Below are 123,526 nucleotides of genomic sequence, written 5' to 3' on the forward strand. Positions count from 1 at the left end.
CCCCAAGAGTGTTCATAGTGGAAGCCCCACCAGCACAGACAGATTGGAGATCCCCTACCCCCCTGCTGACCCTACAGGTTCTGCCCTATTCTCTTGGTGAGATACCAACCCAGTGAAGGGTTGTTTGACAAAGACCCTCTCCTCAATGGGCTGGATAGATCCAAGAGTTAATCCCCATCCTGACCTCAGGCAGTAAATCTCATTGCACAGATGGGGCCTCAGGAAAAATAATACTGAGAGGCTTCATTTCTGCTCTCCCATGCTCCAAGGATCTTTGGGAGCTGGCGGAGATCAGTGCATTAAAGCTTCTCCAAGTTTTCCCCAGTTTCTCTGCTCTGCCGGGAGAACAGGATACCATTATGAGGACATCAGAGTGCCCAGGGCTCCTGGATCAACACTTAGAGCCCTACTGTCTTGATGAGATGTCAACCCTACTCACTTTGCCTTCAAATCTCCTTGAATTCCCTTTGGAGGAACACCCCCAAGGACACTGTCTTCCCCAAGATGGGTCTGTTCCACTATTACATAATCCAGCACTCTGCACTACCACCTGTTTTGGGAAAGGATATCTTCTTCCACCTTTCCTGTCTGAGAGACTGGCTGTTCAAATTGCTCTTCTGTTTGGTCCACAACCACCATCCCTGGTAGTGTCCCTTGAGAAGGCTCCTTGGGCTCCATTATCAGTGAGCTTTATCCTAGTGCAGCTTACCTGTCTCGGAAACCCTACGAGCCCCCTTACTTTTATAGAAACTGTTTAAACATAAACTGTTGTAGCATGAAAGCACTTGGCCCAGCAGATGTGGTAAATCATCTTACTAAATCATCTTACTAGAAAAAGCCCAAATTCTACCCTAAAAATCTTCACCTAAAGCCCCCAGTTGGTTTTAAGTATCAAATAAGAGAATCTGTTTCTCAGGTGAGAAACAGGTAAAGAATCCAGTGTAATTGGGGCATATTTAGGCTTTAGAATTCTCTACTTAACCTGAGTACACATCATCCTGCTGAGAAATGTCCATAGAATCCACTTTGTTTTGATACATTATTCTCTGGGGAACCAAGAACTTTTTTTTTTCCCCAGTAAACATGACAGGCTTGCATTTGCCATAGTCCAATCTGCTTCTGTCTGTGGTTCTGAGGAGTGAGCACATGCTGTTCCTTTCCAGAAAAATCTCCTGCCTATACCCAAGGAGCAAGCAGATGGGTTGGAGTGGGGTGGGGATCCATGGAACTGCTGCCATAAAAAGCTCTCGACAGAAATAAAACCTTGTCTTTCCTACAGCACTTAATACTGACTTTCACATGGCAGATGCTGATTAAAATGTGTTGCATGGCATCAAACCCAGACCAAAGCCTTCCCTTGCTGTCTCTGGAATGGCTACTTGGAGACCAAGGTGAAGCATGGCATCCCCACCGGTGATGCTTTCTGGCATCCACAGGAAGCTCAAGGTTCCTCCAATCCTGAGCACTGGGGTAAAGAGAGAAGGAGGTGCAGTGAGGAACCTCAAACAGTGTGTTCTAGGCATGAAGACAAATGCTTAGCCGGCCAGCTTCCTCGGCACTGTTTTGCCATATTGCTACCTTGCCACTGGGAGCTGTGATCATGGACAGAGGGCAAAGGAGCTGTGGATGTTCCTTTGCCTGCTTTGATTCTAGCCATTTAGGGCTGCCTCATTCCTCCATCAGTGAGCCTAACCAATCAGGGGACTATGTTGGGTTTGGCAGCAAAGGTTTTTATACTGTTGAGTCTTGTCCTCTGTGCTTGTTCTTATTCTCCCAGGATACTGGACCGGACTGGGAGGAACCATGGGAGGGCTGATGAAGAGTGGCAAGGTAGGCATTAAGATAGACAATTCTCGAATTCAGAAGGTATCTTACCTTATAATGTAACATATGATATTCAGTGTTGCTGCCTGTGCTGAGATGAGCACCCTCAGACAGTATTAGTGGGATGCTCCATTGGATAACTTTTCTGAGGAACAATATGGTCACATGAAACCAACACTTTTAAATAGTTAATATCTTGGGGGCACCTGCGTGGCTCAGTCCATTGAGCAGCCAATTTCAGCTCAGGTCGTGATCTCACAGTCAGTGAGTTCAAGCCCCACATCAGGCTCGCTGCTGTCAGCACAGAGCCCGCTTTGGATCTTCAAACCCCCTTCTCTCTACCCCTCCCCCACTTATACTCCCTCTCAAAAAAAAAAAATAAATAAACATTAAAAAAAAGTTAATATCCTGGATTCAAGAACCAATTCTTAAGGGGGGAAAGATCACATTTGGAGCAAAGACTTCGGTACAAGAAAGTTTACCAGCCACATTATCTATAATACTAAAAACTAAAACGAACAGAAAAGCACAACTTGAATGACAAAAGGTAGAGATTAAATACATTCTGATACATTCAGTTGCTGGACTATTTTGCAGTCATTGTACATCAGGTTTTCACTACCTATTGATATAGACAAATGCTCCAGTAAAATCCCTATTTTGTAAAACAATTGAAATTTACCATCTTTCCTCATTTCTAAGATATTGACAACTGAAAGAGGCACTAGAGGCTTAAAAAAACTTTCATGAAAAAGTCATAATACTACATTAAACACATACAATTGTAAAGTACATCCCAATTTAAGGAACATTAGAAAGTAAGAAATATGTGCCTTAGAATAAAAAAATATATGGTGTATCTTTGGAATTACTGATGATTTGCATTTTATTCCTTATATATTTTTCTGTATTTTCCCAATAGTTAACAGTAAATATACTTGGGTTTGGGGAACACCTGTACCTGTGTCTGATGTTTCCTGCCACTGTGGTTTCTCCCTGCCCTTGACTCCCTCCACCCAGAAAGACTGAAGGAGTCACCAGATGGGTGGGTTTAAAAGAGACATCCAGACTTGCCCAGCCCCTGCCACTCTTCCTCCAGGGAACCCACCTTCTAGCCCAGGGCACATTTGCTAGATTGCCCCAGCTCCTGGGCAGAGGACGGGAGGGCTGTCACTTAGGGAGTTCAGTTTGGTTCCAGGATTCAGCATTAGGAAACCCCCTTGTCGGCAGATACAAGCCCCATCCTCCAATATCCACTTTTTCCATGAACTTGTCCTATTTGGTTTGCCAAGTGCCTGCTTTTTGCCTTTGCAGTTCAAAACCCAGGCATGAAAGAGGGGTGCTATATTAGATCCTCTCAAAACAAACCTCCAACAAATAGGTTGAATGTTATAGTCAGAAACATAGTCGCACAAAGAAGAAGTCTAGCCAAGCACAGCCAAGCCCCCTGGGGAATGATGCTCCCCTCTAGGTGAGCTCTGCGTGGGCTGTGGGGAGGGGAGAGGGACCAGGGCATTCAGGACAGGCCTTTCTGGAGACCATAGAACAAGCGGGAACCCTAGGTCAGAGGTGCCCTCTTATCTCCTCTTTGTGCAGCAGCATCTCAGTTACAAGATGTCACTGAGAGAAGAATCTGCTTTGCCTCCCCTTGCAGCATTTCTTGGTTGCTAAGCAGATCCCTTGGGTAACTATGTGGGCATAAAACCTTTGCAGAACTGCCAGGAATCTGCTTCACCCAATTGTCAAAGTGAAAAATGAAATCATTCCTCTCACCTGTCACTACTTTCCACAAAGCTTCCATTATTGAATGGTGATGGCCCAGAATGTGATTCTCACCTACTTGCGGGAATATAAATGAGTTTTGCATATTCTACCCCCAAGAGAGTGGGAGGAGAGGAAGGGAGTGTTGGGATCTCTCAAGCTGATACTCTTGTGAGTCAGTGATCAAGGAGAAGCAGGTGGAACTCACCAGCAGTATCTTCTGCCCTTGGAAAAATGGTGCTGTAAGCAGGAGAAGACTTACCTGATTTACAGTAGGTTCTCCTTAGGCTCAGAGATGTCCGTGAACCCCTCTGATGCTCGGCCTACTGAATCAGAATCAGAAACAGAAGCTCTGGGGTGAGGCCAAGAAATTTCTGCCTTTTAAACGAACTCCTTGGGTGGTTCTTATGTGCACCATGTGCTTTGAAGTTTGAAAACCATTGATTTCTCTAGCATAGATGTGGATACAAATAAGTGCAATAAGATGTTACAGGTGTGATGAGAAATGTACGTCCAGAAAGGAGTGAGACACTATTAGAAGTATAGTCGCTTGTAACCGGGAGTGCAAGGAAATTGTTGATTTGAGCCTTGAGGGACGGGTAGACAGAGAGTAGGTAGAGAAGGAAGTGGGAAAAGACATCCTAGGCAGTAAAGAACTGCTAGCAAAGACACAGCCATCTGGAGTGGTCTGCTGAGTAACACGGGATCACTAAAACTTGAGTGTAAAGTGTTAAGAGGGGAGCCATAAATGGGGGGGGTGGGGGGGAGGGCCCGAAGGACCTGGAGGTTAGGGAGTTTAGAATCTAACCTGTGGTCTTTGAGTTGCTACCAAGAGTTTTTAGCAAGAAGGCGGTGTGATCGGGTCTGCATTTTAGGAAAGTCACTCTGCGGGCTGGTGCAGAAAATGGTAAGGAAGCAGACAAGGTAGGAGACAGGAAGACACATGAAAGGCTGCTCTTACAGCCAAAGCTAAGAAACGTATGAGGTGGTGGGAATGAAGAGCCTTGTCTTCCTTGGCCCCAATCCACTGGACCACCAGGTATACAGCAACCCTGCTCAAATACCATAGCTATTTATTAAGAGAATCAAAATGTACACAACTATTGATTAAGTACTAAGTATGATGACGATAGTTTTCCAAATACTCAAAAACACAATTTAAAATGATCTCATGAAACAAGCAATGGCTCTTAGGCAAGTCAATCCGGTGCTTCTAAAAGGGCTCTGATGGTGCTCAGTGTCACTGACAAAAAGCCACGAGAGGAAAAGACTGACTCTTCTCAGAGCACACAATTTCTTTGATGTTGAAGGACATTATTTTTTATTACTTCAAATGCAAACATATTATGTTGTGGCAGACCAATTTGGACTCTGATGGTTCATTCTTCACAACTGTTGGCCTATCTGTAAAATGCAAGAGTTGGTTTCCATGACCTCCAAGGTCCTTTCATATTCCAATATGCGATGATTTTTTTTCCTAACTAGTTAACATCCTCATCTTTTCCCTCTAGATTTTAGAGAGAGGTCATTTTTTCTATTTCTGTAAGGTCACCTTCCTTAATTCATATTCGGGCTGCTGGCAGCCTCTCAGATTCTTTTAAGCACAAAGTGGGGCCCCTCCCCCTCCGCCCCTGCAGCTCCTGCTCAGCCAGCAGTTTCCTCTGCTCTCCCTCCACCATGTTCCCTCCAGTTTGTCACCTTCCTCATCCCAAATTGAAAAAAGGAAAAGTGGAGGAGGCAACAAAGACAGAGTAGCCCTTTCTTCTGAGAAAGGAGACTTCCATCCTCCATTTGACTTTTCCCTCAATTACTGCTGGTTTGACATTTTTTTTCCACCTCATTGTGAGAAGTCCCTCCTGAGCTCTCTTCTCATTTGGAGTTTGAATTATTTTGCATTCAATGACTTTTCAGCTTATGATTTAACATTTAACAACTTTGCCTGTCAGCCCCTCTTCCTTTTTCTCCAAAATGCTGTAAGAGAGCCGAAAGGAGTTTCCCCTACTTAAAGTCATATCATCACTTAGAGTGGAATTTGCTGAAATTTGAACAAAAATCTGACTGGTTTCAAGCAAGAGAAGCAGAGATGTAAGCCTGATGTTGCTGAGTTTATAATCTGCATTTCCCCAAACTTTTGACGTAATCACACACACACACACACACACACACAGCACTCTTAAAAACTGTATTTTTAGGGGTTGGGTTGGAAATGGAAATTTTTATTATGAATAGAACACTGGTTTAAGACAGAAAACAAAGACAAGACATAACCTCCAGTTTTCATAGGGCTTTTCAGCCTATTAAATGATAATCTGATTATCATTTAATCAGAATGATACCACAGAATGATCTCTCAAAGACAGGTAAAGGGGCAAGATCCTGAAAAAGGATCAGTGTAAAAAAGTACTCAGTTATACATATAGGGAGAAAGAATTTAAGTAATACTTATAAATTAATAATATCTGAGTTTTCCATTATATTCCAGGAAGTGTACAACATCATTACTCATAAGAAAATGCAAATTAAAACCACAATGAGATACCCCAGTACAGCCTCTAGAATAGCCGAGATGGAATGGAACATAGGAGTGATGTATATTTATTAAAGAAATTAACCTGGCTCAATTTTTGGGCACAAAACTAAAATGAATGGTTTTGTATATTTAGGAAGGATGTTGGAAACTAAAGTGTGTGTGCAATAATGGTAACAACAGTAGCAGCAATAGTGATAATGACAGGAGGGTGAAGGAAAGCTACTCTTATTGCACTTACTCATGTGCCGTGTGTGTGTGTGTGTGTGTGTGTGTGTGTGACAAAGAAAGCACGTTAGAAATGGAAGCAATGAGGTCGGGGGCGGGGGGGGGGTGGGGGCCCGACTTTAGCTCAGGTCATGATCTCATGCTTGTGGGTTCAAGCCCCGCATTGGCTTTGAGCTGACAGCTCAGTGCCTAGAGCCTGCTTTGAATTCTACACCTCCCTCTCTCTCTGCCCCTCCCTGTTGGTGCTCTCTCTCTGTCTCTCAAAAAAATAAAAACATAAATTAAAAAATTTAAAAACATTAAAAAAAGTTAAAAAAAAGAAATGGAAGCAATGGGATAAAATTTCACTACAATAATTGTTATTGAGTTTTTGGATAGAGACAAATCAGAAAAATCAAGACTTCTCAGTTTAGAGAGACAAAAGCTATATGGGGATTTGATTAAAGTTTGTACAACTCTAAAAGATTTCGGTTGTCTTCATATTAAAAAAATAATTAGAGAACTACCTTTAAAACATTATAAAGTAACTAAGTAAGATAGAAATACATATAAAGTAAAAGTAATTATGATAGTGTGATACTGGCATAAAGGCAGATGCAGATCAATTGAACAGAACAGAGAATTCACACATATATGATCCACTGATTAACAAAGATGCCAAGGCATCTCAATGAGGAAAGGTTAATTGTTTTAACAAATGGAGCCAAAACAACTGGTTAGTCTATGTAAAAAAAAAAAAAAAAAAAAAAAAAAATGAATCTTGATCCTTACCTTACACCATAAACATAAATTAACTCAGAATGAGTCATAGACTTAAATATAAGAACTAAAACTATACGATTTCTAGAAGAAAACATAAAAAAATCTTAGTAACTTTGGGTAATTAAATGAAACACAAATAGGAACTATTTAAAAAACCAACAAACTGGACTTCATCAAAATAAAATAAAATAAAATAAAATGTTTCCTTTTCAAAAGATATTATTATAAAAGTGAAAAGGGCAAGCCACAGATTGAGAAAACAATATTTGAAAAAACATATGTTGGTCAAAAGACTTGTATTTGGAATATATTTTTAAAACCTGTTACAACTCAATGATGAAAAGTCAAACAAATCAATTTAAAAATAAATACCTCATCAAAAAATTGCATACATATATTTTATATACATTGTATATGTTTTTATATATACACACAAATAGCAAATAGCACTTGAAAAAAATAATCAACATCATTAACCATCAAGGAAATGCAAATTAAAACCACAATAAGATACCTCTACATATCTATTAAAATGGCTAAAATGAAAAAGACTGGCAAAACTAAATATGGGCTAGAAAGCAGAAAAATTGGGACTTGCATACACCATTAAGATTCCTTAAGGAATCTTAAATAGTTCCAACACTTCAGAAATTTTGTCAATTCCTTGAAAACTTTACACGTACATCACATGATCAAGACATTTCACTACTAGGTATTTGCCCAAGGGAAATGAAAGCATCTGCATGTACATGAGTTTTCACGTGAATATTCATAGCAGCAGTGCTTGTAATAGCCCCAAACTAGAAACAACGTTAATTCCCATTAACAGATAAGTAAACTAATGGAGTATATCTATACAGTGAAATCCTACTCAATAAGAAACAGGAATGAACTGGGATACCTGGGTGGCTCAATCAGTTGAGGGTCCGACTTTGGCTCAGGTCATGATCTTGTGGTTCATGGGTTTGAGCTCCGCATCGGGCTCTGTGCTGACATCTCAGAGCCTGGAGCCTGCTTCAAGTTCTCTGTCTGCCTCTCTCTCTCTCTCACTCTCTCTCTCTCTCTCTCTCTCTCTGCCCCTCACCCACTCATACTCTCTGTCTCTCTCTCAAAAATGAATAAACATTAAAAAAAATAATAATAATAAAAAGAAACAGGAATGAACCATTGATACATACAACAACATGAAGAATCTCAAAAAACTTCAGCTAAGTGAAAGAAGCTAGACCCCTCCCCTGCCAAAGAAACAGTATATATTATATAATTCTATTTATACAACATTCTAGAAAATGTAAACCAACCTATAGTGATAGAAGGCAGATTAGTGATTGCTGAGGAATAGAGTCATGTAGGGAGTAGAGCACACTCTAAGACTTTGTAGTCTCTAGATTACAAAGGGGCACAAGGAAACTTTTAGGGTAATGGATATGTTCACTATATTAAGTGTGGTGATGGTTTTATGAATGTGAATATATGTCAAAACTCATCACACTGTACGTTTTGAGTATGTGCAGTTTATTTTATGTCAATTATACTGCAAAAAAAAAAGTAATGGGAAACTATAGAAGCTTCTACTAGATGGTCCTTTGGACAAAAGAAAGGATTACTGTATTTTACATAGTTGTTAGTAAACTAAGAGAATGCTTTACATCCAGGCAAAAACTATAAATTCTTGAGGGATGTAAATCCGTGCAGTCTTTATTACTGAGAGGAGTTTAGGATTGTCACTTCTTCCATCCCAACCCCTCATCCCTGCTAATGCCTAAAGGAAGATACCCTCTGTGACAGCGGCTGCTGCTAAAGGCAGACTATTGAGTGAGACAAAGATCTGCACACAACAGGCATTTATTGTGGTTTTCTGGATTTTTTAGTTCATCAGGACAGATGATATCTCTTGAATAAGGTCCATAGGCTAAAGACTTATTCTATGAATTATAACATAGGGATGTTACAAATCAAAAAATCTGCCACACTTGTCATATTGAATTGCTGCTGATCTCCCAGCAATCTGCTGTGTATTCTCAAAAGGCCATTTCCCTAAATCTTATTCTAGACATGAGGATCAATGGTGTGAATGTAATCACTCCTGTTTGTGGGGTCAGCATTTTCCAGGTCTACTCTAAGACTAAGTTAAGACAGAGACAATATAAGAGCAGAGCACTTGGAGGAGGTGAGAAAACCCAGTTTCCAGCCTCTTGACCTACTGAATCAGAAATTCTGGGCTTAAAGAAGCCCTCCAGGTAATTCTGATATATTCAAGCGTGAGAATCACTGACGTCCAGAATCTTTAGCCTGGAGAAGTGTCTCTTTCCTCAGCTCTTAGTGCTGTGTAAGTATTAAAATAAAATTAAGTACTTTCCGCAAGAGACCCCAGAAACCATCTGTCCACACAATCAGCCAATGACTCATTGTACAAGTTCTATCTACTCAGCCTTGCTCACATTTCTAAGCACCTGCTGGAAACCTTCTCCACGGATGTCTCCCTGGGATCCCAGACTCAGGATTTTTCCTCCCCCAGCTGTTACCAGCTTCTGAATAGGTAAGTGGCATTACCATTCACCAGTCCGGGAACGTTGGTACTCTCTTCAAATCCTCCCATGTCTTTACTCTTCACATAAAATCACCAGATCCTATTGATTCTAAATCTTCATTGTCTCTGCTTTCCCACATGTAAGGGCTTTCTAGGTGTATTGGGTTTTGCTAACCACTTTACATACGTTACTTTACTTAGTTCCCACAGCAAACCATGGAAGGCAATACTATTATCATCTCTGTCTTTGAAACGCTCAGAGTCTAAGAGACCCCCAAAAACGAACCACCAGAGTCCAGAGTCAAAGCTAAGCAGCAAGGGTCATTTATTGCAGGTTCGAACCTGGACCTCTGCGCCCTCATTGCCAGTGACGCCGAGAGGTCCTGAGAGAGGTTTTCACACCCCTTTTATAGACAGGTACAAACAAGTCATGGGGAAATCAGGAATACACGGATGTGCCAAGTAACAATGGTTGATCAGAAATACACGGATGTGCCAAGTAACAATGGTTGATCAAGAATATACGGTTGTGCCAGGCAACTATGATTGATCAGGAATACATGGGCGCGCCAAGCAATTGTACAGAAGTGGAACAAGCTGATTAAGCTTGGTTAGGTTTCAGTTTCCCATAACTTAAGCTTTTAAGTTTTAATTTTCTCAGGCCTCTCATCTTACATGGAACAAACCAAGGTTTAGAGAGGTAGAGGAACTTCCCTGGGATCATGTGGCTATGATATTTCAAAGGCAGATCTTGAACTTAAATCTGTCTGGAACTGAAGTCAAATTCATCATTATTCTCCTAGTGATGGTTTCTAACTAGTACCCAGCCTTCATTTCATCCTTTATAAATGTCTTCGGGGCTCTTGGCAGGAAGAGTGTGCATCCCAACACTCTGAAGTCTTCAATGAAACTTCACTGCCTAAAGAATGATTCTAAACACTTGGTGCCTAAGGCCCACCACACTCAAGCTCCTCTCTCTCCCCCCATCTTGCCTCCTACTCTATGCCCCCAACCTACAACACACACTACGCTTTGAATCTGTTATTTCTCAGCTCTTCACCCAAACTGAATGACCTTCACCAATCATCTGGAGGTTGGTACTTACCACTCAGGTTTTCCCACCGTTTTAAAAGATGGTAAATAAAAACCACATCAGTACCTGCCAGTTAAGGTAAATTTACAATGAAATTGAGGAATACCTCCCTTGGTGACCAAGTGTGGAATATTGTAGCATTTTTCACAAATATTCCATGCTGCTCCCGGGGGGTGGCGGGGGTGGGGGGGATTATCCTTTCCTTACCCCTTAGAGAAAACTTAGCCATATGATTGACTTTGGCCAATGGAACTGGGCAGAAGAGCCTTGGATCACTTCCCAGCAGAAGTTTTAAGGGCTAATGGCTGGTTCACTGAGTTCCTCCCTGCCAGGAGATAAATAGCAATGTTTCAGTTAGGGCCCCCTGCTCCATCAGCATGGGTCCCAGAGTAAAGGTAAGATGGGATAGAGCCACATCCAACCCATAATGGACATATAGCAAAAATAAGAAATAAACTTTGAAGCCTCAGAGCTTTTCAGGGTTTTGTTGTTGAAACACAATCCTGACTAAATAAATAGGGACTTTTTTTTTCAATCTACTTTGAATGGACTAATCAGCCTAAGTCTGCATCCCTGACATCAAAAGCAGTAGAACTGGGCCGATGGGGTGGGTGTGTTCCGTGTAATGAGAAGAGGCTTTATCTGACTGAGCCTTGGCCCCTCCCTGGGGCAAGTTACTAGATGGGACTTCAGTCCAGGCAGGCCACAACCTAGACAGGTAATCACTATCCCAACCACCAGTACCACAACTGGGAGATGAGCACCATCTATGAAAATGTCCTACCAGAGGCGGAGACACAAGAAGGGAGTGCTCTGTCTGTGTTTCTTACTTCCAACAGGATTCTGTTTGAGAAGACTTGATGTCAAGCACTCAATGCAATTGGCTCAGCTGACTCAGGCAGCTGGGAGGAAGTTAGTATGTGCTGCTTCTTCCACCTGAGCCAGCACACCCCAGAATGCTGAGCAAGACTAAAGCCAGGGGATTGAGAGGAACCTCCCCCGTCATCCCCCCCCCCCGTCCCCCTCCCCCCCCCCACCACACACACACACCTGTCTTGGTTGATGAGGCTCTAAGCACGGAAAAGACTGAAAGACTCCTGACTTCTGGGGCAGCTTAGTTGCTGGCTTCCTCAGGGTCGCTTGCATGTTCTTTTCACCTCTGATCCAGTGATCTCCTCTGCACTTTCTGTAATAACTTCCCCAGGATTGCCTGCAAAAACACTGAACTTTTTCCTGAAGGTCAGCTCTAATGACGCTTCCTCCACAAGGCCTTTCTTCATCCAACTGTCAGCTTTCTCTTCATTCTGCAAAGTAGAGGGCACTGTGCCAGATTGATTGAATTCCACATCCTATTGTCCACAGCAATACCCTTGAGTATCACAGCATTTATCATAATGGAGCAAGAACATCCCACACATTCTCTCTTAGTTTTTAAACCTAGCATTGATTGACCAAAGCCAATTTAACCTAGCATTTCAAATGAAGCATGACATTAGCTTTAAGCTGAGTTGCTAAGGGATGACCTCATTATAATCTCAAAATCCAAAACCTCATATTAACCAGCTTGACTCATTGTAAATTTTGTTCCCTTAAGAGAGAGAATCATCACTAAGACTCAGGCATGTACTCAGTATTTAGGGAGTGAACAATAAGAAGAATTACATGACAATCACTTTGTAAAAGTATAGTGTCTTCCAATCCTAAAAAAAAAAAAAAAAAGTTCAGGTCCCACGATGATGTGAATATACTTGGCAAGGATATGAAGCAGCTGAAACTCTTATGAGTGCTGGTTAGAGTGGAAATTGGAACTTTTTTACTTTGGAAGTAACTTTATACTTTGGACTTCAGCACTATCTACTGAAGCTGAACATACATATGTCATGTCCTAGCAGTTCTTTTCCTAGCTATCTTCACTACAAAGTGTGTACATATTCACTAGAAGATATGTACAAGGATACTCACAGCAGTATTATTTTTAACAGCCCCAAATTGGAAACAACTCAAATGTCCATCAGTAGCAAAATGAATAAGCAAATTATGGTATATTTATAAATTATACTACTATACAATGAAGAGAATGAATAAATAATGCCACATACAACAGCATGAATAAATCTCACAAATATAATGTTGAACGGAAGAAGCTGGAAACAAAGAAAAAAACTACTGTGTGACTCCATTCATACAAAGTTCAGAACCAGGAAAAACTAATCTGTGGTTAACTTCAGATTCAGGTTACTTAAGGAAGTGAGAGTAACTGGGAGTCACTTACCATAATGCTTTTTTTCTTGGTATACATATATTACATGTCCACACTTATATTGGCTTTGAAAAAAATTCATTATGCTATAAACTTGTGATGCACTTTTCTGAACGTGTGTCATACTTCAAAATACAGCTAAAATTTTAATGGTTTCCAAGGATAGGGGTTTATTTTACTCCAAAAAGATTAGAGGTAAGAAGTAGTGAACCAGAATGGTTTCTCACCAATGGCGTTGAGAAAGAATCCAAGCTTCTGTCATTATGCTCCTTCATGCTCAGCATGTGAATTTTATCCTCAAGGTTGCAAGTTGCCTGTGACACTTCTAGGCATTGTATCTGCATTAGGGGAAGGCAGAAGGCAGAAGGCCAGAAGCCAAAGAACATACCAACCAAGTCTAAGTCTGCAGAATTGTGGATACTTTTTTTTTTTTTAACTCATTTCTGCAGTTTTCAGAAGTTCCACAATCATATGGATTAATGTTATTTTTAAAAGAAAGCTTGGCTTATTGGATGAGAATAAAGTAAAATCATGTTCTGATTTTGACTTCAAGCCCTCTAAAGGTAATTCACAGGGTTTCCCATTGGGCAGAATGATTGTAGAATCCCTTCTATGTCCATAGGGGCAGAAAAGTAGCCTTGCACTTACTCTTGGGAGGGTGCAGAACAATGTATTGCTCCTTGATAGATATTATACGGTGCATACAAAGACCTTGTGTGGGGGCCCCTAAGTGCTATTCTTTGGGAGCAGAGGTGTTTCTGACCTGAAATGACTTGGGGAAAATGGCAGCGTCCCACACAGCCAGGGATTGGTGTGTAGGAGTCTGCCGCTGCTGTTCAACACTCGGATGCATATTTTATCCATTTTCTGGAGCTCTGCAGGGTAGAACTTAGCTCAGAATAATTAAGGAGAAATGCAAATCAAGAAATAAGCTTGGTTATAGTTTAATTCACTGAAAGAAGACAAAAGTAAAAAGGAGGATAAATTATTTTCAGCAGAGTTGATTTCCTGAAAGATACGATTGATCACCATTTTTTTTCCTAAGAAAACCACCTTTGAAATAGCTTGTGCTTTGGATGAGTCTAGCTTATTCATCCACTCTGAATGATAATCCCTGACCCGGAGGCTTCAATCCTTCACTCACCTTCAGTCATTACTTCCTGAGACAACGTGCTTTACCAACAAACTCCATGGGAGCTTCTGCTTGAAGGATGCAAACTTTTCTCCCTCTGCCTTAAGGTCCAAAAACCATTTGGAGATAGTCCTCCAATTTTCCAGTGAGGAGAAGTGGGAAGTTGATGCATGGTGGTTCTGAATCATGAGAAGGGAAATTGTGTTAAGGAACCAAAAACTTATATGATTTTCAGACTTTATTTTCAAAAATATTTATTTACTGCCCACTTTGTATGAATGTAGGCTAAAACCTGGGGTATTCAGAGAAAATCTGTCCCACTATAAAAGCCCTCCACAGCACACCTCTCCTTCCCTCCCACATAACTATATTGATCTTTGAACCCCTCTAAGGCATCAGGCTATTTCTCACCTCCTCATCTTTACTCTACATCAGGAATACTCTTCTCTTCCCTCCTCCTGCCCCAGAGCTCACACCCCTCAATTTGGCCAACTTTTACTCAATCACCAGGTCTTAGTTTCCACATTTCTTCTAAGAAAGCCCACCTAAGGCCTCCCAAGTTCCTCTGCCTAAAATTTCATTTAGAACTTCCTTCTACTGAGTAAACTTAAAAGGGAACAAGGAGACAAAAACAGTACATCATTTATGACTCTGTCTCAGGAGGCTTGCTTATTCAACACACTAGTGACATAAGGCTAACATTTCTTATTATTTGGTCACAGCAAACAGATAGATATGTCCTCACCCTAGTCTGTGATCCGATGATTCTTCTGGCCTATATGCTGATTACCAATATCTATGTTCCCGTCTTGGTCTCCTTGAAAGGAGGGATTACGTCTTACTCATCTTGGTTCCCAGCAGGAATCAGCATGGTGTCCTGACACGGAAGATGTTAAAAAATACATCTAAACTGAATACTGTTAAATGTAATTACACTGAATTGACTCTAAATTAAACTAGGTACCATGAAGGAGTTTCTATTCAATCTTCCCAGCTGGGTTTTTAAAAGGTGATAAGAGTCCATAGTAAATATGGAAATAATGCATACTTTCTCATGACAGGTCCATGGAAAACTCTAGGCCAAATAGTGAAGTTGTGCCTTTAAAACCAAAGCATTTTTATAGAAACAAAAACTTGGAAGTCGATGAATATCTATCAATAACAAACTAGCTTAAGATTCATTCTTCCAGGGGCACCTGGGTGGCATAGTCAGTTAAACGTCCAACTTCTGATTTGGGCTCAGGTCGTGATCTCATGGTCATGAAATGGAGCCCCAGGTCAGGCTCTGCGCTGAACTGTCTTTCTCTTTCACTCTCGTTCTGCCCCTTCCCTGCTCACTTGCTCTCTCTTTAAAAATAAAAAAATAAAAAGATTTCTCTTTCCAGTGGACTATAACTGGACATTAAAATACTGATGTGAATCTGTTGATGTCAGAAGATAGAGCTTTAAGTGACAAAAGCAGGTTATGTAACAGTAATTTTAGTCGCATTTAAAAAATGTGTGTTGGGGGCACTTGGGTGGCTCAGTCCGATAAGCATCCGACTTTGGCTCAGGTCATGACCTCTAGGTTCATGAGTTTGAGCCTCACGTCAGGGTCTGTGCTGACAGCTCAGAGCCTGGAGCCTGCTTCAGATTCTGTGTCTCCCTCTCTCTCTCTGCCCCTCCCTGCTTGCATTCTGTCTCTCTTCCTGTCTCAAAAATAAATAAAATGTTAAAAATTAAAAAAAAAAAATGTGTGTGTGTGTGTGTGTGTGTGTGTGTGTGTGTGTGTGCATCCAAAGAAAAAGAGAAAAGCCTACGAGGATGCATACCAAATGTTAAATTGCTTCTGAGTGGTGACATTAAGGATAATTTATCTTTTGTTCTAAATACTTTTCCTGAGTGTTTGCAACGAGTAAAAACAGGAAAATATTAAACTTGCATTGGAGACACAGTGGTCATGGATAGCATAACTACATGCCAAGTTGTGTGTGAGGCCCATGTGCTATTCTGAGGGCCACACTTAGTTCTTTCACTGTAAGAGTCCCTGCGGTACAGCTCAATTGGTAACAGCTGAAGTTTTTGCTATCATTATAGGTCAGGCATTCTAAGGACTTTACATACATTCTTTCATTTACATGTCACAACAACCCTTCCCTGCTTTATTTTTCTGTATAGCACTGATCACTTTCTGAAACTAAACAGTGTACTTACTTATCTCTTGTACTGTGTGTCATTCCTCTCATTTGAATGCAAATTTCCAGAGGGCAGCAATGTTTGATCACTGCTGGCTCCCTGGTACCTAGAGCAGTGCTTGGTACTTAATTAGTCCTCAAATGAGTGTATGAGCAACCTTATGACATAATAACTGGTGCTATTCCTGTCTTACTATGAGGACTCTGTAAGAGGTGTAACAGTTTGCCCAACTTGCTATGAAGGTACAGAGCTCCATCTCCATGATTCCCGGATGTGTGTTCTCAACCACTCTTTCTCATCAGTGACAACAAATCCTTGAATGAATGTCCTCCTCCCACATGCAGTCAACCCATGAGAGAGATAGTGAGATGCCACAGAAGAATTTGCAAGTGTGGTTTCCTTGTGTTAAATTAGTAAGATCTTTATGTAATAGATAATGTTCTATCATCTGCAACAGTCATCGTAACAGGCATGATATTCTTCAGATCAAAAGGAGGAGGAACAGGGCTTAAAAATCGAATCAATTATTTACCAAAGAAAAAATCTATAGCCTGGGAAATGGTCTTAAGGCAACATTTTTTCTTAATGGTAATGTAAGCAACTGGACTGAATAACCCTCGAAGGACAGGATTTAGGGAAGCCCAGTGCTAATGCAGAGAGAAAGTACTTAGAGCAGTAAACCCAAATGTTTGGGCCCATGGCTTGTCATGGCAGTTTAATAATGCTGGTCATTAAGATCATTCACATGATTTGCCTTGATCACCAAACAATCTTTTGAGTGTCATAGGGCTTCCCCGGGTGAAAATATGTTAATTCTCCTCAGGGGCCTAGAGAGAGAATCCTGTGACCAGCAGAGATGTGGTCATCAGGCCCTTTGATAATTTGATTTCTCACTATAAATTAAGCAAATGGTGTTCTAAATTACTTAATAAGTCTTTTGTGGGCTCGATTAATGTGGGTGAGTCCCTCTGAACCTAACAACCCTTGGGAGCTCTGACAAATCCAGTTCCTAGATCTTCAATGGGAAAGCAAGCTCTGAATTGTAATGACACTTCTGGCCACACACACACCCCTGCTAAGACACACACATGCACACACACACACACACACAATCACACATATGAAATATTTACAACATGCAGATGCACACACAAACACACTCACATACACATCTATGAGGGCCTGTTTGGCACGCAACCTCCCTAGATGACATCATTACTTCACCTTCTCTGTAACTGAAAAATCATGCCGTTGAAAAGATATGAAACATTTCCTTCAAATGTGCTTATATTTCTCCATCTTTGATGGTTGCCAACCTGTCATTAAGGGTGAGCAGACTCTGTTCAGCACAATGTCAGCCCGGCTATGATAGCAGTTCCGCCCCACCCTCCACAGTTCTGGGCTAGATGGTCCTAATGGCAACCAGTCAGCAGAGGCTGCTCCCCTGAAATAGAAAGTGAGTAGGGCCATAGGATTCCTGGGCAGAGCTGGGGAGGAGACAAAAAACAAAAACCACCTTTTCTTCTACCTACACCAAGCACTTTCTCTGCGGGAGCTGAGAGTTGGCAAAGGCCAGCTCAGGGGGCCTTCATGAAATCTTCCATTTAATGTTAAAAAACATAATACCCAAGCACATGAAAAGCCAATTCTTTGAGATTGCCATTGTGTCTACTCTCCATACCTGTTACTTCTTGTAAACTCACCTAGAATAAAACAAAAAGTCCTTATTTTGTTGTTAAGGTCACTATGGACTTGTCCCCAGCTCCTCTCTGACTGTATTCATAGCATTCTCTCTCCCTTGCTGTTCCACTCCGGCCTTCATGGCCTCAATGGTCTTCCAACACCCCCATACTCCTGCCTCAGGACTTCTACACTTGCTGTTCCTCTGTGTGGGAGACTCTTCTCCCGAGGACATCCATGTGGCTCACCCCATCATTTCCTTCAGGTCTTTACTAAAATATCATCCTATCAGAGATATTTCCATCATACCTAAAATACATAGCAGCCTCTACCTCTTATTACTTTTTATTCTCTTACTCTCATTTTTTCCTGGTTCTTATTCCCCATTGACAGGCTATATATCTATTTATTGTCTGTCTTCCTCCACTAGAATATAAGCTCCTTGAAAGCAGGGATTTTGTCTGATCTGATAACTATCATTTCCTTAGGGCCTAGAAGAGTGCCCAGCCCATTGTAAGTACTCAATAAACATGTGTTGAATGAATTAATGAATGAATTATGCTTCTCCTTCCCCATTTTCCTTTGTCCTAATCACCCACTGCCTCTGAAGTTATCAAATCCTCAAATAATATGTTGACTCTAGAAGGGTGTCATTCTTCCTGAAGTGCCTAACATGCAGTAAAGTCCTCCACAGTGCCAGGAAGTCCACCACAAAGTCTGGGAGCTCCAGTTAGGTTGAGAAAGAACTTTCAAACATTACCTAGTTCTACACAAATCTACTAAAGGGAAGACACTAAGGGAATTCTAAAACCATTCTGAGGGATAATGGCCAAATTCACTCTGGGGAAATGAGTGTTCTTTGGTTTAGAGAATTGATTTAGTGGCCTTTTTAGTTCTGCAAAGAGAGGCCTAGAATCTGGGCAGAATGGAAGAGGCTGAGGTAGGAGGGAAAAATTTTCTCTCATTCTATTATACAAAATGTCTATATTGGTAAGAGAGGCTTTTGTATTTTGACATTTTCAGCTTCCTTGCAAGCTGATAGTAAAAAAAAAAAAAAAAAAAAAAAAAAAAAGTTTGAGCAGAATCTAGAAACTTAAAGAATAAAGTAGCATGGAGAGGTTAGTCTGTTCAGTGCGGCTGGAAGACCGAGCTGGAGAAGAGATCAAAAGGGGCTCCTAGCACTGTTAGATGCCTCACATTCAGCTTTACTTTGTTTCATGATCTATGAAGAAATTTCCCTCACTAAACCCAACTCTTGAGCAAAAGCTGTGTTAATCACTACCAGTTTTAGCCTTGTGTTAGCACTGCCTTAAGGAATCAACGGAGCACTGTGTCAATGTTTCAGGATGACCAAATAGGACGAAGGAAGGATGAAGACATAGTGGTGAGGTAGCTAGAGGTCACGGAGAAGAACGCAGAAGCAGGAGGTCAGCAATGTCAACCAGGAGAATGTAATCATCTATAGAAGTTCTTGGAAATCTGGGATAGGAAACAATTTCTTTAAGTCCTTATGATATCAGTATTGGATAGTAAAGTAAAAGGTACTCTGAAAGAATGGAGGATTTAAGGACTTTTGGGTCATCCTGCATCACAGAATTCAGACTTGAAACTCAATGGTTATCTACTTTTCCAACTTTACTTACTCATGGAAATCTTTTCATCAAATGAATTATTATATGAAACCCAATGTGTAAAACAGATTAATACTGAGCTGCCGTGATGAAATAGGACAGGGGTCAGAATTTATGCCCACTCGGTTTTCCTGTTGAATCCCACAGTGGCCATCAGGCAAGTCTGTGGAATCCCAGCACTTCAGGAACACAGTTTCAAAACCACGAATCTAGAACCCGAATCTTTAATATTTCTGGCAATTGATCATTCATCCTAACTCTGAGTGCTCATTACTGCTAAGCAGCATGTCCCTGGGCCAATCATCACTGATGGGCGTTCTTCCATCTTTTGAACCAAATTCGTCAACTTGGGACTCCCCACCAGTCCTAGTATAAAAATCAAAGTAAGCTTTATTCCTCTTAGAGATAACTCTTCAAACCTTTAAAGATATCTTACCTCCTTCCCTAATCATCTTTGCTCCAAGTTAGACATTCTTAATCCCCCATCTATTCTGAAACTGTAGTTCATATACTGTTTTGGGATTTGAAATTATTGATATCACTTGCAAAAAACAAACTCAGCATAGAAAAGGAGTGCATTTACAACCAAAACAGAAGCACCAAGAGGGACACAATCACAAACACTTTGAGGATACTAAGGAAAAAGGAAAGGTGTTGATCTCCTCTTCAGAAAGCAGCCCAGAAAGCGTGTTCCCTCCTGCACTTTATAAAGGGGACTGGAACTCAGCACCCCTGGCATTCAACTCAGGGATGTGCCTGGGATCACTCTGGCAATCACCATATCAGGGACAGCACCCGTGTCATTCAACTCAGGGATGTGCCTGGGATCACTCTGGCAATCACCATATCAGGGACATGAGCGGATGGACTCAGTTCTTACTATTATTACTCTTCACACACTCCCCAGCAGTTGAGCTCAGGGACACAGGACAGTAAGTGCCCAGCATAGGCTTATTTTTGCTAGTCTTAATTGATCACATGCATATCCACAAAGCTACTGACCCTTGGACATGGTCATGAGATCTATTAACTAAAAATAAATGGAGTGCCTGGGTGGCTCAGTCGGTTAAGCATTCGGCTCAGGTCATGACCTCACAATTCGTGACTTTAATCCCACGTCAGGCTCTGTGCTGACAGCTTAGAGCCTGGAGCCTGCTTCAGATTCTATGTCTCCCTCTCCCTCTGCCCCTCCCCAGCTTGTGCTCTCTCTCTCAAAAATAAACAAACATTAAAAAAAAAATAAGTGAGGGGCGCCTGCGTGGCTCGGTCGGTTAAGCATCCGACTTCGGCTCAGGTCATGATCTCACGGTCCGTGAGTTCAAGCCCCGTGTCAGGCTCTGTGCTGACAGCTCAGAGCCTGGAGCCTGTTTCAGATTCTGTGTCTCCCTCTCTCTCTGCCCCTCCCCTGTTCATGCTCTGTCTCTCCCTGTCTCAAAAATAAATAAACGTTAAGATTTAAAAAAAAAAAAAAAAAAAAAAAATAAGTGAGATTCTGGAACCATGATTCAACAACCACCAGTTGTTTTGCTGCAGAATGATAGTATCATTTAGTAACAATCAACAGATTGATGATTTGCATTGGTTTTGGTGGAGGCTGAAGGAGACAGGGGAGTAAGGCTCAACAGTTAGGGCTAGTTGTATATCTGGAAAGTGCCTATGTGACCAGTTCACTGGCCCAACACCACCAGAAACAAAACTTGGGCTTCCTGGTATCACAATGCCTCACATGCACACTGGTGGTGGTTTGAGGCCTGGAGACTTTGGACAGAATGCGTAACCCAACGGTGGGAGCACAAACAAGGCTGCACTTGAGATACCAGAACCCCTTGATGGCCTAACATTCCTCTGTGCAGCTGTACTATATCTTTGCCTGTGATGAAGCTCTTCGTTGAATATGAACTGAGTCCTGTGAGTCCTTTCAGCAGTTGAACACTTGAGATCATTGGTGGGTAATTAACACAGTAAAGATAAGAAGTGACTTCCAACACAGGCCACTCTGGAGCCTGAAGGATGCTTCTGACAGGAGAGTGTTAGTGTTTGGTGCTTAAGGCACACAATTTTGTAAGTGGGTATGATGAAGTAAGATACTTCAGTTCTGTTGCACGTTATGGAAGCATCTCCAGAAAAAAACAGCAGGAATGCATTTTGATTTACTTCAGTAGAAAAATCCTTCCATCTTTGACCAAGAACGTACCTGTCCAGGGTTGTGCAGGTGTGTATGCAAACAAAGAAGAACCACAGTGTTAACCCTCATTTCTTCTTCTTTTTCCCAAAACTCCTTTATTTTTGCCCTATACCTCTGAGAGGAAGCATTGTGGTTTCATGTATTAAAGTCTTTTCTTCACAAATAAGATGTTACCGACTCTTTGGAATCCTAATTAAGGTCATCGGTACTGAAGAAGGAATCAAAGGTAAATCCAAGACAGCATCAACAACAAAACTGACATTTGGGAAGGAAGTCAGTTCAGGAGGGAAGAAAATATTTATGTATGAATGTCTGCCTGCATATGTACAGGTGTATGGGGAGAGTGTGTATGTATATATACACACATGTAATTTTCACAAATCACATATATATGTAAAACATGATCTCTGATACAAAATGAAACATCTTTTTATCCTCCTGGCTCAGGATTTGAGCTGTATCTAAATCCACACTCTGCCACCTGCCGGCTGTGAGTGTGAACTAGTTATTTAACTGCTCTGAGACTGGTTTCCTCATCTATGAAATGGCAGTGATTTTTACTGTGCAAGGTCCTGATGAAGATTAAAAGAGATGAGGTATGAGCTCTACATGTTATTAAACTAATAAGTACCATTGACAGATTTGCAGAGGAGCGATTTTAACAAAATTTGCTGACTTCCTTTCTTTGCTCTGAGGGTTTGTGTTATGTGAGTGGGAAGGACAAGAAGAAGGAAAAATGAACTCAAAACAAGGGCCAGGAGGAAGGAATTGCTTGAGGAGGTAAGGAAAAAGCATTAACTTCACTTCGCTTGTCTCCACTGGAATAATTCCCTAGAAACCCACCCACTGGAAATCCATCAGTCAACAGATGGAGGCAGCTGAAACATGGACCTTCTGAGCCGAGTCCTATCTTCCACCACACACATGGAGTCAGATATGGGAGGACCACTCACGGGACGTGATGGAGGATTGGCTTTAAAGAGGATCTCCGAAGTCCCTTGTCTGGATGTTTTATAAACTACAAAATGCTGTGACATTTCACATGCTTATTTAATCTGATGTTTACAATTATCCCAAGAGAAAGGCATAACTAAAGAATTTGAGTTAAAACCTGGAAAGAGCTGAATCAAGCTTCAACCTTAGTTCTTCCCATTATTCTGACTCTCCCCTTCATACCAGAGCTGCCAACTTGATGGCAGATGCTGCTGGTGCCCTGTCCCATTTACCTCCAACTCACCCCCAGCGCACTTGAGTGTACCAACAGCTGCATTAGGGAGTTGTCTGGTGACAATTCTGCACGAGATGACTTTCTTTCTCATTTCCTTTGTCTGAGGGCTTTCTGGAGACTGCAGGAGTTTGCAAGGAACACACCTGGAAAAGCGGGGGTGGGGGGGGCAGTGGATGGGAACCTAATGCCCCCTGGATCAACCCTCAACCAACAGGGATTGGACAGAGTGGTTAAATGCCAGCTTCTGGAATGTTCTGGGTGGTTTCCAGGGTACCACCAGCACAAGTGAGCCCCAGTTGCTCAGAGTGGCAATACCCCACTCATAAAACATGTCCTTTATTGGCTCTTCCCCCTTCCTGTCTTACTTTCCCCACTTCCTCCCGTGTGCTTCCCAGAATTCCTTCCTGTGTAAACAACCAGCAGTGCATCTTTATCTCCAGGTCTTTTGGAAGAACCCAAGCTGAGACAAATTCTAAAATTCATGTGGTTGCTACTACTGTTCCTGTTTTTAATTACATGACATTCTCACCAAAAAAGTAATAATGCCCATGGGTTGCTGATGAGTCAGAACCTGATGGTAACACTTTTAAGTCTTGACAAAAGTGAAGAGAACATTCCCAACAAAGCACTACATTGTTCCTTCTATTTCACTAAGTATCCACTTTGCCCGTAGCTGCTCTCATTTTAAAGCAGAGTTGTGATGGCTTTGGAGGGGCTCTACCAATGCAGTTACAGATCCAGTTTGGATTTTCTAGCTGTGAATCAAGAGAATTTAGAACAGATCTCAAAAGTAGGATACGATTTCCTAATTACAAGAAAAGAAAGAAATGAATTCATAATTTAAAAAAATCTATAAATAAGATCAAAGTATTTACATTATTGAAAACAAGAGCAATCATCTCAAAATGCCTTCTAGATTTATCAACTTGGCACACATATTTTAGGAAGATTTCAAGAGATTTCAATATAGTATCTAAAAATGACCAACTATTTCATTTTGGCAAAAAGAGATTCCCAGCTTCCTGTAGTTGACTGTAACTATGGGATAAAAGTGTTCAGATTTTAAAAGACGCATGTAAAATTCTTATGTCAAAGTTAGTCGTGACACAACCCACTGAAGCGTGATGGTCATTTACTCGGCCGTCTGTCCCAGTCCAGAGATGCAGGGCTCATAAGTTATATATAATAAGTTCATATAACAGGTTTTGTTTTATAGACTCTAGCCATTTATTTAGCAAATGGAAATTTCTAATACCTAGCTCTTGTCTACATTTAAAATTTCAGGGAAAAGAGACTCATGTCCTACAGTACATATTATTACAAAAGAGTTCGTTATCAGCTGTGAACAATTAAAACTCCTTCTCTAATGATTAGAATCCAACATCCGTTAATGGAGTGAGGTGACATCTTTCTTATGGAAAAAGCCCATGTTTCTTGTCAGAGAAGGATATCCTGTCTGTCCATCATGGATAAAACAGGTGGAAGACCACTTCTCTATTCTGGTGCCCAAATCAGGTATAAATTCTTTTAATTTAGGGGAGAACGCAAACATACATAAAGCAAAGGGTAGAAGTTGTTTTTCCATCGTCTTTACTCAAACGCTACCTAGAAAGTCAACGTTTCCTTGGTGGTTTTGCTTGCGTGCTGATCACTGTGCATGTAGCTATCATTAGTGCGAATGTGTGGGAGACGTTTTGAATATATAGCACCCAAGGGAAAGAACAATAGACCCCCAAAATTTGAATTATTCTTCTTGCAAACTCTGAAAGCCAACAATCACTTGTGCCTTGCAGAATCTGGGGGCTCAATCCCCAGGTGCAAAGTACATTTTCCAGGTTTCTCCAGGGCAAAGGCAGGGTGAACACCCTCATTAAACCTGTGCCTGATGATGAAGAGCAACTGTCCACTTTCAGCATTAATGAAGAGAAGCCTCTGGTTATTGTAGTCCAACAGAATGCCCACCCTGGCGGGATGCTCAGTCACATGCACATCGCTCACAATGCCACTGTAGAAGAATGTATATCTGAAATGAAACAGAATGGGGAATTAAAAACTGGAAATCTTGAGAGACCATGGTGAAGAAGATCACTTGGTGATAACTAATTTTTCAGTTATTAATTTCACTACACAATAATGAGTTGCAATAATGTTATCCCAATTCCTTTAACCAGATCCCTCCTAGATGCTAAAATGCATAGCTCATCTCAATAGACAAACACTTTTAATAATTTTGCTCCTTCTACATTAGGAGGCGGTCCCAGAATAACCAGCATATGCCTCCCTTGTGATTTTTCTCAACATTCTAATTCTTTCCCAGCTGCCCACATGTTTTAACTACCGCATTCATGGTGTGTCATTCTTTTGAATAAAACTCCTTTGAGGCTGCCATGTATTTTTAAAAGTACTGCAGGCTTGCCTTCCATAAAATGTATTACTTTTACAGTTTAAAAAATTTTTAAGTAACTTACATAAGGGCCTTTATGAAGTTTAAGAAAAATTTCATTATTTTTGCCCAACTTCATCCTTTGTATATGCCCCCCCCTGCCCCAGACCAACTTTCCTTTTTGTCTTCTGAATGTTTCTTGCAGGCTTGCAGCTCAGGTGTGTTGCCTCTAATTTCTCTCTTCAATTCAAGTAAATTCAACTCAACAAGTATTCACTGGGCATGTCTGTGAGTCCAGCACTTTACTAGGCCCTCTGGGGGCTACGAAGGACCACAGAGTACTGTTCTTGCCCTTGGGGAACCCAGACCCTCCTGACCAGGGAGGAAAACTCTGTTGATCACTTAAAAGTGGGCTATGGGTGAGGCTCCGTCTCAGGGCAGAGATTGGTAAAGTGTTTATAAACACATTTAATGGACCTGTTTGGTTGTGAAAGGACAGGTCCAAGAGCAGGCTAGGAAGGGGAAATCGCTCAACAGAAGAGGCTAAATTGCTCTGGGCAAAAAGTAACCCAAGTTTGGTGTTTTCTCCTGGGAGTCTTAGAAGCAGAGGCTGGGGCCCTGAAAGTGGGAGAAGGGAAAAAATGAGACAGAAGTGATGAGGGAAAGATCAGTGGGGATGGTCTGAGGAGTGGAAACACAGTGGCACTGGTGTGGCAGAGAAAGCAAGGACCCTTAAGGCCTATGACGTCAGTGTTAAGGGCCCAGAAGCTTGAGTACAGGTGTGTTTTGGGAATGGGAAGCTAGCAACTTCCCTGCGGAATAAACACCATGTGAGACGGCAGAGGTTCACGGGGATGTGAAAGTAAGCAAGGCGTACACAGTGATAAAGGACCTTTTCAATGTCTTGCCAATGAGAGATCTCACAGAACAATAAGAAGCTCAGGAAGCCCTGGAAGCCACAGAGAAAACCAAGGTTGCAAGTGGCAGTGACTGGGAACAGCAGTGTAGGCTGGGACTCTTACAGAAGGCTTTGGGAGCAGATGAGCTCATATTTAGCAAAAAGGAACAGTTGGAACTGGACATAGGTGGGAAAGAGGAAGGGGATCCAACCAGCAGGGACAGCAGAAGCAATGACGAGGTGGCAGAATAAGCCCATTCGTCATAGAGAACAGCACCATCTGTCCGACAGGTTCGGAGAGGACATGTGAGTGACTGTGAGGATATAACATGAATAAGTAAAGTCAGGGGCCAGGAACTAGACCTGCCCTGTCCATCACAATTGCCACTAGCCACATGTGGCCACTTAAATTAAAATTAAAATGATATAAAATTCAATGTCCAATTCTGCAGTCCTCGTAGCCATATTTCAAGTGTTCAAAAGCCATCTGTGACACCATTTTTCTATCTTCATAGAATTTTTGATTGCACACCACTGGTCTAGAGAGTTCTGAATGCCCTACTGAGCTATTTTCCCCAAGGCCCCTGGTGCTCACAGGCCCAGCCCCATCAGTCCCTGAGCTAGTCCCCACCATAGAGGCCAAGGAGGGAGAGACATTCCTCAAAGCCTTGGCTCCACCAGTTCTGCAGGGCCTGGAATCTGCCCTGCCCTGCCCTGCTTCCACCTCCATTTCCTATCCAGCATATCGGTTCCTTCTCTAGCCTCCACTCTGGCCTGAAACCAAGCCTGTCTAACTGGAGCTCTCTTCCCTGCCCAGCTTTTGCCTGCCCCTTCTTGGGACTGCTGGTGTCTTTCGAACAAAGATCGAAACTTGATTCTAGATACCCGTGTAACTCTGGAACTGCTCTACTGGGGCCCCCACGTCCCGGTGGGCCTACCTCTGTGAATCTCACTACTGGCCAAGACTGAGTCCAGCCCCTTTTGGTCGTGATGGTTTACTCCCCTTGGGTCTCCTCATCCTTCCCCCTTCCTGGTCATATTATTCCTGGATTCCTGTCTTGACTGTTGTCCCATCTACAAACTGTAGATGTTTGTAGATTTTTGAGCAAAAACACAAGGGACATGATGGAAATGATATTCTAGAAATATTTGCCAGTTGCAACACACAGGATAGTGTGGCATGGGTGCAGACCTCGCCCTGGAAGGTACAGGCATGGTAGCTGTGGTGGAGGAGGTGAAAAGGCTGTGAACTAGGGGAGAAAGTTTAGGAGTGGGCAGGAAGAAGTCCAGTTGATTCTGTGTCCTCAGACCCTCTCCATTTCTCCTTTCCACCTATAATATCTTAAACCTTAGATTCTACCCAAGTAGTATCAAGAATAATACAGTTGGGTTTAAAATCATGAAGCCAGAAAAGTGAAACAGAGAGGGGTCTGCCACAGTGGTTATCACAGTGCCTTAAGGTGGGGTGCTCTATTTGAAACATGAAATGAAGGCACTCAAGGCTTGACTTCTCTGTGCTGTGACCACACAGACAGGCACACTCTTCCTCCCGGAACCCACAGAGCCTACCCTGGGCCTGAAAGAGCCGAAGACCAAACTTGTTGAACCTGTTGACAAGATACAATTATGTTTTCTAGAGTCTAGAAATTTGTTACTGGAGGCTAATCTATGGTTTTGGGGTTTCAAAGATTCAAGTGTTGGGGCGCCTGGGTGGCTCAGTTAGTGAAGCATCTGACTCTTGATTTCAGCTCAGGTCATGATTTCACAATTAGTTAAGTTCAAGCCCTGCATCAGGGTCCCATGCTGACCCTGCAGAGCCTGCTTGAGATCTCTCTCTCTCTGTGCCCCTCCCTAGCTCATGTTCTCTCTCTCTCTCTTTCAAAATAAATAAACTTTTTTTAAAAATGTTAAAAAATAAATAAATAAAAAGATTCAAGTGCCTAAGGAAATTTTCATGAAATCAATATCTGGTTCATGAAATCAATATCTGGTTCCAGCTCTAAATCTACTCATTATAATTTCTGGGTTTGAGAGATTTTAAACTCCAGGCAGGGGCTAGGCCCTTAAGCATTGCACAGCAATGAACATCAATTATCATAATTGCTCTGACTTGATGAAATGTGACTTTAAATAGCTCTTGGAGATAATGTCCTTATGAACCATGTCAGAAAATCAAACTCTGTCAAATAGGATACAGGGAGGAATGTGCAGCCAGAGATATGCAAAATCCCAATCTGTGGGCCTTTTTCTGGGAACTTGTGAGCACTGAAGGCTTCCTTTTTAAAGCATTACATTTGAATAATGCCTCACATTTTCCTGATACTTTACAATTTCAAGACTCTCCCCTGTACCTGACTTCATGTGATCCTCACAACCCAAAAATGTAGCAGACCAGGCATCCCTGTCCCCTGACAAGATAGATGAGGTCTATTAGGTATGCTCAAAGGGTTCACTGACTCCTGGTGAGTAGCCAACAGGAGGCTAATCAAGGATGGGGCCAGGACTAAAGTCAGGTTTCTAATAAAGACCACCCTGTGAGCATATTCAGATCATTCCATGCTTGCCTCATCTCTCTGAGACTAACACAGGTTATGGTGTTTACATAGTAACCAACCAAACAAAACTACAACTAATACAGTTAGCAAACTTTTTCTGTAAAGGGCCACATAGTAAATATTTTAGGCTTTGGGGGTCACTGGTTGCTGTTATGACTAGTCAGCTCTGCCATTGACATGCAAAAGTAGCCACAGACAATATGTAAACGAATGAGCATGACTGTATTCCAATAATACTATCAGTAAAATTTTACAAAAACAGGCAGTGGTCCTATTTGACCTATAGGCTATAGTTTGCCAATTCCTGATATGGACCAATGAGAGGGGTATCGGGGACTCACTTCTTTTCTCACTCCTGTTGATTCCTCTGGGGAGGAAGCTTTTTAGTACTACCCTTGTCACCTCCTCCACCCTCAGGTGAGTTTAGAAGGAGAAATTGGCCATGCGTGGCATAGAGGTCTCTCCTCACTATCTTTGGAGAATGAGCTTACTGATGAAACATACTTCCTTTTTTGTTTCTCCAGGGGCGAACTCTGCCATGCAGGGTGGGGAAGGTGGCATGGCTGGGTGAAATCTATTAATAGGGTTCAATGTAAGAAATCTCCTTTCCCTCAGGTATGAATCACATTCACTAAAGTTGGCTTCCTCAGTAATCAGACTAACAGTTTAGTCTTCATATGTTTGACTCTTTTGTTTTCTTTCTTTGTCGGCTCAGACTTGGACAGGGAAGTAGGATACTATTTGTTAGGTGCCTCAGAGAACTCTGCCTACACATTAACTCATGACACTTTGACCAAGAAGGGAAGCAAGGCTCCAGCTTACCTCTGTGGCTCAGAGCAGTGCATGTACCACGAAGTCTCCCCTTGTCCCAGGGTACCAGCCTGCACAGCTGAACGGGAGCAGATGCCAAGTCGGTAAGCTGGGCAGTCTGTGACTGTGGTTTCCCAGTAATGCTGGCCACAGGCAGGCAGCTCCTCACCCAGCACTGAGGGGATTCTGCAGACAAAATGGATCACTTAAGCCTAGCACAGGTATCACCAGCTTTGATCTCCTAAACATCCACATTCACACAGTTGCACACAGTTTAGGCAGGATTCTATCCTTGGAAACTGCTGGAATTTGACTAGAGACATTTGTTGTCCATTGTGCCCCCAACTTTGAGCTCATTGCCACAGAACTGCACAAATTTTCAACATGCATTCAACACATTTCTGCTGCCACATACACCATGCATGTATAGTATACTGCATCTCTTGAAGGAGCTAAGAGCCAGGAAATAATTAGAATAATGGCAGGGAAAAAAAAAAAGACATGGCACCATCTCTGTTTTCAGGGAGAGTGAGGAAATACAAGGGAGGAAGGTGGGGAGGTCCAAGAGAACATAACTTGCAAAGTTTTTTTCCAAAACATCAAGAGAAGACGAAGAAAAGGAGGAGAACGTAGGGGAGGAGTCTCCAAAATCTTCTTTAACAATGAGTTCCAGTGTTTGCTGACCTTACTGGGCACAGAGACCAAATGAGGTGCAGCTCTTAAATGGCAAGACAGCCGGTGAGGGCCAGAGCAGAGTGTAGAACTGATCAGGAGTGATGAGTGTGATTTGTAGAAGCTGTGGTCAACAGTCTTTGGGACTCTGGCCTCTTTGGATTGTAGTAGGGGCACCTGAGAGGTTGTTGAAAGGTCTCCTTTTGTCTCACCTTAGCTATTTTTGTAACAGGCACCGTAAAATGAACCCAAGCACTTTCAACTGCTGATGGGTGACCTTGTTTGCATGAAGTACTCAATCCTCCTTTGAAATGGCTGAGACAGCAAGGAAGCATTTTTAATTTAAGCAGTGTTAATATTCAGTCAGCACCCTCTCCTTTTTAACAGATGAGAAAATGATTAATGCAAAGGAATGTATTTCACTTTCTCGTGTCTTTACCCAACAACCTCCTTTCAAAGAGGTGGATACTGACAGGCCCTTGCTCTCTGAGCAAAACCTGGCTGCCTGATATTTATGAGCTAATTTTCAGGTTAATAATAAATAAAGGTCTATGAAATACATTACAGTTACCATCAATTACCATCTATGAACTCTAACCAACTTCCAGTCTATTTCTTTTCTTTTTGATTTTTTGAAAAATCAGAAAAAGAAAAGCCCAATCTATTTCTTAAATCTTTTTTTTCCTCTGAATTCACTTATTTGTGTATTTTTTAGCACCTACAACATTCCAGGCCCCATGCTAGATTCTGGGAATTCAAAGATGCAGAATACAGGGCTGCTCCTTGAGGATTATTCAAGACAGAGTGGCTAACAAACAATCCACCTGCGCTCAGACCTTTTCACAGGTAAGATCAAAGGGCACTGGGGCCCAGAGAAGACTTCCAGGAGCAGCTAGCACTTGAGCTGGGCCATGCGCCGTAGTGAATACGGTGAACAGCAACCAGAAGGGAACACCACACAGGACATTGCTGGCAGCCACCGTGAGGGACTGAGGGCTTGCCGGCAGCCATGTGGGAGGCACATCCACGCCAACAGCTGCCTGGGTCTCACATGTTTTACACTTTTCAAAAGCCTTCACATACTTTCTCCCATTTGACCATTTGCCCCTCACAATGACCGTGAGAGATCGCAAGCAAATTGCAGATCAGTCTCCCCATGGGGCCCTTGGCTTTTGGCTCTTTAGTACTCCTTTTTCTGGGAGCTCCTGGGTGGGGAGGGACAAGAAAGTCTGAAACTCTGAAAGTCCTCCCTGTGGCCAGAAGCAGAAACTCAACAAAATGTCATTCTCCTCTCTTCAAAACCTGGTCTGCTATTGAAAATAACAGAAGAATTTAGCCTAGACTCTTTTTTTCATTAAATCAGTGATGGTACCTGAAAACAGCCTATGTTTTAAGCAAAACCATCTGTGCTTGTGTTTGCAATACAAATACTGACACTTACTCCAACTTAGGAACTACTGGCACTTTCTCCCTAGTGATGAGCCGTACCTGAACCGTATGGCTGTGCTCGTGATGATATTCGATACTATACTCCCAGGTATGTCCATTAAACCAAGAACATGCGCAGGCAAGGCCACACCAGGGCGACACCCCTCTCAGAACACTCAACTTACTCTGTCAGCCGTCTCCTCTCAGCGAAGCTGATCACTGTCCCATTTGAGGAAATCTGCAGGGCAGGATGAGCCGTTTCTCGCAACAGAAGAAATCGGGTTCCTATTGCAGTTATGAACATAAGATTATAAGATGACCACAATAGTAAGTGCTGTCCCTGGGCCAAGCCCCACATTTCAGACTGCAGTCTCCCTCTCCCCTGACATCAAAATGCCCTGCTCAGTGTCTTGAGATCCACAAGCTGGAAATCTCATCCATGACAAACAAGGCCTGGGTGAGTGCTAATGACCACGTGCCTGCACCTGGTGCTGCGGTGCGCCTCGCATAGTCGAGCTCCCTCTGCTATGCAAATGTGCTCCTCTGGCCAGCAACATCACCTGGAAACTGGCTAGAAATGCAGAAGCTCAGGCCCGTCCTGACCTCCTGAACCAAAATCTGCATTTTCTCAGGCTCCTCGGGAGATTCACGCGCACATGAAAGTCTGAAGATGCACTCGTGTCAGCCGAGGGAGTGGTTCTAACAGTGGAAGATCCAGGCACCATATTAGGACTGGAAGGGAAATATTTCTGGGAAGGCAGCCCTCATGTCCTCTCCTGTAAACATCAGGCTGGCCCTGACCACATCACAAACAAGGCATGTGCACAAGTTTTTGCTGGTTAAGCAAATCACTTGATATACCGCCCTCAATCTTCTGCCATCTTTGGGTCTAGGGTAAGATAAGAAAATGATCACCTTTGCATCTCTCACTTTTCACAATAATTGAGAACAACCAAGTATTTTTTTATTGGCATCATTTGGCTATTTTCTCCAAAATATCATTGAACAGCTTTATCACTTCCTTGAGTTATTCACTCATTTATTCAACAAACATTAATTGGCACAAACTATGTGCTAGGCACCAGAAATAAACAGAAGAATGAGACTGGAAGCTTGCTCATAGAGTTTACAGTGTAATAAAATAAGAATATCCCCATCCCACTGTCCCTAACACACACTTAAAACATGCCCACTAATTATAGCACATTGAGAGCCAAACAAGAATCATCTGGGGGGATTAAAAACACATGTCAGAGCCCATATGCATCTCCAGATCAATCAGATCAGAGTCTCCATGAGTGGGGCCCAACATCGGTCTTTTTTAAGTACCCTGACTGATGGCTGATGGGTAGCCAAGTTGAGAACTTCTTAAACCAGAAATCTAAAAGAAATATCTTGGTCTTTAACCAATGTTGGGTCCTCATGCCAAGAACCTAGTCCAAGAGGTTGGAGCTTTAAGAGGTAGTCTTCTACAGTGTCTTCTCTAGGTGTTAGAAGGAAAGAAATGGAAATGCTTGGAAATAGTTCTCTGTGTGTGTATGAAAAAGAAGTACCTCTGGTGGAAATGAGGGCAGCTTCACTCTGCTCGCTTGCCCCAAATGCATTGATGGCTCTCACGTAGAAAAAGTAATTGTCATTGGGTTGGAGGTTAACTTTCAGCTGGAGTCCTTTAATTCCAGAGAAGGATCTAAACACAAAAGAAAAACTAATTTAAATACCGGGTCACACGCTAAACAACTCATCATATGTCAATCCTGGAGTGACTGAACATTTTTTATTCACAACAAATAACTTATTTTTCCCTTTTGGTGACCACCGAGTTAGCAAGCCCAATTCTACAAAATGTTTATGGTCCACTAAGATTACTTAATCAAATCACTTTTACCTTTGTCAACTTTGTCCAATATATGCCTTCCAGAATGCTCCTGAACTGAACCAAACTTTTTTTTAAAATTCAGAAAACAGACTAATTTTGTGGTTAATGAGTCTGCAAGAATATATTATTTTACCAATTTCTGCCTAAGAGGGCATTTCTGGATTAAGATGATGTTAAGCCAATCTATAATACCACAGATCCTAATATCTAATTAGCAGATCCAGCATAGTGGAAACTTAAGGTGAGTGATGATTTTGTACATGGCCATCATACAAAAGCCAGTCAAGTTATAGAAACAGAAGAGCCCTAAAGAATGCAATACCTTTTAAAAAATATTTTTTTAAGTTTATTTATTTTGAGAGAGAGAGAGAGAGAGTAAGCAGGGAAGGGGCAGAGAGAGAGAGAGAGAGAGAGAGAGAGAGAGAGAGAGAATCCAAAGCAGGCTCCTCACTGTCAGGTTAGAGCCGGATGCGGGGCTTGTCCCACAACCCTGGGATCATGACTTGAGCTGGTATCAAGAGTCAGACACTTAACCGACTGAGTAGCCTAGGCACCCCTAGAAGACAATATCTTGTAAAGCAAGTTTAGTCCAAGCAAGAAAAGCAAGTTCTAATTGCCAAATAAAATCCCCAAAGTTTCTGTTTCTAAATCTCCCATGTAGATTAAGATAAAAGGCTGGTAGTGGTATCTAAGTGGCAGCGGGCTTACAACAGCCCAACCATTTAAACACATACAGACTTGCTGGATTTGAACAGAGAGCTCTCAGAACTTGCCGGGGAACTGAAGTAGTTTGTGCCTCTTTTCTATTCTCTTGATCTGCTTGATAGCATGACCCAGAGCATGTATGCAAGTAAATTACACAAGTGCTCTTTTTTTCAGCCTCTATTTGGAGAGGCTTTGGAGAGAGTTACAAGATAGGCTCCTTACTAAGGAATTCCTAATCTGAGTGCTAATGCCAGGCTCTGTTCCCTGGAGATCTTGCCTTTGGATAATGGTCAGCGAAAACAATAGTACAATACCCTTCCTGCTCATTCTCAGAAGAAGGTTTTTTTTTGTTGTTTTTTTTTTTAATCCGTTTGCTTGTTTTTGTTTTTCTTTGTGTTTGTTATTAACAAATGTACTACAAAAGTGTTTGAATCAAAGATTTTTTTCAGGTCACTCCTACTTCTGTAGATTTATTTCACCTGCCTTAGAGAACACCATGGAGAATCAGAAGAAGGAAAAAGCATCATTGATTCAAAAAACAAACTAATCAAAAAGTTTTTAAAAGCAGGAAATATGTACAAAGTAACAATGCCCTCCCCCGCCACGTCTAAACGTGAACACCCCCCCCCCCCCCCCGGTCTTCCTCAGAAAGAAGGGGACAGAGGAGGGGAGCAGACTGGGTCTATTTGTGTATATGCTATTTAGTGCCCTGTCTGGAAGAGACCGCTGGAGACTGCTCAGATGTTATTGGTCGTATTTCAGAACCTACCACCTGACCCAGCCCTCCACAAGCACTATCTTTAGATGCACAGAGGATCAATGAGCCACATGTTCACAGACAACTAATTATGCTTCAGTTAGTTAATGAAAACCCACGTCCTATGATTAAGAATGTAATTCCTGACTAATATCTAGCATATTATTCTGGGGTGGATGTATTGCTTATCTTATTTGATTTGATGACTAAAGAGATGTTTTAAATGTATGCTAATTATAATAAGCTGTAAAATTATTGTCTCAGTAAGCATACTTGGGCCTGTACTGAATTAACTTCATTCACTCATGAAATAAATGTCTGTCAATCACTTGTGTGCCCAGACCCTGTTACCCTGAAGCCTGAGGGGCATCTAGCAAGACTAGGTGAGGAAATTTTAGTTTCAGAGAAGGGATAAAACATGCTGGCTTCATTTCATAACAATGAGATTGTTAAATACCAAAAATACTGATTTGGGGGAAGTGTTTGCCTTGAAGTTTTAGGAAGTTTGTCAAGGAAAGAATTCCATGTATATAATCAACTGCATCCTATGTCTCACCACTCATTTAAAGAATAAAGGTCTACACGGTATTGAAGTCAGAATATGGGATCAGATCCTGCTTTCAGTATGTGAACAGGTCATGCAGAGTTGATAGATATGCACGATGCCCTCATTGCATCTGTGAAATAAAAGCACTAGGCATGAGCACGAAAATGATGTGAAATGTCATAGCGTTTTATTGGTGACAAGTTGTCATCTTATGCTCCAGCACCAAGAACAAAGCAAAAAATCTCACATACAAATGGTTTATCTCCATGTCTTTTTTACTTGTCTGACCTCATCACTTGAATGCCATAAAATTCCTCATATTAGCTTTCCTTGCTTTGTAGCCAAATAAAAACTTTTTTTTAATGTTTATTTTTTTTTTAGAGAGAGAGAGAGAGAGAGAGAGAAAGAGAAACACAGAGTGTGAGCAGGGGAGCAGCAGAGAGAGGGAGACACAGAATCTGAAACAGGCTCCCGGCTCCAAGCTGTCAGCACAGAGCCTGACACAGGGCTCAAACTCACGAACCACATGATCATGACCCAAGCAGAAGTAGGGCGCTTAACCGACTGAACCACCCAGGCCCCACCCAATAAAGACTTAAAAATTTGGAATTTGAAATCTGAAGAGTGGCACTCTTCCACAGATGATAATTTTTTTAATTGCAGAAACAAAAACATCATCACTGCAACCGAACCCACATGATTTATTCAAAGTGTAGTTTGCAGTAGGACCCAGATTCACAGAATATCCAAACTGAGGTAAGTGATTACACAACACATGGAATCACAGCAAGTTGTTGGTGCTTAGGTAAGAGGGATGTTAGCCTCATCAGTACTATGACTGATCTATGTGAGAAGTCTAAAGCCAAGAGTAAAATTCAAAAGACAGTAAGAAATGTGAGTCAGATGGCCTCACTCTGGGTCATAAGTGTGGAATTCTCCCTACAAGAGCCATACTGCAGTGTAGGGGACAGCTCTCTATGTGCAGTTTTCAGGAATGTGAGGGCAAGGAAGCATCTAGAAACCCTGATGCATCAGCAATTAGCAGATTGCTGGTGGAGCATAAGCATGCCGAGGAGTACAATCCCACCTTTCTGTGCTCAGCAGGTCTTTGAAAGACTTTCAGCTGCTCATCTCTCCACTGGTAGAACAAATGACATTTGTTAAACTCCAGTGCTGTAAAGCAGAGAGAAACTTTCAAGGAGACCCACAGAAGTCCGAAAGGCTGTGGTAAATGAGACTGTTCCCCTCTTCTGTTGTTTCAGAAGGCAAATGAGGGGAAGCCACTGGGAGACAATGTCTGCCCAATATAAGGAAGGCCTTTGGAGCTTGAGACCTTTCACAAGGCAGTCTAAAGTTTGACACAACCTACTATACAGACAATGGGGCAAGAATCATTTTACGTGGGAATTGAAAAGGGTCTTCATGAAGTAAAAAACCATTAGGGACCTACTGCTCAATGAGAAAATACTAAAAGCATTCCTATAAGTTGGAGACATGGACATGAGGTTAAAAAAAGAAGTCTTGCAGGGGCAACCTAACCTACCAAGAGTTCTAAATTACAAAACTAAGGTAATGAAAACTGCATGGCACTGGGACATAAATAGATGGATCAATAGAACACGTGACAGATTATAAAGGTCAGGAATGGAGCCAAACACAGGCTCTTAAGTAGATAATAATGGAAGTATTTCAAATCAGAAGGTCAAATGATGGGTTTTCTTCCTCAGACAGCTGGATAGTCATACTGAAAAAATAAAGTTGGATTACTAATTTCACACTTGCTACTGAAATAAATTTCAGGTGATAAAAGATCTAGTTTTTAAAAATGAAATCACTGGATACTAAAAAAAACATAAGAGAGGATTTTTAAATAGGAGACAAAAACTAAAAGCTATTTTAAAAAGAGATTGATAAATTCAACTAAAATAATATCAAAAGGTATACATGGCATATGCAACATGATTCATCACCACAGAGACATCAGTCAAAACCACAATACATGGCACCTCACACCTGTTAGAATAGCTATTATCAAAAAGATAAGAAGTAACAACCATTGGCAAGAATGTGGAGAAAAGGGAACCCTTGTGTACTGTTGGTGGGAATGCAAAATGGTGCAGCCACTGTGGAAGACAGTACGGACAGTCCTCAAAAAATTAAAAACAGAGCAACCATATCATCTAGCAATTTCACTGCTGGGTATTCATCCAAAGAATATGAAAACACTAACTTAAAAAGACACCTGCATCCCCATGTTCACTGCAACATTATTTACAATAGCCAAAAAATGGAAACAACCTAACGGTCCATCAATGGATTAAAGAAGATGTGAGATATTTCTATATCTAGGCCTAGAGACCTATCTCACAATGGAATAATACTCAGCTATAAAAAAGAACAAAATCTTGCCATTTGTAACAACATGGATGGACCTAGAAGGTATAATGCTAAGTGAAACAATGCAAAGTCAGACAAAGACAAATACCATATGATTTCACTTATATGTGGAATGCAAAGAAAAATGAGCAAACAGAACAGAAACAGACTCATAAATACAGAGAACCATCTGGTGGTTGCCAGAGGAGAGAGGGGTGGGGGGATGGGTGATATAGGAGAAGGGGATTAAAAGATACAAACTTCTACTTATAAAATAAGATATGAGGATACAAGGTAGAGTATTGGGAATACTGTATGTTAGTACAGTTAATAGTATGTTAATAGTATGTAATAACTTTGTATGCTAAAAGATGATAGCTACATTTATTGTGATCACTTCATAAGGTAGATACATATTAAATCACTATGTCATATGCCTGAACCTAATATAATATTGAATATCAACTACAAATCAATTTAAGAATTATGCATGGCAAAAAACCTTCAAAAGAAATTAGCAACCCATGTTGTAGGTGAGTACTAATGTTCTTTAAAAACCAAAGAACTTCTACAAATCAATAAGGAAAAAACTACAGTCCAACAGGAAAAAAAAAAAAAAAATAGGCAAAGGAAATGAATAGTTCACAGGAAAGAAAGTACATGGCTCCAAAACATATGAAATGATGTTCAACCTATTAATAGTAATGCACACTGAAACTTTAATAAGATTCTATCTTCTACCTATCAAGTTGTCAAAGATCAAAAGTTTTATCATACCCTATGCAGGCTAGGATATGAAGAACAAAGCACTCTTTTTGTATGCTTCTAGCCTGTGTATCACAGCCACAACCTCTACGTAAACAGTTTGGTAATATTTATCAAAATCCAAAATGTAAAACCTCTATCCAGTCATTCTATTTCTAAAGAGTTTTTTCAATGTTTATTTATTTTGAGAGAAAGAGAGAGCGAGAGTGTGTGTACCCATGCAGGGGAGGGGCAGAGAGAGAAGGAGAGAGAGAATTCCAAGCAGGCTCCATGCTGTCAGCACAGAGACACATGTGGGGCTCAATCTCACAAACCATGAGATTATGACTTGAGTGAAATCAAGAGTTGGATGCTTAACCAACTGAGCCACCCAGGTAACCCAGTCATTGTATTTCTAGGAATTACAGATATTCTGGTACACGTGTGAAATGATATATGATAAGGTTTTTTCTGCAGCATTGTTTGTGATAGGAAGAAAATGGAAACAACTTAAGTACCTTTCAATTGGTTAAATAAATTAAATTATATTCTTAAACCAGAATATAATGTAATTGTTCTTAAAATTGAGACAGTTCCATATCTATTGGTACAGGATACTCACCAAGAAATATTTTTAAATAAGAAAAGCAAGGGTGGTAGAAATATCTATAGTATGCTACCATTGGTTGCAAAAATATAGAGATGTTTGTATACACACATCTGAAAGGATAAATATGAATCAGGTAAGAGTAGTTGCCTCCAGGGAGAAGAATTGAGTAGGTGACAGATAAATAGAAAGGAGACTTAATTTTCACTGTATCCCTTTGTATCTTTTGAATTTTGTACCATTTGGATATTATCCAAAATTAATTAAATAATTTACTTTTAGAGCTATATTACAAGCTCAGGAGTTGGTTGAATGTGTTTGCAGAACACGTGTTAATTTGAATTTTGTATAGTAGCTTCTCTAGGAATTCGATAATTCAACAATTTGTGTGGGATGGAAGAAAGGAGTGTATGTGTGCTTTAGGGAACCTGAGGGGCTGGTAATACTGAGGAGTGACTGCCTCTGCATTGCCGTGTCTAACACCTAGACTTAGCATGTTTTCTCCCCGGCAGAGGGGGGCGGCATGTGTACAAACAATATGGAGGAATCCAGTGCCATTACTCCTGGAAGCAGCCTACGGATGGTGCTGTCACTGCAGTGCACAACAGATGGCTAAGTACAAATTGTTTGTTAAAAACACAGTGGGTTCTTGCTAGCATTCCTGTTGGCCGCACCAACATTCAGCCAGTCAGTCAACACCATTTCATGTGAACTGTGAACAGAGCACACGGCTGGGCCCTAGGGGACCAGCTAGTAGTGTTTCCCAGACCTGCCCGGACACATTAGACCTTCTGAATTGGAATTTCTTAAGGAGGCCTGTGAATCTAAGCTTTTACAAGCAACCCAGTTGATTTTTATGATCAGTTAGGTTTGGAAAACATACTCATAAGATAGAGTGGGATGAGATGGGATGGGAGGGATAAATAGGAAAAAGAAGAAAAATCCATGAGAACATAAGCAACATTAAATGCAAGAACTAACTTTTGCTGTTGGAAGCCATTTTAAAAACCTAAACTGTATAAACATGGAACTTTCTGTTTTAAGATGAAAAACTTTACTTAAATCAGGATTAAGAAGAAAATTCTTTATATATGGATTTTTTTTTAACTTGGTAAAATAAAATTTTTGAGCAGGACCATTTTTCTTTTGATAAATGAGGACATTATGAGATTCAGTGTTAACTAAACATCACTATCCATAATAGCGTAGGAACACGAGGGCTGAACACTGCCAACCTTGGGACTCAGGCTCTGCTGTAATTAGATTTCTCACAAAAATCTAAGTGAGCCAAAGGATTCCAGCAGAAGGATCCTGGATTTTTGTTTTCTCTGTAGTTCCCCTCCAAAGCCTGAATGATAGCATTTCTATTTCAGGCAGAGAAGCCCAGGAGTCTAGTAACATCCATTCCTCTGGATTCTCTAAATTTTCCTTAACCACTTTAAGCCCACATATGTAGACAATTACTTGAGGTCCCTATAGCACCACCCGCCTGGAATGGTGATTTAACATTACATTTTCAGACCTTGTTTAAAAAATGATTACATCGGCAATGTTTTTGCAATTTTTGTAAAACTGCTCTTAAAGACAATCACTATTATCTTGTTCAATAGCCCTTATATAAAGATCTACATGAAAAATTCATCTTAGAGCTGAATGTCAAGAAATATAATTGTCTCTTAGTGAAATGTTATGCTTCCTTTTTATAAAAAGACGAGTTATGTAATCTCTTTCTCCCTCTTGCTGTCTCCCCCTCTCTTGTTTTCACCTTAGCTACCAGGAAGTTCAGATTGAAATTTTATGTTCCATTGAGCTACTGTTCTTAACCTATACTTTCTGATACAATCTCCTCACCCCTGCATGATCTGGCTCTTGTTCTTACATGATTGTTTCTAGTCGTTCTATTATGTCTAGGTCTTTTATAGTGAACAACTTGAATCCTTTTGGAAATTGACAGAACATAAGGTAGAAGTGAAGGAACAGTCTGGGTTTTCATTGATTGAGGTTTTACTATACAACCAGGAGGTGTATAGGATTGTAAATGATCAAAGTTAATTAGATTCATTTGGGAAGAAAGATTTCTTTTAGGAAAAGCTAAATGCCAAGAATCCTGGGTAAGGGAGTGGGAATCATCCCATAACTCACTCTCCCAAGTGCTCCTTGCTGAGAGATATTACCTGGGTCAGGAAAACAATACCATGTAAACATTGGCTATTAGCTCTTAAATACTCAATAAATTTTGGTCCGTTCATGTCAATGATCCTCCTATCACCCTGTGAAGCAAGCTTGGAGCAGGAATAACTGCCTCCTCCAGGAGGAGGAAGTCAATGATTTGAAGGTCAAATCATTTGCTGTTGACAATTGGTCATCACCTATCCAGCCAAAAATTTGGTACAAAGTTTTTTTAAAAAGAAAGAAATGCTGGGATTCTTCATATCCTATTCAGGTACTAAGTTCATTAGAAAACTCGATCCTATTTGTCCTTATTATACAGACAGAGTGGCAGCTGTCCCCAGCTAGAAAACCCAACCATGAGAGACAATTCTGTTCTTGCCCCACCATGTGTGGCCCTGAATGCTGGAAGCAGGAGGAACATGAGTTTACAGGCCCAGCACCCAGACCCCAGCTCACCCTGGGGATGCTTCTGGGGAGGGGGACCCAGGGAGGGTTTCTCCACCCTATAGCCACAGCCAGGATGGCAGGGGAAGGGGCAGGAAGTTCACTACCAACTACTTTTGTGGTGTATTGAGTCTCACAGATTTGTCATTCAGTACACAGCTTCTCTCTGCACAGCCCACACAGCTAATCCCTGTACTATATTTCTCTCAGTTTTCCCTCCTCCACCCACAGTTCTGCTGACTTCTCTCCACACAGGAGAGACAGAACAGCTGAGGAAACAGCCGAGCGGTGGAAAATTTTTGAAAGTGTTTTGAGCCCACCCAACCTGAGGAGAGCATTCAAAGAAAAACAGGAAAGGGTGAGTAGGAGCTCCCTCAGCCCCCACACACAAGCCGGGGATTGTCACTCCCGCCCACCGCCCAATCCCAACAGGGGCCGACTGCTGGGACCCAGCCATGATGCCCACACACAAAAATATGCAAATGTGTTTTCTGTGAGGATTACGGAATGGAGGCAATTGCTTGGCTATTTCAGATACCACGTCATGGAACTTGGGGGCTCAGTAGGCTCACTCCATTCAAACACTCACTGTAAGAGTTCGCCAGCACCTTTGGTCTTAAATTGGAACATTTAGAGGCCATCATACTGGGAGAATGAATGCAGGTCTGAAGATGCAGGTCCTTCTGTTCTGGCAACAAAAATCAGATTCCCCAGTCTAAAGGGTAATCAATGCCCTTCCTGTGTGTGTGTACGTTCATGTTACTCATCCTTTTCTCCATTCTTTTCATTTCCTTTCAACTTCTCTTCCTACTCCAGACCAGAGCCTTTAAGGTTATCTGTCTCTTCAGAAATTGAAGGTGAGAAAGAGACATGAACTCATTTAGTTCTCAATTCGCTTTAGTCTTCCCTCTCTACTGTACCAGAGACTCTAGCCAGCTAGATGACCTGATGGTGGCAAGGCCAGAAGGAGGCTGGCTACTCCCCTCATTCATTCACTCATTCATTCATTTAACAGAACTTTATTGAATATCTACACAGATAAGTTGCCCATCCTCACCCAAACACACCACATCAAAAAGAAGGAATCTTTGATCCCATTTACTCCCCAACAGTGACCTCTGTATCAATTTTTGGATCTGGTTTAGCATAAGATTTTTGGATAGAACCCAGAACCAATGAAAAGGTTATGTGACCAATGGCTAAACAAGATTATAAGTGCCATAGAGTGATCCATTAAATAGTTTCTAGTCCATGAACTAGGCTGGTCTTATCTCCTAGCTAAGCACCCAAGCATTAAAATTAATTCATTCACCATTCTGTGCTACTTTTCAGCACAGGTTATTTTGTTCCCATTTTGAGTAAGAGATTATCCTCAAATCTGGCCTAACTTTTCTTGTTGGTATCAGTATTATGTGTTCAGTGCTAATTGATATTAACCCATATCACACATATTTATTGAGTACTTACAATATGCCAGATAGTGTCCCAGACACTGAGGCTGCAAATTTACATAATGATCCCTTAATGGAGACAACAAGTGAGTGGGATCAGATAACTCTTGGCTTACTGTTCTTTTCAAGACAAAAATAACTCTAATTATGTACTGCTGTACAGAGAACCGAAGTGAAGAATGTGGTTCTAATAGAATGGAACAGTAGGGATTGTTTGCATTTTGACTAGAGGTGATCAAGTTTTAAGTTTGTTTATCAATTCTACTATCTGACTAGCTGTGTACAGTTGTTATCTTAGAGATGCAACAATACAGATCATAGTTAAATAGTTCATAATGTTGTATAGTTTTGATCCATCAGACCTTGTAAAGAATACTTTCAAGGTAGTTGTAAGCACCAGATAGTCAAAAGATTATGGCACATGGCCACTTTTCCTTTCCTCTCAACTCTTAAAGTTGGAGAACCAAGAGAAATACAAACGAGTTTTGCAGCTCTGGGCATCTGAAATTAAAAATGAGTTATTGCAGTCTCTTGATGCCAACCTGGGGTTTAAGACACTGAGGGTTCTTGTATTGATGAGGAATGTCTCTAATGTTGTACATCGGCAACAGACTTAGCAAATGAACAAGGTAGTGATTTGTGGCCAACAAATGTGTGCTTGCTTCAAGAAGTTATTTTTTTTGTCAGACTCAGCAGGGATCCAGAGGCTGGAGAGTCCCCCCCTGGGTTGTGGATTGGACATACCATTCTACCTCCTGGCACTGAGGAATCTTTTAGCACCTGGAAAACAGTTCCATCTCCAAAACAGCTCCAAGCTATCAACAAGGCTCTGAATGTGGAATTTCCCTTCACTTTAAACTTGCTGGACTATATCCATTCAATAACAAAGGATCCCTGTACTGTTCTATAACTACTAGGAACATCTGCTTATCCAGCCTCTCAGAGGCTCTCCTTTAACAAGAAAAATTAGAATGAACCTACCAGCAAGTCCCAAACAGAATAAAATAATGACAAGCCTTATGTTTTAATTAGCACAACTTTTGTCTTAATAAAATTTGTGGGTGGCCATTTTCTTCTTACAAATGGAACCGTCTTTGGCTTCTTTGGCTTTGATAGAAGGATTTGTTTGGAATGTATTATTCATTGTTGATACTAAATGAATATTTTGGTTTTTTGTTTTTGTTTTGTTTTGTTTTGAGGCCCCCAGGGTGATCAGGGAAAGGAAAAACATTGGTCAGGAAAGGTTTGAATAATGATACTGCATTCTCTCTTTACATCTATAATTTTCATATGTCAAAAGAAATTCTAGGGGCGCCTGGGTGGCTCAGTCGGTAAAGCGGCCGACTTCGTCTCAGGTCATGATCTCTCGGTCTGTGAGTTCGAGCCCCGCGTCGGGCTCTGTGCTGACAGCTCAGAGCCTGGAGCCTGTTTCAGATGCTGTGTCTCCCTCTCTCTCTGACCCTCCCCCGTTCATGCTCTGTCTCTCTCTGTCTCAAAAATAAATAAACGTTTAAAAAAAAAATTTTTTTTTTTTAAATTAAAAAAAAAAAAAAAGAAATTCTAGATACATAATGACTCCCTATTGTCAGGCAGTTGAAGTATGCTAACTCAGTCTATATAATAATACAAGTTTTAGAACTAGTGGAGAGAATAAGACAGATCTGAGTCTGAATTCTGACTCCAAATTCTCACTCCATCATTTAATACCTTGGCCAAATTATTTAACTTTCTTGAATCTCATTTAATGGAGTTCATCACCTCACCTCCCTCCTAGGATTTTTGAGAGAGTTGAAAGAGATTTAGCATAGTTCCTGGCATGTTGAGGCCCTCAATGGATTGCCATTTCCCCATCCATCCCCCCGTTCCTTCTCCCTGTAGCCACATTTATGAGATGACATCACAGTTCCCTTAGTGCGATGGCCACTAGATCTCAGGGTTTCCAGATCCCTGCTGATTTAAGAATCCAACTGTGCTATTATTTATGCAAATGTCGGCTGAGGCCAGACGCCATAACAAGGATGAGTCATTTCAGAGCACTCCTTAACAGTCTGATTTTGCCTCAGAAAGAACTGAGGTGATGGCGGAGAACAGTGGGAGGGGTTGCCAGGGACTTGGGCACTGCTGATACGGGGCTCTCATGACACCAAGAGTTTTTTGTGGAGAAGTTCCAGGAAGTTTCAGGATGCCCCTAGGTGACATTAAACGGGGATTATTAGCTTGGACTTTGACAACTGACAAAATGGGGCTTGAATCCTGATTGTTACTCACTAGCTGAGTACCCTCTCAAAGAGTCTGTTTTCTCTGAGTTCTTATGAGAATTAAATAAGGCAAAAACAGGGGCGCCTGGGTGGCTCAGTCAGTTGAGCGTCCAACTTCAGCTCAGGTCACGATCTTACGGTTCGTGAGTTCGAGCCCCGCGTCAGGCTCTGGGCTGATGGCTCAGAGCCTGGAGCCTGCTTCCGATTCTGTGTCTCCCTCTCTCTCTGCCCCTCCCCCATTCATGCTCTGTCTCTCTCTGTCTCAAAAATAAATAAACATTAAAAAAAAGTTTAAAAAATAAATAAATAAATAAGGCAAAAACAGTGACTGGCACACAGTAAATGCTCAATAAAAGTCAGTTATAATCTCTCTGTCTCTGTCTCTTTCTCTCCCTACTCCCCCTGCCCCCATTTCTTCTTCTCCCACTCCATTGTGGTCAGAATTCACCTCGCCTCTATTTGCTGAATTCACCTCGCCTCTATTTGCTGATTATTGAGGTCTGCCATCCAGCAGTTGGCACATTAACAGCTATGTTGTTTTATGTACATTTACTATGTTCTCACATCTGCTGAAATGCCTACATCCCACCCATACATACCCCACTCAACATGAATTCATTGTTTGAACATTGTTTTGTGAAGCCTGTCTTCACATATTTGAAAGAAACTATGATTATTGCTCAGTCGTGTGAAACCTTACATAACTAAATAAATAGTTGTTGATTGATCATGTAGATAATCAAGAGCTTAAATAATATACTTTATTAAAAAGCTGCCTAATGTACTATTATTTCAAAGTTTTATATCCTACCAAAATAATTTATTTCAGTAAACTTTGTTTTAAAAACAAGCTAGGGGTGCTTGGTGGCTCAGTTGGTTAAGCATCTGACTTCAGCTCAGGTCATGATCTCACAGTTTGTGGGTTCGAGCTCCACATCGGGCTCACTGCTGACAGTGCGGAGCCTACTTCTGATCCCCCCCTCTCTCTCTGCCCCTCCCCAACTCGTGCCCTCTCTCTCTCTCTGTCAAAAATAAATAAACATTTCAGGGGCGCCTGGGTGGCTCAGTCAGTTAAGCATCTGGCTTCGGCTCAGGTCATGATCTTGCAGTTTGTGAGTTCGAGACCCAGGTTGGGCTCTGTGCTGACAGCTCAGAGCCTGGAGCCTGTTTCTGATCCTGTGTCTCCCCCTCTCTCTGTCCCTCTCATGCTCATGCTCTGTCTCTCTCTGTCTCTCAATAATAATAAATAAACATTAAAAAAAATTTTAAATAAACATTTCAAAAAGATAAATAAATGAAAACAAGCTAAAAGTGTCTCTATTAAAATATGAGCATTAATAATAAAGATCTGAATACACATCATGGAATGTGAACTTGCTCTATTGCCATGGATGGGAGTCTAGGAAATCACCACCTCAGTAAATAAATTAACATTTACCAAATGCCCCCAGGATGCATACCCCTTTATTAACAAATTTAAAGCTTTATAAGTTTAGTGAGAGAGCTTCCCATTTCTTTTTTTCCTGGAAAAATCTCTTTAGATCCTTCTTGCTCTTGGAGAGGCAAGTATGTCTCTGTAATTATATATATGTAATATATATAATATATATACACACACACACATATACATATGTATACATATACATATTATATATATACACATATATACACATATGTATATATACATATATATAATTAGCTCCTTTATATTACCAATACATCATGGAGACACAGATTTACATTATATATAAGCTCACTATTAGTTTCCTGAGTTAGGTGTATCTATTCTGATATAACTACTAAAAAATGTATGAAATATGCATAAATCCTGTCTAACGACTCAAGTTAAATATACCTCAAAGAATGTTCTATCTTATTAAAATTTGCATACATTTTTCTTACAAGGGAGTTATTATTCTACATTGTAGCATGTGTTTTATTACAAACTTGGAGTTCATTGACGAATATAGTGATGGAGTTGCAAATCAAGTCAACAGCTTAATGAGCTCAGCGGGATGTTAGGAAGCTCTTCTCCCTCTCTAGGCAGAAGCTCAGTTAGGTTAGGACCTTGAGCTGAGTTCCAGGCACCCTGGGCTCTCCCTGTGGAAAAGATCCTTACCTCAGGCCCTCACCCTCGGGAGAGTGCTGTCTGCAGTACTCCAGAGTGTAGGTCTCAGTGGCCTCCAGGTTGGCAGGCCGCCATCGGATGGTGGCTGTGTTCCAACACACAGTACAGTCCTCGGCGCGGATTACAGGGGTGGAGGGTGCTGCGAGAGAGAACCAAAGCAATCATGGAACAATCAACATCAGCTCTGCTTCCCTCGTACCCTGGGAAGAGTGCTTGGGCATGGTTTCATTTTAATTTTTGATTAAAAAATACATTCTTGGTTGAAAGCCCAAAAGATAATGTATATAATGAAAAGTCCCCCTCCCACCTCTGCCTTCCAAACTGTACAGTTTTCACCCATCCCCAGAGAGCCTCTAATATTAGCTTCCTATAAATCTCAACAGTTTTTTTATACATCTACAAGCAAATTACAATACAGATTCTTGTCTGTCTCCCTTCACACAAGTTAGCCATAATCTTGCCTTCAGTAGGTACTCAATAAATACTTATTTTAGGAGGCAAGAAGAAAGAATAAAATGGTGGGAGTGAGTCATTTCTCACCCTCAAGTAGTTAGAATGATCTTAAAGGTGATGCAAACCTGACTTATGCCACACCCACGGCAGCCTTCAGTGAAAAGATTCCATCATGGGATGCATTCCCCATTGAATATCATTGCTGAAAAACCTTTTGGGGCTCCTAGTACCCATACGATGAAGCCCAATCTTACCTTAGCAAACATGGCCCCCATACACTAGCCTTTGTCACCTCACATCTTTCCTCTCCTCGTTTTTAAGTCAAAGAAATAATTCTAAACTTCTTGTAGTGCCCTGCACACTCCATACTTTTTCTTACCTTGATGCCTCTGCTCATATGTTTTCTGTAAATGGAATATACTCCTTTAACTGATCCTTCAAAGGGTTCCATTTAGGCATCAATTCTAAGGAGCCATTCCTAAACCTGCCCCTGTCCCAGGCTCTCTTGAGTACTCCTCTGGAGTGTTTTCACAATAACTTGTACATAAATAGATCATGACCCTTACCACAATTTTTATGATATTTTGTTTTGTTTTATCTCTCGCACTTGACAGCAAGCTTCTTGAGAACAGGAGCCCAGTTTTACTCATCATTGTGTACTCACCACTGCACAACACCTAGCACACGATAGGTGCTTAATAAATGCTTATAGGTTGATCTTAGTAATCTATGAAGAATTGAAAATTGCCTCCCAACACCCCCTTAACATTTCTTTACCTGTTCTAAAAACTGCCCTTTCACTCGGCAGACTACATCCAGTGAAGTTCACAGCCATTACCCACACTTGATAGCAACAGCCAGGTTCCAGATCTTCAAAAATGCAGTAGCTTTCTTTCACTGTCAATCTGTATTCTTCCACCAAGTCTAGCACAAAACACAATTATAAACTTTAGGGTGTCTTCTAAAGTTAATTGGAAATTAGCTACTAGAAGAATTGGTCTACTATTTTCAGTGGAAAATTCAAACTGATAAACTTACAGATATCATTAGGTGATAGCTAGTATTTTCAAATACCTAAGAAAACAAGAGCATGCTAAAAAGAGACATTTAGAATGATGCCGTATTACATGTGAACACTTACAGAAAATAATAGGATATTAGTATGATATGAACTTCATCTGCCACAATTAAAGTAATGTAGTTCAATAGCAAATACTAAAATTGCATAGTTTATGTTAGCTTAAATCTCAGTAATACATTCTCAAAAAATTCTTAAGAAGCAATGCCAATATTTCAGGAGAGCATGTAATAAAATAAGGACAACCCCATGTTTTCCAAATTTATGATGTTATAAAGCAACTTCCCAAATTAGTCAACAATTTTAGTATTCAGTATAATTTTCAAAGTTTCAAATCCTGGTTCCTCTTCATGAATTCCAGAATCATTCCAACTAGAGAGTTCCACAACTTACAGAAATACTTAAATAACTTTGATAGGTCACAAACTATTCTAAAAAGTAATTTGGTCAATTAAGACATTTCCTAAAATTTCTAAGTCACTTTACTCTCAATATTTTAGTAATATCATTACTCAATACCATTACGAACACCTGCCCCCTTTGGGCCAATCTGATTATTCTTACTGAAATGTTTTCTCCTTTAAAAAGAATTATTTTCAGGGCGCCTGGGTGGCTCAGTCGGTTGAGCGTCCGGCTTCAGCTCAGGTCACGCTCTCGCGGTCCGTGAGTTCGAGCCCCGCGTCGGGCTCTGGGCTGACTGCTCAGAGCCTGGAGCCTGTTTCACATGCTGTGTCTCCCTCTCTTTCTGACCCTCCCCCGTTCATGCTCTGTCTCTCTCTGTCTCAAAAATAAATAAACGTTAAAAAAAATTTAAAAAGAATTATTTTCTTGTTTGAATTAGCCCTGATAATTTTAGTTATCCTCCCTGATTACTCTTGAAAATCACATCTTCAAAACTCCCCCAGTTAAGAAGCCCAGATCATTTACTTTTAAAGGAAATTTAGGAACTCTTCAACTCCATTTATTTAATTGCATCTTTCTGTCCCAATGAGCTCTTCTTTCTGGACAGAAAGTTTGGTTTAAAGAATCTTAGAAGGACTTATACAGTGAAAAACATTTCCCCCACATCCTAGAAACTGTGGCTACAGTTCTCAGTGGAATCATCCTCTTGGGCTGAGTTCCATTGCCCCAGTACTTTTAACAACGCACATAACATACATTGCTGGAGACCCTACACAGAGCATGGCATCACAGTATAGATCACCAGATTAGCTAACGGGCATCTGCAGATTTCAAGGCGGTGAATAGATGAGACACAGGACAGGTAAGTGTTTGGGGGCTGGGGCAGATGGGGAGGTGAAGTACTAAGAAAAAAAAGCACTTCAGGCAATCAATAAATCATTGTTAAGAGGAGTCTTGGAGAGTCACGAAGGTCCATGACGTATGCAGCTAGATACAGAGGAAGAGGAAGTGTGGTATAACAAGACAAACCCAGAGACAAGCAGACAAAAACATAAGCTTTGGAGTCTCAAAGGTTTGTGCTTGAGTCCTACCCCTGTCATGTATAAGTTGTGTGGCCTTCGGAAAATTACTTAACCTCACATCAGTTTTCTTATTTGCAAATGGGGATAACACTTATCTCATGTTGTATGTGGTCATAGGTCACCAGTAAAATAAAGAGTCCTTAACTGACAAACTTAGCCAACTTCACACTATGTCTATGGTTGCCTTTGTAAATTTTTTTTAACTTTTTTCTAATTTAAATATGTATCACATGACATCTCAAAAAACTTAAATCTTGGTAACAGTGAAATATAATAAAATTCATTCCTCATTACAAATTGGGCTCCTGAGTTTTGGAATAGCATGTCCATCCTGTCGTGTGCTCCTCTGTTTTCCAAAAAATGTGGGTCTGTCTTCAACAAGCAATATAGAATGCCAGCACACCCAGCTCTGATTCATCAGGAAGTACAACCTCAAAGTGTCTGGTTTCCAGGTCTTATTAGAACTCCTACTGAACAGAGGTGCCTGGATGGCTCAGTCGGTTAAGAGCCCAACTTCGGCTCGGGTCATGATCTCATGGTTCCTGAGTTTGAGCCCCGTGTCATGCCCTGTGCTGACAGCTCAGAGCTGGGAGCCTGCTTCAGATTCTGTGTCTCCCTCTCTCTCTGCCTCTCCCCTGCTCACACTTTCTCTCTCTCTCTCAAAAAAAAAAAAAAAAAAAAAAAAATGAAAGAAAAAAGAAGTCCTACTGAACAGAGAGATATTTACAGAGGCTCTAAAGATGTATCATACATTCACCCTACTAAGCACTTTCACTTCTCTCTGCATATTAATCGGGAACATGAGCAAAGCACATTTTTCAAAGCCCATGCCTCAAGAATTGTGAACTCTAACCTTTATGGTTTGTTTGCAGCTTTTATCAAGATGGATTTGAGAAACTGCCAACCATGACATCTAATCCTACATTTGTGCTACAATTATTATGGAGGACACTGTCCTATATATGGCTCATTTCTCCCCTGCAAAATGGTACGTGTTATACTTTCTTTTAGATTCAAGCACTGAAAGGGACTTGTTCTCCCTGAAAGGCTGGTATGTAACTTCCTTTCCAAAAATGAGAATATCTTAGTTGCTCCTGTTATCCCGCGAACTCAAAGCCAAATTTGAATCTCAATTACAATATTCATGTTGACCATTATGATACCTATGCATTTTCTTTTTCTTGATTCTGACTTCCAATATTTGCTTATAGGTCTTGTGTTTACTTATATGGTTGTTGGCTTATTGTTGTTTCTATATGTGGCCACAAATGCTTTGTGGAATGAGCCTTAATACGGATATCTGTAAGTACTTCACATAAAGATGCAGAAACGTACACACACATTTGTATCTGTGTTAGAGATCCTACCGTTCACTTCTTGGTCATCTTGTGGTTCCTCCATGCAGTAAACCTGGAATGAGTCAATGACGTCTTCCTTGTTCATGCTCCAATAAACTGCAATTGTTGTGCTAGTGGCAGAATTGGGTTCCTGAGGTTCTAATCTAGGAGGTTGTGGAACTGCAATATAAGCAAGATTTATTATCACTAATGCTGTTTTTATTTATTGATTTTTTTTTTCCTTTTACAAAAGTCACTTAGGCCTGTTGAAAAAAATTCAAACAATATAGAAGTACGTGGAGTAAAAGTGGAAGGGCTCTCTCATTCTCAACACCCCCCACCCCAAAGACTCTCACTGGAGACAACCACTATGACATTTGAGGGCATATCCCTCCAAAATGTTTTTTATCCATTTGTATATGTGTGCTTATATCCACGTAGAAATAAAAATAGACCCCAAAATATGATCACTTGAAAATACTCCTCTGTGGTCCTATATTCAGAGTAATAAATGTATACAGGTTACAGGATCAAATGATATGGTTTTCATTCAAAACAAAAACTTGAGTTGCTCTGCTACCTAACCAATGTTGTATCCTTCTACATAGAGCCTATGTTCACAAAAGAGATAAATAAAACCCTTTTGAGATTTAGTTGCTACATGATCAAAACAGAGAAAAGACTTGTATGAATACCAAAATACACTTTCTGAAATTATATTCCATTTTCTCTTTCCAATGTGACTCTACCTACATATTTTTTAAAATATTAAACAAAATATTAAAATTACATAGGAGAAAAGGTACACCATTAACTGATTCAAAGATAAGGTTTAGATATCTGATATAACTCTGTTATTCTGAATTTTAAATTCAGACAATATTCTCAAGGGTTTTCACAGAGATTTAAAAAGTTAACATTATGCATATTGAACATTAACAGTGTATACAACACCATAAATCAAGCTCCAATGCAATTGTCTTCCAAAATTTTGAGATACAAAAGCATTGAACATATTTTACAAATTAGAGGAAAAGGTTATTCCTATAGTTGAAAAGATGTTATGCTTCTAAATTTGTTTCTGTGGTTATTTTTTCCAGTCAACATTTCCTGAGAGATAAGCTTACTGAAATACTATGGGCCAAGTCTTATGAGATTACTTTATTAAAAGTCAACACTGAAGGAAAAGAAAACAAAGGTTAGTTCAACAAGAAGGTAAAAACAAGAAAAAAAATAAATGGTCTAAGGGATGGAACAAAAAGAGGCAAATCGAAGATTCAATAAAGACATAAAGAGCTGAGGAAGTACAGAATTATGAAAAATTAGAAGCAGGATAAACGGGTAGTCAAGTTCATGGGCTTCAAAGTAGAGCCTGATGTTAAATGCCAGATCCCTCACTTACTAGCTGTGTTATCTTAGTGTCAGTTTCCCCATCTTTAAAATGGGAAAACAACAATAATAATAATAACATTTCCTCCCAGGTTAGTTGTAACCAGCATATATACATTAAGTGCTTAGCAGATTCTCTCACATATCAGCAGTGCTAAATTTTCAAAAGGCAAAAAGGCCTTGGCAGCAGCACAGACAATGGAGGGAAGAAGGCAGGAAGCCCGTGAAGATGCGAGTTGAACCGGGGATCCACCATCTGGTATATCACAGAGGGTCTACAGAGGTAAGACATGCTGAGTAAACTCAGGCTGAGCAGCCATTGTTAATAAACTCAGAAGCCTGCCGGGCAGAGCACCTCCCCAGCAAATGATAATGGTTCAGAGACCCATACACTGTCTTTGACTTTCCTGTTTGTCCTCCCAGCAGGAAATCAGTGTCACATTCTAAAGGAGTTCATCCGGATAAATGGAGTTCAGTAAATTTTCATGTTACCTGGGTTTACTGAAAAGCCAGGCAGAATTCTTCAACTATTGTCAATTGCCTTTGAAACAGTGTAGGAGAACTCCTTGAGGCATAAACAATGAAAATCTCCCTTTCTTTTTTCCTATGAATTTTACATTGAGCTATATCTGCTTTTAAAAATGGCAACATGGGGGTGCCTGGGTGGCTCAGTCGGTTAAGGGTCCAACTTCGGTTCAGGTTTGTGAGCTCGAGTCCCGTGTCAGGCTCTGTGCTGACAGCTCAGAGCCTGGAGCCTGTTTCGATTCTGTCTGTCTCTCTCTCTCTCTCTGCCCCTCCCCAACTCATGCTCTCTCTCTATAAAAAATAAATAAAACATTTAAAAAATAATTAAAAAATAATAAATAAAAATGGCAACATGTTTACAAAAACGTCTCTCTCAGGTAGCATAACAAACTTAAAAAGTGATATTTACTCCCCCCAAATCACCAAATTTTAAGGAAGAAGTAGTTGTAGAGAATTAAACAAAGAGTGTGGGCTAGGAATGGTTTTGGACCTCATGTGTTCCTTCCCCCCAAATTATTACAGTTAAAACATTCTTTTTCAAAAACAGGAAATACTTTTACTTTTCAAAGTACTCTAAAAAAGAGAATAAGAATATTCCATAGATATAATCAAATGATTATGGCTGGATTTACAATTCCCATGTGGCAGAATATCAGAGACTGAGATTTCATATGTCAGCAACTTTGTTTACACTTCTGTAGGAATAAACTTGCACAGGAGTAATGCCAAAAAAAAAAAAAAAATACAAAATGAGATTTTAAGGCTTCTTTATTGGAGGCTAAGGAATTGGGCAGAGAAATCACCCCATGGATTCCCTACTCCTGATGGAGTGGGCCCATAAAGAGCTGTCACACTCAGGAAGTTAAGCATCAGATCAACTTAGACTTCAGGACCTGTGTGGCCAGATGCAGATTCCCATTCCATCTAGTTCTTCCCAGGAGAGCAGCATTATTCACAACAGCCAAAAATTGGAAGCAACCCAAGTGGACATCAATAGGTGAATGGATAAGCAAAATGCGATATAAACATACAACACAATACAATACAATATGATACAATACAACACGTACAAAGCAATACAATACAATACAATGCAATACAATATTATTCAGCCTTGAAAAGGAAGGACATTCTGACACATGGATGAACCTTAACGACATAATGCTAAATAAGTGAATCACAAAAAGACAAATACTGTATGATTCCACTTATACATGGGATGTAGAGTAGTTAACCTCATAGAGACAGGGAGTGGGGTGGTGGTTGCCAGAGGCTGGGGAGCTGGGGGAATGGGGAGGTGTTGTTCAGTAGGTACAGAGTTTCAGTTTTACAAGATGAAAAGAACCTGGGAGACGGATAATGGAGATAGTTACACAGGATGTGGATGTACACTTCAAAGTGGTTAAGATGGTAAATTTTATGTTATGTGTATTTTACCACAAATAATAATAAAAAAAAGTCCGCAGGAGCCAAAGTCAAGGAAGCCTTGGATGTCACTAATCTCTGGTTACCCTTCCTGCTACAGCAGTGTGCTTCACCTCTCTGGTGTGGAGGAGTGGTTCAAGTATGAAGACCTTGAAGCCTAAGTGCTCCCCACCACACACACCCCCTACCCTCAAGTAGCTGTGTATCTAGGGCAATATGAGAGACATATTTCTGTTCCCTCTGTGTCTTCACCTGTCAAATGGGAATAAGAACAAAACCTATCTCCTAGGGTTGTTGTGAGACTGGATGCTAGGATATGCTTAACAGTCTCCCTGGTACACTTACATGGCATCATGTAAGTGTGGAATGAGTGTTAGGGACTGTTCCATTTCCCAGTAGAAAAGTCACATCCTTTCCTTAGGATTTCTGATTGGTTTAGGGTATGATTGGATTAACTTTTCAGGTACCAGGCAAAGATTTTACATCTGAGAGGCATCACTGGTCACAAATGAGCAAAAACTATTTAGCAGCAAGTCAACACCCTGGGCTCCAGTTCTATGAAACAGACACCCCATGCATGGCATTTTCCTCTCAGAAATCAGTCTCCCTATAAACAGCTCAGAACTGCTGGGACTGCCATGTGCCCTATTTCCGAATAAATCATTAACACTTTGTGACAATTTAACCCTGTGGCCTCTAAAATACATGAGATGTCCTGTCATTGCCTATCAGATATTCAAAAGAATCCTTCTACATGAAAAACAACATTTAATGAATCCCTTAAAAGCAAACAATCTACTTCATTAATCAGAATTTCTTACTTTCCAATCACCGCTCTAATTGCTGGGTTTTTTTTAATTTAAATCCAAGTTAGTTAACATAACCTACTACCTACCCTAGTAGTAATGGTTTAAGGTGTAGAATTTAGTGATTCATAACTTACACATAACACCCAGTGCTCATCCCAACAAGTGCCTTCCTTAATGCCCATCACCCATTTAGCCCATCGCCCCACCCACCTCCCCACCAGCAACCCTAAGTTTGTTCTCTGTATTTAAGAGATTCTTGTGGTTTGCCTTCCTCTCTGTTTTTATCTTATTTTTCCTTCCCTTCCCCTATGTTCACCTGTTTTATTTCTTAAGTTCCATATATGAGTTAAATCATATGAGATTTGTCTTTCTCTTACTGACTTATTTCGCTTAGCATAATATACTCCAGCTCCATCCAGGTTGTTGCAAATGGCAAGATTTCATTCTTTTTCATTGCTAAGTAATATTCCTTTTTTTATATATATACTGCATCTTCTTTATCCGTTCATCAGTCAATGGACAGTTGGGCTCTTTCCATAATTTGGCTATTGTTGATAGTGCTGCTATAAACATTGGGGTGTGTGTGCCCCTTCAAATCAGCATTTTTGTATCCTTTGGATAAATACCTAGTAGTGTAATTGCTGGGTCATAAGGTAGCTCTATTTTTAATTTTTTGAGGAACTTCCATACTGTTTTTCAGAGTGACTATACCAGTTTAGATTCCCACCAATAGTTCACTGCTCTATTTCAATGCCTCTTAAAGACACGACCAAAAAACACCCTTTTGTTTGACACATTTATGGATAAAATCTATTAGGATAAATGATCGAATTTTGCACTTTATATAAGGTTGGTGGGTTTTTTGGGTCTTTCTAAAAGACACAGAAAAAAGCCTTTTACTAGTTACTAAACTAAAATTGTTCCTACAGGAATGTAAATTAATTGTCAGTTTAAAAACATCAGCTGTCTTTAAGGTGGTCTAGAAGGAATATAGCATCTTTTAAGGAAGATAGGTGAGTACATTTTATAGTAAGTGAAACTTGGTAACTCCACTGAAACACAGCAGCTTTGGGAAATCTAAATAAGTTTCATTGTCTTGTTTGTTAAAATAGCACATTAAAAAATATTTTTAAAGAGCCAGCAGGATGCTTCTGACAGCTGAGTAGGAGGCTCCTGGCCACAGAGCATGATGCTGAGCTGGTAGTTCTCTAACTAATCTGTTTAGTATGAAAAAAAGGGGGCAGGGGCTCAGTTGAAGAGAGAAAAACCACTCATAAGGAAAAATCTGTTCAACACATATGAAAATATTTGATTTATTTTTCCTTCTATACCTAACTGCTGGAGTGAAGCAAATAATCTCTAGAAGACAGAGAGAGAAGTCTTGTTTTACAAAGAGAAAAAAAAAAAAAAGATGAGACCTTGGTTCCATCACTCCTTCTCCCTATCCCTTGATATTCTAAGACAGTCACAAAGGTTCAAATGGAAATGCAGATTATAACTGTAATGGTACGCTAGTCTTATGCTTTGATTCAGAACCTAGCTGTAAATTTTTACAACTAAGAGGTTTTTTCCAGTTATATTTCTTTACATACAAAAACTATAAAGCAAATATAAACTATTCAGATTATAACAAAATGAAAAGCTTTTGCACAGTGAAGGAAATAATCAACAAAACTAAAAGGAAACCTGCTGAATGGGAGAAGGTATGTTCAAATGATATATCTAAGGGGTTAATATTCAAAACATATAAAGAACTTACACAATTCAACATCAAAAAAACACCAATAATTCAATTAAAAAATGGGCAGAGGACTTGAATAGATAGTCTTCCAAAGAAGACATACAGATGGCCAACAGGTACATGAAAAGATGCTGAACATCACTCATCATCAGGAAATGCAAATCAAAACCACAATGAGATATCATCTTATACTGGTAAGAATGGCTAGAATCAAAAAGACAAGAAAAAACAAGTCTTGGCAAGGATGTGGAGATTGTGGATATTGGTGTGCACTGTTGGTAGAAATGTAAGTGGGCTCAGCCACTGTGGAAAACAGTATGGAGATTCCTCAAAAAATTACAAACAGAAATACCATATGATGCAGGAATTCTACTGTTGAGTATTTACCCAAAGAAAACACAAACAGTAATATGAAAAGATACATGCACCCCTATGTTTATTGCAGCATTATTTACAATAGCCAAGATAGAAGCAATTTAAAGGTCAGTTGACAGATGAATGGATAAAGGGGATGTGATATATATGGAATGTGATATACATATAATGGAGTATTACTCAGCCATAAAAAAGAACAGAATCTTTCCATTTGCAACAACATGGATGAACCTAAAAAGTATTAAGTGAAGTGAAGTAAGTCAAACAGAGAAAGACAAATACCATATGATTTCATTTATGTGTGGAATCTAAAAAACAGAATGAGTAAACAAACAAAAACAGAAACAGAAACAGAAATACAGAGAGAACAAACTGGTGGTTGCCAGAAGGGAGGGGATTTGGGGGATGAGTGAAATATGTAAAGGAGATTAAGAGGTACAGACTTCTACTTATGAAATAAATAAGTCACAGAGATGAAAAGTACAGCACAGGGAACATAGTCAATAACATTGTAATAACGTTGTGTGGTGATGGATGGTAATACACTTACCTGGGTGCACATTGCAAGTAATATGCAGAATTTTTGAATCATTGTTGTACACCTGAAACTAATATAATATTTTCAACTGTATTTATAAAAAAAAAAAACCTTTACAAAAGAAAAAAAAAACAAGGAAAAACTGCCAGATTTCAACAAGGTAATTAATATATTAAAATTCCTACCAGCCACTTGTTTTAACATCTGGTCACTTCTTGCTGAGCTGTCATCATAATGTTCAAACAATGAAAATGCAGCAGGCATTTTCTCTAAAGAAGCTGTGTTCTCCATTGCAGACAGCAACCTACCATAGGAGGAAAAACATTTCTACATAAGTCAAGAAATTACTAACATACAAAATGAAAATAATTGTTTAAAATAAAGTTGGTGGTGGTGGTGGTGGGTGTTTTTTTTTTTTTTTTTTTTTGAGGCATTGTATCCAAAAAGGAGTTAAACTGTTTCAAAGTCTAGAAAATATATGTCTAAAATCTATTTATTCTTAGGATTCTTTGGTTGTAACTGGTTAATATTAGAAATTGCATACCTATATTCCCAAACCAGATAGATTCCATCAAGTTATACAGTCTCAATTTTGCATCTATAAGTTTAGTCCTAATAGATAGTCCTAATAGAGAGTCCTATTATAATAGTTAGTCCTAACAGATAGTCCTAATATAATAGTCCTATTACTATATTCTAATGATTATTTCCAGAAGGATATAAAGATGGACAGCCCTTCTGGAAATTGACATACTCTGTGATGCCCTTGCTTTTCTCAACTCTGACTATTATGCTTCTAGTTATTTAGTTTTTCAAAAATTATGTTCACCTACTATGTGGCAGGCACTGTTCTGGTACTGGGGATACAACAGTGAAGGAGGATAAAGTCTATAAATTCTTTAGAAAAAATTTTTTAATATTTATTATTTTGAGAGAGAGAGAGTGCACACACGAGTGGGGGAGGGGCAGGGAGAGACAGGGAGACACAGAATCTGAAGCAGGCTCCAGGCTCTGAGCTGTCAGCACACAGCCAGACGCGGGGCTTGAATTCACCAACTGTGAGATCATGACCTGAGCCGAAGTCAGACGCTTAACCAACTGAGCCACCCAGGTGCCCCTATAAATCCTTAAAGGACTAAACAAACCACAGTTTATAAGTCAACAGCTTTTATATACTCAAGACCCTCTTAGCGGGGATGCTAACTCTTAGCATTTGTCTTCAGGTACAACCTGGGCTTTAAAAAAAAACCAAAACAACCAAAAATAAAACAGGTTGATTCCGAAGAGAGGAAAAGGGGGAAGGAGAGACTGCAAAAGTGTTCCACTTTAGCACGAGGGGCCCTAAATTTCATTAGGAGCTCTCCTCTGTGCATCTCGCTCAAAGGAGACTAGAAATATATACCAGCAATTAAGCCAGGTTCGAGGAACTCCATTGGCTTCACTATCATGGACTTTTTGGTTTGGGTAGCACAGATCCACTTCTGAGCCTTTACGCTTGCTGTTGGAATTTTCTTCTCCTAGATATTATATGGCTCCTTCCTCACTACATCTCTGTTCAAAGGTCAGCTCTTCAGAGAGTACACTACTCACACAGCACAACCTGTCCCTAATATCCTTTACTCTGTTGAATTTTACCTCCTCAAACTTATCACAACCTATTTGTTTTTGTCCTTCTATTTCACCAGAATATAATCTACATGCAGGAAAGGACTTTGTTTTGTTCACCACCATACCGTACTGTGTTACTTGGCACACAATAGCTTTTAACAAATAAATTTGGAATGAATAGAGGATACTTTCATTTGGGTGAGAATATCAGGATCTCAGGTCTGGTAAATGTTTTAATCAGTGTGAGGGGAAAAGATCATAAAATATAACTGAAATATTTAAAGAGTGCCCACTATGCTTACTAGTGCTAGGAATAATAAAATAATAAAATACACTATCATCTGATTTTAGGAGAGATGGTTCCAGTAGGGGCTTCAAAGAGGAGGTGAAATTTGGGCTGAGTCTCAAAGAATGAATAGGAGTTTCTGAGGCAGGAAAGGAAGGAAGGGTGTTGCAGACAGAAGAACAGCTTGAATAAAGGCTGAGAGCTGTGAAAGGTGCAGCACGTCTGAGGGGCCAGAGGGACCCAGGGGCTACCTTGGGAACCAGGAAACTGAAGACAGAGAACAAATGGAAAGGTGGTTTGTGGCTTGACTGTGAAAAGACTTTCATATCTACCAAGAGTTTCCATTTTATCTCACAAGGCAAAGAGAACCACAGGAGTGTTTTCACAAGGGAAGTTTAGAAGAATATCCCTGAATGAGTCTAAGAAAGGACCAGAGCAACTACGCAGACCAGAGGCATTAGTGAAGTGGGTTGGGAGATGCCCACAATGCTCTGGGTGAGGGAAGACACCACGGGCCTAAAAGAAGGCTTTGGGGAGGCAGAGGGTGGAGATGACGGATTCTGAATTAAGGAATAGTGCTGACTAGCACATTCACCGAGACTAATCCAGGCATGTAACTGACTACGTGGGAGAATTTCTGTAATGCAAAAGTTCTGGGTGTAGATACCACAAATGAAATGTTTGAGTTTTCTCTGACACACTTCCCTGTTCAATTTTAACATCTATATATGAAAGAATGAGCAAGCATCTTTTTAAGGGCAGGTCCTACAATGGTTGGGCCTCTCCTTCTTTTTCATTATTGTAATACAAACAAGCGAACCGGAGAGAGAAAAAGTAAATGCATCTTCTTAACAGACCAGCATTTTCTAAGCAAATGTGTTTTTCAAAATATGCAAATATTGAGTCTAAATATGCTTGACAGTGTTCCTTAATTTAAGTGTTTTCAGTGTTGAGAAAAATAATTTAATATACAAGCACTGCCTTTAGAGATATCATATGAAGGCAGGGAGAAGAAACAACAAGTTAAAAAAAAATACAACCAGATAATAAACAGTTATTATGGCAAAGAACACCAATAATACTAAGGCTTTGAGGCAGAAGTTGTCTTGAGGACCTGAGAGTCTTCTTTCTGGTGAAATAATCAAGCGTTACCGCTTGCCGGTGTGTGCACATGTCCACACACCCCTGTGTGTGTCTAAAAGGGCTTTCATTAATTGCTCGTGTTTCTTCACCAAATCCCAAGTTTTGTTGTCTTTTTTCTTCAAGAAAAATAACAGTTACCCACGTGTATTCTCCTTTAGGTGGCATGTGGCTGTAGCAAAGATTAATCCATTGTCAATTGGACAATGAAATAAAAATTAATTAAAAGGACACACAGATGAACAAGTTCAAGCACAAAACTAAAGAACTGGTATTTAGAATTAAATGGATGCCAATTCATATTAGCAAGTTAACATCCTAACATTAAGAAAAATAAAAATGTACTATAGCATTTTTGAAGGTCAAAGTGTTTGCTATTTTGTATTCACCAAATTTTCATGCCAATCAGCATGTTCAGGGAGTAGATGAAATATCAGTAAGCAAATAACGCATCTACACTGTCCAGTGTATATGAAATGGCACTGTAATATAAAAATCCATATACTTTTAGACAAAATTCAATAATACTTAGAGAAATGTATACTTTTTTAAAAATAAAGAGAACTGGAAATAAGGTCTGGGTATGAGTTTCCAGACCTACCTGGTGTGCCTGAGACTCCTGTGTGAGGACTGGTAACCATGCAGACCCATCATCCCACCCTGGCTTCTCCTGCAGTGGACCTGGGGTGGGACTCCAGGTGCTTTCCTTTAACAAACCTCACAGGTAATTCAGGCATAACATGTTTATGGAACCACTGCACTGGAGGATGGATTGTTATACGCCAGAGGTTCTCAACCCTGTCTGCCCATTAGAATCACCTCAGAAGCTTTAAAAATGCCCAGGCCATATCCCAACCCAATTAAATCAGAATCACAAGAGGCACAATTCAAGCGTCAGCACTTTTTAAAGCTCCCTGGGTAATTTGATTTATGGCAGAGCCATTGTAATAAAAACCCTTATTGAATAACGCCAGTACTAACATACAAGTTATTTTCTTAAAACGTATTAGCAATATTCTGTTGCATAGATTGTTTTTAAAGGTAAGCAGGAATCATCTGTGCGGTTTTCATTATCTAAAAAAAAAAAATCAGGTTTCTATGTTTTAATATAACACAAATGCAATTTTTTTTTATTTTGCTTTATGCTCTTTTGCAATTTGCCATTGAAGTAAACTGAACCAAATTTGCAATTTTAAAAAATGTACATCAAAGGGATAGAAATAATAAGAACATTAGGCTCAACTAGTAGGAAAGTTCTCAGGTCTTGCTTTGTGGCAAAAGGGAAAATGTGTCAGATCAGTATGAGCAGTTCAACATCAGATGCTCCAAAAGATAAACACAGATCTGATGGTACGTGTTTTTATAGACATTTCCTAGTTTCTCGTTGAGTGTTTTGCCTTTTAAAATAATGACAAAAATCCCTTAGATTGAGTGTTAACGGCAACAACAAAGACAAAACACAATCAAAAGAGGAAGATTCACTTAGATTAGCTGAGAAGAAAGAGAAGATACATGCATGCCTATCGTTTGAAGAGAAACTGAGAGAACATTCCATTAAGATTGCAGAAGTCAAAATTACTCAAAGCAAAAATGAATGATTCTTTCAAATGCTCATATTTAACCAGTAAGTCTAAGTATCTACAAAATGTTCTATATGCAATGACAAGAAAGATGGTCCAGATTAGGCTGAAAATACAGAATACATCTCAAGGAAGCAGTTAAAAATCTACGTTATAATTGTTATTTAACTAAAGCACATGCAATATTCTTTCAAAGCTGTCATTTAGCTTTTAAAAGCACAGTGTCTAAAAGTGAAAATTCAGTAGCTCAGTCAATGTATGTATTTTTTAATTGGCAGCTCATTTTCTAGAAAGCATCAAAATATTAAAAATAAAGCATACAGTCATGCTATTCTCAGTCGCCACTACATTGTGCCATGTTTTATATACCTTTCATTGATTTCCTCAAATGACTTACGAGGTAATAAGAAAGAGGGAGAGAGAAAAAGAGAGAGAGAGAAACTAATTAACAACAAAGTGTAAAACCAACCTAGAGCCTTAAGATTATGCATGTTCTAAAGGCATTATTTTTTAGCTTTTTATCTTCCCTCCGTCTCTTTCTTTTGGGGGCTATAACCCCCAGCAGCAAGGAAATGAGGGTCAGAAGGGGTAGGGGGATCTGGGCAGGGATGGAGGGGGCTTAATTTCCAGTTCTGCTCTACTCTCTATGATAAGCAAGGCCAGCAACGAATTCTTATGCTGCTCCTCTCTACTCATTAACAAATGGCTTAGCTTCCAGAATAGAATTCTCCAAAGCAAGAAAAAGGACTTCTATTTGTTCAATGTGGGATATATACCTAAAACGCAATCAGTAGTTATCTTTGGGTGATACCTTCTCTGTGCTTTTCTGTATTTTCCAAATTTTTAAAAATGGATATGTATTACTTTCATAAGCAGAAAAAAATGCTTTCTTTTTTCCAATTTGTTCTAGAGAGAAAATATTTTTATCAAACAAAGGTAAGGTTCTTAGGGAACACAAAGAACTTTATTAATGTTACATTTCACAAGAGGTGCCTAATTTTAAAAGATTAAAGCTTTGCCTTAAACATAAAGCAACTAAAGGATTTTCATTCTCCTTTGAGGATGCCATGTCTAACCTACTCAAATTAGTCCTACCTGGAAGTATCTCCATATCAAAAGCTTAACATTATCCCATTTTTCCTTGTTCTATCTCCAGACTTCAATTGAGAGCTGGGAGGACTGGGGAACTTTGAAAGGGAGGTCCCAACTCTTCATAAGATGGTGCTTTCCTCCAATATGACAATTAGGTGTGAGACCATCCTCCAGGAAAACACTACTCCTGGTCAATCCTGGTTCCATGGAGAACCAGGAACTTACTGAATGTTCTAGGGAATTAGGAGAGCAAAGAGCTGCCTCTGTGGTGCAACTTGAGAATCACCCAGGGGAATCTCGGTCCATAAGATACTTGAATTAAGGAATCTGGTCCCCAGGAGGACCCTTGTAAAAACACTGATGTGTTACCTGAAAGAGGTATCACATTATGTCATCCTTTTGCATGCTGCAAGTGTACTGACATGTTACTCTCAGCCACTGGGTGAGGCTCAGAGGGAATGGTCCCTAGGAGATGTCACTTCAGATTAGGGAGTAGGAGTGGAGAGGACAGGCCCAGGGGCCAGCATGAGGATGCCAGGCACTGGGAGATCAGGCTGGCACCCAAAGGGAAGGCATAGCATGAGTAAGGCTTTCAGGCTGTTTTCCTTCACTCTTAGAAGGTGACCAATCCATGTGACAGAGTGAATGGTTGATGCTGTGACCTGACTTTCATGTATCCTTCAGCTGGATTTGGATGTTAAGACTTTCAGGATTTTCTGGGCCTTTTCCATAAGCATCAGGCATACCTAATAATCTTTAAATGTCAGAATTACATAAACCCCACAGAGAAATATAAATGGTACAAGTGATCTTGGGGAATATTGAAAGATGAATTCTAAAAACTAGACTTGGATGCATAGAGCAGGTGGAGGGTGTCTAGGCCTGTTTTAATTGGTGCTTACAGTCAGGAAAACAGTCTCGTCGAGCTCCTCTGCTTCTCTCACGATGCTCTCCAGGGTGTCCTTGGCCGTGTCCATGCTCTGCAGAAAGTGGACCATCTGGTCATGTAAGAACTCCATCTTCTTTTTCTTCACTTCCTCAAAGCTCTGGGCTTTCTCATCATACTGTGCTAAAACTTTCTTCATCATCTCCTCATTCTGTTCTTCTAGCTTTTTCTCATTTTTACTACAGTTTTCCTAAAAAACAAATAAAACAAACAAACAAAAAAACCCACTTTTTAATGAATCACAAAGTGCACGTCTTGCTTCTTTTCTTTTAGGAGAAACACCAGTCTTTTAAAGAACTGAGCTCTGGTGTCTTCATAAGAGAATTTTAGATTATGGGCACAGTCTATGTTTTCAACACATCAAGCCTCTTGGCCACGGTTAGCTTTGCAATAAAATTCACTGTAAGATTATTATCCAGAAGGATTTAGTTAACGAAACAAACAAACAAACAAACAAACAAACAAACAGATATTTGTGTGGAAGGCTTGCCTACTTGCATTTCCACAGGATAAAACTTGAAGATGGCGGCACAGTGAATGAATGAAGATCCCTGACCTTCGTTTAGTGCCATTTTCACCATTCCATGAAAATCCTTGTGTGAGGAAGGGAGAAGCAAGACACTGGACAGGGCACTACATTCACAAGTGCTCTCCAGGGAGGGGGACAGCTTCCACCACAGTAAGAGAAAGTTTATTGCCCATCTGGCAAATCCAGATACCCACTGGATATAGTGGTTCTCACTACGGGGCTAGTGATAAGGTGATCATATAATTTATCGTCTAAAATGGATACTTGGTGGGGGCATTCGAAATAATTAGCAGGTGTTAACTGATCTAAAACAGGAGTTAAGGAGACCCTTCTCAAGCAAACTAGGGTGAGAGTTGCCCTCATGATAGGGAACGTGGGCACCAGCCTTCTGCAGCAGCCCTCTGCCACGTCTGATTGACAAGTGAGGATATCTGGGCCATTTCTGCATATGGATGGAGATAGCCCCCCACCCCTGCCTCCACTGAGGAGGGAGCAGGGGCCAACAGCTAGGAGGGCATAAATTCATCCAGATAGTGGTACTATGAGAGACACCCATTTGTTCTGGGCATTGGACATCAAGCATTTCTGCAGAGCTAGTCAATGAAAGACAGGATAGTGGAGCAAGTTAAGAACTCAGATCTGAATTTAAATTTTGACTCTCAACCTACTATGAACGTACTATGACCTTGGGTAATATACTTAACTCTAAGTTTCAGTTCCTTACATAGAAAATGGAAACAAATTAATAACACCTGTTTCATATGGTTATTGTAAGGATTACATTGGATAAAGCATGCAAAGCATTTGCCCTGTCATTGTAAGCACCTAATAAATGTGTACATGTTTTTTTGTTTTTTTTTTTTTTAAGTTTTTTTTTTAACGTTTATTTATTTTTGAGACAGAGAGAGACAGAGCATGAACGGGGGAGGGGCAGAGAGAGAGGGAGACACAGAATCTGAAACAGGCTCCAGGCTCTGAGCTGTCAGCACAGAGCCCGACGCGGGGCTCGAACTCACGGACCGCGAGATCGTGACCTGAGCCGAAGTCGGCCGCTTAACCGACTGAGCCACCCAGGCGCCCCAATGTGTACATGTTTTTAAGCACAAGTCGTTTATCCTTGGAAAGGAAGTAGTTTCACTGATTACACACAGATGGAAGACTTTGAGGACCTTCACTTTTAATGGAACAAAACCAACAATGGCAAACCACATATGCATACACAATCCCTAATTCAGATTGTTCTGGCTCAGAATTCTTTCCTTATAATGACATGAACAAACCAGGTCAAAGTAAAAGGGTTATGGTAACTTACCTCAATGGTATTAAAAAAAGATTCTATCTCACTAACAAAGGCTTCAATCCTCAGGGACTTTTCTTGTAAATTATCTAGAAATTCTGCTAATTGGACCTGAAGAAAAAAATTTAGATATGGTTGGTATATGACATTTGAGAAAATAACTTCAACCAGTGAGCTCTAATTTCCTCATAAATTTAGTACATTTGGTAGAGATTTACTATATGACATTCACTAACAAATCAATCTTTAAATTTTCTTTGCTGCTTCATCTAAATTGACTGTAGATAATTCTGTATGATAAACAATTAGGAGGTCTGTGAGTGAGAGCAATAGAAAGTTTATTTTCTCATGCAAGAGGAAGGAGTTCTTGTTGAGTACATAAATTCAAAGCATACTTGTTTTAGTAAACCATGGATTTTAATTTTCTCCTTAGTAAAGCCTCAATTTTTTTTAAATTTGAGTCCGGGGTTGGGGGGATGGGCCAGAGAGAGAGAGAGAGAGAGAGAGAGAGAGAGAGAGAGAGAGAATCTTAAGCAGGCTTCACACTCAGTACCGAGCCTGACTTGGGGCTTATCCTACAACGCTAGGATCATGACCTGAGCCGAAATCAATGGTTGGATACTTAACTGACTGAGCCACCTGGGTGTCCCTAAAGCTTCAATTTTTATACATTGTCTTCTTCAAAGATTGCAGACTTTTTGTTGAACTTGTTCAACTTATCCAAGTAGTCTCCTCACATTTGTGCCAATGGCCTCAGTGTGCCTGGATCACTCTGAGAAGGTGCTCAGAGTGTCACCGGGCCAGGAGCCTAGCATACCAAATAATGGAAACTGTTTACTAAAGAGACCCAAAGGTTGTCATAACCCTTACAGGGTTAAAATACTCAAGAAGTGAAAGCCAACTAGAAAATGTATGGGTCATGGCGGAAGATGGTAGCTGCCTTAGCCATAGTTATAAACCCTGCTATAATCTATCCTGCTAAACTTAATGAATAGCAACATAAATAACAGAGCTGCCTGGTTCACTATCCACAGAATGATGGAGAAATTGCAAGGATGGAAGCCCCTTCTGGATCTGCCTTCTACTTACCGCTATAGCTCTTGCCTCTTTTCCACAAGGCCCCAGGCTCCAATCACACAAGCCCCATCTTTCCTTGAACTTTTTCTCACCCGTGTGCCTTTTCATGTGGTATTTCCTGTCTCTAGAATGTCCTCCGTGCCTTGATTGCTGGAAAAACCTCTATCTTATTGAAGGTTCACTCGGTCTTCATCTTCCCTCACCCTCTCAGTCCTACTCTATCATTTGGCTCACTCCCAAAAGGGTCCTTTTTCAGAACACTGTGCTCCCACAATCCTGACTGATTCCAGGGAGCCGTTAGTCCATCTTCTTTTATTTTTGTTGTCATTCCCAATGATTAGACACTTTCCAACATGTAATGGGAGGTCAATAAATACTGAGAAAGAAGGAGAGAGTGAATGAAGAAAATAAGTGGCAAAAGATAAGCCACCACAGTGGAGATGGCAGGAAAGGAGAAGCAAGGACCTCGATGATCTATAAAGGCAGTCACCAGTTTCTGACTCATCACAAATGGTCTGTTCACACAAGATGCTAGAGAATTCTCAAGGTATAACTTTAAATTGATTTCTAATTTTTAAAAGTTGTCAACCAACTCTTAATCTTCACAGTTGATTTAATGAAACAAAGCAGGTCTCTCTGGCTTTAGTGAACTAGCTTTCCATTTTTTTTGGTCATACTGTTTAGAGAACATCAGGGGGGAAAAAACTTTAAAATGGTTTTAAAGCAGCTCTTCCCGTAAGCGGCCTGAGGTGATCTCTGAAAATGGTTCGCTATTCACTTGACCCAGAAAACCCGACAAAATCATGCAAATCAAGAGGTTCAAATCTTCGTGTTCACTTTAAGAACACACGGGAAACTGCCCAGGCCATCAAGGGTATGCATATCCGAAAAGCCACCAAGTATCTGAAAGATGTCACTTTGCAGAAGCAATGTGTGCCATTCCGACGCTACAATGGTGGAGTTGGTAGGTGTGCCCAGGCCAAACAATGGGGCTGGACACAGGGTCGGTGGCCCAAAAAGAGTGCCGAATTTTTACTGCACATGCTTAAAAATGCAGAGAGTAATGCTGAACTTAAGGGTTTAGGTGTAGATTCTCTGGTCATTGAGCACATCCAGGTGAACAAAGCCCCCAAAATGCGGCGTAGAACTTACAGGGCTCATGGTCGGATTAACCCATACATGAGCTCTCCCTGCCACATTGAGATGATCCTTACTGAAAAAGAGCAGATTGTTCCTAAACCAGAAGAGGAGGTTGCACAGAAGAAAAAGATATCCCAGAAGAAAATGAAGAAACAAAAACTTATGGCCCGGGAGTAAATTCTGCATGAAATACATGCAAATAAAAGTAAAAACAGAAAAAAAAAAAAAAAAAAAATGGTTTTAAAGCAGGAGACGTATCCCCTTGCTTTTGAATTTTGTTTTAAATTGACAATATTTAGACAGAATTATTTTTTAATTTCTAAAACTCATAGAGATAAATAAAACATAATTAAGAAAGCTAAAAAAAAACTAGTCTTTCTGCTGACAGTGCCCAGTAGTTGTCAGTTAGCGAAACCAAGTGTCATCACAGAATGGGGCACATTTCACCAGTGCTAATGCATCCAGAGGCCTGAGATTTCTTTTTTTTTTTAATTGCCCCATCTTCTACCCCCAAATTTTACCAGGTAAAATTTCAACAAAATTTCACTGTAGAGAAACATAACCTATGTTAGACAATTGAGAAATTTTAATTTTCTGGAGAAAAAAAATGTCAAGATTCTAACATCATTTTTTAAATCAAAATGAGCCTAACAATTATTTAACAGTGACCTGATTGAATAATCATATTGAAAATTGCTGCCATTAGCAAGGCACTGGGCCAAGCAATATGGATATACAGCCAAGAGCATAGCTCTGGCATCAGACAGACCTGGGTACCAATCCTAGTCTGTCTTCCATGACCTTGAGCAAATCACTTAAAACAATTTGCACTCATTTCATTGTCTGAAAATTGGTGATAATGACAGGGTTGTTGTGAGGAGTAGATGATATCTTGTATGCACAGAATTTAACACAGTGCCTGGCACGTAGTCAGTGCTCAATTCTTGTGATGGTCTGCATTTTAAGATCATTCTGGCTAATGTACTGGAGGATGGTTTGGAGAGACAAGGGTAGGGATTCCAGTTAGAAGGCTACTGAAAGTATGTCACAATCTGTAAGACTAAATACTTGACTTCCAATAGTATCTCTGGGGAGAGTATTTATAATTACATGCATTGAGGGTACGTGTTGTGACTAGCTTTTTAACATTGGGAATCTATAGACATAGCCAGAAAGAATGCAAAGGTTTTCCATTATAATATCAATTTTACCATAAGGAGGAAATACAGAGAAAACCAAAATTTAAAACGACCATCTTGAGTTTTTTATAAAACTTGCAATAATATTGTTCAATGTAATATAAATGTGTATTTTTAAAGAATAATAGTGTAGATAATAGAAAATAAATTGTGTTTTATGCTCAAAAGTACATTTTTCAATTTAAAATCCTTTGGCCCTTTCAGATAATGTTAAGGGCTACTGCCATAAGAGAGGACCCCTCAAAGGCAGTGACCCTGCGTTATTTACACTGGTGTTGCAAGAACCTAGAAAAATGCCTGGCACATAGTGTATACCCAATAAATGTTTGTCAAACTGATCTTAACTAAATGCTTAGGGAAAGAATTCTTAGCTTTCTTTCAGACTATTATGCCTAAATATGAATATATTAAATATTGGTCATTTTTTAAATTGAGAAAATGTTAATTGAAACAAGTTAAGTGTATATGTATTGTCATGTACTTATAAGCTTTAACATCTCTTTACCTTTACAGCACTTATAGCTGTATCAAGTGTTGCAACCTCGTGGTCTTTGTGGGCACCAAACATCTTGTCAACAGCAGAAATCGGGCTTCTGCAAGTGTAACAGTACGTGTCGATCTGGGACTTTTTCAGTTCCTTTTGTTCCTTCTCAGTTGCTAACTCTGATGATAATTGTTCTTGTTCTGTCCTCTCCCTACCCAACTCCTTCTGTTCAGCAGACATACTTTGTTCTACCTCACTCACAAATTCATTTTCACTGATGTGTTCGAAGGATTCCTTTCCTTGAGATAACACATCTTCAGGTGTGGATTCTGAATATAGTTCCTCTGATAAAGTGTCTTGAACAACCATTTCATAATTCAGGGATTCAGCAAATTCATACTCATCCTGAACAGGGCTACCGCGGAGCCTGTCTTCACTTGGCTCAGGCGGGACTATTACTTTAGATTCTTGCAGTGTTTCTTGAACACAAGCTAGGCCAGACGCAAATTCTTCCTCTGGGAAGGACACCTGTACTGGGACATTCAGACTGACTTCTGGACTTGCATTTTCTGCTTCATTACTCTGACTGTTTGTTTCATCTACTCTCTCCAGGACATGATGGGTGTCTTCAAATGGAATCGCATAGCTTACCTTCTGGGTAACCACTGTGACTTCTTCAGTTATGGGAACTTTTCCATGCATAGCTTCATTGTCAAGAGGCCCCACATAGCCTACTGATTCTCCTTCCCTATACATAGCTTTCTGTTCCTCTTCCAGACTCTTCTCCCCCAAAATAGTTCCAAACCTCCCCCAAATTTCCCCTTCTGCAGCTACTGGTTGGTATGAATCATCCTTACCAACTGCTTTTTCTTCCAGACCTTGGCCTTGGTCCTTTTGAGTTACAGATGTGTCATGGAGAATGTCATCTTTGAGTATATACTTCTCAAAATATATTCCTGTTCCATCATCAGTGTCAGAGTTCCTGCTTGGAAATGATGCCTCAGAATTCACACTGTCACCTTCAGAAGCTGTCTCCCCTTCCTTCTTTTTCTCCCCAACTGCTTCTTCATACAGATCCTTGTATAAAAATGCGAGTGCAGGTGGCTCCTCCAGAAGTTCAGGATTAATGGCTTTAGTGGTGGTAGGAAATATCTGGGTTCGTGACAAAACTTCTTCTTCTGCACCAAATAATGGCATCCCAGGTGACTTTAAGTCCACATCTCTATTTATGCTCTTTGGAACATCTCTGTCAGCTGATTGCTGGATATCCAAATGCTTCCGGGTCTCTGGGTGAGATAATTTGCTGTCGTCCTTTTCCATCCCATAGAAGCTTTCATCTAACTTCAGCAAGTCATATTCATGTTCCAGGGCACTTTCCTCTGAACTTTCTGGGAAAGAGCCAGTATCTTCTGTAACCTGCTTTGAGAGTTCCACTTCAACATTTAATTTCCATGGAGCTTTCTGTTTTTCTGGGTCTGGGGAGATGTTATAATCAATCAATGTATATTTTTCAAAATAATCTTCTTCACTGGGAGCTGCAGGCTGATTAAAGGTGAAATCGTCAGTTTCTGAATAGGTGGACATCTCCCCTTCTGTGTTAAAAGATGCCTTTTGTTTATTTTCTTGCAGTGATATAACTTGATCAGAATCTTCTAACTTACTCTTTAATGTTTTATGGCAAGAGACTGCCTCACTATTGTCATGAAGAGATATTGTTTTAAATGAAGCCTTCTCTTTCAAATATTCTAATTTATCTTGCATTTGTTCACTTTCTTCCTGATCAACAGAAGAAATAAATGCAGAAGCATGAATATTCAATATCTCGCAGCCTTCAGAAATAATACTGAAGGCACTCTTTTGATCTTCTGAAAGTCCAGCTGGTTTGCTAGTCATTGTAAATTCTTCATCTTTTACATACGTGTCTTCAGGTTCCTTGGAAATTTCTCTAGAAGGAACCATTTTACCAGCATCAATTGATGATGCATCCTTTATAAATCGAGCATAGTTGCTGCTCACTGAAGAGCTTGGTTCATTTACATGGGCATCTTCCACAGCCTCCAAGTGGTGATTTGAAGCAACAACAGATTGTTTAGTCATTTCAGATGTTAGATCTTTAGATGTTTGAATAGTATGGACTGTATGCCTATCTGGAGTCAATTCTGACCATGGCATTTCTTGTTTCTTCACTGTATCAATTTCTGGATAAGTTCTAGAAACAAGTGTTTGTGATTTCACAGATGACAACAAAGATGGTGGGGTTTCTAAGCTCATTGTTTCATCCAAAGGATGATCTAAAATCCTTTCAGATTCTTTAGATGGAGATCCTTGTTTCATACTTTCTTTTGTGATATCTATTGAAACACCTTTTGATGGCTCTGACACTGTAACCTGTTCCTTTTCTTCACTGTGACTTGCCACCTCCCTGCTTGTCTTTTCCAATATCAGATTTCCTTCCTTAGGTACAGACTGCTTATCTATTTCTTCATGATAAGAAAGATCCACTGGAAGGAAAGTCTTGGTTTTTTCCACCAAAACTTTACTTTCTTCTTTTGGATGTGGTTGAGTTCCTACTGCCCTTGTTTCTCTGATTTCTGGGTGAGCCTCCAAGAGCACAGTTTCTGATTTTTCAGTAACTGATAGAGTTTTAACTAATGAAAGTGGTTGAGTTTCACCTGAAGAATGACTTAAAGAGATATCTGATTCTTCAGGCATAGACCTGGCTACATTCAAGGAATAAGGTTGAATTTCCTGCCACTTTCTTCCTTCTAAAAATGCTTGTGACTGCTTTTGTTTTTCATCTTTCTCCTCCTCCATAATTGTGTATCTTTCTTTGTGGTCTTCATTTTGAGAGACTTGCTGAAGCACAGCTGTGGCTTTTGATTCTTCCAATTTAATAGGGCTAGACCCACGTGCAATTTGTGCCTTCCCTATTTCATTATCTCTAAATTCTAACGGGGCCATAGTTTCTTGCTTTTCTGCCAGCACCTTCTTTTCTGCCAAGGAATGTGATCTGGTTTCCAAGTTACCTTTCTCCTCAGTTGGGCTAACAGACCTGAGTTTTGTTTCCTCTTCATAAATTTTCAAGGAAGTAGGTTTTTGCATTTCTTTCTTCCGTCTGTCTTCACCCAGATCAATTAAACTGCGTTCAGATTCTTCTACTGGCAAAATTATTGTCTCTGGCTTCTCTGATTCCTTCATGATATTTTTACTTGTGAAGCTAGATGAAGCTGATTTTGGCTGTTGTGGCATCTTATCCACTGCATCAAATGAAAAGCATATTTTTTCTTTTTGATCACTTTTTGGCTCTTCCTTAAGAATAGAAATATTCCATTTAGATGGAGCAGAAATTTCTGGCTTCTGGGCTCTTTTACTATCAGCGATGTTAAGAGGAACAGCATTTTGTGCTTCTTCCACCATGGATTTCTCACCCATGGGAGAATAAGATTGAATTTTAAGACGTTCCTCACCATCAGCAGAAGTAACTACCGAGTTTAAATCCATTTCTTCTGAATACGCTAGGATTTCTTTTTTCCCATAGTCTTCATTAGACACCTCAAGGTTGGATTGGGGCTGTTGTAAAACTTCTACATTTGATAAAAATGTAGTTTTTTCTTTAAAGTCTTGGCTTTCACCAGATTTAACTAAAGTACCTCTGGATTTTTCAGCAGGTTTAAGTTTTGTCTCTGGTAACAGATGATCAGTTGGCATCTTGGTTGCATTAAAGTCAGCTGGAGCTGCTCCTTCAGACTTCAGTGTCGCAGGCACTGCTTTTTCTACAGATGGACTTGGCTGAGTTTCTAAATCTTTTTCAGCAACTCTGTCATCTGGAGTCCTTGATCCAAAAAACAAACTGGACATCCATGATAAGATTCCTTTCTTTCCCTTCTCCTCAGAAAGGCCTCGCTCAACTGCCTTTGGCTGCTTAGGCAATTTTTGTGTTGCCTCAGATGGCTCTGCAGATTGGGGTTCTTCATTTTCTTGGATCGAAGAGAGGAGTTTTATTGGAGTGGGTGTTTTCACTTCAGGTGCTGGTTTCCCTCTCTCATTAACATCTAAAACCTTTGACTGAATCGTTTTTTCTTTTTCTAATGACTTCTCTCCAGGTAAAGAAGATATACTCCTGTGTGCTTCTTTTTCACTGTCCAATGCAGATTCTGCATCTTCTGCCAGGAAAGGGGCTGCTTTGGAGGGAGAGGGAATAGTTTCTGATTTGATCAGTTCCACTGATGGGCCAGACACTCCTTTCTGGAGAATTCTTTCAGAAGGTAGGTTGATTTCTTCCTGGCTGCCTTCTTTGCAAGGCCTGGACAATTCTGCGTTTGCTTTTTCCACTGTCAAACTTTCACTCCCCATGAAAGAAAAGATCTGCTTCCTCTCTGCTTCGTTTCTCTCTACACTTCCAGTTGGAACTAAAGATTTTGGTTTGGGGGCCAGCTTTGTTTCTTCCGAAGAGTAAGTTTTAGTTGATAAGGTCTCTATGTCACCACTGAAGGTACTGAGAGTAGATACTGGCTCTTGTAATGATACAGGAGATACTTCAGTAGAATGTGGCAGAACCTGCTTTTTGGTTTCACATGTGTGGTCTTTATCTGGCACAACAGCCTTAAGCTGTCCTGTCATCAAATCATTACTGCCAGAGGAACCCAGCTGCACAGATCCTGATATTCTTTCTTCATGTTGACTTGCCAGATCCCTTTCTGGCTTTTCTACTATCCAGCTTTTATCCTTTGGAAAAATAAGGGCCTCTTTCACTTGTGTTTCTTTAACATCTTCAGGCTCATTTGTTGTAAGTGATTTTGATTCTTCCAAAGGCAAATTCTCTTTCAGAAATAAAAACTGTTTAACTCCCAGATCTTGTTTATCTGCAAAAGATGTGCTTATATCAGGTAATTTAACAGCTTGTTCTGAATGAAGTGCTTTTCCTGGCTTCTCTTTTTCTACAAGGAGGTCAGAAGAAACAATCTTAGATGGATCTGTTATACTCTGGGGCACACGGAATGAATTTGGTTGGTCTGTTTGTTCATTTAATTTCGTTTCAACATGTCCTATCACTTGTGTCTTCAAATTTCCTGTTGACAGTAATGGGTTTATTTCCTGTTTTTCTCCCTCTTTAATGTCGGCTGAATGGTTCAATTTCTCTGATGATTGTTTTAAAGAAAAAGAAAGTGGCTGAAGCTCTTTTGGGCTGTCTCCTTCAACTAGAGGGTCCAATGCTTCCTTTGACCCTAAGCTGACTACCTTGGGAGAGAAAGATTTAAGTTCTTGAATCTGTGGTTCCTCCCTAAGGTATGATGAAACGTCTGGAATTTCAGGGTCGACTGTAGGTGACACATGACGTTCCCTGTTTTCTTCTTTTCCTTCTCCTCTGCTCCTAAGTTCAGTGAGGCTCTTTTCTAAGACAGAATCCCCTGTTTCGGTTATGGGAGATTTTATGTGTTTTGTATCTATGGATCCATCTTGCCCACCTAAACTATGAATGACTTCTGACTCAGTGCTCAGTAATTCTGATACTTGGTATGGCTTGTCTTTCTTTTCAGGTTCCAAAGAGAGCTCTGCCAGAACAAGATCTGGTCTTTCTGATGGGAAATTTCCCCGCGCTGTAGAAGATGGCTCTTCTGCCTCTTTGTTCTTATCATCTCCAAGGGTTGGAGTTAAATCTTCTGATGCTAAATTTTCCAGTGCAGGAGAACTTTTCATTTCCTCATTTTTGCATTCTGGGGCTGTCTGTTTGAGTGCAGGTGACATGTTTTGTGAGGAAAAAAGTTTGGTTTCTTTTTCCTTTACCTCACTACCTTCGTTGAGCAAAAGCACATGTTCAGGCCCTGACACCTCTGAGGCAGACAGAGAATTCTTTTTCTCTGGTAAAACCAGTTGTTCAGAGTCCAGGACTGTAGAAAATGAAACACCTTGTTCATTTTCCACCCTCTCTTCTTTAGTTACATCTGAATGTTGACAAGACAATGCTTTTGTTATTGGCAACCCAGGTTTAACTTCTTCAGTTTCTACCTTGGACAAAGAATGCACTGGTACAGAGGATATTCCTGCAGGTGAATCAAGTTTAATTTCTTTCTCTGCTTCTGACCAAGCTGGACGTTCAGATGTAGCCGTTTCAGTAGGAGAAGGCCTAATTTTCAGTGCTACCTTTTCTTCTTTAAGAAGTGGATGTTCATCTGTCGACGTCACCAGTGGTGGCAAATCACTTCCTAATTCACTCTTTTCTACTTTTGTTAAGACTGGATGTTCTAGAGGGGTGGTAAAAGAGAAATCTGTTGGGGTTTCTTCTTTTGCTAACTTAGTTAAGCCTGAGTCATGCTTAGTTACAGATGTTGTGGTTAATGAACAACTAGGTTCAATTTCTTTCTTTATTTCTTCCGGAAATTCTGGTGCAGGTGGTTCATGTTCAGTTCCCTTTTGCACTCCTGGTGGAGCTGAATGCAGCACTCTAGATGTATCAGTTATTTTAGAGTCATGTTTCACTTGTGTTTTCAGTGCTGATAAAATCTCAGGTCCAGATAAAGATGTGTCCTTTAGAGGTGAATATGGTTTTATTACTTCAGGTTCGTTCTCTGACAACATTCTCTGTTCTAGTTCAGATGTCACAGTTGGAGCTAAATTAGGTTTCACATCCTTCTTTGGCTCATCTACCAAGTCAGGAAGAACTGAATATTTCATCCCAGACCCTAGAACATTTGGAGGCTGAGGCTCCATTTCTTGATCCCGTGATACATGTGCTGTAGCTTCTTGAGAATCAGGCACAATTTCTTCCTTACTTTTAACTTTTAACAAAGCCATCTGTTCATTTGCAGCTTTTGAAGTGAGTGAAGCTTTGAGTTCTTGTTCCTCCTTAAGTGCATGAACTGAATCAGGTGAAGCTGAATATTGAGATGAACACACAACAGGTTTGATGTCTTCTTTTACTGTAAATGATTGTTCAGGTAAAGAAACTGGTCTTGCAGCTACTGATGAAATAGTCTGAATTTCTCCCTTATCCATTTCACTGGTTAAATATGATGGAATCAAGTCCTCAGAGTCAGGTTCTAAAAATGCTCGAGTTATCTGCTCCTGTGCCAAAATGAGATATTCAGATACAGGTCTTGAGATTGTTTGAGCATCTGGCTGAACTTCTGTGATCTCTCTTTTATTTGCTGAAGGTGGCAAACTTGAGTCTTCAGGTGCAGACAGTGAAGGGGAAGGTTTGGCTTGTTGCTTCTGTGATGAACTGAGGTGCTCAGGTACAGGTGTTGCAGCTGTTGGTGCAATGTCTTCCTCACCCGCTTCTGAAAAGCAAGAGTATCCTGAGGCAGATATTGTAGTTACCAGTGAATCATGCTCAAATTCATTTTTCTTTATTTCTGGGATTCTATATGGTGGAATTGAAACTTGTGATGCTGAGTCTGGAGAGAAAAGTTCAACTTCAGTGTCTTCATCTGACAAAATAGTGTGTTCAGATGGTGATGTTAAACATATTGGAGAATCGCATTCAAATTCTCTTTTCTCTATTTCCTGAGTTGCATAGGGTGAAAATGAGAATTCTGACACAAATGCTGAGTCTGGAGAAAAAGGTCCAATGTCTTCTTGCTCTCCCTCTGAGAAATTCGTGGGTGAGGAAACCCCTTTTAGATTTAAAGGGGATATCCGGATAATTTCTTCCTCCTGTGATTCGGGTGCTGCATATGGTGGTACTGAAACTTCAGAAGTTGAGGTGGAAGAGGGTGTGTATCGCTCAATTTCTATTGTCTCTTCTGATAGGACACCATGTTCAGATGGAGTGGCTGAAAGTGGTGGGGACTGGCATTCAGAAGTCTGCTCAGTTGTGGATGGTAGGAGAGAGTGTTCAGACACAGAGGCCACATATGGGGAATACAATCCAGTGTCTTCCTTCTTTTCTTCTGACAAAATCATGTGCTCAGAAACACCCTGTGATTTTAATGGGGTCACATCATCAATTATTTTCTTTGGGGATTCATACGTTGCATTTGACGGAACTGTATATTGGGAAGTCAATGTTGAATCCGGTGTGAAACGCTTATTTCCTAGGTCCTCTTCAGACAGGACTGCCTGTTCCAGTGCAGCAGTTGAAAACAGTGGGGACTGGCATTCAGAAGTTTGCTCGGTTATGGATGGTGGAAGAGAGTGTTCAGATACAGAGGCCACATCTGGGGAATATGGCCCAGTGTCTTCCTTTTCTTCTGACAAAATCATGTGCTCAGAAACAGGTCTTGATTTTAATGGGGACACATCATCAATTATTTTCTTTGGGGATTCCTGCACTGCATTTGATGGAACTGCATATTGGGAAGTCAATGTTGAATCCGGTGTGAAACGCTCACTTCCTAGGTCCTCTTCAGACAGGACCGCCTGTTCCAGTGTAGCAGTTGAAAACAGTGGGGACTGGCATTCAGAAGTCTGCTCAGTTGTGGATGGTGGGAGAGAGTGTTCATATTCAGAGGCCACATCTGGGGAATATGGTGCTGTATCTTCCTTCTCTTCTGATAGAATCACATGCTCAGAAACACCTGTTGATTCTAATGGGGGCTTATGGTCAATTGTTTTCTTCAGTGACTCTTTTGTTGCCTGTGATGGAGTTGAATATTCAGAAGCAGATGTGGAATCTGGTGTGTAATATCCACTTTCTGAAGCCTCTTCTCCAGACAGGACCACATGTTCTGAGATAGCTGCTGAAAACAGTGGGGACTGGCATTCAGAAGTCTTCTCAGTTGTGGATGGTGAGAGAGAGCGTTCAGACGCAGAGGCCAAAGGCTCAAATTCCTCATTCTCCTCTTCTGAAAAAACTGCATGTTCAGATATACCTTTCACAGTGGATGGAGGAACTGGCTCAACTTCTTGCTTCTCTGGTTCATGGTTCAAATCCTGTGGGACTGAATATTCTGATACAAAAGCAGAATCAGTAGAAACAGACTCATTTTCCTCTCTTTCTTCCTCAGATGAAGCAACATATTCAGGTGTTGATGTTTTCAGTGATGGTAAAGTGATCTCCTCTTCTTTCCGCTCCACTTCAGGGGCCAAATATGATGGGAAGGGCTTCTCAGAAATAGATGGACTTTCTGGGTATTCAAGTTCTATGATCTCTTCTTCCACTAAATTAGAATCTTCAGACTCAGGGGTAGTAGCTATTGGTAGAGAAGTTTCTATTTCTTTCTTTGATTCCTCTAATACTGGAGGTTTAGAAAGAGAAATGGATGGCTCAGGCACATTTTCTTCCTCCACTCCTTTGACATCAAGATGAGGAGGGCTCCATTTTTCAGAGACCGGTTCTGCCCTTTCTGTTGAAGTCAGGTCCACCCTTTCTGTCTCTGGGCCAAAATCCTCCTGGATGGATGCTGCCAGACCTGGTAAACCTGTTACCCGAGAAACCTTTTCTGCCTCCAATGAAATGGAATGGTCAGCAGAATACACATCTTCCTTCTTTACCTCATCCACTGAAGGTGGTGAGACTGAAGAGTCATGCTCTGATGTCACAATTTCTCGTGAATCAGGCTCAAATTCTTCCTTTGCTCTTCCCAGGAACCCAGTTGTAGATGTATCAGGTGTAAGAGGGGAAGACTCCATTTCATGGAGTTTTGTTTCATCGCCTGGTTGTTGTGGCACTAACTGTGGAGGGCTGAGCTGTGTTTCTTGTTCTGCTGTGTCATTACTTGCATAAGAGGAAACTGTGTGCTTGGTGGCAGATGTGACCTTTAGGGGAGAATCAACGTAAATTTTCTTTTCATCTTCATGACTGAATGAGGAGGTCAAGGACTCTGATCTTTTGGAGAGTACACCTCTCCAGGGTGAAGCAAGCCCTTTTACTTTCTCATCTTCTATGCTTGGGGCTACTAATTTGCCTGTTTTAGAAACTAAGTTAGAATCACGATTGCTCAAATCTGGCTCTAGACTAATGGATGCATCTTTCCCCCTCCTATAATGTATTTCTTTAATTACATAACCCTTTGGCAATGTCCCATAAAATTGTAGAGGAATTAATTCTTCTTTAACAGAATTAAACATCTTAATTTTATATTGTACTGTTCCTATGTAAACTGGCCTTAACACTAAGGGCTTGTGTTCTTTGTATATTGCCCCAGTAATAGGAGGTGTGTTTGAGGTGGTCTTCTTTTTTCTTATTTTATCATGAACGCCACTAGATGACTTCTCTTTCTGACTGTTTAGTACCTGGCTTTCTGAAATTAAAAGATTATCTTTTGTATTTGCTGGAACATCCTGAGATTCAAAAGAATTTCTCTTTTTGTTGCCTTTACGACGCAATGATGGTGAGCCACGCTTTGACCTAGGTGTTCTTTTCCGAACCTTTTTAACTTCATCCACAATAAAGGAAACATTCCCTGGAGAAGAATTCATAGTTGACCCTTCCAGACTACATACACCAGAAGTCTGACTTTCTTCCGAGGCCCAAGGAGTAGAAGACCTGCTTGAATTGGTCTCCCAGGTTATTCCACTATCTTCCCGTTGAACTGTCACCATGGAAAAGGAGGGGTCATTTATGATACACTTCTGCTTGGTCTTGCCCTCTTCATCCTGGTCTGATAATCTAAAGTAAGTAATAATACTATTAATAATCACATGTATATTAATAATAAATAATAATATTAATTACATATAGAAATAAGTAAATATCCTATTCTTACTAGGTGGATGGGCTAATGTGAAATTAAAGCATACAGATAAGTATTGCCATCTGTATCAAAAATAAGGAGGTATACAAAATAAAATTTAAAACTCTAAGTCAGAATATGAAATATAATAACACATTTTAGGCTGGAATGATTCAGTTCACCACCTACCCTTACCAGGATTGCCCCCCTGACCTCCTGTGGCTTACCCAGTCACTCAGGCTCACTCTTTGGGCGCAAGGACCTTCAAAATGGCACTTGCATCTGTGTCCTTTCTGTCAGTACTACAACCACCCTGACCTTTATCATGTCATCCCTAGATTATTTCATTAGCTTCCTAACTGGTCAGCTGGTATAATGTTTACCTCTTACCCTCCCCATCCTCACCCTACCCTACTCCTCTTTCCACACCAACTTCACCAAAAATTTTCATCATCACACTGCTTGCTCAAAAAATATCAGTAGAGGGGGACCTGGGTGGCTCAGTCAATTAAGTGTCCAACTCTTGATTTCAGCTCAGGTCATGATCTCACACTTTGTGGATTCAAGCCCCACATTGGGCTCTGCAATGATCATGCGGAGCCTGCTTGGATTCTCTCTCTCTCTCCCTCTCTCCGCCTGTGCTTGCTCTCTCGTGCCCTCTCTCTCTGTCTCTCAACTCTCTCTCTCTCTCTCTCTCTCTCTAAAAATAAATAAATAAACTTTAAAAATATCAGTAAATTCCTCATTCCTCAGTAAATTTTTTTCTACCTGTAGAAAAAAAATTCAAAATACTTAACTCTTTGATCCCTAGCTGACATTATTTCCAAGTACCAACTGTTACCTTATTCATACCTGGTACATTTCTGTTTTAACTATATAATTTCCTGTCCAGTTAATATATTGTGTGGACTCTGAGTATGAGCCATACAGGGAAAATATAGAGATATCCTAAAAAAACAGCCTGTGGGCGGCACTTTCCTCATCTGTGAGCCAGAGATCATAATAGAACCTACCTTTCGGGGCTGCTGTGAGGATTAAATTAGTTAATACACACGAAATGCTCAGGAAAGGTGCCTGGCATATAGTTAGTGCTCACTAAACACTATCTGTAATTAAGGCTCCTACATAATCATTGGACTAGAGACCTAGGGAGCCTTGGCAAGGTCATTTTCAACTGCTACAGGTGTTTGAAAAGGTGATCTCTTTGGACTGCTCTCATGTGCCTTCAAGACACAACTGGCTTTGGCTGTCCCTTCAATTGCCATTGGGCTCCTATCTCAGAGTCTGCAGTACTTTTCTCTGAAATTTTCTTATACCTTTTCCTTTCTGGTGCTCATGTTGTTCCTCCACTTAAATTCTCATCCCCCACCTCACTCTACCTTTTCTGCACACCTAAATTCTATCTCCTCTTCAAGGCTTATTTTAAAAAACTCCAGTGTTACTATTCCTGATCAATTCAGCAATCCTGTTTGCCAATACTTCATAAACATTAAGTTCAAGATCAAAACTCCAAGGGTTATATCCTTCTAGGAATATGGCTATAATTTGAGATAAACACAAACTACTGACTGACATATGCCTTTCTACAACAATAAAAACAAAACCAAAAACCTTTCTATACAAAAAGCCACTAAGTACAAGTATTAAATTGAGTCGCTTTTTGAAAACATACACAGTTAGAATTTAGGTCCCTTACTAATAATTTTTAATCATCAGTCACTGCTTATGTCAGTGGTTCTTAACTCTGGATATATTTGAGAGTCACCTGTAGGAAGTTTTTTTAAAAATACTGATGCCATCCTATACCCCTCCCGGCAGAGACTCTGATTTGACTTTACTAGGGTAGGGTCTCAGTTTTTCTGTGTTTTTAGGTTTTAAAAGCTTCCAAGTGACACCAGTCTAAAGCAGAATTAAAAACCACCAGCCTACACAATCCTAACTATGAAATTTAAATAATACACGCCTTTCTCACTTACTTCGAACACTTCCTAATTTGTTAGGTGAGGCTGAGGGCCAAGACCATGAATTCTTGCAGTTACATTCTACCCCCCTTTCTTAAACCTCAGAGTTTCCCCAACAGTCTGCAGCAAAGGGTGTATGGACCGCTGAGATCCTGATTTCCCTAACTCTCATCACAGCTAGGCAGAACCCCTGCCCTGCTGGTCTTCAACAGCAAGAAGATTCATCCATTCATCCATTCATCCCAGTGCACTATAAGTTCACTCCCTATATATGCCATGAGTGCAAAGGGCTGGAAAGCAGTGGGAAGAACTACTTTCTCCATTTCCTTGGCAACTCTTCTCTCACTTATTTGCTTTGGTATAAAACCACTGAACTTAATTAGGAATTAACACTCTATCTTGGTTTTGGATTGAATCTTATTTTAAAATGTTTTTTTTTTTCAGGCTATTTACATACCTAATTAAAGTTATTCCTCAGAATTTTCAATTCCTTCTACCCCTTCTCCCTTTAGCTTTAAGAGAAGCAGGATGAAATTAAAAATTAAGGTTATGACATGCATCTGAGAAGTCAGCATTTTGAGACCCCATGACTGTAGTAGTATTATAAAACCAATTATAAATTCAATTTAGAGTTAATTATTGATTGTAAATTTAATGTACTCAACCGGAGAAATTTTCATTACTAGCGAGGATGAGTTCATGGGTGCTTAGCAGAATACCCAAATGGTGATCCTAAGAAGACAGAGCCCTACTGAGGTGAGTTCATTCATTCATTCATTCATTCATTCATTTCTCACTTAACAAACTTTCGTTGGGTAGGAATACAAATATAAAGACACAGAATCTTCTCTCAAGAAATTAAAAATCTAATAGGGAGACAGAACTAAACATGTTAACACAGTGTGATTAGTATTATTCTAGAAGACATGCAAGATACAATGACAATATAAAGAAGAGAAGACTTTACAAAGGAAAGATACTTGAGTTGGATTTTGAAGAATAAATAGGAGTTTGCCAAATGGATGAGGAGTGGAGGTGGTGTGAGGATGGAGAGGTTATTCCAGGAAAATGTCACAGAATATGCAAAATGTACATATGAATAAATCAGCCTGGCTCACTGAAAAACCCAAAGTATTTTGGGATGTCTGGATTTTTGGAGAGAAGCAAAGGAATAGAAGAATGACAGAGCCAACAGGAATCAGAGAATGACTATATTAGCATGTGTAAAGCCAAAGCCCAAGTATTCACATTACACTCAGTCTAAAAAAATAATTTCCCTTAATAGAAGATAAATGGTCCGCATAGAGTTCAGAAATATATTTCTTGTTCAGGAACACAAGTGTTCTCATCTATGCAAAAATGTATACATCATCTTCTCATAGTTAATGGATATTGGCTATGAACATCATCTCATTCATTCTCCTCTGATTCTCACAAAGTTCTCATTACTACTTGGCTTCCCATGTAGAAGACCGACACATCTCGATGACCTGTGTATGTAGCTCACTTACTTGTTACATTGAGCAAGGAGAAGGTTTACCAGGTCTGAGTTAGATCAAGAAAAATATACTTGAGGCCAGAGCTGAGTGCCACAGTCTCCTCCTTCCTTTTGATAAGCTTTATCTGATTAAGGAAGTTTCCTTCTATTCCCATTTGTTAAGAGGTTTTTTCAAACAATGAATGAATGTTACATTTTAGTAAACAATTTTTTATACAGCTATGGAGATGACCATATCTTTTATTCTGTTAATGTAATGAATTATAATGATTGATTTCCAGATGTCAAGCCAACCTTGAATTCCTGAAATGATGACATGTGTTTGTGATGTATTATACTTTTTAAATAATATTGGATTTTGTTTACTAATACTTTGTTTAGGAATTTTATTCCTGTGTTCATGAATAAGTGACCTGTAATCTCTTTTCTTACAATGTGCTTGTCAGGTTTTCATATCAAGATTGTGCTGCCTCAAAAAACAAATTAGGAAATGTTCTCTCTTTCAGTATTCTCTGGAAGAATTTGTGGAAGATGGTATTATTTCTCCCTTGAGCATTTGGTAGAATTTATTGGTGAAGTCATCAGGACCTGAAGTCTTCTTTGTGGTAAGGTTTTTAATTAATAATTTATTTAATAGTTTGTGTCTACCTGGAATTTCTGTTTATTTTTGTGTCCATTTTAGTAGGTTGTATTTTTCTAAGAATTGGCCTATGAACCTAAATTTTAAAAAGTCATTGGAGTTAAATTATTCATAACAGGGCACCTGGATGTCTGAGTCAGTTAAGTGTCTTGCCTTTGGGGCTCAGGTCATGATCTCACAGTTCGTGAGTTAGAGCACCACGTCGTGCTCTGTGCTGTCAGTGCAAAGCCTGCTTGGGATTCTCTCTTTCCTTCTCTCTGCACCCCTCTTCTCTCTCTCTCTCAAGAATAGACAAATAAACCTTAAAAAATAAAAAAATAAAATGTTATCCATTTTTTTTCATTATTGATATTGGTTATTTCTATCTTCTTTTTTTTTTCTTTATAAGAACAGCCAGAGGTTATTACTTAGTAATCTTTTTAAATAAAGTTTGGCTTTATTGATGTTTCCTATCTCATAACTGTCTGCTTTTTATTATTTCCTTTCTTTAACTTTTTTTTCTAATGTATTAACTGAAGGCTGTGTATTTCTCTTTCAAAAAAGGTTTTGATATATCACATAAAAGATTGTATATATATTTTCATTATTATTAATCTCAAAATATTTTTGAATTTCCACTGTGATTTCTAATCTGACACAGTGATTATTTTAAAATATATTTCTCAATTTCAAAATACAGGGGGATTTCCTAGTTATTTTCTTGTTAGTGTTTTCTTTGCATTGCAGTCAAAGAATTTATTTTATATTAAGTTACACTTTAAAATTTGTTAAGAATTGTTTTATGGATATTTGGCCAAATTTTGGGGGTGGTTTTGTTTTTAATATTTGTGTGTTCTTGAAAAATGCATGTGTCCTGCAGTCTTTCAGCAACATTTTATATAGGTCCAGTAAGTATGACTTATTCATTGTCTTATTCAAATTTTTTATCTTTAGTGATGTTTTGTTTGTTTTTTTCTATTAGCTACTGAGAGAGATCTATTAAAATTTTATAATTATGAATTTGTCTCTCTTTGTAGTTTATCAATATCTGATTTATATACTTAAAGCTATGTTATTAGATACAAATAAATTTAGAATAGTTATATCTTTCTGGAAATAGTAACTTTGAATCATAATGAAATGTTCCCTTTATCTGTAAATGATGATTTTTGCCTGGGGATGCTGTGATACTAATATAGTTGTACTTAGATATTAATAAAACTATACCAGCTTGGTTTTGATTAATTTTTACATGGTATATCTTTTTGCATTTTTACTTTTAGCCTTCCTATATCCTTATATTTTAGATGTGTCTCTTACCAGTAGCTCAAAGATTTTTTTTTAAATAAACTCTGACAATTTAAATGCAGCACTTAGTTCATTTAAACTTACTATAATTACCAACATAATTATCATATATTTGGGGTTAAGTCTTCTTTGTTTTTCTATTTGTACTACCTAGTCAATGTCCCTTTTTCTCTCCTTTCTTGCCTTATTTTCCTTTGAATATTTATTATTATTCCATTTTCCCTCTCTATCAGCTTGGCAGTTACATTTTACTATTCTTTTAGTGATTACCCTAGAGATTATAACATGCATCCTTGACTCATTAATGCCTAACACAAATTGGTATTTGTTTTTTTCAAAACAACACAAAGACTATAAACCAATTGAATTTCAATTTACATGCTATTGTAATTATATTTTAATTCTATAAATGTTTTTAAATCCTGTGTACATAACTTTACTATTATTTTAATTTGTTCAAGTTTATTTATTTGAGTGAGAGAGAGCACAAGCAGGGAAGGGGCAGAGAGAAGGAGAGAAAGAATCCCAAGCAGGCTCTGTGCCATTAGCACAGAGCCATATGCAGGCCTCAAACTCACAAACTGTGAGATCATGACCTGAGGCGAGATCAAGAGTCAGATGTTCAACCAACTGTGCCACCCAGGAGCCCCTGCTTTATTATTATTTTAAAAGGTCGGTATTCATTTAGATTTACCTAGATACTGAATCTTTTTATTGTGTTTCATTCCTTTCTGCACCCCAAAATTCCATCTGGAATTACTTTCCTCCTCCCTGAAGAATTCCATTTAATATTTCCTTTAGTGTGAATCTGCTGGTGATAAATTCTCTTTATTCTTTTTTTTTTTTTTTTTTTTTTTAAGTCTTTTACACTTCCATTCTTGAAGAATATTTTTTTAGGGCATAAAATTCTAGATTGGCAGGTATTTTCTCTCAATACTTTAAAAATAGCATTCCACTGTCTTCTATCTTCCATTGTTTCACTGATAAATCAACTGTTAATGTAACTGCTTTTCTGAAGGTATTCTCGGGTACTTCTCCCTATCATCACTCTGCTATTTTTAGGATCTTGTTGTTGTCTTTAGTTTTCAGAAGTTTTACTATCTTGTGCTTAGGAATCTTATCCTGCTTGGAGTTTTTATGGCTTCTTGAATCTGTATATTGATGTCTTTCACCATTTTTGAGAAATTCTTAGCCATATTCTGTTCAAATATTACTTCTGTCCCTTGTCTCTCCTTTTTCTAATATTCCAATTTTTCATATATTACAATTTCTCATTGTGTCTTACCTGTGCTTCATTTGAATGTTTCTTTTACTCTATTGTTCAGTACAGTCATTCTGTCTTCAGCTATGTCTAAACTGCTACTAAAAGCATCAAATATTTCATTGTTATTGTATTTTTCACTTCTAGGGTTTCCATTCTTTTGTTTCCAGTCCTCTGACAAAGTTCTCAATCTTGTCTTTTATTTCCATGTCCACCTCTCCCTATAAATAAGTTAAGCATTACATAAGCATCACCCTCCCCCAGGAGCCCTTGTCTTCCTATAGCAGTCCAGCCAATGCCCTGAATAAGTAAGAATTTCTGTGGGATAAGTACTTGAAGGATTTGTGTATTCTGCTACTTCTCCATCTCTTTAAATTTTTCCCAATAAACCCTAATTTATATTTTAATTGTGTGACATACTAACCCCTTTGTATAGTGAGGAGGGGATATGATACCCCCTGAATTGTGTTTTGGTATGCTTGCTGGTAATATTCTCATATCTTGTTGTTAAATTGATGTATTTTCTAAATTTATTTTGTGTGTGTGAGTTGTATTAGTATAAATCAGTTCTCAAGAGCTAAATTTTATTAAATGTGCTGGAAAATTCTAACTTCTAAAGTTCCAAAATGAAGGATAAAATTCTGGAATATGACCATATCAAAAAAATTCTTGTGTTCACAATTTAGCAGTGATCCCCCTCCTTAGATATACCCTGTCTCTTCATTTCTATACTTTAGCTGAAAGAGAGACTAATAACTTATTGAAAATTAAATTATTGGTCATGAATGGAAAGAGCCTTGTGGTTTTATAACATTTTTCATTTTACAAGTGAGAAAAACCAAAGAAAGGAAATACACATATATCCAAATTGAAAATTTTAAAGAGGAAAATGGCTAACCATTGAAGTAGAACTAACAAAATAATGATTTCCCTTATTCCATTATCATCTTTGTTTTAATTGGTGCTTTTATTTTTACTTAAAGACAAAAGAACTATACTTCTAAAGAAGTGAAACCGGTCCTCAAACTTTTTACCTGAAGGCTAAGATTTATAACTATTATATTTTGTTTTTATCAAGCTAAAGATTAATTTCTAGGAACTAGCAGTACCTTCTTCTGACCAACAACTAAAGTGACATTCCTTATGGGAATATAATTATGAGAAATATCTCAGATTTTCATAATGACTTATTCCACTCTCAAGGAATCACAGTGCACTAATAATGTTTCAAACAAAGAAAGGTAATGGATAGGATTTTTTCCCTACTATACTTGTTAGAGCACATTAAGTATCAACTGTTATAACATAGTAAAAAATTCACATGTGATCTTGCTTATATTGCAAACTCTGAAAAACATGTTTTTGAAGTATAAAATATCAAGCAGGCTTATAATATTCTAATACAAATTGTTAGTATTTTATATGGGCCTTAAAAAAAGACACGTGGAACATACTCACTAATGCTACAATTAATATTTTCACCAAAAATTAATTGAATACCCATTTCCTTAGCAGAAAAGTAATCGCATGCATTGTTGAACGAAAGTAACATAAAATAGCTTAGGTTAAGAGGAGCTTATAAGCTATATGGCAGTTAAGAAAAAAAATGTATGAAACCATGAATGAAAAAATTATTATACAGGTTTATCATGCCCTAATATAAAGTCCTCAGTTTGTAGGTATCCTAAAGACCACTCAAGTTCATTGTGGATGAGAAGAATAAGTATCTTATTTTCACAATGACCAGACACTTCATAAGCATGGAAGTTTGGGCCCTCTACTACTTGAAACCCATTTATCTCTCTGCCTTTATCTTTCACTCTTCTTCATGAACCCTGTGCTCCAGCCAAACATTAACCTTAGCCCACAAGGCTTTGCTTACATCCTTCTCTTTACTTGGAGTGAATCATCTCTGTACATCCAAACTTTACACTTTTCAGAGACCAGCTCATGTATCAACTTCTCCACATAGCTGTCAATGATTCTGTGAGCCAAAAGTAATTTTCCTCCTCTGAACTTCTGGAATCTTCATATAATCTTCTATGGCATTTGCCACCCTACACTAGAATTATTTTTACATATTTCTTAGCTACTCTACAAGGCTGTGAACTACCTACGAACAGGAATGCTGTCTTTTATGACCTCTCCTCTTGTGAAGTCTTTCCAAAACATTCACCTTTGTTTTCAGAAGAATAGCTCTTTTACTCTTGCACTCGGTTTCACCAGCTTGAGTAATATTTAATTAAATCATGTTATAACAATAACAAGTACAACTAGTATTAAAAGGTTTGGGAATACTCAAAACTGACCCTTAGTAACAATGCTACTCAAAATGATGGGTATTATTAGACAGTAGCCTACTACAAAGAGTGGTTAGCTTGCCTTGGGCATCAGCCTGTTTTAAAGATTAACTAGGGGCCTTTGGTTACTCTAGTCAATTAAGTTTAGTGGAAAATAATTAAGAGAGCTTATATTACTCTTTCTGTACATTTCTAATATCCATTTATACCCATGGAATTTATGTTTCAGATGAATTTCCAAACTGTAAAATTTCTTCAATCATTGTTGACTTTTAACTGATTTCAGATTGAAGCCCAAAATCCAGATTCACTTATTCAACAAGTATTTATTGAGCTCCAAGTATGTAGTAGGCACTGGGTTAGGCATGATTTTTTACAGCAAGATGATCATTTGGTGCAAATTTTCTAAAAGATCTTTACAGTTCACTTCAAATTAACCAATTTTGTCTGAGCTATAGATTTATGGTAGAACTGAAAATTAATTTTCCCTTATTTTAGTCTTCTGAAATCTAAGATGTATTTGGGTGTTGCTACTGGAGGCAGCTCCAGAGTAAAGTGAATCAGGTGCTTGCCTAAGCCCTCACCTCTACAAGAGCATTGCCAGACACAATCAACATTCTCCCAGCCTAGTTTCAGAACACTCAGTTGTGTGGGAACATTTTTCTGCTTCATCTATACAAGGGATTATGGATAAACTGTGCAGTATAAAGATTCACACCTTTTTAGATTTTTTAAAGGAGTTTTTTTAATCTACAAAATCTCACAGAATACACCACAGCAATTTCTTTAAATTATTAACCGAGACACTCATTGCTCATTCCAGGTATCTCTTTCCATGTGGAAGAACATCTATTATGTAACAGTCTTTCCTGGCTTAGCTTCCCTCTATCACTGTTTCCTATTTTACTTTGTTCCTTGTGCTGTTAAGTATATAGAACAGGCCCTCCTGTGGAGAGGCCTGTAGTCCTTCAGAATTCATGACTGGGTACATAAAACTGTTTATTTCTGAGATTTGGTATTAGAAAGCACATTGTTATCCTATATTTAAGCCACATTCTCTGATATTAGCAGCTTTATCAGTAATAAGGTTGACATTTTCATCTCTGTTTGCCATTCCTTTGATTTATCAGTTGTTTCAGAATTTAGGCAGAGGATAGAGGATATTGTGTAATAATCTACTTGTCAAAGCCCAATATACACAAATGGCCACAAGAATAGCAGTGCGCAAAGCCTAAAGGACATCACTTGACAGCAAGAACAGTTACGAAAGCTAACCTATGTGCTTGTGAGTATCCACCATAAACTGATATGTGAACCAATCAGACCAAGAGAAATCCGCCAGGCAGAACTCAGTAATGCCCTGTCCATGTGTAGGTTTCTTTCACATGCACACAGACCTGTGCACATCTTCATCTGCACTAGTTTTCAGAAGTCCAGAATTACAATGGTTGTTATGATGCATTGTAAGCAATGTAGACCAATTTTAAAAGTGCATTGCCCATGGTCAGTGATAAGTAATATTATATCCATGGCAAAAATGTTCGTGAGAATAAGGTTGACAATTTGAGTCAGATTGTGCAAAAAAGATAAAAGTTAGTATTCTTTAATGCCTCAGGCTACTTTAGCCTCAGGCCATGTCAGTTCTTAGGCTGGTCCTCAAGTGATCTGCTGATGGATTCTAGTGCTTGCTCTGACACTCACCCAGTGTCTGATTTTTCGCATGTGAACAAAACAAAGTTCCTGCTCTCATGTTGCTTAAATTCTAGTAGAGGGGAAGACAGAAAACAAAGCAAACATACAAATGTTTGGTAATGGTAAGGGCTGTGAATAAAATAAAACAAAAAATTAGATTGAAGGAGATGGTTTGAGTTGGGGTGCTATATTAAATAGGGTAGTCAAAGAAGACGTCTCAATGTCAAGAGGCATTTGAGCAGATTTGGAAAGCGTGAGGGATGAAGCATGCAAATACTAGCAAACAATATTACTGACATCGCTAAGATGAGACTACTTAGCAAACACATGCAGCAAATATGGGAGTGTAATGGAGCTGGGAGGGGGAGAGAGAGAAAAACAGGAGATGAGGCAAGAAGGGTAGCTGGGAGCCAGTTCACCTGGTCATCAAGGCCATGGGAAGTGTTTGAACTTCACTCTGAATTGGACAGTAAGCCATCAGACTGTCAGTCCTGCCGTCTTCTAGGTGCTCAGAGATGAGCAGCTACTAGGCTAATATACCCCCCATATACCATATGGTCCATATACTCCCCACCCCCTGCTCTATCCTAATGGGGAATTTGAATCTTAGAAGCATGATTGGAAGACTGAAAATCCATGGCAGACTTTCTTGTTCCCTGGACCCCACCTAGCACTCCCCTAGTTCTTGTCCAATCCCTCAGTCTACCATTTGTTCTGTGAGCTTTTCAAAGTTCTTCTAATAGATTCCATTTTCCATTTTGTATACAGAGAGACTCCCTTGAGTTAGGTCTGGCTAGATGGCAGCCAAGTGACGGAATTCTAGGCAATGGAAAGTGAACACTAGTAACATATACCATTCCCAGGTAGGGCTCATTAAAACCTCCCACATGTGACCCTCTGTAGTTTTTCCCATGTGCAGCTTGAAGCATGGCAACCTTAAATGTCACATAATAAAAAGGGCAAAGCCACAACAAGTAAGATGCCTCAGTCCCTGAGTCACTACTTGGAGGAGAGCTGCCCAACCAGAAATACCTGCATTGGACTTTCAAGCAAGCTTAGGAGAAACTTTTATTATGACGAGTCACTGAGATTTGGTTTGTTACAGCAGCTAGTGTTATCTAATACAAACCTTAACTACATCTCTCAGTCACCATGGAGCACCAACATTGAACATTGGTACTACTTGGCATAGAAAACACTTCTTTTGTTATATATGTATACATATCTATGTGTGTGTGTGTGTGTGTATAAAATTTTAATTTTGATTATACAAGTAAATGAAAACATTCTTGTAAAAAATTACTCTAACATTGGTAAGCAAAGTCTCTCTTAACTACCACAACCCCGATTCAGTCTCATAATCAGAGATAACCGTTAATCAATAATATTCTACAAATGAAAAAAAAAATTGAGCCTGGCAAAATAAATAATAGAAATTATTTTAAATTCTAATAAGTACTCATAATGTGGAAAATCATGGGAATACTAAGAGGAATAACACAGTGCCTGCCTTCTAGGAACATCAACCCTAGCATGTTGATAAATCGACAGAGATCATTAAAATGCAGTTGACACATGTGATAACAGAAAGACTGTGCAAAAGGCATCTGACATGGATGAACAGAGAAGGACATTTTTTTAACTTGGGAGCAGATTGGGGCAGGCTGTGTGAATATTTGTGAGAGGCGGGGTCTGAAATATAATCACAGAATATGAAAAGCTGATATAAAGTTTTGCAAAATTAAAATGAGTTTCCCAGGAGGACTGGGTTAGGAACGATTAAGGGCAATTCAAGTAAAAGGAACAAGTACAAAAGGAGGGAGGTGTGAAACATAGGGTCTGACTGGGTGTGCATAAGTCTAATTTTGAAAATTCAAAGATCCAGTGGCACATATTATTTCGATGCTTCCAAATGATATTGCAACCTCCAAGCAGGTTGGAAGATACTCATCACTCAGCGCTTAAACAGTCTTCATTATTAGTAAATGATGAACTACACATACACTTGAGATAACTTGGGTTACTGAGTGCCTGGAATATGTGCTTGACCTTTCACCAGGATTACATGAAGAAATGATTCATCTGAAAGTGCAAGGTTTCAAAATAGTGACTATCTTTCATCTTTCTGACTCCCACCCCTCCCCAACCAAAATATTACATGTGGGTTACATGCATAAACTTCTTCATTTACTTCAAGTAGGAAACGTCTACCCAGTAGTGGGTAAAGGTGTTACATGACCCTTCAGGATTCTGGAATTCTAGGAGCCGTTTATCTCCCCAGCATGAAAAGAGTACTTTGGGTTTTGGGATGAGCAATCAATTTATAAATACTTAGGGGGTAACTATCTATTCAGGGCCTGGCCATGAGTTAGGAGCTATGATTCAATTAAGTAAACTATAGGCAAATGTCTGAATCCACCAGAGAGAAGTATAAAAACTCAACCATTAAATTCTCCATTATAAAAAAACTAAGGGCAGAAAGGTGCCAAGCCTAGAGAAGCAAAATAAATGAACTATGGTGTGATAGGGCTGGTTCATAGCTTAGTGACTACTTCAAACCAAAATGTGGGCAAATCAGTTATTTGTGGCCTTGGGAGCTCCTCGGTGGTGGCACCATTGACATTTGGGGCTACGTAAATTTTTTGTCAAGGAGGGAGGAGCTGTCCTGCGTGCTAAGGGTGTTCAGTAGTATCCCTGGCCTCTTTCCACCAGATGCTAACAGTACCTGGCCCCCAAAACCAAAAATATCTTCAGAATTATATTAGTTGAGAACCACTGGTATAGGGAGACCCAAGACTGAGGGGAAAAAACAATCAACCATAGGCAACATAAACCTTGGCTGAGCATGCAAATGAAAAACCAAGGAGGATAAGAACATTTGTGCTCTGGGATTCCCAGCTGAGGAGTTACACACAGGCTTAGCTCTTTAGCACTGGAATTCTTCAACAGCTACTGAGTATTAGCGCAGAACAGAACCTGTGCCCCACCAGCCACTGCTGTCAAATTCCTGTGAGGGTTGAGGGGTGGTTACCAAGAGACAGAGCACTTCATCTGCATAGAATGTGTCAGGCTGGGATCTTTTTAAAATAAATCAGTGAGTCAGGATAGACTTCTCCCCTGCTGTTCCACTTTTTTTTTTCTTTTACTACAATTATAACTCCATAAAAGCATGGAGGATGAGGACTAATTGGTCCAAAGAGTAGGAAAAATTGGATCGGTTTTCCTCATTTCCTTAGTGTCCCTCCAGCGATTTTTCTTAGGTCTGCAATAAAGAAAGAGGCCTTAGATTATGGTCTTGAAAATTACAATAATACACTTAAAGATAAAACCCAGCTCCTCTATTAGATGAAATGAGGGTTTGTCCATATGCCTAGTATAGTATATGGCAACATTTTTCTTTTTTCTGTCATTTTTTTAAAGGGGGAAAAAAAAAATAAAACCCACCAAGACCTCACTCCGGCAGATGCTGCCGAGCTGAACAGGGATGGGTGAGAAACATCCCAACCCTGGAGGTTCCAGAGCAGGGACCTTCCACCTGGACCAGCAGAGAGGCTTGGGGGACAGTGGGTTGGCTCTCCTGGGCCTGTTTGAATTAACCTCACGAGACACCACTGGCAGCACAATGAGGGCACCCTCAACCTAGCTGATTGTCCCCTCATCAAGTCCAAACACTGTTGCTGGGAAAAAACAAGAAGCATTTCACCTACAACATAATGCAGATAGTAAAAGCAACATCATCAAGGAAGTTTCTCAAATTCCAGAGAGAAAAAGAAACAAAAAGATGAAATAAAATTTCCATTAATATACTAGGAATAATTTGCCAGTAGCTTGCTCTAGTCCTTTTGTTTCTTTTTTTATTATCTTTTTTATTTTCCATTTAAAACTTTTATTTTAAATGTTTATTTATTTTTGACAGAGAGAGACAGAGCATGAGTGGGGGAGGGGCAGAGAGAGAGGGAGACACAGAATCTGAAGCAGGCTCCAGGCTCTGTGTTGTCAGCACAGAGCCTGATGCGGGGCTCAAACTCACAGACCATGAGATCATGACCTGAGCCCCAGTCAGATGCTCAACTGACTGAGCCACGCAGGCACCCCTCATCTTTTTTATCTGACTGTAGAATCTCAAAATTGGAAATCAGCAAAAATAGATTCAATCATTTAATTTGCTTTTATGGGGGATATATGGATATGTTGGGATAAATAGGATTAACGTAAAACTCTGCACCCCACAAATCATATTTATAAGACTTTAAAGCACTTAAACATCTTTAGCAGTTCTAAAAATTAAAATGAATTTCCCATAACATTCTCTTATTCATCACCCACAAAGGAGAAAGAAAAATCCAGTGGAGAAAAAAAAAAGATCTTAGTAAAATGTTTTAAAAAGCATAATATAGGCAACATTTGCTAATACTTTTCTCCCTATTCTTCATTTGAATTCAGGTAAAAAGTCAAGATTTTGATGCTCTGTCTTTAAAAATACAAAATTTTCCTAATTGCCAAATATAAATTCACTGTAGAAAATGTGGGAAAACAGAAAAGCACAAAAGAAAATGAAAATAATCAATAATCTCAACACTCAAAGCGACTACTTCTAATATACTGGTGTATTTCTTTTATTCTTCTTCTATCCTGAGATGTCTTTCTGTTTGTTTGTTTGTTTGTTTGTTTGTTTGTTTTACACAAATGGTAGGCTTTGTAATGTGCTTTTTAAATTTAAAAATGTACTCTGAACATTCTCCCATGCTATATTCTATTCCAACAGCTATTCTCAATGTTTTTGGTCTCAAAACCACTTTATGCTTTTAAAAATTATCAAGAACTTCAAAAAGCTTTTGTTTACGTGGACTGTATTTTTGATAATTATAATATTAGCAATTAACAAAAATTATTTTTTTTTATTCATTTTAAGATCAAATAACTCTGGGGTGCCTTGGTGGTTCAGTCAGTAGAGCATCCAACTCTTGTTTTTTTATTTTTTTTATTTTTTTAATATATGAAATTTACTGTCAAATTGGTTTCCATACAACACCCAGTGCTCATCCCAAAAGGTGCCCTCCTCAATACCCATCACCCACCCTCCCCTCCCTCCCACCCCCCATCAACCCTCAGTTTGTTCTCAGTTTTTAACAGTCTCTTATGCTTTGGCTCTCTCCCACTCTAACCTCTTTTTTTTTTTTTCTTCCCCTCCCCCATGGGTTTCTGTTACGTTTCTCAGGATCCACATAAGAGTGAAACCATAATGGTATCTGTCTTTCTCTGTATGGCTTATTTCACTTAGCATCACACTCTCCAGTTCCATCCACGTTGCTACAAAAGGCCATATTTCATTTTATCTCATTGCCACGTAGTATTCCATTGTGTATATAAACCATAATTTCTTTATCCATTCATCAGTTGATGGACATTTAGGCTCTTTCCATAATTTGGCTATTGTTGAGAGTGCGAGCATCCAACTCTTGATTTCTGCTCAGGTCATGATCCCAGGGTTGTGGGATCAAGCCCTGTGTCAGACTCTGTGCTGATCGTAGAGCCTGATTAAGATTCTCTCTCCCTCCCACTGCCCCTCTCCCCTGCTTGCACTCTCTCTCTCTCTAAAATTAAAATTAATTAATTAATTAAGGTAACTCTTACATGTCAACATCAGTAACATATTTTACAAAAAAAAATTCTATTTTTCAATGTAAACAAAAATATTTAGTGATAAAAGTGACATTATTTTAGATTTTTGCAAAAACTTTTTTAAAAGTTTATTTATTTTGAAAGAGAAAGAGGGAGAGAGACAGAGAATGAGTGGGGGAGGGGCAGAGAGAAAGGGAGGGAGAGAGAGAGGGAGAGAGGGAAGGAGGGAGGGAGAGGGAGAGGGAGAGGGAGAGGGAGAAGGAGAGGGAGAGGGAGAGGGAGAGGGAGAGGGAGAGGGAGAGGGAGAGGGAGAGGGAGAGGGAGAGGGAGAGGGAGAGGGAGAGGGAGAGGGAGAGGGAGAGAGAGAGAGAGAGAGAGAGAGAGAGAGAGAGAGATGCAAGCAGGGTCTGCGCTAGCAGCAGAGAGCCTAATTCAGGGTCTCGGGCTCAATCTCAGGAACCATGAGATCAAGAGTCAGAAGCTTAACCAACTGAGCCATCCAGGTGCCCCAGATTTTTGCAAATATTTTTAATGTTTGGCTTAACAGAAGACAGCTGAATTCTCTTATCTGCTTCTGCATGCAAAATGTAGATATGTTCTGTTAGCAGAAGTATATGAGAAGGAGCACCTAGTGGGTTCAGTAAGTAGAGAGTGCAACTCTTAATCTCAGAGTGTGAGTTCAAGCCCACATTGGGCATGGAACCTACTTAAAAAAAAAAGAAAAAAAAAAAGAAATATATGAAGAAAATCTAGCCTCACACAGATAGGTAGTGGAAAAAGAGAGGAGTAATTCTCAGATTATTGTGGGTATTTTTCTTTAAACCACACCCAAACTTGACAAGTGGTAGTGTTTTAAAGATTAGTTACAATGCAGATTCTAATAAAATTGCCAATGAACTTTTCATACTCTACACTTTAATGAGAGAATGGAAGTGAAAAATGCAAATGTCTTCGTATTATAATGAAAACAGTTTTGATCTTGAGAACACCCTGTGAGATCAAACTTTCAAAGTTACTACTGGTCTATAGCTTTAATGGTTAACATGGCATTCTATCACAGGATATAACACTTTACCCCATACCCTATTGTCAAACAGATTATTTCTAAGTTTTTGCTATTATAAAAAAAAAAAAAATGATGGGCACCTCGGTGGCTCAGTCAGTTAAGCATCTGACTTCGGCTCAGGTCATGATCTTGCGGTTTGTAAGTTTGAGCCCCACATTGGGCTCTGTGCCGACAGCTCAGAGCCTGAGTCTGCTTGGGATTCTGTGTCTCCTCCTCTCTCTGCCCCTCCAATGCCCATTCTCTGTCTCTCTCTGTCTCTCAATAATAAATAAACATTAAAAAAAATATATAAAAATAAAATGTTGGGGTGCCTGGGTGGCTCAGTCAGTTAAGCATCCACTCTTGGTTTTGGCTCAGGTCATGATCTAACAGTTCATGGGTTCAAGCCCCACATTGGGCTCTGGGCTGATAGCACAGAGTCTGCTTGGGATTCTCTCTCTCCCTCTCTCTCTGCCTCTCCCCAGCTCATGCTCTGTCTCTCTCAAAATAAGTAACTTTAAAATTTTTAAAATGCTATGACAACATCCTCAAATATATCTTTCTGCACACTTGTTTTCTTAGAATAACACCTTAGGAAGTAGAATTTGAGGGTCAAACTTAGTTTTTCAGGATTTTTATACATATTGCCAATTTTCCCTCCAGAAAGGTTTATCCCTGTGTTCCTATCAGCAGCCTGTACAAGAGCCTTCTGTCCTTACCCACACTTATCAACACAGTGTACCATGTGAGCCCTGTCTTGAGAGTTGTTTTTAGAAAATCAAAATGTGACTGAGCTAGTTGTTAGTGAGCTCACTCTCTCAGATGAAATACAGTACTTGAGATTTATTGGAATTCTCTGCTCACAGAGTACTTCTCTGATAATTCGACCACAGTGTTTACTTACTGCTATTTAGCATTATTACAATTAGCATTTACTATGCATCTTCTGTTTGACATTAAGTTTCTTCAAACACAAACTAAGTCTCATTACCTTAGTATATACCACAGCGTTGAGTCAATGCGATACAAACAGATGGGGTAATGGTAGAAATAACATTTTTTACCCCAGAGAGATCTGCGTTTAAATCCTGGCTTCATCACTTACTAGCTGTGTGAGCTTGGGCAAATTACTTCTCCTACCTTTCCTAAACTTGAAGGTCATCATCAGTTAACAAGGAAATTAATAATGTATTTCCTAAGGCAGCTGCATTGCACTATGTGTAAAATGCCTTGTACAATACTTAGCAATTAACAAGTGTTCCATATGTTCATTCTCTGCCTTTTCCTTTCTGATGTTGAATTAACCTTGTAAAGTCCAGACTTCAAGGATCTACAAATCCACTTTGATTGATTCATAACACTATAAATAGTAAAGAGAGAAGGCATCTCTCTAACAATGATTATCTCTGTAAAGTGTAACGAAGCAAAATTGATGAGTTTTCTGGTTATTGTTCCCTGCATTGCTCAATTGTTACTTATGCTCTCAGTCAACATCTACGAGTGTGTGCTATGTGTTCCAAAGAAAAATTACACACAGACCCTAAACAAAACAGAAATGAAGAATGAAATCCTTTCGGTTCCGGAAGATGGCGGCGTAGGAGGACGCGGGGCTCACAGCGCGTCCTGCCGATCACTTAGATTCCACCTACACCTGCCTAAAGAACCCAGAAAACCGCCAGAGGATTAGCAGAAGGGAGTCTCCGGAGTCAAGCGCAGACTAGAGGCCCACGGAAGAGGGTAGGAAGGGCGGCGAGGCGGTGCGCGCTCCACGGACTGGCGGGAGGGAGCCGGGGCGGAGGGGCGGCTCGCCGGCCAAGCAGAGCCCCCGAGTCTGGCTGGCAAAAGCGGAGGGGCCGGACGGACCGTGTTCCGACAGCAAGCGCGACTTAGCGTCTGGGAGGTCATAAGTTAACAGCTCTGCTCGGAAAGCGGGAAGGCTGGAGGACAAAGGGAGGGAGAGCTGCTGAGCCCCCGGACGGCAGAGCTCAGCTTGGCGGGGAACAAAGGCGCCAGCGCCATCTCCCCCGCCCATCCCCCAGCCAAAATCCCAAAGGGAACCAGTTCCTGCCAGGGAACTTGCTCGCTCCGCGCAAACACCCAACTCTGTGCTTCTGCGGAGCCAAACCTCCGGCAGCGGATCTGACTCCCTCCCGCTGCCACAGGGCTCCTCCTGAAGTGGATCACCTAAGGAGAAGCGAGCTAAGCCTGCCCCTCCAGCCCCCGTGCACCTTGCCTACCCACCCCAGCTAATACGCCAGACCCCCAGCAACACAAGCCTGGCAGTGTGCAAGTAGGCCAGATGGGACACGCCACCCCACAGTGAATCCCGCCCCTAGGAGAGGGGAAGAGAAGGCACACACCAGTCTGACTGTGGCCCCAGCAGTGGGCTGGGGGCAGACATCGGGTCGGACTGCGGCCCCGCCCACTAACTCCAGTTATACACCACAGCACAGGGAAAGTGCACTGCAGGTCCTCACCACGCCAGGGACTCTCCAAAATGACCAAACGGAAGAATTCCCCTCAGAAGAATCTCCAGGAAATAACAACAGCTAATGAACTGATCAAAAAGGATTTAAATAATATAACAGAAAGTGAATTTAGAATAATAGTCATAAAATTAATCGCTGGGCTTGAAAACAGTATACAGGACAGCAGAGAATCTCTTGCCACAAAGATCGAGGGACTAAGGAACAGTCACGAGGAGTTGAAAAACGCTTTAAACGAATTGCAAAACAAAATGGAATCCACGATGGCTCGGCTTGAAGAGGCAGAGGAGAGAATAGGTGAACTAGAAGATAAAGTTATGGAGAAAGAGGAAGCTGAAAGAAAGAGAGATAAAAAAATCCAGGAGTATGAGGGAAAAATTAGAGAACTAAGTGATACACTAAAAAAAAAATAATATACGCATAATTGGTATCCCAGAGGAGGAAGAGAGAGGGAAGGGTGCTGAAGGGGTACTTGAACAAATTATAGCTGAGAACTTCCCTGAACTGGGGAAGGAAAAAGGCATTGAAATCCAAGAGGCACAGAGAACTCCCTTCAGACGTAACTTGAATCAATCTTCTGCACGACATATCATAGTGAAACTGGCAAAATACAAGGATAAAGAGAAAATTCTGAAAGCAGCAAGGGATAAACGTGCCCTCACATATAAAGGGAGACCTATAAGACTCGTGACTGATCTCTCCTTTGAAACTTGGCAGGCCAGAAAGGCTTGGCACGATATCTACAGTGTGCTAAACAGAAAAAATATGCAGCCGAGAATCCTTTATCCAGCAAGTCTGTCATTTAGAATAGAAGGAGAGATAAAGGTCTTCCCAAACAAACAAAAACTGAAGGAATTTGTCACCACGAAACCAGCCCTACAAGAGATCCTAAGGGGGATCCTGTGAGACAAAGTACCAGAGACATCACTACAAGCATAAAACATACAGACATCGGGGCGCCTGGGTGGCGCAGTCGGTTAAGCGTCCGACTTCAGCCAGGTCACGATCTCGCGGTCCGTGAGTTCGAGCCCCGCGTCAGGCTCTGGGCTGATGGCTCGGAGCCTGGAGCCTGTTTCCGATTCTGTGTCTCCCTCTCTCTCTGCCCCTCCCCCGTTCATGCTCTCTCTCTGTCCCAAAAATAAAAAAAAAAAAAAAAACATACAGACATCACAATGACTCTAAACCCATATCTTTCTATAATAACACTGAATGTAAATGGATTAAATGCGCCAACTAAAAGACATAGGGTATCAGAATGGATAAAAAAACAAGACCCATCTATTTGCTGTCTACAAGAGACTCATTTTAGATCTGAGGACACCTTTAGATTGAGAGTGAGGGGATGGAGAACTATTTATCATGCTCCTGGAAGCCAAAAGAAAGCTGGAGTAGCCATACTTATATCAGACAAACTAGACTTTAAATTAAAGGCTGTAACAAGAGATGAAGAAGGGCATTATATAATAATCACAGGGTCTATCCACCAGGAAGAGCTAACTATTATAAATGTCTATGCGCCAAATACCCGAGCCCCCAGATATATAAAACAATTACTCATAAACATAAGCAACCTTATTGATAAGAATGTGGTCATTGCAGGGGACTTTAACACCCCACTTACAGAAATGGATAGATCATCTAGACACACAGTCAATAAAGAAACAAGGGCCCTGAATGATACATTGGATCAGATGGACTTGACAGATATATTTAGAACTCTGCATCCCAAAGCAACAGAATATACTTTCTTCTCGAGTGCACATGGAACATTCTCCAAGATAGATCATATACTGGGTCACAAAACAGCCCTTCATAAGTTTACAAGAATTGAAATTATACCATGCATACTTTCAGACCACAATGCTATGAAGCTTGAAATCAACCACAGGAAAAAGTCTGGAAAACCTCCAAAAGCATGGAGGTTAAAGAACACCCTACTAACGAATGAGTGGGTCAACCAGGCAATTAGAGAAGAAATTAAAACATATATGGAAACAAACGAAAATGAAAATACAACAATCCAAACGCTCTGGGATGCAGCGAAGGCAGTCCTGAGAGGAAAATACATTGCAATCCAGGCCTATCTCAAGAAACAAGAAAAATCCCAAATACAAAATCTAACAGCACACCTAAAGGAAATAGAAGCAGAACAGCAAAGGCAGCCTAAACCCAGCAGAAGAAGAGAAATAATAAAGATCAGAGCAGAAATAAACAATATAGAATCTAAAAAAACTGTAGAGCAGATCAACGAAACCAAGAGTTGGTTTTTTGAAAAAATAAACAAAATTGATAAACCTCTAGCCAGGCTTCTCAAAAAGAAAAGGGAGATGACCCAAATAGATAAAATCATGAACGAAAATGGAATGATTACAACCAATCCCTCAGAGATACAAACAATTATCAGGGAATACTATGAAAAATTATATGCCAGCAAATTGGACAACCTGGAAGAAATGGACAAATTTCTAAACACCCACACTCTTCCAAAACTCAATCAGGAGGAAATAGAAAGCTTGAACAGACCCATAACCAGCGAAGAAATTGAATCGGTTATCAAAAATCTCCCAACAAATAAGAGTCCAGGACCAGATGGCTTCCCAGGGGAGTTCTACCAGACATTTAAAGCAGAGATAATACCTATCCTTCTCAAGCTATTCCAAGAAATAGAAAGGGAAGGAAAACTTCCAGACTCATTCTATGAAGCCAGTATTACTTTGATTCCTAAACCAGACAGAGACCCAGTAAAAAAAGAGAACTACAGGCCAATATCCCTGATGAATATGGATGCAAAAATTCTTAATAAGATACTAGCAAATCGAATTCAACAGCATATAAAAAGAATTATTCACCATGATCAAGTGGGATTCATTCCTGGGATGCAGGGCTGGTTCAACATTCGCAAATCGATCAACGTGATACATCACATTAACAAAAAAAAAGAGAAGAACCATATGATCCTGTCAATCGATGCAGAAAAGGCCTTTGACAAAATCCAGCACCCTTTCTTAATAAAAACCCTTGAGAAAGTCGGGATAGAAGGAACATACTTAAAGATCATAAAGGCCATTTATGAAAAGCCCACAGCTAACATCATCCTCAACGGGGAAAAACTGAGAGCTTTTTCCCTGAGATCAGGAACACGACAGGGATGCCCACTGTCACCGCTGCTGTTTAATATAGTGCTGGAAGTTCTAGCATCAGCAATCAGACAACAAAAGGAAATCAAAGGCATCAAAATTGGCAAAGATGAAGTCAAGCTTTCGCTTTTTGCAGATGACATGATATTATACATGGAAAATCCGATAGACTCCACCAAAAGTCTGCTAGAACTGATACATGAATTCAGCAAAGTTGCAGGGTACAAAATCAATGTGCAGAAATCAGTTGCATTCTTATACACTAACAATGAAGCAACAGAAAGACAAATGAAGAAACTGATCCCATTCACAATTGCACCAAGAAGCATAAAATACCTAGGAATAAACCTAACCAACGATGTAAAAGATCTGTATGCTGAAAACTATAGAAAGCTTATGCAGGTAATTGAAGAAGATATAAAGAAATGGAAAGACATTCCCTGCTCATGGATTGGAAGAATAAATATTGTCAAAATGTCAATACTACCCAAAGCTATCTACACATTCAATGCAATCCCAATCAAAATTGCACCAGCATTCTTCTCGAAACTAGAACAAGCAATCCTAAAATTCATATGGAACCACAAAAGGCCCCGAATAGCCAAAGTAATTTTGAAGAAGAAGACCAAAGCAGGAGGCATCACAATCCCAGACTTTAGCCTCTACTACAAAGCTGTCATCATCAAGACAGCATGGTATTGGCATAAAAACAGACACATAGACCAATGGAATAGAATAGAAACCCCAGAACTAGACCCACAAACGTATGGCCAACTCATCTTTGACAAAGCAGGAAAGAACATCCAATGGAAAAAGACAGTCTCTTTAACAAATGGTGCTGGGAGAACTGGACAGCAACATGCAGAAGGTTGAAACTAGACCACTTTCTCACACCATTCACAAAAATAAACTCAAAATGGATAAAGGACCTGAATGTGAGACAGGAAACCATCAAAACCTTAGAGGAGAAAGCAGGAAAAGACCTCTCTGACCTCAGCCGTAGCAATCTCTTACTCGGCACATCCCCAAAGGCAAGGGAATTAAAAGCAAAAGTGAATTACCTTATGAAGATAAAAAGCTTCTGCACAGCAAAGGAAACAACCAACAAAACTAAAAGGCAACCAACGGAATGGGAAAAGATATTTGCAAATGACACATCGGACAAAGGGCTAGTATCCAAAATCTATAAAGAGCTCATCAAACTCCACACCCGAAAAACAAATAACCCAGTGAAGAAATGGGCAGAAAACATGAATAGACACTTCTCTAAAGAAGACATCCGGATGGCCAACAGGCACATGAAAAGATGTTCAACGTCGCTCCTTATCAGGGAAATACAAATCAAAACCACACTCAGATACCACCTCACGCCAGTCAGAGTGGCCAAAATGAAGAAATCAGGAGACTATAGATGCTGGAGAGGATGTGGAGAAACAGGAACCTTCTTGCACTGTTGGTGGGAATGCAAATTGGTGCAGCCGCTCTGGAAAGCAGTGTGGAGGTTCCTCAGAAAATTAAAAATAGACCTACCCTATGACCCAGCAATAGCACTGCTAGGAATTTATCCAAGGGATACAGGAGTACTGATGCATAGGGGCACCTGTACCCCAATGTTTATAGCGGCACTCTCAACAATAGCCAAATTATGGAAAGAGCCTAAATGTCCATCAACTGATGAATGGATAAAGAAATTGTGGTTTATATACACAATGGAATACTACGTGGCAATGAGAAAAAATGAAATATGGCCTTTTGTAGCAACATGGATGGAACTGGAGAGTGTGATGCTAAGTGAAATAAGCCATACAGAGAAAGACAGATACCATATGGTTTCACTCTTATGTGGATCCTGAGAAACATAACAGAAACCCATGGGGGGAGGGGAAGGAAAAAAAAAAAAAAAAAAAAAGAGGTTAGAGTGGGAGAGAGCCAAAGCATTAGAGACTGTTAAAAACTGAGAACAAACTGAGGGTTGATGGGGGGTGGGAGGGAGGGCAGGGTGGGAGGGAGGGCAGGGTGGGTGATGGGTATTGAGGAGGGCACCTTTTGGGATGAGCACTGGGTGTTGTATGGAAACCAATTTGACAGTAAATTTCATATATTAAAAAATAAAAAAATAAATAAATAAATAAAATAAAAAAAAAAAAAAAGAATGAAATCCTTTTTAGAATGCCATGATCGTGTTGAAACCTAAATTGAGAGAAAAGCCATTCACCAAACTGTGCTGACAGAGCTGTTCCAACTGTACATCCCAGTGGCTGCAGGGACATCATCCCTGGCTCTACTCTGACTTAGAGCTCACAATTATTGCAGGGAGCTTTAGGACTAGTATATTTTAATGAAACCCTGAGATGTATTCAAATACTTTTCTAACAAGAAAGCTTTTGACATTTTCTGACCCCCTGAGGAAATGAAAGACACTAATGAGATAGGTGTAGTCCAGACTGAAGTTCACTGTCAGTTTTAAGTCAAAAAACAAAGCACCAATCAAGGAGAGTTATTTGTACAACTGGGAGTACACCCAATTAAGGTGTAGGTAAGGAGTGGGCACTGGAGAGCAGCATTGCTAGACGGCAGCATGGTCCCATAAAACTGCTCGAGTCAAGGGGTCCTGACAGATCATACTGAAGGGAGGCAGGGGGAAGAATGGACACCCCTTCACACTCTACTCTGTTCTAGGAGCATGTGATATCTTGGTGCGTTCATATTTTCACTTACTCCTCCCCATACCCACAACTTTCAGAGTGTGAGGCTCAAAGAGGTCATGCAGCTCTCACCAGTATATACTGGAAAACTTCTGCTAAGGCTTTAACAACTCTCCAGGAGAGACTCAAAGACAGGCTGGGACTCTGACTCTTGAGGTCAATCCGAGATTGATCATGAATGTTTTGCTACCAGCGCCTGGATGGTATGTGCTAGAGTTGGTGTTAGGTCCATAACCCTGTGTTCAACAGAGTTAACATATTTGCAATAGGGAGGCATGTGGATGGGAAGGATGAGTTTCTCCAGGTCTGAAGCAGGCTTTTAAAATTTTGCTGGAGTAAGTTGTACTGATGAAGGTTGAATGGACTTCATGTCAAATGGGTTTCAATACTGTAGCCATTGATGTCCAAAAGATTCCTGATTGGGGGAAATAAGCATTTCTGGAAAAGTGGGGCATGACTCCACCTTAAGGGGTTCTTTTGGCTAGCTCTGAGGAAGGGCACATATGGAGCCAAGGTCTGCAAGAGAAAAAAAATAGCTGCTAGAAATGTTAAGAAGAGATTAAAACACTCTTGTGCAAGGAACAAATTCTCTCAAGCTAGCTTTGAAAAAGCACTTAAATAGGACTTATCTGAAGGAAACAGAGATTTCTCATGAAATCCAAGGGCAGATGTATCCAGGCCTCACAGGGAAGAGGAAAGAGGAAATCCATCATGAATCTTGTCCCTCTGTCTCTCTCTCCTTTAGCATGGCTTCCTCAGTTTCTCTTGCACATGGCCCAACATGGTTGCTACCAAACGGTACCTTCAATCCCAGAGTCTACACGATTGTCTTGGAGTTCTTATGTTATTTCTAATAGTTATTTCCCAAGGAGATTAAGACATAAACCAAAAACAAAAGCAGAGGATCCTGGCTTTCTGAAAAGGTGTTTTATTGCTTCTCCCTCTTTCAACACCTCTATATTCCAGGGAACACAGGGAAAGGGTGGGGAAAGCAATACAATCTCACCTCTGGCAGATGGCATGACCTGCCTTGATGAAGGATGGAGGCCTTCCTGAGTGATAGGATAGATTCAGAGGGCTTTCACCCTCTTACACCTAGGTAGACAATAGGTGTGCTTGCAGAATTCTGAGACTGAAACATTCCCTGTTTGGGCTCTATTTTGAGTGGACTGTTCCAAGGTTTTAGAAATCCACTTGGGTGATCCTACACTCAGAGTTCTACCCTTCCCATCTATATGGGATCTCCTCCCCACCCATATTCTATACTCTGGGCTCCCTACCTTGACGGATAGGCTTATTTAGTTCTAAATCGCATTTTTTTTTCTGGATACCAACTCAGACCCCAAGTTATGCTCAGCAATTTTGGCTAATTTCTTCTTGGACAGTTTATAGAAATAAATTTAGAATTTTTTTGACTAATAGGAAAATTAGCTACCAATTTTTTAAAAACATAAAAGCCAAGATATTATTAAAAATATCAAAATAAAGTTGAGATCTGAACCCCAACCTTTTGTTTCTAAAACTAGCTAAGTAGAATCAGTGTCTCCATTTCCAAGTAACCAGAAAAGAGAATCTGAGTCTCATTTCTCCCCTTGGTCAGGGTCATAGTAGCCCACCTTGTGAGTTGAAGATAATTCCCCAAAGGAGGACTGACCTAGGTATATAGACTAAAAGAATTAAAAGGCAATTAACTTTCTAATAATGGCAAACAGATAATTAATGGCAACAGATAGATTTCAATACAGCTCTGAAACCCCAAAGCAGAGATACCAAGATGTACAAGACAGGTTACAGTGAGGCCTAAATTAAAGACTTGTTCCTATCATAAAATGGAAAGTCAAAGCTAGAATAAACAGTGATAGTCAGAGTCAACTGATATTTAATGGGAAAGGGTACTTCAACCTCATATGGTTGTACTCGGTCATTGCTCTGTGTTGTATTTCCAAATAAATTCCTATTTATTATTATTTACTAATTATTATTATTATTCCTATTATATTAACTATTTGATCTGTTTCACTGTTTAAATAAAGCGTTGTCCATCCATAGAAAAAGTAAAATCTCACACATCATGTATTCAACATTCTGAGGATCAGGTAACAAAACCTGAAGAAATCTTAGTCCAGTGTCTCATGCTGTTCCAGTAGACATGTGACTTCCTTTGGACTGTCTAGCATCTGACCTCTCTTCCCATTTGGTGAATTCACCTTGTGGGTCCTAAAGGTGACAATGCCAGATATTCTCCCCATGATGATCTTCACACCCATTCCAGACCGACTTGAGAGCCACTGATGAATGAAATAAATGGTAGAGATCGTCATTTTCTCTGGGGGTAGCAGTTGTTGCAATCCTGAGTTACTGGTATGAAAGTGGCAACAGTACAAATTGTGACATCTAGTGCCCAGTAATAATGGCAACCATTTCCTTACCCAAGAACTTTAAAAAAACAAACCAATTTATTGAGATATAATTCATATACGATATAAGTCACCCACCTAAAGCGTACAATTCATTGGCTTTTAGTATATTCATAGGGTTGTGCAAACTTCGCCACAATCGATTTTAGAACATTCTCATCAGCCCAAAAACATATCCCACACTCTTAAGCATCATCCCCCAATCTTTTCCCCATCTCTCTCCCAGCTCTAGGCAACCATTAATATCCTTTCCATCTCCACAGATTTGTCTCTTCTTGACATTTCATAAACGTGGAAGTATACAGTATGCGGTCCTTTATGTCTGTCTTCTTTCCCTAAGCATACTGTTTTCAAGGTTCATCCATCTTGTAACACAAATCCATACTTCATTCCTTTTTATGGCCAAATAATATCCCATGTATGAATATATCATACTTTCTTTATCCATTCATTGTTGATGGACATTTCAGTCATTTCCACTTTTGGGCTCTTATGAATAGAGCTGCTATGAACACTTGTGAACAAGTTTTTATGTGGATGTATCTGTTCATTTCTCTTGGGTATATACCTAGGAGTGGAATTGCTGGGTCATATGGTAACTCTATGTTTAACAGAGTTAGAGGAACTACCAGATTGTCTTCCAAAGCAGTTGTATCATTTTACGCTCCCACCAGCAGTGTATGAGGATTCTGATTTTCCCATATCTTCACCAACACTTGTTATTGTCTTTTTGGTTACTTTAGTAGGTATGAAGTGGTATCTTATGGTTTTCATTTGCACTTCCCTGATGGCTAATGATATTGAACACTTTTTTCATGGGCTCATTGGATATTTGAAAATCTTCTTTGGAGAAGTGTCTATTCAGATCCTTTGCCCATTTTAAAATTAAGCTATTTGTCTTTTTATAATTGAGTTGCATAGTTCAGACTAGTTTTGAAGCATGGTTTTAAGGGTTGTTCCTAGCCATCTAAGCTCTCTTTTCTGATTTTCTCAACTACCAATATCCAGCGAATAGGGTCACTTTCGGCTTCAATTGGTCACAGCTTGCTACGCAACTCCAAAACTGACTGACCCTGACTCTGGAACCCAAGGTAGTTCCCCTTACCTGGAGAAAATCACTTACATGAGAATTTCCTGGCAAATGGAAAGCTGTTCAGAGGGAATGTTGTTACTAAAGCCTGGGTTTCTGAATTTGTGATTCTTAACTCTTAAGCTATGCAAACTCAGTCCAAGGGAACTTGTGGGATTGACAGGTGGAAACTATGGCGGTTTGAGCAGCAGGTAAGAACTGGAGCAGAGAGAAATGGAAAGAAAACTCTAAGAAATGGTTGCCACTTCTTGCCATTTTCTTCTAAGATTAAGTAGGCCATAGATTCTCCTAAGTTATTCAGATCGTAAGGCCCCAGTTTTTGGTGCAGGCAGTCACCTCTCTGCCTTGGTCCTGCAGCCACAGAGGCTGTGTTACCCTGCATCTCCTGCCAACTAAGTCAGTATCTGGGGATTTTCTTCCAAAGTATGTAAACAGATAGGAATCCTATCAGTCAGTTTAACTATACATTTTTTTTTTTTAACGTTTATTTATTTTTGAGACAGGGAGAGACAGAGCATGAACAGGGGAGGGTCAGAGAGAGGGAGACACAGAATATGAAGCAGGCTCCAGGCTCTGAGCTATCAGCACAGAGCCCGACACGGGGCTAGAACTCACGGACCGCAAGATCATGACCTGAGTCGAAGTCGGCAGCCTAACCGACTGAGCCACCCAGGCGCCCCAATTTAACTATACATTTTATTATCAGGTGATTTTGGTTCATATATCAGCACTGCCAACTTTGTGTATGTTGCCTTCCCACCCCTGTTTTTGTATCCTGGATTCTTGGAGTCAGGGAGTCAGAAGAATATCCCTCCCTCCCTGAGTAATGAGTGATCTGAGGCCGAGGGCTTGGAGAAAGTGGTTTTCTGCAGTGTCCTGGGTAATCTCCTTAACTCACTCCTCTGAGCAGGACCGAGAAAGCATAATTGTCACTTCAGTGGGCCTTTGGTGCCCTCTTACTCCTAAGAACCCACCTTCCCCTTTCTGGTGCCCTCTTCTCCCAGGAAAGTGTTGTAAGGTCCTGTATTTGAAGGGATTTGTTCAAAAGGGAATCCAATCTAAAACAGATGCTGAAAGGTTTCAACTTTTAACCTTCTCACAGGTGGTAGCATTTCTGTGCTTAATCTATCTCTGTTGACCTGCATTTTTGCCAAATTCAAAGACCACTTGTCACCTCTCATGTTCCATGCCCTTGTCTTGGCACCCAGGAACAAGATGATTTTTTTTTTATTAAACGATTTTTTAAATTATTTTTTTAACGTTTATTTATTATTGAAAGACAGAGAGAGAGCGTGAGCAGGGGAGGGGCAGAGAGAGAGAGGGAGACACAGACTCTGAAGCAGGCTCCAGGCTCTGAGCTGTCAGCACAGAGCCCGATGCGGGACTCGAACTCACAAACCGCGAGATCATGACCTGAGCCGAAGTCGGACACTTAACTGACGGAGCCACCCAGGTGCCCCTCCAATACAAATTCTTTTAAACAAAGGTATTACAGTAATTATCTATTAAACATTTATCATATGATCCCATAGAGCATGTAGAGAAGTTATTTTGGTGTTGCTATGTTTGACCTTATGAAAATTCAATCACACTAGATTGCCTAATGTCTATTTTTAAACATAAGATCTACTTCCCCTATCACTAGGAAACTTAATATGCTAAGGGGCTGGTCAGGATTAGCTATTATGCAGATTTTCTGGGTCTTTTATGCTTTGCTTTTAAAGGTAGAGGTAAATTAAAATAGTTATTTTTAAAAAACTAATTTATACTCAAATAAAAAAGAAATTAGCTAATAAAGACCAGATATGTGTCCACTGTGTATACAGACATACATCTTGAGGTGAGCACTGAACTCATGAGAACCATTAGGCTAGGGTTAGAACCCTACCACACTTACGAGCTGTCTGACATTAGATAAATTACTCAGTATTGCTAAGCCTCCATTTTCTCTTTCATAAACGGAGATGAAAACAATGCCTATATCACAGAGTTATTGAGAAAATAACTCAAAGTAACACGTGACAGTGCAAGGGATAGACCAACTGTTCCTTGAGTCAATACTGGTTTCGCTTCCCTTCTCTGGGTCTCTGTTCACTCATCAGAAACATAAGTCAGGGAAATGAAGCTAAGGCCCCATCAAGGTTAAGTGCCATCAGCAGCCAGGCTTTCCTGCCAGCCTTGGACCACAGGACACTGAAATCTTTTTCTGTAGGCAGAAAGAGAAGTGCTAGCAAGGTGGATCCAGAGACTGACACAAAGACTCTGAGACTTGATGGGCTGGCGTACTAGCAGAACCCCAGCTAGCAGCCGCAGCTCCGCAGGCCCAATTCATTTCACTAAAGCATTCGATTCAACTAATTACAGGTGAGATTGCTTGTTTACTGGCTGCCCTCTCCAGAGACTAAACTCTAAAGATAAGGAATTGTGTTTTGTTCACTCATTCTAAGTAGGTCCTCAATAATTTTCTGTTGAATGAATGAGCCTCTTTTCTTATAGTACAGACATTCCTGAAAGTGAAGGTGTCATGAGCTTAGCTAAGCTACTCCATGGTATTGGGGCCTCGGCATCCATTTTGTTTGGTCAAGTGGCTGCCCTGCGGAAGCCTTAAGCTGACCAGCCTCCCTCATGCAAGCACATATCCTAGGTAACAGTCTGAAGAGTCACGTGCCATTGGGATTTCCTGATATGACTTCCCTGACAGTTCTTGTGATCAACAGTCTCCCCCACCTTCAGTGCCTCCCCTAGATAAGACCGCAGTGGAATTTACCAAAACCCCACTAATTTTAGTTCAAATTGACTGATCTAGTCATAGCCCAGGAAACCCAGAGCCCTCCACTCATCCTAATAAAGGCATGTGTCCTGGGTCTTGACTTTCTCTCTGCTTCACTCTGCCTTCACCTCCCTTGTGGCTATGAACTTCCTCCAGGGCTTGTCAGTAATAAAGATCCCTACTGCAATTTATTTTGTGGTCTTCTGTCAAACTATGGCTCACCATCTGGCACCCTATGGCTCCACTTAACAAATGTTAATTTAACAAAGTCATAACAGGAGGAAATTAATCTTATTTACAAATCAACAATTTTAAGTGTCCTAGTGAATTCAGCCGTTAAGAGGAAATTTGTGGTGAATGCAAATGTGTTTAGCATGTGAATTTATTTTTAAAGACAAGCATATGCAAACTAAGAAAACATAGTAATGGCTCAATGAGAAGGCTCTGAGCTGTTCAATTTGGAAGACAACAGTAGCATCATTTAATCTTCCCACATATCTTGGACTTTATCAGATTAGGATGTGGAATTTTGGAACTGAATACACTCCAGTTGCCTTAACAGAGGACTTTTCTCTGGGCAAAAAGCAAAGCCTATTCTTATCCTCCCATCTATGATCTGGCCGGAGGGTCAGCCTAGGGGAGGCTTTCCAACAAGTCACAGAAGGTGGGAATGATGACTGCAGACACCCTAATTGAACAATCCCTCCGTACTTATCACTGTCCCCTCCAAGCTACTGTGTTTCCAGAGTCACTGGATATTGTCAGTTCCTGGTAAATGAATGGTACCACAATTCTACCTAACCTAACAGGTTCAACATCCCAACTAAATTTGCTTCTCATGGGAGTCTGATGACTTGACATTCACTTGCTTATTCGTTCATTCGGTTATTCATGCCACTCACTCATTCATTCAACAAATATCCTCAGTCTTGGAAATGCTGAGTGCTTCTGGGTGGGTGAGAAAAAGAAAGCTTAGGCAGAGGAGCAATTAGCAGCAGCAGGAGAGCTGGAACTAGGGTCTAAGGCAATATCTAACCGCATATTGTACTTGAAATATCTTTTTGCCCAGCTGTGGCATTACCTCTGCAAAACCTTTTAAGTCTCATTTTAAGAAGAATATATGTCTTTTCTCTATTCCTTTGTTAAAATATCCTTAGTGTAGTGCTTATGACATTATGACATTATGTTGGAGCTAACTGCTTCCCTGTGCCAGACTGTGAGCTCCTTGAGAGAAAGAACAGTGCCATGCAATCACCTTTATGTTCCTAGTGTCTAAGGTTGTATACACATATGCAACTTTAGTGGCAGTTCTGTAGATTCCAGTGAAGCTAATGGATGTCCAGGTATTATCAGGCCTGCACTAACACAGCAGCTACCAACCACATGTGGTTACTGAGTACTTGAAATGTAGCTGGGGGGAAAAATTGAGATGCATTGTGAAAGTAAAATACACATCAAATCTAAAGGCTTATCATAAAAACGTAAAATATACCAGTAATAATGTTATATTGATGACATGTTGAAATGATAATAACTTGTATATTGGGTTGAATAAAATAAATTAAAATTAATTTCACCTGTTTCTTTTGACTTTAAGGTGGCTATTAGAAAATTTTAAATTACATATGTGGCTCACATTATATGTCTACTAGAGAATGCTGGACTAAGCCAAAGATTACTATTTCAGGTACAGACCACATCCCGTCTCTTATACCTGATTCTCTAAGTTTTCTTGGTTGGAAGGGGAATTTGGCTATATTGTCTGCACTGAGTCAAGGTTTTCACTAAGCCCAGGTTCAGAATATCCAGGAAATGGATACATTTCTTTTGTTTTTGTAAAATTCTACAGTCAATATGTCGTACACATTAGTAGGTTTGCTGTTTAAAAAAAAAAACAACAACTCTTGCTGTATTCCTTATATTGAGTCAAAGTCTAACCAAGGGCATGTAATGCTCATGCAGCCAACACTTAAATAGCTCTTCAGTTTCTGGCTCCAAGCGCCTGTTTTATCCTCTCTCCTCCCTCCGTCTCTGGCATCCTGAGCAGTCACCCCTCCCCTCGCAGCTCTTTCCACTGACCTCAAAAGAGGGCTGGCTCAAATGACACACTTGTCAAAACACCTGGGTAAGCACAGCAGTGGGAGCCATCATATAAATAGATACATGGAAACAGAGTGCTCCGTACTGATAACAAAAACCACTTACAAACTCCCTTCACCTTCCAAAAGTTTTGTTTCTTACAATGATTACTTAAATGTAAATGTCACTAATAATTTTAATTCTATCAGCTTACACAGACCTATTTTTATACAGACACTGGCAAAACTGCAATTTAAGAGGATTTTTAGGTTTTGGGTACTGCTGTGGCAAAAATCCTTTGTGCTTAAACAGAGAAATTAAAACTGAACAACAGAAAATGATCCAAAGCAAAAATACTGAAAAATTTCTAAGTGATCTGTCAGAAAGACTAAAAGAGTCCAGCTTCACTGCTCTGCAGTCAGAAAAATGCAGAAATAATGAATGCACATTTACATATTTCCCACCATACAGGACACCATGAATTTGAAACATTTAGCACAGTGTTTGGCATATGGTCGATGTCCAATAAATATCAATGAGTATATGAATGTATGGGCCCTTACTATTTAATGGAATACCGCAACCACCATGTTTTTCTTGTTTGTTTGTTTGTTTGTTTGTTTGTTTTAAACCTTGAGTGATTTGGTAGACTGAGTCCAGCTTCCTTTTTCACTCAGAATAAAATGTGAAGTCCTTACTATGGCCTGCAAAATGCTACCTGATCTGCAACCCAACTACCTCTCAGACTCCCCTTCCACCTCTCCACTCTCATTACTTACTCTGCTCCAGCAACCCAACATCCTTGTGTCCTCAAATCAGCCACACATATTCCTGCCTCAGAGCCCTGACACCAGCTCTTCCCTTTGCCTAGAATCCTCATTCCTTCAGTCTCCGCTCAAATGTCACCTTATCAGGAAAGCCTTCCTCACCACCTTCTCCAAAGCAGCGAAACCCTTATCCTGCTACACGTGTTCTCATACCACTTGTTGCCACCTGACATATTTCATATTTGTTTATTTGTCTCCCCAGACTGGAAAGTCACTCTCAGGAAGACAGAAACTTCGTTCATTTTGTCCGCTGCTATATCCTTTGTGCCTAGAAAGTGTCCGGCACATAATAATCAATCAATCAACCAATCAATAAACATTTGTTGAAAGAATAAACTAATGAACATTAGACTGGAGCTCAGACACCTGGATTAAGTCCCAACTCTACCACTAAAAAGCTGTGTGACTTTGAACAAATGTTCCTGACACTCAGTTTCTGAATCTGCAAAAGGATTCTCTGGGAACAGAAATTTCTAAAGCTTCTCCCAGCTCTGAAATCCTGCAGGTTTTATAGAGATGCTTTTCACATATAACTTTGGTATGAAGTTTTAGCAACACAAAAATATTTTTTTGATATCCACAAATTATTAGCTTTCTAGGCACTTTTAGCATTGAATACCCTGCTCCAAAGCCCCTTATGAAGCCTTCTCCAATCCTTCCAGGCAGGATGGATTCCAGGACTTTCTCCCTACTTTGAGGTACTTCATAAGGACCTTTTTTCCCCCTTAAATCACTTATAAAGTTAGTGACATAATTATGTTTTTCTGTTTCTCCAAGTAGAATATGAACACCATGGGACAGTAATGGATTCTTAGTAATTTTTGTATCTCTAGCACCTTGCATGGTCCATGGCAATCAGTAGGCATTCCACGAATGTTTAGTGAATGAATACAGGAAAATGTCAAAGTGGAACAGGATCATTATTCTTTGAAAACTGAGACCATTATGCTCCCCTCATTGATGAAGGTGGGCAGAAGAAATAGCTTTGCGGCCAATAGTGACTCATCTGATGTCCAATGATGATTCATCTGAAGGGAGATAAGAAACTAAAATTTATTGGGAACCTACTAAAGGCAAGTACTCTTACATTCACATAGTTTATGACAACCTTATACATTATACATTCCTTATACATTAGGAACTATTACTACCATTTTACAGATGAGAAAACTGAGGCTAAGACAAAATAGGGAATCTGCTCATGATAGAATGGCTAACAGGATTCACACTCAGGCTTTTTCATGCCACATATCATATTCGTATCACTAAATGATACATCAGGAGGGTAGTTCTCTGATCCGATATAAACATTGGTATGTGTAATGGTGAGCTTGTCTGCACTAGAAAAGCATTTTTATAATTAAAAGGGATTTTTTTCCCTTGATTCAGAAAGGTGGCTATACAGAAAACTCCATATACCATTCCTGAAATGTTCTTTATTAACGTTTTATTATGTTTACTATGGTAACCTTTATTAACTTTTTAGGAAACTTTACTAACCTTTTAGGCCTATTCCCAATACATATTTTATTTTACAGTGAGATCATTCTAAATTTTACAGTGAACATTTTTTTCCTATTCAATATATACACTTTCCATATTTTAAGAAACCTATAGTAAATAGCATTTTAATAATGGCTTAATAATAATACATAAAGTAGATGTAATAGTCATTCTGTTACTATTAGGCTATTTCCATTTATTTACTATTATGTGCCTCTTAATTAAAAAAAAAAAAAAATCAGTTTGTAGTCTAACTTCTGAGAAAGGTTCTGACCTCCAAGAAAATGCAAACAACTTTTCCATTCACGAAGGGGGAAAATTTCCACTATTATGCAAAAAGATGAGGTCTTTCCTTTTGCTCTACGAATTTTTCAAGGCAGAAGCTAGTTGGAGCCATTCCAGTCTCACCTACATAAAGGTCTGTCCTGCAAAGGAAGGCAGGTGGTGAAATTCCAGCAGTGGCTTGGAGGAAACACCCAGGCTCACCTCCTGGTTCTTATAATGACTTGCCTTATACCCTCAGGAAATTATACAAAGCCTCAGTTTCCTCATCTATAAAAGGACAGTCATCTCATCGCGTTGCTGGGAGGGTTTAAAATGAGAAAACATACGTAAACACTTAGCACTAAGCCTGGCACAGAGTGAGTGGACCCTCTCATAATTGTAAATCTTTGGCAGAAGAGGCAAGAGGAAGGGGTGAAGAACCATGAGACATCATTCCTACCTCCCATCCTTTACAAGATATTCCAAGTCCTCACCTCTAGCCTCAGAAGAAAAAGAACTTTAGGCCATATTTGTAAACGTACACACAACAAAATTGTTTGATTTCTAACAATACTTCAAGGTAGTAAAAAGTCCAGGACTCTCAGTTCCCCCAGGAGGTCCTGCCCACTGACACTTCTCTACCTTTAGCCTCCCTGCCATCTCCTTTCCCTTGGCCCTCACCATGGTTCAATCTCTACACACCTTTCTTCCTCTTTGCTACTGTCTCTCTGATAGGAGCCCTCCTGAAAACCAACTTTCTAATCTGCCAATCTGCTGTCAGTAACCTTCCCCTAACTCCAATGTGTTTCCAATCTTAGTTAAATCTTGCTCAGAATTACTGATTTCTTGTTACTCACACTATCAAATCCAAAATGTAAAAGTGTGATGGTTTACAAAGCCTCAGCGCCCAGCCACCTGCCCATTTCCTCCTGTTTCCCTCACTCTACTAATTCCGACGCTGGCCTTGGTGTCCACCTGACCACCTGCAGTCAGAGCAGGCCGAAACTTACTGCAGATAAATCCTATCTTTACCCGAAAAAGGCAAAGGAATCCCAGCGTGGTGTTTGGAATCATTGTCAGCTGCTCACATTGGAGTTTTCAAATTCTCTAGGTGGTAATTTCTGGTTGGGCTAAGATATAAGGATCCCCAATGTCACTTAGGGGAAAAGGTTCTAAAGGCTGAGATTGACAGATTTCCCTTCTCAGTATTGCCGGGGAATCACGGGTGCCTACTCCCTCCTCCATTTCCCATAGGTGCCTTCTCTTCTGCCTCTCCTTTCTGCATCTTTTGCTTACTCTCTAAGGCCCAGGTCATGCCCACTTCCTCTCAAGGCAGTCACACATCTACATACTCTCCTCCGAGCTTCCACAGTATGCACGGTCTGTCCCCCCTGCCCCTCTCATTTCTTTAGCACATAGACTCATATTCCCCATATTGCTCCCTAATTTCTTCCATAAAGTCCTTGAGGGCAGGGACTGTGCCTGCTTCCCACTCGGCAATTGCTTGGTCAATATGTAACCTACATTCCAGTCTTCTTATCTGACTGACCATTCAGCTTAATCAGTGCTACTCTATGGGCTACTTCAACTTCAGCTCTGCGGGCTTTGGTTGGACAGAACTTTTAACTTTGAGAGGGGCATTCTGAAATGTTGCACATCGATCTGTCACCTACAGAGCCTTTCTACTGAAATTAATAGATTTCGGAAAGGACATGACTGACTGACAAAACAAAAAACCAAAACAAGCAAACAAAACACGACTCTCTCCCTTGTGATTTCTACTGTTCTCATTTTAGGGCGTACATGAAGAGAGGGAGGGAGATGGAAGTAGAAGGAGACCCATATTTTTATACAATATTACCTAATTGCAATCACATTCATTGAAACGATATTTGGAACCATAGTGGGGAGAAAGCACGATTTTAAGAAGAGGGGTTATTGAAAGTCAGGCTTCTTTCGTCCAAAGAATTTGTAAGCCTTTGTACCAAATTAAAGCTCTCTCATAGCGATCTGGTCCAGGGCTGGCTTCCAAGAGACCTCCGGTTATCTGAAGGTTCCAGAGCAGCCTTCTCCGCCTCCACCCCCACTCCGTACCCCCTTCTCTTCTAGCTCGGGCTTTCAAGATTGTTCCTAAGCCTTGGGCCAAACATGAGCGTTTCAGCACATTCTGTGGTCAGGCAGGACCCTAAGTAAATCCCCGGGAATAAACAAGAGCAGCAAGTCACAAGTTGCTGGGAGGGAGGGGGGAGTGAAGGAGGGAAGGGGGGCGGTCGTGAACTTTGCCGCTGCAGGCGGGCCTGTCACTCCAGCTGACAGCAAGCACCTTCACCTTCAAGTTCCTTACCACGGCAGCACGCCCTGAGACAAAGTGCTGAGCTCGGAGGAAACGAACTCTAGCGCAGAGAAAGAAAAGAGAAGCGTGCGGAGTCGGCCTGCGAAGCACCTGCCCTCGCGGCCGCACCTCCAGGCCCTCGGCCGGGCCCGCGCTCGGGCTGCGGCCTCAGGAGAGGGGCGCACGCTACCTGGCGTCCGGCTCCTCCTCCGACTCGGCGGCCGTCTCGTCCTCCTCGTCCTCCTCGTCCTCGTCGCTCTCCGGCCTTCGGGTCGCCTCCTCGTCCCCGTCGGAGCCGAAGGGGCTCTCCGCGGCGTGGTTGCTGTCGCTGCTCGCCATCGTGCCTCTGCCGGGCCGGAGCCGGAGCTGGAGCCGGAGCCGCCCGCGCGCGCCTGGTGTTCTCCCTCTGACTGCGCCTCTGGCCCCGGCCCGGCCCGGCCCTGCCCCGGCGCGCGGCTCGGGTTCCCGGCCCGGGGGGCGGGCTGGCCCCGCGACTTTAAATAGAAGGCGTCAAAGTTTCGCCATCGAGCTCCTGGGGCCCGGGCTCAGCTTCTCCTCTTCCCCCGCGTCTGCCAACTTCCCCCCGCCCCCCAGCCCTCCCCACCCTTTTAGGCGGATCCCAGGCGGCCCTTTGGGCCAGCAGCAATCATCACTCCGAGGGGGACAGGCTTCAGCTGCACCAGGTTGCTGAAAGGAGAAAAGGCACCCAGCCCCGCCTCTCTTTCCCCCAGTGTGGGTTTGGTAGGCCGTGTGTTTGGCACAGAACTTCTTGGTAAACCTTTCATCCCAACCAAATAACTACTCCTTCCTGAGCAGAGCCGTTGCTAGTTCAGGCACACTGCGAAGGGTCTAGCTTTCATTATCCCCTCACGATTCTGCGGTGGTACGTTTAACTGCAATGCTGGTTTTCTAGATCAGAAACCTGAGGCTCAGAAGAGCTTGGGAAGCTGGCTTGCTCAAGGTCTCCCGCCCAGTGTAAGTGATCCAGGGGGAAACAGCTAAGTCTGCCCTTTTCATAAGCCCAGTTTTGAACCGTTGTTCTTTCAGTATTGGCTCCTTTTATGTTTGCATATGAATTGTGTATTCTCTTACCCCGTGGCCCCTAGCCTGTTCAGTCGGGACATTATCTCCCCTAATATCTTTGAAGAGAAATAATTTTCCCCACTTTGGTCAACGTCTAAGTTTTGTCTGAAACTCAACCCAAACGCCCTAGACCTTTGGCTGGATCATGTCATGCCCATGCTTAAAACTCAGTGGCGTCCTTGTGCTCAAGGACGAAAGCTCAAACTCCTCGAGAAGATGAATGCTGGATAACAGCAGCCCACATCTGTCTGGTTTCTTCTTTAGAAGTCACAATTCTCAACATTTATTAAGCCACACCACTGTACCCTTATTTACACAGTTCCTTCTGCCTGAAAGGTTCTTCCCACCTTTATATACCTGGTGACTCACCATTCAAGATCACTACCTTTCTCTGAAATGCTCAGGTTAAATTCAATCCTATATCCAAATCATGTGTCTGTTTCCCTCTGTACATTTCGTAAATTTGTTACTCATTTTTTTCCCCACCATCCCCATCTCTTAGGGGCCCAGAAGGAAGCAAAGTACTTAGCACATAGTAGATGCTTAATGAATATCCCCTGAAGAGAACAGGCCCAGACCTGCTCAGTACATAGAACAGGTAGAGAGATCTTTATAATACATATTCTTCTTTTCATGAGGATGATTTTATGGCTAAAATAGACATTTATTTTTAATTACCACAAATTCTATTCACAGAGTTGTTAAATATGATGAACATAAGTTAGGTTGTATTCACCAGTTACACTAGATTATAGGTGTACATTAAGTCTGTGAGGAAAGAACTGCAGATAGTTCAGAATTATCAGCTGGTATGTGTGAGAAGGGAAGACACAAGAGTCCAGTCTTCCAGGGTTCACTAAACCAGGTTTAACATCAGCAATAATTATCCTAACATGAGCCAGGCTTTTCCAACTAGTAGTCCCAAATGACTGCTCACCTAGGACAAAAAGCATTCAATCCCAGTTGTGGGAATCTGTTAAACACTAATCAAAAGTATAGAAAGCCACTGTATATTCCTTGCATTTCACTCAACATTTCTTGGGAACACTAACTAAAGCCAACAAGATTTATTTGCAAAGATTCCAGTTCAAACCAACCCAAAACTTAGGCTGCAGTACAGATTGCACATTTTTAACTTCCTAACACTATTTTCTTAATGATACATGCAAATATATAGAAATGGCCAGATCAATACAAACAGAAAATAAAAAGAATGTATTATTCACCACACAAGTAAGTCAAACTGAAAATAATTTAAAAGTCTAAAAAATTTCCTCATATATTAACAGCCACTTATTTGACATATTTGTCTATCACAAGATACATAATTTTAGGTTTCAGTCTATTGACTTAGAAACGGGTACAAGTTTATTAACTTCTTTATGCATTTGTTGTAGCAAGATAGTTAAAAAGTAGCAGCAGTAAGATAGGGTTGACAGGGTATGGCACTGAGAGCTGAGAAAACAGTGGAAGAGTCCATACCATGGTAAATGCTAGGGCTTTCTTAGGAAATGTCCTAATACTATAAAGGCAGAACTCCCTACATACTTCCCCA

At 40.2% G+C, this 123,526-nt stretch overlaps 1 protein-coding gene and 2 long non-coding RNA genes across 4 annotated transcripts; all 3 read right to left on the reverse strand.

Moving 5' to 3' along the window:
* Window positions 1-5,780: 5,780 nt before the first annotated feature.
* Window positions 5,781-9,874, reverse strand: LOC144616690 (uncharacterized). The gene is made up of 2 exons (XR_013556266.1): window positions 8,004-9,874; window positions 5,781-5,961 (listed from the first exon to the last, which is right to left on the reverse strand). It is a non-coding gene; the product is annotated as an uncharacterized LOC144616690 (long non-coding RNA).
* A 1,886-nt stretch (window positions 9,875-11,760) lies between these two features.
* On the reverse strand, window positions 11,761-14,771 carry LOC132681232 (uncharacterized). The gene is made up of 3 exons (XR_009610955.2): window positions 14,130-14,771; window positions 13,213-13,323; window positions 11,761-12,029 (listed from the first exon to the last, which is right to left on the reverse strand). It is a non-coding gene; the product is annotated as an uncharacterized LOC132681232 (long non-coding RNA).
* A 9,448-nt stretch (window positions 14,772-24,219) lies between these two features.
* On the reverse strand, window positions 24,220-121,452 carry CMYA5 (cardiomyopathy associated 5). 2 transcript variants are annotated; one of them, XM_078448560.2, is made up of 13 exons: window positions 121,079-121,445; window positions 71,381-81,908; window positions 67,475-67,570; window positions 65,590-65,823; window positions 63,965-63,987; window positions 59,167-59,285; window positions 52,210-52,359; window positions 49,058-49,204; window positions 47,819-47,966; window positions 33,316-33,449; window positions 31,948-32,047; window positions 29,675-29,848; window positions 24,220-25,039 (listed from the first exon to the last, which is right to left on the reverse strand). In XM_078448560.2, the coding sequence occupies exons 1-13, from the start codon at window positions 121,225-121,227 to the stop codon at window positions 24,793-24,795; spliced, it is 12,249 nt and encodes a 4,082-aa protein (XP_078304686.1). In that variant the 5' UTR covers window positions 121,228-121,445; the 3' UTR covers window positions 24,220-24,792. The 2 variants fall into 2 exon arrangements, 1 of the variants encoding a protein (XP_078304686.1); XR_013556267.2 differs by lacking the exons at window positions 24,220-25,039; window positions 29,675-29,848; window positions 31,948-32,047; ... (2 more) ...; window positions 49,058-49,204; window positions 63,965-63,987 and having other exon boundaries at window positions 52,246-52,359; window positions 121,079-121,452.
* Window positions 121,453-123,526: the final 2,074 nt, after the last annotated feature.

This window comes from Panthera onca, chromosome A1 (assembly GCF_046562875.1).
Source record: "Panthera onca isolate mPanOnc1 chromosome A1, mPanOnc1 haplotype 2, whole genome shotgun sequence".
In the NCBI taxonomy this organism is placed as follows: Eukaryota; Metazoa; Chordata; class Mammalia; order Carnivora; family Felidae; genus Panthera; species Panthera onca.

What these genes read in the sequence shown, in the direction of transcription:
- CMYA5 (XM_078448560.2), bottom strand. Translation starts at nt 121,227, where the DNA reads ATGGCGAGCAGCGACAGCAACCACGCCGCGGAGAGCCCCTTCGGCTCC. An exon ending in GAGGAGGAGCCGGACGCCAG is followed by an intron (nt 81,909 to 121,078) that starts GTAGCGTGCGCC and finishes TACTTACTTTAG; the next exon opens with ATTATCAGACCAGGATGAAG. An exon ending in CAGCTATAAGTGCTGTAAAG is followed by an intron (nt 67,571 to 71,380) that starts GTAAAGAGATGT and finishes TTTTTTCTTCAG; the next exon opens with GTCCAATTAGCAGAATTTCT.